General features: G+C 44.0%; 2 protein-coding genes across 5 annotated transcripts in view; both read left to right on the top strand.

Moving 5' to 3' along the window:
* The window catches only part of tmem72 (transmembrane protein 72), a 10,164-nt gene extending 9,631 nt beyond the window's left edge, over nucleotides 1–533 (top strand). For both annotated transcript variants that reach the window (XM_041866735.1, XM_041866736.1), the window contains exon 5: nucleotides 1–533. This exon is cut by the window's left edge and continues 820 nt beyond it. The gene's annotated coding sequence lies outside the window, so the exon portion shown is untranslated.
* A 6,127-nt stretch (nucleotides 534–6,660) lies between these two features.
* rassf4a (Ras association domain family member 4a) lies at nucleotides 6,661–114,937 on the top strand. Of its 3 annotated transcripts, none has more exons than XM_041866198.2 (11): nucleotides 6,661–6,802; nucleotides 67,086–67,149; nucleotides 67,358–67,433; nucleotides 107,161–107,276; nucleotides 107,346–107,428; nucleotides 110,787–110,950; nucleotides 111,374–111,475; nucleotides 111,586–111,637; nucleotides 111,738–111,859; nucleotides 112,904–113,001; nucleotides 114,466–114,937. In XM_041866198.2, the coding sequence occupies exons 2-11, from the start codon at nucleotides 67,106–67,108 to the stop codon at nucleotides 114,533–114,535; spliced, it is 927 nt and encodes a 308-aa protein (XP_041722132.2). In that variant the 5' UTR covers nucleotides 6,661–6,802; nucleotides 67,086–67,105; the 3' UTR covers nucleotides 114,536–114,937. The 3 variants fall into 3 exon arrangements, with proteins under 3 accessions (XP_041722132.2, XP_041722133.2, XP_041722134.2); XM_041866199.2 differs by lacking the exon at nucleotides 6,661–6,802 and adding an exon at nucleotides 50,228–50,667; XM_041866200.2 differs by lacking the exons at nucleotides 6,661–6,802; nucleotides 67,086–67,149 and adding an exon at nucleotides 106,494–106,581.
* Nucleotides 114,938–144,179: the final 29,242 nt, after the last annotated feature.

Here is a 144,179-nt window from a genome sequence, read left to right on the forward strand (position 1 = left end):
TTGTAGTTAAAGGTGAATTGTGGTGGTGGTGACTAGCTTTTGGATACTGATGCTCATCAGTCAATGACTCAATGCCAAATAATGCATATAATCAATGTTCGATATACTATAGGAGAGTTAACCCATTGAAAACAGACTAACTTGTTTGCTTGCCCACTTTTTTTTCTTAGATTGAACACATTTCTGTTAGCTAATGGTAATATAAAGACCAGGAACAATGGTTTTGTATAATACAGGTGTGGGCCCCACATTCCACAAGCTGTAGGAGGGTCACACACTGCACAGACGTTTGGGAAAGGCTGCTGTTACTAACTGCTGATCATACAGTCATACATTTGACTTAATCTGTTGTATATGATGAAGATGATGATGATCATAATGATGATGATGGTGATGATGATAATTTGAAGTAAGGGTCTGATTTTAAGAGAGGCAGTGTCTTCAACATTGCCACTAAGGTGAATGTACAGTTGAAGTCGGAATTTTACATACACTTAGGTTGGAGTCATTAAACTCGTTTTTCAACCACTCCACACATTTCTTGCTAACAAACTAGAGTTTTGGCAAGTCGGTTAGGACATCTACTTTGTGCATGACACAAGTAATTTTTCCAACAATTGTTTACAGACAGATTATTTCACTTACAATTCACTGTATCACAATTCCAGTGGGTCAGAAGTTTTCATACACTAAGTTGACTGTGCCTTTAAACAGCTTGGAAAATTCCAGAAAATGATGTCATGGCTTTAGAAGCTTCTGATAGGCTAATTGTGTGGTAAATGATGGACGGAGTCAGGCTCAGGAGTAAAATAACCAGATGCAGATATATTCCTTCCAGACATACAATGCTCCTACAACGGCAATCGAAACAGGTACAGGGGAAACAATCCTCCCTGACGAAACAGAGTCTCAGAAAATACAATAAATGTAATGACACAGGGGAAAATCAACCCTGGCAAAATAAATGCGAGAGTATCTCAACCGAGCTACTCTCCTCCCACATAGAACAATCACTCACAAAGACAAGGGGGCAGAGGGAACACTTATACACAGACTAATTAGGGGATGAGCACCAGGTGTGTGTGATTGACAAGATAAGACAAGTGGAGTGATGAGAATGGGAGCGGCAGTAGCTAGTAAGCCGGTGACGACGAACGCCGAAACCTGCCCGAACAAGCAGGGGAGGCAGCCTGTTGTGACAAATTGACATAATTTGAGTCAATTGGAGGTATACCTGTGGATGTATTTCAAGGCCTACCTTCAAACTCAGTGCCTCTTTGCTTGACATCATTGGAAAATCAAAAGAAATCAGCCAAGACCTCAGAAAAAGAATTGTAGACCTCCACAAGTCTGGTTCATCCTTCAGAGCAATTTCCAAATGCCTGAAGGTACCACGTTCATCTGTACAAACAATAGTACGCAAGTATAAAGACCATGGGACCATGCAGCCGTCATACCGCTCAGGAAGGAGACGCGTTCTGTCTCCTAGAGATGAACGTACTTTGGTGCGAAAAGTGAAAATCAATCCCAGAACAACAGCAAAGGACCTTGTGAAGATGCTGGAGGAAACAGGTACAAAAGTATCTATATCCACAGTAAAACAAGTCTTATATCAACATAACCTGAAAGGCCGCTCAGCAAGGAAGAAGCCACTGCTCCAAAACCGCCATAAAAAAGCCAGATTACGGTTTGCAATTACACATGGGGACAAAGATCTTACTTTTTGGAGAATGACCTCTGGTCTGATGAAACAAAAATAGAACTGTTTGGCCATAATGACCATCGTTATGTTTGGAGGAAAAAGGGGAACGCTTGCAAGCCAAAGTACACCATCCCAACCGTGAAGCACGGGGGTGGCAGCATCATGCTGTGGGAGTGCTTTGCTGCAGGAGGGACTGGTGCACTTCACAAAATAGATGGTATCATGAGGAAGGAAAATGATGTGGATATATTGAAGCAACATCTCAAGACATCAGTCAGGAAGTTAAAGCTTGGTCGCAAATGGGTCTTCCAAATGCACAATGACCCCAAGCATACTTGTGGCAAAATGGCTTAAGGACAACAAAGTCAAGGTATTGGAGTGGCCATCACAAAGCCCTGACCTCAATCCTACAGAACATTTGTGGGAAGAACTGAAAAAGTGTGTGCGAGCAAGGAGGCCTACAAACCTGACTCAGTTACACCAGCCCTGTCAGGAGGAATGGGCCAAAATTCACCGAATTTATTGTGGGAAGCTTGTGGAAGGCTACCTGAAACGTTTGACCCAAGTTAAACAATTTAAAGGCAATGCTACCAAATACTAATTGAGTGTATGTAAACTTCTGACCCACTGGGAATGTGATGAAAGAAATAAAAGCTAAAATAAATCATTCTCTCTACTATTATTCTGACATTTCACATTGTTAAAATAAAGTGGTGATCCTAACTGACCTAAGACAGGGAATTTTTATTAGGATTAAATGTCAGGAATTGTGAAAAATTGAGTTTAAATGTATTTGGCTAAGGTGTATGTAAACTTCCAACTTCAACTGTATATACTGTATGGAATCTCTTTTAGCTGCATACAGAAAATGTACATAATGTTTTGCACTTGTATAATTATTTCTACAGTAATAAAACCCTTTGTGCCGAATACAACATGTGTAGACCTTATCGTGAAATGTTTACTTACAAGCCCTTAACCAACAATGGAGTTCAAGAAAGAGTTAAGAAAATATTTACTAAACCAAAGTCAAAAATAAAATAAAAATAAAAAGTAACACAATAAAATAACAATAACGAGGCTATATACAGGGGGTACCGGTACCGAGTCAATTTGCGGGGGTACAGGTTAGTCGAGGTAATTTGTACATGTAGGTAGGGGTAAAGTGACTATGCATAGATAATAAACAGCGAGTATCAGGGAGGGGGGAGGTGTCAATGTAAATAGTGGTGGCCATTTGATTAATTGTTCAGCAGTCTTATGGCTTGGGGGTAGAAGCTGTTAAGGAGCCTTTTGGTTCTAGACTTGGTGCTTCGGTACCGCTTGCCGTGTCTTTGACAATTACCGCCCCGTACAACAGTAATCCTTCTACCCCCCTATTAAAAATAAAAGAAAATAAAAAATGGTTGTCCCACTGGCTATCCTAAGTTGAATGCACCGATTTGTAAGTCGCTCTGGATAAGTGTCTGCTAAATGACTTAAATGTAAATGTAAACTCTCTTGGTAGATAGTGTGGTCTACAGCTTATCATGGGGTACTCTACCTCAAGCGAGCAATACCTCGAGACTCCTTTAACGTTAGACATCGCGTATCAGCTGTTATTGACAAATAGACACACACCCTCCCCCCCTCGTCTTACCAGACGTAGCTTCTCTGTCCTGCCGATGCACAGAAAACCCAGCCAGCTCTATATTATCTGTGTCATCGTTCAGCCACGACTGGGTGAAACTTAAGATATTACTGTTTTTAATGTCCCGCTGGTAGGATAGTCTTAATTGTAGATCATCCATTTTATTTTCCAATGATTGCACGTTGGCCAATAGTACGGATAGTAGTGGAGGTTTACCGACTTGCCTACGAATTCTCAATAGGCAGCCCGACCTCCGCCCCCTTTTTCTCTGTGTTTTTTTCACGCAAATGGGCCTGGTCTCGAGAAAGCAGTATATCCTTCACGTTGTACTACTTAAAGAAAAAATCTTAGTCCAGTTCGAGGTGAGTAATCGCTGTTCTGATGTCCAGAAGCTCTTTTCGGGTCATAAGAGACGGTAGCAGCAACATTATGTACAAAATAAGTTACAAAATAAGTTACAAACAACGTGAAAAAACGAAATAGCACAGTTGGTTAGGAGCCCGTAAAACAGCAGCCATCCCCTCTGCCGCCAACAGAATACCTAGGTGGGGTGACCATGGTGATGGAGCACAGGAAGAGGTTACTCCTGGATTGTCCTAGCAACCCACTGGTTACAGACGTCAGTTCGGCTAGTTTTGATTTACTTGAATTCAATGTGAAATCTACAAATAAATTCACCATGTTGTTGGATTTAGGTTAAAAGTTCAGTGAAAAAATATGAAATGCCCTTTTTGCAAATCCAATCCGTTCTCCAGATTTGTTTGGGTTGAAATGACGTGGAAACAATGTTGATTCAACCCGTTTTTTCCCATTGGGAACCTGACAAACGATTGGCTCTTCTATCTCCAGAGAGAGTTCTCAGTAGAAACAACATCAGACACAGCACAGGTAGGTGTAGCTACAGGGTGTACACGTTTTGCTCCAGCCCTGCTCTATCACACCTTTTTCAGATGCATGCAACAGTTAACTTCCTCTATCACAAGCTGGTACTCAGCCTCAATCTTGTGTCTTCTGTCTTGCAAACACGGGTGACTGCCCTCTTGAAACACCTTAGCCACCTGTGCCACCGAACAGCTAGCAATTCAGATGGGGGTATTACACACACACCAGTAGCTCTCCTGGAGGGTCAACAACATTTTTCATATATAGGAGACAACATACCTGGGCTCAAATATTAATAGTTTTTTTTTTTTATAATATAGCTGTGCTTGATTGAGATTGCCTGGTGCAATGGAACCAATGGAGCAGTCCCAAAAGGTATAATCCTTCCCATCCGGCACTACAGGCAGGTAAAAGCAAATGATCAAAGTATTTGAAAGATTTCAAATAGTATTTGAACCCAGGTCTGGTAGACACAATACCTCTTATATAAGCCTCTGGGTGGAAACACAGGTGTCAACAAAGGTGTCTTCTCAATAGCTATCAAACAGATAAAGTCGGTACAGACATCCTGTTAATACACCCTGTAGAACTCACCTCAAAAGGCATCATAGCGTTAGCAATCCATGCTTTCAGACATGTCTCTTCTGTTCTAGCTATTAATCAATACACATACACACACAAACACACACCCTTTATCAGACAGAACCAAGACTGTGGAGAGAATCAATAGAAGCAGATACTCATTCATCAGACAACACCTAGAGCTTTAGGTAGACTCTCACACACAGTAGACTCACAGTAGACTCTCTCTCTCTATCACACACACACACACACACACACACACACACACACACACACACACACACACACACACACACAAACACTTTATCAGACAGAACCCCGACTGGTGGTATCCCCTCATGGTTGTCTATCCTCCTATCATCCTCCCTTTCTCTTTCATACACTAGTAAGCAGGCTGCTCCACTCATCAGAGCTCTGATCTCAGTATACACTACAACTTCTCTACAGGGTCTCTCTGACTATTGTCCAGGGGCTTTTGGGATGAGGTACAGGGGCTCTTTGTCCTGAGGAAGCTGAATGGTTCGTAACCCTGCTCTGTATTGTCCCCTTGAAAGGGGGTAGTGACTGAACTGTCCCAAATACAGCTCTGTGTCCTGGGGAGTTGGGGTGAGAGGAGAAGAGAGTTAGGATCCACATTAGTTGTTGCACATGCAGCAGTGCAGAACAGTTATAGACAAGAACAACATAAGATAATATTACATTACATAAAACATATGATAAGAGAGTCATATGTTGTCAAGACACCAAAAGACAACAAAAATAATTATTATACACTAATCATATATACATACTGTATTCATGTTCTTATATACAGTAGAGTTAAATTAGTTCAAATGTTTAGAAAGTAGAAAGACACTGTGATACAATACATTTTGTTACTGTTTTTTAAAACTAAACTTGCTTTTTGCCTGAGTAACCTCAGGAGATATTTAGAAAGAGAATGAGAACAGTTAGTCAGGAAAGAGGTGTTAACACGCAGCCTCAATATTTCCAGTCTGCTTCCTCAAACTTCCTCATCCTTCAAAAACATTCAAAACATGTTCCTTATTTGGAATGTGTTCTGTCATAATCACATCCTCTAAAACAAACAGTTTCCCCTGGTGGAAGTGTCTTGGTTGCTGGAATAACTGACCTACCCTCTGGTACACACACACACACATATAGACACAAATGCACATACGCGCGCACACGCACACACACACACACACACACACACCACACACACACAAAACAACACACACACACACAAACACATCCTCGGATTGTCTTATACCAGCTCCTGCCCTGTGATAGTTTCCTAGATGCCATATCCAGGCTCAAATACAGGATGTGAGGGCTGCATCTCAAGTCTACAGTGGCTTCCCCTCTCCTCTCTTCCCCTCTCCTCTCTTCCCCTCTCCTCTCTTGGCCTCTCCTCTCTTCCGCTCTCCTCTCTTCCCCTCTCCTCTCTTCCCCTCTCCTCTCTTCCCCTCTCCTCTCTTCCCCTCTCCTCTCTTGGCCTCTCCTCTTGTCATCTCAGCAGTCAACTATGGCTTAATTTCCTCCTTTCTTCTCCTTCATCAGTCCTGATCTGAAAATGCAGGACAGGTCAAAAGTGATAAAGTGGCCCTCTGGAAGCCTGCTTTCACCTGTCTAGTTGTCTCTAAGGAAAGTATCTTACCACTAGGCTATAATCAACCAATTCATGGATAATACTCTATTTGTTCAGGCTCGATTCTATACCGCTTTGTGTTTTTTTTAAACGAGAGAGGTATGCAGCGCTGTCTCCACAGGCAACGTAAACCCGCCCACAGATGAATCTTATTGGTTTTGTCTTATCAATCAGCCCCGTTACTGGTTAATATTTCTGTCATTCTCTGAAAACGGTTTCAATCGACACCAGAATAGCGCAGGGTCAAGGAGGTATGAAGGGAGATACGAGATAAGGGAGATACAGCGAATACCAACTGAGACTGCCTGGTTTTGGAATTTAAAAAAGCGCAACCCTCCTTTTGCACTCTGTGATGGTAAGAGATCTGCAGTTATCGTTAAAGCATATTGTTATAATGGATAACTTCAATACATGCTATGGACAGCCGCTATGTTCAATTTATGTTCATTTGTACCTTGCTATGTCAGTAGTTGTTTTTTTGTGTTTCGTATAGCCAGCCCACTGTTGACATTTTTCTTGTTGTTTTTTTGCTGGATCTGTCAAACGTTATACCCGGTCGACAACTGAGTGAATTAAAGAGCTTCGGAAAAAGCTCACGGATTCATGATGCAATAAGAGAGATAGTTAATCAACTATGTCATGCATATATAACTGGATAGTATAAAAAATATCATAGTTGCCATTGGCTATTATGGAGAACTCTTTGAGGCACTAAACAGTTTTTAAAAAGCATATTAAAGCAGCTGAGCTCGACACTCCAGACTGAGATTCAGGATGGCTGATATTTTGCCTACCAGTGAGTGGCATGTCATCACAAGTCAACAGTGACTAAAGGATGCATAAAAATACTATATTTACTTTTGGATTTGATTTAGAAGCATAAACGCATTTTCAGCAGATTTACGGTGCCTCTTCACCTACTTGTGTTTTTGGAGGAAATCCTTTTACACAAACAATAGACAGTTACCGGCTAGTCCCAGCTGGGAAGAGGAGCGGCAATTAGATGGACAGGGTCTCGCTCTGCCTGATCCAATCAATTAACTGGTGCTCTGCGGTCTGAGGAGCCTTTGTCCATGGGGATACTGTCCTCAAAGACCTACTGAGCCTGCATGTCTCCACACAGCAGACATCTATAGCCTAGAACAGACTAAACTAAACTAGAATAGGAAACAGCTATAGAATAAAATAGAATATAAAATAATAAGAGACATCAATAGAAGAGAATAGGAAACATCAATAGAAAATAATAGGAGGGTGCATCAATGGAATTGAATATGAGTTCTATTGTTCAAGCACTGGTGGACTTTTGCCTTTGAGATGTGCCTTCCCGTTCGGAGGGGGCATTGTAGCGATCCTTGGTATATGAGCCGCGTCACAATTCTCATCGAGTGGGTAACCCTATTGGCGTGGCGCATAGGGGGTTTGGCTTTCACGCCAGTGACCCGGGTTCATTTCCCTGCCGTCCGCTACAATCATATTGAGTTAAAAAAGTTGCGAGCAGCATATGCCCTGTCTGTCTCTGAAGGGTCATGTGCTGGAGTTTAATAATTCATGGAAATGGTGACAGACTTAGATGCTTTAACGTTATGGAATATTTATACATCCATTAAAGTTTATGAATATGCATGACAGAATGACCATGCTGGATGATCCAGTCATCTCTGTCAGTGAATCTGGAGAAGAACTGGGCCCCTATCACACACACACACAAAGTGCTGATTCGGGGGTGGAGAGGTCACAGAGTTAAAGGTCCCAGAGCAGGGTTAATGGATTAACCCCATGTAGAGTGTCCTGTAAAATCTCTCTCTGCCGTCAATACCTGTGACCAACCGATGCTGTGGAGCTAACTACATCTCAGTGAGAGAGTAAGAGATCCTCTTACCAACCAGCACCTACAGGGCTGTGACAATACATTGATACACAAAAAAAAAAAAAAAAATGTATGCACGCATGACTGTAAGTCGCTTTGGATAAAAGTGTCTGCTAAATGGCATATTATTATTATTATTATCAAGGATTATTATTGATACAAAGTAATTTGATTATGTAAATTGTAAATTAAAACATTTTAAATATAACATTGTAGGGCAGTGTACAGTATTACCTCTTCTCTATTTCAGTTAGATAATAGGTTAGTGTTGTTAGTCCTGCTGTGGTCGAGTCTAATGACACCAGCTGATTGCACATGACCTTTCAGACGGTTAGACTGATTATTAGTGCCGGTGCAGTCTGCGATTTAACCACTAGGTGCAAGTATCCTCCCACTAACCCCAACGAGAACCACTCAACGACATGGGAACGTCAGATAAACACCAGTGTTGTACGTTTACTTGAATCTCACAATGAAAAATGTGGACTAACTGTTTATGTACTCTACACCAGGGATGGGCAGACGTTTTTTTATTCATATTTTTTGGATTCTCAGCTTAATGTAAAGAGTTAGAATAGTAAAATACTAAGGTGCAATTTCATATATATATTTTTTTTTTCTCGTTATGTCAGTCAGTCCAATTGGTGACAGATTTTCATGTGAATATTCAAAAATCTGCATAAAGAACATTGCCACCAAACTGACTTGTTGCGGATAAAAATCAGTGCGTGATGATATAGTGAACACTATGAAATGTACTTTTTCCCTTAAGTTTTCATGTATCTAATCAAAATCGAAAGCTCAATGTGTTTCCATCGCATTTTCAACTCTACAGATAGTTTTGTCACAAAAACCGTTGTGTTAAATAGCAAATGTAGGGGGACAAAATGGTGCTGTAGAAAAAACTGTGTTTCAGCGAGCTCCCGTGGCCTTAGTTCATTTCTCTCTTTATATTCATTTTTTAGCTTGAAAAAGTGGTAGAATTTGCCAAATAAGTTACCCTACAATGAGTCTTGACGGCTATTTCTCTAAAGTTTCCAACAACATGCCCAGCAGAACTACTAAGAACTCAACCAAAACCACCACCCCTGTAGATGTGCAGGATGAGCTAACTAACATTAGTCGAAGCTAACACCATCGCGGATCCAGACACAATGGACCTGGTGATTCAAAAGATGACTGATAACATTACTAAAGTGATCGATGTCAAGATAGGAACGGTCTTGGAATAGCAGGAAATTCAGCCGAACTACAGAAGGTTGTCATGCGTGTTGATTAGGCGGAGGAAACTTCAACTACATCAATGGACAGTAAGATAAACACACTTGAGAAACAGGTGCGCGAAATGGCGGAGCATAATGATGACTTGGAAATTGAGGACACAGATGCAATATCTGTGTGGTGGGACTCCTTGAAAATACTGAAGGGAAACGTTCAGTTAAATTCTTAGAGGAATGGATTCCTGGCTACCTACAAATGAATACTAAGGCTGGACGTGTGAAGCTGGATAGAGCCCATTGCTCTCAAACATCGATACCCGGGCCCAACCAGCGCCCACGGCCAGTGGTTATATAGTTCCACAACTTCACCGACAAACAGCGTGTCATGGATGTGGCCAGACGCATTGGATCTGACGGTATTCAACGCCAAGTTCCAAGGGTCTCATTCTTCAATGATTACTCCATGGCGGTTGTACGAAGACGCAAGCCGTTTGATGAGGTGAAGGCTCGACTCAAGAGAATGAAGATGGACTACACACTGCTGTACCCGGCCACATTGAAGATTATGGTCAACGGAATGCCTAAGAAGCTTTACACGCCTGAAGAGGCTGCTGCGTTTATTGACTCTCTCGGATAAATAACTTTACGCTGCGCCTTTGCACCATTGGATAACTTTTTTACGCAAATCTGGTCATGAAGCAGTGATGTGAGTTCTCAAGTGCTCTTGTTCAGTAACATTTTTAATTTGTATTATTTTTCTTGCTGCAGTAACTGCTGCCATAGCTCAGACTGAGATCTGTGTAAATCTATATTGGTGCCCAGGCTTGGTCTTAGGTGGAAGAGCCTCAATCTTCTTTTATTGATTTTCATTTTCATATGTATAAATGACAAGGCTATAGAGTGGTTATGCAGTCTACATTGGAGAGTTGAAATCCCCTGCATGTTAGCTAGCAGGAAAAAACCCTTTTGGAACTTTACATGTTTATTTTTCGGGTGTAGTATAGTTTGGATTCAGGGTTCATATAGTTTGTTTAGGCTCGGTGAGAATGGGGAGAGTTCAACACATGGGGAAAGGTACCACCCTATCTTTACAGTAGGATTCAGTCTGCATATTGGTTGGTCAAAGTGCAATGGCAGGTAACAGACCTCGTTTATGTATATGGAACATTATGGGGAGCCATAATCCCATTAAATTGAAAAAATTACTATCTTAAAAAAAAAACGAAAATATTGATATTGCTTTGTTGCAAGAAACTCATTTAGATGATAAGGAGCATCTGAAATTGCAACAAGGGGGGTTTGGTAAAGTGTTTTTCTCACCATTTACAGTGCCTTGCAAAAGTATTCATCCCCCTTGGCGTTTTTCCTATTTTGTTGCATTACAACCTGTAATTTAAATAGATTTTTATTTGGATTTCATGTAATGGACATACACAAAGTAGTCCAAATTGGTGAAGTGAAATTATTCAAAAAATTATAAAAAATAAATAACGGAAAAGTGGTGCGTGCATTTGTATTCACCCCCTTTGCTATGAAGCCCCTAAGTAAGATCTGGTGCAACCAATTACCTTCAGAAGTCACATAATTAGTTAAATAAAGTCCACCTGTGTGCAATCTAAGTGTCACATGATCTGTCACATGATCTCAGTATATATACACCTGTTCTGAAAGGCCCCAGAGTCTGCAACACCACTAAGCAAGGGGCACCACCAAGCAAGCGGCACCATGAAGACCAAGGAGCTCTCCAAACAGGTCAGGGACAAAGTTGTGGAGAAGTACAGATCAGGGTTGCGTTATAAAAAGATATCCGAAACTTTGAACATCCCACGGAGCACCATTAAATCCATTATAAAAAAATTGAAAGAATATGGCACCACAACAAACCTTTTAAGAGAGGGCCGCCCACCAAAACTCATGGACCAGGCAAGGAGGGCATTAATTAGAGAGGCAACAAAGAGACCAAAGATAACCCTGAAGGAGCTGCAATGCTCCACAGCGGAGATTGGAGTATCTGTCCATAGGACCACTTTAAGCTGTACACTCCACAGAGCTGGGCTTTACGGAAGAGTGGCCAGAAAAAAAGCCATTGCTTAAAGAAAAACATAAGCAAACAGGTTTGGTGTTCGCCAAAAGGCATGTGGGAGACTCCCCAAACATATGGAAGAAGGCACTCTGGTCAGATGAGACTAAAATTGAGCTTTTTGGCCATCAAGGAATATGCTATGGCTGGCGCAAACCCAACACCTCTCATCACCCCGAGAACACCATCCAACACCAGTGAAGCATGGTGGTGGCAACATCATGCTGTGGGGAGGTTTTTCATCGGCAGGGACTGGGAAACTGCTCAGAATTGAAGGAATGATGGATGGCGCTAAATACAGGGAAATTCTTGGGGGAAACCTGTTTCAGTCTTCCAGAGATTTGAGACTGGGACGGAGGTTCACTTTCCAGCAGGACAATGACCCTAAGCATACTGCTAAAGCAACACCTGAGTGGTTTAAGGGGAAACATTTAAATGTCTTGGAATGGCCTAGTCAAAGCCAAATTGAGAATCTGTGGTATGACTTAAAATTGCTGTACACCAGCGGATCCCATCCAACTTGACGGAGCTGGAGCAGTTTTGCCTTGAAGAATGGGCAAATATCCCAGTGGCTAGATGTGCCAAGCTTATAGAAACATACCCAAGAGACCTGCAGCTTTAATTGCTGCAAAAGGTGGCTCTACAAAGTATTGACTTTGGGGGGGTGAATAGTTATGCACGCTCAAGTTCTGTTTTTCTGTCTTATTTCTTGTTTGTTTCACAATAAAAAATATTTTGCATCTTCAAAGTGGTAGGCATGCTGTGTAAATCAAATGATAGAAACCCCCCAAAAATCCATGTTATTTCCAGGTTGTAAGGCAACAAAATAGGAAAAATGCCAAGGGGGGGGTGAATACTTTCGCAAGCCACTGTATATCCAGAAGTAGAGGTGTGGCAATTATTGTGAAAAAGAACCTACCACTTAAGGTGTTGAATTGTGTGAAAGATACATTTGCTTGTTTTGTTATAATTAAATGTACTTTACAAGGGCATTGAATTTCCATAATGAATATTTACTTCCCCCCTGCCCACCCCACTGATTTCCTCACTAAGGTATTTCTAGACTTCTCAGAATTAAACTCAGACACTGCAGTGGTTGGAGGAGATTTTAATTGTATGCTGATGTCTGGAGAACCTTTCATCCCTCCAACTGAGAGTTTATCTTTTTCCTCTGCACCTCATGGATGTCAGACTAGAATAGATTCTTTTTTATGGCCAGGACGTCTTTGCAGTCTGTTTTATATGCTAATATAGGAAGCATAGTCATATCTGATCATGCTGAGATGATCCTGGACATACAACTCAAAGGGGCACCCAATCCATCAAGACATTGGAGATTGAATAAAACCATTCTTAAAGACCATACATTTACAGTGCCTTCGGAAAGTATTCAGACCCCTTGACTTTTTCCCCCATTTATTTTTACGTTACAGCCTTATTATAAAATTGATACAATTGTTTTTTCCCCTCATCAATCTACACACAATAGCCCATAATGACAAAGCAAAAACTGGTTTTTAGACATTTTTGCTATTTTATGAAATAAAACTGAAATATCACATTTACATAAGTATTCAGACCCTTTACTCAGTACTTTGTTGAAGCACCTTTGGCAGCGATTACAGCATCGAGTCTTCTTGGGTATGACGCTACATGCTTGGCACACCTGTATTTGGGGAGTTTCTCCCATTCTTCTCTGCAGATCCTCAAGCTCTGTCAGGTTGGATGGGGAGCGTTGCTGCACAGCTATTTTCAGGTCTTTCCAGAGATGTTCGATCGGGTTCAAGTCCGGGCTCTGGCTGGGCCACTCAAAGACATTCAGAGACTTGAGAATCTTGTTTCTCATGGTCTGAGAGTCTTTAGGTGCCTTTTGGCAAACTCCAAGCGAGCTGTCATGTGCCTTTTACTGAGGAGTGGTTTCCATCTGGCCACTCTACCATAAAGGCCTGATTGGTGGAGTGCTGCAGAGATGGTTGTCCTTCTGGAAGGTTCTTCGATCTCAACATAGGAACTCTAGAGCTCTGTCAGAATGACCATCAGGTTCTTGGTCACCTCCGTGACCAAGGCCCTTCTCCGCCGATTGCTCAGTTTGGCCGGGCAGCCAGCTCTAGGAAGTGACTTGGTGGTTCCAAACTAATTCCATTTAAGAATGATGGAGGCCACTGTGTTCTTGGGGACCTTCAATGCAGCAGAAATGTTTTGGTACCCTTCCCCAGATCTGTGCCTCGACACAATCCTGTCTCTGCGCTCTACGGACAAATCCTTCGACCTCATGGCTTGGTTTTTGCTCTGACATGCACTGTAAACAGTGGGACCTTATATAGACAGGTATATGTCTTTCCAAATCATGTCCAATCAATTGAATTTACCACAGGTGGACTCCAATCAAGTTGTAGAAACATCTCAAGGATGATCAATGGAAAGAGGATGCACCTGAGCTCAATTTGAGTCTCATAGCAAAGGGTCTGAATACTCATGTAAATAAGGTATTTCAGTTTTTTATTTTTTTATAAATTTGCAAACATTAAAAAAAAAGTTTTTTTAAATGTATTTCAAGGCCTACCTTCAAACTCAGTGCCTCTTTGCTTGATATCATGGGAAAATCAAAAGAAATCAGCCAAGACCTCAGAAAAAAGATTGTAGACCTCCACAAGTCTGGTTCATCCTTGGGAGCAATTTCCAAACGCCTAAAGGTACCACGTTCATCTGTACAAACAATAGTACACAAGTATAAATACCATGGGAACACGCAGCCGTCATACCGCTCAGGAAGAAGACGCGTTCTGTCTCCTAGAGATGAATGTACTTTGGTGCGAAAAGTGCAAATCAATCCCAGAACAACAGCAAAGGACCTTGTGAAGATGCTGGAGGAAACAGGTACAAAAGTATCTATATCCACAGTAAAACGAGTACTATATCGACATAACCTGAAAGGCCGCTCAGCAAGGAAGACGCCACTGCTCCAAAACGGCCATAAAAAAGCCAGATTACGGTTTGCAACTGCACATGGGGACAAAGATCGTGCTTTTTGGAGAAATGTCCTCTGGTCTGATGAAACAAAAATAGAACTGTTTGGCCATAATGACCATCGTTATGTTTGGAGGAAAAAAGGGGTTGCTTGCAAGCCGAAGAACACCATCCCAACCGTGAACCACGGGGGTGGCAGCATCATGATGTGGGGGTGCTTTGCTACAGGAGGGACTGGTGCACTTCACAAAATAGATGGCATCATGAGGAAGGAAAATTATGTGGACATATTGAAGCAACATCTCAAGACATCAGTCAGGAAGTTAAAGCTTGGTCGCAAATGGGTCTTCCAAATGGACAATGACCCCAAGCATACTTCCAAAGTTATGGCCAAATGGCTTAAGGACAACAAAGTCAAGGTATTGGAGTGGCCATCACAAAGCCCTGACCTCAATCCTATAGAACATTTGTGGGCAGAACTGAAAAAAACGTTTGCGAGCAAGGAGGCCTATAAACCTGACTCAGTTACACCAGCTCTGTCAGGAGGAATGGGCCAAAATTCACCCAACTTATTGTGGGAAGCTTGTGGAAGGCTTCCCGAAACGTTTGACCCAAGTTAAACAATTTAAAGGCAATGCTACCAAATACTAATTGAGTGTATGTAAACTTCTGACCCACTGGGAATGTGATGAAAGAAATAAAAGCTGAAAGAAATAATTCTCTCTACTATTATTCTGACATTTCACATTTGGCTAAGGTGTATGTAAACTTCCGACTTCAACTGTATGTCCGAAGAACAGAGGTCTCTCCTTTATGCCCCTATTACCAAGGAAGAGATAATGTTGGCCCCAGGCCACGATGGGTTTTGTAGTGAGTTCTATAAAGGAGTTCCATGGCCTGATCCTTGAGCCATTGCTTGATATGTTTAACCACTTATTTTTAAATGACCACCTCCCTCAAACGTGGAGGGAAGCTAACATATCACTTATTCTCAAAAAGGGAAAATGTCCAGAGTCTTGTTCCTGACCTATTTCCCTTCTGTACGTGGATAGAAAATTGCTTACTAAAATCCTATGTCAGGACCCGGTGCGAGAAACAGTCACTAATAATTGTCAGAACCCAGAAGATGAGGCAGACACAGCAGTACTAGAGATGGTGGTTTAATAAAGAACAAAATCCTCAGGCAAAGAAACTAAATCCACAATGTCCAAAAATAAAGCCAAGAGGCACAAAGAGGAAAACCTCCAAAAACAAAGAAACTCCACAAAGTGGTAAAAAAATCCCACCAGAGAAATATCCATATAACACAAGGCTTGGGCTGGGGCTGGGTGCTAACTTACAAACACTGAGCAAGGAACTGAGGAACACACAGGGTTTAAATACTAACAAGGGAATGACCTACAGGTGCAAACAATAATTAGATCAAGAAAAAACAAAAGGTACAAAAAAGGTGCAATGGGGACATCTAGTGACCAAAACCCGAACAGTCATGGCCAAAACCTGACAGAATCCCCCTCCTAGGAACGGCTCCTGACGTTCCTACCAGCCTTCTCAGGGTGGAGGGCCCTGAACTGACGAATGAGGTCAGGGTCCAGTATGTCCTTGGCAGGAACCCAGGAGCGCTCCTCGGGACCGTAGCCTTCCCAGTCCACCAGATACTGCCAGGACCGCTGCACCCGGGCGGGAATCCAGTATCCGGTGGACGGTATAAGCCGACTGGCCACCGATGACACGGGGCGGAGGGGGGAGGTCTGCCTGCCGGAATAAGGGGAGAAAAAACAACAGGTTTTAATAAAGAAATGTGAAATGTTGGATTGATCTTAAGGGATCTGGGTAAGTGCAGGCGAAAAGTAACGGGATTGACTCTCCTGGCAATCTTAAAGGGACCGATGAACCTCTGGGACAGCTTGCGAGACTCCACCCGTAGCGGTAGGTTCTTAGTTGAGAGCCATACTCTCTGGCCGGGGTACAGGGTAGGACCGGGACGGCGACCTCTGTTGGCTTGTCGTTGGTACTGCTGAGAGGAACGCAGAAGATTAAGACGTGCCTTCTTCCACGTAAGCCGACAGCGTCTGATGAACCTCGAGGCTGAAGGCACTCTGACTTCTGCCTCCTGGTCCGGGAACAATAGAGGTGCATAGCCAAACTGACACTCATGCGGGGACATACCAGTGGAGGAGGAGCACAAGGTGTTGTGCGCGTACTCGGCCCAAACAATGAAGGATGACCAAGTGGACGGGTTGTTGGAAACCATGCATCTGAGGGTGGTTTCCAGCTCCTGATTCATCCTCTCAGTTTGGCCATTGGACTCGGATGGTACCCGGAAGATAAACTGGCCGTGGCCCCTATGAGTTGGCAGAAGGCCTTCCAAAACCTTGAGGCGAACTGGGGACCTCTGTCGGAAACCATATCTTGCGGGATCCCAAAGACTCGGAACACATGGTTAATCACCAACTCAGCTGTTTCCTTGGCAGAAGGTAATTTGGTCAAAGGAACAAACCTGGCCGCCTTAGAAAACCTGTCGATGATGACTAGGATCGTAGTATTACCATGGGACGGAGGAAGGCCAGTAATAAAGTCCAATGAGATATGGGACCAGGGTCGGTGGGGAATAGATAGAGGGTGAAGGAGTCCTTGAGGGCGAAGGTGAGAAGATTTGCCCTGACAGCACACGGAACAGGCCTTGATGAAAGTGGCAATGTCTTCCTTCATGGTGGGCCACCAGAACTTACGCTGGATGAACTCCAAGGTGCGGCCTATGCCCGGGTGACAGGTGAGGCGAGAGGAGTGCCCCCCACCGAAGGACTTGGGACCTTGCTGCCTTGGGAACAAACAACCGATTAGCAGGACCTCCACCAGGGCCCGGTTCGATGGCTTGAGCTTGTTTCACGGTATCCTCCACTTGCCACGAGATCGGAGCCACGATCTTAGCGGCCGGAAGGACAGTCATGTCAGTATCTTCTCGAATGGCAGGAGAGTAGATTCGTGACAAGGCGTCCGGTTTGAGATTCTTCGACCCGGGTCTATAGGTGAGGATAAACTGAAATCGGCTGAAGAAAAGAGACCATCGAGCCTGTCTGGCGTTCAACCGCTTCGCCTGCTGGATATACTCCAGATTCTTGTGGTCCGTAAGCACTTGAAACGGTTGAGAAGCCCCCTCGAGCCAGTGTCTCCATTCCTTCAATGCCATCTTAACCGCTAGGAGTTCACGGTCCCCCACATCGTAATTCCTCTCGGCCGGGGTAAGCCGGTGAGAGAAGAAGGCGCAAGGATGAAGCTTCTTGTCTTCACCCCTCTGAGACAGGACAGCTCCAACCCCAACCTCTGATCGTCTACCTCCACCACAAAAGGTTCCTCCGCCGTTGGTAGTGTCAGGATGGGAGCAGAGAGGATGCGCTGCTTGAGTCCTTGGAAGGCCGTCTCAGCTTCTCTTCCCCACAGAAACCTTGTGTTGCCACCCTTGGTTACCGCCGAGAGAGGGGCTGCCACCGAGCTGAAGTTCTTGATGAACTTGCGGTAAAAGTTGGTGAAGCCCAGGAAACGTTGAACTTCTTTAACGGACTTGGGGGTGGGCCAATCCGCTACCGCCTCTACCTTCTTGGGGTCCATCTGGACTCGTCCGGGTTCCACTATAAATCCCAGGAATTGTACTCGAGAGGAATGGAATTCACACTTCTCCGGCTTAACGTACAAATGGCTGTCTAGGAGGCGTTTGAGCACTTGTCTGACATGCTTAGTGTGTTCTTGAAGGGAGCTCGAAAAGATGAGGATGTCATCCAAGTACACAAACACGAAGATGTTAAGCATATCCCTAAGCACATCGTTTATGAGCGCTTGGAACACAGCCGGAGCGTTGGTCAGGCCGAAGGGCATCACCGAGTATTCGTAGTGACCAGTAGGCGTGTTGAAAGCGGTCTTCCACTCGTCCCCGGGTTTGATCCGCACCAGATGGTATGCGTTCCGCAGGTCAAGCTTAGTGAAGACAACTGCTTCCTGGAGCAGCTCAAAGGCTGTGGCCATAAGAGGTAGCGGGTAGTGTTACGGACGGTTATGGCATTGAGTCCCCGGTAGTCGATGCAAGGTCGTAATCCGCCGTCTTTCTTGGCCACAAAGAAAAACCCTGCTCCCGCCGGCGAGGTAGATGGACGCATGAGGCCTGCTGTCAGAGCGTCCTTGATGTAGGTATCCATAGCAGCTCGTTCGGGAGGAGAAAGGGAAAAGATCCGACCCCTGGGAGGGCAGGTCCCTGGCAACAGGTCGATGGTGCAATCGTAAGGTCTATGGGGTGGTAGTTTGGTGGCCCTCTGTTTGCTAAATACCAGTTTGAGGTCATGGTAACACTCGGGAACTCGGGACAAGTCGATGGATTCTAGAGACTCGGAAGGAGAACTCTGGGAACTCGGGAAGATACAAGTGGCTTGGCACGTGGGACCCCACTGCTTGATAGTGCCCACAGACCAGTCGATGTGAGGGTTATGGCTGTGAAGCCAGGGATAGCCAAGGACGAGAGGAAACTTCGGAACAGGCGATCAGATGAAAGTTCATCACTTCCTTGTGTTGGGAAACTGAAAGTCGTAAGGGGGGTAGTGGCACGAGTGACAAGTCCAGATCCCAAAGGACTTCTATCCAACGTAGTAACCCTTATGGGGTCACTTAGAGGTTCAGAAGGAACGCCATTCTCCTTCGCCCAGATCCCATCCATGAAGTTACCTGCGGCTCCAGAGTCTACCAAGGCTTGAAGAGAAACCTCGTGGTCGTCCCAGGAAAGGGTAACAGGAATGAGCAGGCGGGAGTTGGATAGATGGGAGGAGGTTATGTTTCCCGTTACAGTCCTCCCAGGCCTGCACGGGAGAGTGCGTTTCCCTGGAGCCCGGGACACGTGGAGCGGAAATGGCCCGGTTTGCCGCAATATAGACAGCATCGCTCCCTCATTCGGCGATCTCTCTCAGCCTGGGAGATGCGTCCAACCTGCATGGGTTCTGGTGGAGCCAGCGAGGATAAAGGTGGAGACTCGGAGTTGGAACCGATAGGAACTAGGGTGAGCGGTCTATGGTTTTGTTCTCTCTCTCTCAGACGCTGGTCTATGCGTGAAGCCAACTTGATAAGGGACTCGAGGTTGTCCGGTGGTTCCCGAGTGGCCAGTTCATCTTGGATGGTGTCAGAAAGGCCCTTCAAAAAAACACACTGTGAGCGCCTCGTCGTTCCAGCCACTTGCTGCTGCCACAGTGCGGAACTGGATGGCATAGTCCGTCACGCTGCGCCGACCTTGGCGGAGAATCAGGAGCTGTTTGGCTGAGTCAGGGCCGTTGGTAGGACCTTGAAACACTCGCTTGAATTCTTCAGCAAAGGTAGAGTAGCTGGCACAGCAGGGACTTTGGGCATCCCACACAGCAGTAGCCCAGGCTAGAGCCTTTTCCGACAGCAGGGTGATGATATATGCTATCTTGGACCGGTCGGTGGGAAACGCACGATGGTTGCAGCTCAAAGGAGAGAGAACATTGGGTGAAAAAACCCCTTACAAACACTAGGGTCCCCTGAGAACCGTTGAGGAGGCGGCAGACGAGGTTCCGCCAGGGGATTAACTGCCAGGAGCCCTTGAATCGGATGAACTGGAGCAGAAGCGGTTGCCGGGGAAAGTCGATCCGAAATCTGCTTTATGGAAGTCAGCATCTCTGACAGAAGTTGAGAATGTCTAGCCATTAAGGCCTCTTGCTGAACCAGAGCAGCTTCGTGGCGTTGGACAGTCCCCTCCTGGTGGGACAGCATGGAAAAAAATCCTGGGTACTGGCTGCCTCTGGGTTCATAATAATGGCTCAGTGTTTCTGTCAGGACCCGGTGCGAGAAAACAGTCACTAATAATTGTCAGAACCCAGAAGATGAGGCAGACACAGCAGTACTAGAGATGGTGGTTTAATAAAGAACAAAATCCTCAGGCAAAGAAACTAAATCCACAATGTCCAAAAATAAAGCCAAGAGGCACAAAGAGGAAAACCTCCAAAAACAAAGAAACTCCACAAAGTGGTAAAAAATCCCACCAGAGAAATATCCATATAACACAAGGCTTGGGCTGGGGCTGGGTGCTAACTTACAAACACTGAGCAAGGAACTGAGGAACACACAGGGTTTAAATACTAACAAGGGAATGACCTACAGGTGCAAACAATAATTAGATCAAGAAAAAACAAAAGGTACAAAAAAGGTGCAATGGGGACATCTAGTGACCAAAACCCGAACAGTCATGGCCAAAACCTGACATCCTAGCCACACGACTAGAGGACTTATTGCCACTGATTGTGAAAGGGTACCAAACTGGCTTAATTAAGGACTGTAACTCATGTAATAATGTCAGTTGGCTTCTTAATGTTATTCAAGCCTACCAACGAAGTGCTGTGGATGGTCTTGTGCTCTCCCTAGATGCTGAAAAAGCATTTGACCATGTGGGGTGGTCCTGCCTATTCTTTGCTCTGACTAAATTTGATCTAGGTGACAACTTTATAAAATGGGTTAAGATTTTATATGATGACCCTCAGGCTGCTGTCCTTACTAATGGGCTAAGGTCAAATAGCTTCTCCGCACACAGGGGTACCAGACAGGGCTGTTCTTTGTCCCCTCTCCTATTTGCGCTCGCTATGGAACCACTGGCCGAGGCCATCAGAGTAACGCCTGCTATACAGGGTCTGCTCATTGGTGACGTTCATCATAAAATAAGCTTGTATGCTGATGATGTTTTGATATTCATCTCTAGCCCCGAGACTTCAATTACATCTCTTGTTAATATTATTGAATTATTCAGTGAATTCTCAGGCTATAAGATTAATTTAACTAAATCAGAGGCTATGCCACTTGGGAGTCTTCACTCTGTACCTACTACCTCTTCCCGCTTTCCTTTAAAATGGTCTCCCTCATGTTTTACGTATCTAGGTATATTCGTAACTCCTAAATTCCAGCAAATCTACAAAGCCAATTTTGTTCCCTTATTTGATACAATAAGACAGGATCTGGAGCACTGGAACTCTCTTCCGAATTTCATGTTTGGGTAGAATATCCCTCTTGAAAATGAACATTTTACCTACCTACTTTACCCAATGCAAATGATCCCAGTCTTACTTTCCAATGAGGTAATAAAATATTAAAATGGCTGGTTAAGTTCCTTGATATGGAGTAAACGCAAGCCAAGACTTAAGATGGCAATATTGCAGCTGCGAGGTTCTATGGGGGGCTTGGATCTGCCCAATATTAGGTTTTATCAGTGGTGTGCCCACTTATGTTATATTTCTGACTAGATCACAAATGATGACTCCTCTATTTGGTTAGACTTCCTTTTCAAAATATCCCTTGCAGGATTGTTTATTTTTCAGAAGCTTCAAGTCTGTAAAAGATTACTGCAATAATCCCATTACACTTAACACACTCAAAGCATGGAGGTCAGTTCAACTTATTTTGGGAAAGTCCAAACTAACCTCTGCTCTTACCCCGATTCTCAGCATTGCTGGACGCTGGCTTTAACATTTGGCTTAATAAGGGCATAGGCAGACTAAATTATTTATTAGTTGATAAGATTTTTCTACAGTGGCTTGCGATAGTATTCACCCCCCTTGGCTTTTTTCCTATTTTGTTGCCTTACAACCTGGAATTAAAATTGATTTTTTGGGGGGTTTCTATCATTTGATTTACACAACATGCCTACCACTTTGAAGATGGAAAATATTTTTTTATTGGGAAACAAACAAGAAATAAGACAAAAACACAGAAAACTTGAGTGTGCATAACTATTCAGCAATTACAGCTGCAAGTCTTTGGTGGTATGTTTCTATAAGCTTGGCACATCTAGCCACTGGGATTTTTGCCCATTCTTCAAGGCAAAACTGCTCCAGCTCCTTCAAGTTGGATGTGTTCTGCTGGTGTACAGCAATCTTAAGTCATACCACAGATTCTCAATTAGATTGAGGTCTGGGCTTTGACCAGGCCATTCCAAGACATTTAAATGTTTCCTCTTAAACCACTCGAGTGTTGCTTTAACAGTATGCTTAGGGTCATTGTCCTGCTGGAAGGTGAACCTCCGTCCCAGTCTCAAATCTCTGGAAGACTGAAACAGGTTTCCCTTAAGAATTTCCCTGTATTTAGCGCCATCCATCATTCCTTCAATTCTGACCAGTTTTCCAGTCCCTGGCAATGAAAAACATCCCCACAGCATGATGCTGCCACCACCATGCTTCACTGTGGGGATGGTGTTCTCGGGTGATGAGAGGTGTTGGGTTTGCGCCAGACATAGCATTTTCCTTGATGGCCAAAAAGCTCAATTTTAGTCTCATCTGACCAGAGTGCCTTCTTCCATATGTTTGGGGAGTCTCCCACATGCCTTTTGGCGAACACCAAACATGTTTGCTTATTATTTTCTTTAAGCAATAGCTTTTTTCTGGCCACTCTTCCGTAAAGCCCAGCTCTGTGGAGTGTACGGCTTAAAGTGGTCCTATGGACAGATACTCCAATCTCCGCTGTGGAGCATTGCAGCTCCTTCAGGGTTATCTTTGGTCTCTTTCAAGATACCCTCCTTGCCTGGTCCGTGAGTTTTGGTGGGCAGCCCTATCTTGGCAGGTTTGTTGTAGTGCCATATTCTTTCCATTTTTTTATAATGGATTTAATGGTGCTCGTCGGGATCTTGAAAGTTTCTGATATTTTTTTATAACCCAACCCTGGTCTGTACTTCTCCACAACTTTGTCCCTGACTTGTTTGAGAGCTCATTTTGTCTTCATGGTGCCCCTTGCTTAGTGGTGTTGCAGACTCTGGGGCCTTTCAGAACAGGTGTATATATACCAGAGGTGTGGACTCGAGTCATGTGACTTGGACTCGAGTCAGACTCGAGTCATGAATTTGATGACTTCAGACTCGACTCGACAAAATGTACAAAGACTTGCAACTCGACTTGGACTTTAACATCAATGACTCGTGACTTGACTTGGACTTGCGCCTTATGACTCGAGAAGACTTGCTACGAGGACTTGTAATGACTTGCAAAGGCTTGCTAAGAGGACTTGAAATGACTCGAAACTAAAATGTAGGACTTTGGACTCGACTTGAGACTTGATGGCTTTGACTTTTGACTCGACTTGGGACTTGCCTCATCTTTGACTCAACTTGACTCGGGACTCGAGGGCAAAGACTTGAGACTTACTTGTGACTTGCATAACAATGACTTTGTCCCACCTCTGATATATACTGAGATCATGTGACACTTAGATTGCACACAGGTGGACTTTATTTAACTAATTATGTGACTTCTGAAGGTAATTGGTTGCACCAGATATTATATAGGGGCTTTGTAGCAAAGGGGGTGAATACATATGCACGCACCACTTTTCCATTTTTTATTTTGTAGAATTTTTTGAAACAAGTTATTGTTTTCATTTCACTTCACCAATTTGGACTATTTTGTGTATGTCCATTACATGAAATCCAAATAAAAATAATACACAGATTGCATATATTCCCAAATCGCAGACATGCTTTTAGCCACTCCTCCTCTTCGTCTCCTCAGTGTCTTAAATGTAAAACTGATACAGGCACCATAACACATTGTTTATGGTCATGTTCCAAATTACAAAGATACTGGTCTAATGTGCTTCAAGAAATTGAAATAATCCTTAGGGTCGACCTAGTAGGCATGTTACTTCTGTGGTTAAGAAGAGGCTTTGCAACATCCTTACCTTCACAGAGAGGGAAAACATCCTCTTACAGTGGATTAATGACAAGGCCCCTTCTATTCAGGATTGGCATAAGATACTATTTGAATAGGTGCCATTGGAATATCTGACATGTACATTACATTCTAAAACAGATCAGCTCTACAAAGTGTGGCAACCTTATTTAAATTACCTACAGTTTAAGTCAGAAGTTTACATACACCTTAGCCAAATACATTTAAACTCAGTTTTTCACAATTCCTGACATTTAATCCTAGTAAAAATGCCCTGTCTTAGGTCAGTTAGGATCACCACTTTATTTTAAGAATGTGAAATGTCAGAATAATAGTAGAGAGAATGATTTATTTCAGCTTTTATTTCTTTCATCACATTCCCAGTGGGTCAGTGTCACGATCGCTTAAGGAGGGAGACCAAGGCGCAGCGTTGAAGGTGAACATATCTTTTATTTACTGATCACACGATCAAAACAATAAACGATAACGTGACGTCTACAGTTTAACACAAACCGAAATGAACAAGAAACCACAAACACAACGTGAAAGACAGATAGTTAAATATGGCTCCCAATCAGAGACAACGAGCCAACAGCTGACACTCGTTACCTCTGATTGGGAGTCACTCAAACAAAGAAATACAATAACCTAGAACCCACAACAAAACATAGAAACTAACACCCTGGCTCAACATACGAGAGTCCCCCGAGCCAGGGCGTGACAGTACCCCCTAAAGCGCGGACTCCGACCGCGCCAACGAAACACAACAGGGGAGGGACCGGGTGGGCACTCCGCCTAGGCGGCGGATCCGGCTCCAGTGGAACAGGCACGTGCCGTGCCGGACCGACGACGCACACCACTGGCTTGGTGTGGGGAACAGGCACGGGCCGTGCTGCACTGACGACGCACACCACTGGCTTGGTGTGGGGGAGCAGGAGCGGGCCGGACAGGGCTGACGAACCGCCCCACAGACTTGGTGCTGGGAGCAGGAATGGGCCGGACCGGGCTGGCGACGCGCACCACAGACCTGGTGCGGAGAGCAGGAACGGGCAGAGCCGGGCTGACGAGACGCACCACAGACTTGACGCGGGGAGCAGGAATGGGCCGGACCGGGCTGGCGACGCGCACCCCCGACCTGGTGCGGGGAGCAGGAACGGGCAGAGCCGGGCTGACGAGACGCACCACAGACTTGACGCGGGGAGCAGGAATGGGCCGGACCGGGCTGGCGACGCGCACCCCCGACCTGGTGCGGGGAGCAGGAACGGGCAGAGCCGGGCTGACGAGACGCACCACAGACTTGATGCGGGGAGCAGGAATGGGCCGGACTGGGCTGGCGACGCGCACCGCAGGTTCGGTGCGGGGAGCAGGAATAGACCGGACCGTACTGGGGACACACACCACTGGCTCTACACCGGGATCTGGAACGGGCCGGACCGGACTGGCAACACACGCCAGTACCTCTCGCCGTGCCTCCACACCTTCCATCCCCTCTTCTACCAGTGGCCCCCGTAACCCGGCGGCCTTCTCCGGCAACCCACTGGACCGCTCTATCGCGGCCTCCTGCTGGTCCGCCGTCGTGAGCCCCCCCCTAAAAATTTTCGGGGCGTCTCTCCTACCCGTGGACCACGTCTCCATATCCCTCGCCAGCTTCTCGCCCTTCTGCCATAATGTCAAGCCCTTGTCTTCCTCCCTCGGCTTGACCCAGTCCAGGAGGCGAAGGAGATCTGTGAGGGATCTCCCTGGCGATGGCTCCTGAACACGCTGCTTGGTCCCATCTTGGTGGTTTCTTCTGTCACGATCGCTTAAGGAGGGAGACCAAGGCGCAGCGTTGAAGGTGAACATATCTTTTATTTACTGATCACACGATCAAAACAATAAACGATAACGTGACGTCTACAGTTTAACACAAACCGAAATGAACAAGAAACCACAAACACAACGTGAAAGACAGATAGTTAAATATGGCTCCCAATCAGAGACAACGAGCCAACAGCTGACACTCGTTACCTCTGATTGGGAGTCACTCAAACAAAGAAATACAATAACCTAGAACCCACAACAAAACATAGAAACTAACACCCTGGCTCAACATACGAGAGTCCCCCGAGCCAGGGCGTGACAGTCAGAAGTTTACATACACTCAATTAGTATTTGGTAGCATTGCCTTTAAATTGTTTAACTTGGGTGAAACGTTTTGGTAGCCTTCCACAAGCTTCCCACAATAAGTTGGGGGAAATTTGGCCCATTCCTCCTGACAGGGCTGGTGTATCTAAGTCAGGTTTGCAGGCCTCCTTGCTCGCACACGCTTTTTCAGTTCTGCCCACACATTTTCTATAGGATTTAGGTCAGGGCTTTGTGTTGGCCACTCCAATACCTTGATTTTGTTGTCCTTAAGCCATTTTGCCACAACTTTGGAAGTATGCTTGGGGACATTGTCCATTTGGAAGACCCAATTGCGACCAAGCTTTAACTTCCTGACTGATGTCTTGAGATGTTGCTTCAATATATCCACATAATTTTCCTTCCTCATGATGCCATCTATTTTGTGAAGTGCACCAGTCCCTCCTGCAGCAAAGCACCCCCACAGCATGATGCTGCCACCCCCGTGCTTCACGGCTGGGATGGTGTTCTTCGGCTTGCAAGCTCCCCCTTTTTCCTCCAAACATAACGATGGTCATTATGGCCAAACAGTTCTATTTTTGTTTCATCAGACCAGAGGACATTTCTCAAAAAAGTAAGCTCTTTGTCCCCATGTGCAGTTGCAAACCGTAGTCTGGCTGCATGGCGGTTTTGGAGCAGTGGCTTCTTCCTTGCTGAGCAGCCTTTCAGGTTATGTCGATATAGGACTCGTTTTACTGTGGATATAGATACTTTTGTACCTGTTTCCTCCAGCATCTTCACAAGGTCCTTTGCTGTTGTTCTGGGATTGATTTGCACTTTTCGCACCAAAGTACATTCATCTCTAGGAGACAGAACGCGTCTCCTTCCTGAGCGGTATTCCTGCGTGTTGCCATGGTGTTTATACTTGCGTACTATTGTTTGTACAGATGAACGAGGTACCTTTAGGCATTTGGAAATTGCTCCCAAGGATGAACCAGACTTGTGGAGGTGTACCTTTTTTTTCTGAGGTCTTGGATGATTTCCTTTGATTTTCCCATGATGTCAAGCAAAGAGGCACTGAGTTTGAAGGTAGGCCTTGAAATACATCCACAGGTACACCTCCAATTGAGTCAAATGATGTCAATTAGCCTATCAGAAGCTTCTAAAGCCATTACATATTTTTCTGGAATTTTCTAAGCTGTTTAAAGGCACCGTCAACTTAGCGTATGTACACCTTTGACCCACTGGAATTGTGATACAGTGAATTATAAGTGAAATAATCTGTCTGTAAACAATGGTTGGAAAAATGACTTGTGTCATGCACAAAGTAGATGTCCTAATCGACTTGCCAAAACATTAGTTTGTTAACAATACATTTTTGGAGTGGTTAACTCCAACCTAAGTGTATGTAAACTTCCGACTTCAACTGTATAACCTGATTTATCAGCTATAATGCTGCAAGGATTTTCTTAGAATGGTGGTTGTTTCCTTGTCTCAGGATTAAACTGTACATTCCATGTGTTGCACCTAATTCCTTTTTTTAAACTTAGCTTTTTTGTTTAATTTATGTCTGTAAATTCGTTTTTTTTTCTTTTTTCTTTGTTTTTCTTATTTTATTGGAAATGAGCATCAAGATCATCACCGTGCACTTTCACCACCCTGTGAAGTTCATCATAACTTCTTTCATCTGTAGGCTATCAACTGCATGGTTTCCCGAGTCGTAGTGGGAGGACCACACACCATATCATAGCATGACTTTGATATGTTGGTTATTATATCAGTATTTGCGCATAAAGGCATTTCCACCGCCATTTCTCGCATAATTCAATTCAAATCAAATGTTATTTGTCACATGCGCTGAATACAACATGTGTAGACCTTACCGTGAAATGCTTACTTACAAGCCCTTAGCCAACAATGCAGTTTTAAGAAAATAGAGTTAAGAAAATATTTACCAAATAAACCAAAGTTAAACATTTAAAAAATGAGGCTATATACAGGGGTACCGGTACTGAGTCAATGTGCGGGGATACAGGTTAGTTAAGGTAATTTGTACCTGTAGGTAGGGGTAAAGTGACTATGCATAAATAATAAACAGCGAGTAGCAGCAGTGTAATACAAATAGTCCGGGTGGCCATTTGATTAATTGTTCAGCAGTCTGATGGCTTGGGGGTAGAAGCTGTTAAGGAGCCTTTTGAACCTAGACTTGGCGCTCCAGTACCGCTTGCCGTGCGGTAGCAGAGAGAACAGTCTATGACTTGGGTGACTGGAGTCTTTGACAATTTTTTGGGCCTTCCTCTGACACCACCTAGTACATAGATCCTGGATGGCAGGAAGCTTGGCTCCAGTGATGTACTGGGCCATACGCATTACCCTCTGTAGCGCCTTACTGTCGGATGCCGAGCAGTTACCATACCAGGCGGTGATGCAACCGGTTAGGATGCTCTCAATGGTGCAGCTGTAGAACTTTTTGAAGATCTGGGGACCCATGCCAAATCTTTTCAGTCTCATGAGGGGGGAAATGAATTGTCGTGCCCTCTTCACAACTGTCTTGGTGTGTTTGGACCATGATAGTTTGTTGGTGATGTAGACACCAAGGAACTTGAAACTATCGACCCGCTCCACTACAGCCCCGTCGATGTGAATGGGGACGTGTTCGGCCCTCCTTTTCCTGTAGTCCACGATCATCTCCTTTGTCTTGCTCACGTTGAGGGAGAGGTTGTGGTCCTAGCACCACACTGCCAGGTCTCTGACTTCCTCCCTATAGGCTGTCTCATCGTTGTCGATGATCAGGCCTACCACCGTTGTGTCGTCAGCAAACGTAATGTTGGTGTTGGAGTCGTGCTTGGCCACGCAGTCGTGGGTGAACAGGGAATATAGGAGGGGACTAAGCACGCACCCCTGAGGGGCCCCCGTGTTGAGGATCAACATGGCAGATGTGTTGTTGCCTACCCTTACCACCTGGGGGGCGGCCCATCAGGAAGTCCAGGATCCAGTTGCAGAGGGAGGTGTTTAGTCCCAGGGTCCTTAGCTTAGTAATGAGCTTTGTGGGCACTATGGGGTTGAACGCTGAGCTGTAGTCAATGAACAGCATTCTCACATAGGTGTTCCTTTTGTCCAGGTGGGAAAGGGGAGTGTGGAGTGCGATTGAGATTGTGTCATCTGTGGATCTGTTGGGGTGGTATGCGAATTGGAGTGGGTCTAGGGTTTCCGGGATGATGGTGTTGATGTGAGCCATGACCATCCTTTCAAAGCACTTCATGGCTACCGATGTGAGTGCTACGGGGCCGTAGTCATTTAGGCAGGTTACCTTCGCTTTCTTGGTTATAGGGACTATGGTTGTCTGCTTGAAACATGTAGGTATTACAGACTCGGTCAGGGAGATGTTGAAAATGTCAGTGAAGACACTTGCCAGTTGGTCCGTGCATGCTCTGAGTACACATCCTGGTAATCCATCTGGCCCTGCAGCCTTGTGAATGTTGACCTATTTAAAGATCTTGCTCACATCGGCTACAGAGAGCGTGATCGCACAGTCGTCCGGAACAGCTGGTGCTCTTATGCATGATTCAGTGTTGCTTGCCTCGAAGCGTGCATAAAGGGCATTTAGCTCATCTGGTTGGCTCGCTTCACTGGGACGCTGGGTTTCCCTTTGTAGTCCGTAATTGTTTGCAAGCTCTGCCACATCCAACGGGTGTCAGAGCCAGTGTAGTAGGATTCAATCTTAATCCTGTATTGACGCTTTGGCTGTTTGATGTTTCGTCTGAGGGCATAGCGGGATTTCTTATAAGTGTCCAGATTAGTGTCCCGCTCCTTGAAAGCGGCAGCTCTAGCCTTTAGCTCGGTGTGGATGTTGCCTGTAATCCATGGCTCCTGGTTGGGATATGCTCTTATTGATGAAGCCGGTGACTGAGGTGGTATAATCCTCAATGCCATTGGATGAATCCCGGAACATATTCCAGTCTGTGCTAGGAAAACAGTCCTGTAGCGTAGCATCCGCGTCATCTGACCACTTCCGAATTGGGCGAGTCACTGGTACCCCCTGCTTTAGTTTTTGCTTTTAAGCAGAAATCAGGAGGATAGAATTATGGTCAGATTTGCCAAATGGAGGGCGAGGGAGAGCTTTGTACGCGTCTCTGTGTGTGGAGTAAAGGTGGTCTAGAGTTTTTTTTCCTCTGGTTGCACATGTGACATGCTGGTAGAAATTAGGTAAAACGGCTTTAAGTTTGCCTGCATTAAAGTCCCCGGCCACTAGGAGCGCCACTTCTGGATGAGCATTTTCTTGTTTGCTTATGGCCTTATACAGCTCATTGAGTGTGGTCTTAGTGCCAGCATCGGTTTGTGGTATTAAATAGATGGCTACGAAAAATATAGATGAAAACTCTCCGGGTAGATAGTGTGGTCTACAGCTTATCATGAGGTAGTCTACCTCAGGCGAGGAATACCGCGAGACTACCTTAATATTAGACATTGCGCACCAGCTGTTATTGACAAATAGACACACACCCCCACCCCTCGCCTTACCGGACGTAGCTGTTCTGTCCTGCCAATGCACAGAAAACCCAGCCAACTGTATATTATCCGTGTCGTCGTTCAGCCACGACTAGGTGAAACATAATGTCCCGTTGGTAGGATAGTCTCGAACGGATCTCATCCAGATAATACTCCTCCTGTATTTCCTTCTTTTCTTAATGCGAATGTCTGGGATTTGGGCCTTGTCTGGGAACAACATTATATCCTTCGCGTCAGGCTCATTAAATAAAATGTTTTTGTCCAGTTCGAGGTTTATAATCGCTTTTCTGATATCCAGAAGTTATTTTCGGTCATAAAAGACAGTAGTATCAACATTATGTACAAAATAAGTCATAAACAATGCGAAAAAACACACAAAATAGCACAATTGGTTAGGAGCCCGTAAAACGGCAGCCATCCCCTCTGGCACCATTCTAATATATGTTACTGACACAAAAAGATCCCACCATGTCGAACGAACAAATGATCTGTCAGCATTTATAAAATTGTACCGAAACATACTGTTTACATTACAGCTGTCGTGATTTTTTTGGGATATGGTATGACTTTACTTGCATAAAAACTGTGGATGAAAACATGTTTACTGACAGTCACTCAATTAACCCATTGCAACACATGGAAACACCATTTTGCTTAGGGCCCCCAAAATGCTAGGGCCGGCTCTGACTGCATGTGTGGGTATGTGGGTACGCCACTGTGGGCCCTCATGATGAGTTCCGTTTTTTTGTGGCCCCCACTCCCATCAAAGTTGCCCATCCCTGCTCTCCACACTGCGTGTGTGTGTGTGTGTGTGTGTGTGTGTGTGTGTGTGTGTGTGTGTGTGTGTGTGTGTGTGTGTGTGTGTGTGTGTGTGTTTGTGTGTGTGCTTCAGGCATTCGTTCATGTTTTTTATTTTTTATTTTTTTATTTCACCTTTATTTAACCAGGTAAACCAGTTCTCATTTACAACTGCGACCTGGCCAAGATAAAGCAAAGCAGTGTTCACCTGTCAGTGACCAGGCTGAGAAGAAAATGATGTTGTCTATGTCAGCAATGGTGTCTATGTTCAACACTATAACCCATTAACTCCATTAACTACAGCTCTGTCTATTACCCAGGTTGTCACTCTCAGACAGACAGACAGACAGACACAGACACAGACAGACAGACAGACAGACAGACAGACAGACAGACAGACAGACAGACAGACAGACAGACAGACAGACAGACAGACAGACAGACAGACAGATAGATAGATAGATAGATAGATTTGACCTTAAGAATTGGTCAGCCTTTTGTCCCTCTGTGCTCTCCGCCCTCTGTCCTCCCTAACTCTCTCTCTCCCTCTTTCTCTCTCTCTCCCCCTCTCTCTCCGCTCTCCACTTATCTGTCTTCCCTCTCTTCTCCGTTTTCTTCCCTCTTTACTCCTCCCTCTTTGTCCCCTCTTCTCTGCCCTCTGTCAGAAAACACAACGTTCTACAGGAAACGTTTAACATAAATCAGTTTAGTGTACTCCAGCACACACAGAGTTGCAGGCTTTACTAGTGTCATAGGTTAGTGGTACTCTGAGTTGTGTCTTCTCCAGTTGAACTACAGTTCAGGGTAGATTACGCAATACCTCACACAGTGGGCCGGGACAGGATGTGGATTAGTAATTATCGAGAGACCCTCTGCTTTTAGTTTTCCTTTAGCATCTAATGATGCTTTATTCCATATTGCAGCCTTGTCTGAAGTGTGTGTTTGTGTGTGTGTGTGTGTGTGTGTGTGACCCCAGATCGCCTCTTAAAGTAGGTTCAAGGAGGTGGTTTACTGGAAACCATGTGACTGGGAGATGACTGGATATGGGCATGCTGGAAACAAGCAGTGAGAGGGACATACACACACGCACGCACACACATAGTGTTCGTAGTGTGTCTGTGTGTTTGTGTGTGTGTGTCCCTCAGCCCTTGTTTCCTGCATGCCCATATACAGTCAGCTCCCAGTCACATGGTTTCTAGTAAACCACAGGGCTCCTATGAACTGCAGTAGATCTATAACACACACACACTCTCCAAATCAGGTAAAAATGTATCTGATGATTTATTCATATAATACCAGTGGAGGCTCCTCAGGGGAAGAAGGGGAGGACCATCCTCCTTGGTGAATTTCAGAAAAATACTGAACCATTAAAGTTATCCTTTTTAGATAAAACTATACTAAATATATTCACGTTAACAAATAATTGATTAAAACACACTGTGCAATGCAAATTAATTTCTTCAAAAATGAAGGAGATGCGCGAGAGAGAGAGGCTGCGTTTCAAAGACGTAAAAGACACACCTTCCTCCACTTACCCTCGCCTTATGCCTTGGGGGAATCCCCGCGGCCATCTTTACCGTCGGTAAAGTAATTATGTTTTTGTTTGGTTAGCTAGCGCATACTACTTTCCCTGTCATCACACTTATACATTGTAATTTTTTTCACTTTCATTTTCACTTACTTAGCTAGCAAATGCAGCTAGCTAGTGTAGCCTACTCAAACACCCGGCTCAAACAGAGAGAGATGCTATGTTAGCTAGCTGGCTATGGCTATCCATCACTGAAACTCTTCCAAGTCAAGGTAAGCTTTTGGTTTTATTAATTTATTGCCACCGGGACCCGCCGGTGTAACTACTAAACTCATTGATGACTGTACACTGTACTGCATGATTGTAGGGGGTTTACTAACGCGTTAGTTCTAGTAGCTACAGTTGAAGTCGGAAGTTTACATACACCTTAGGCAAATTCATTTAAACTCAGTTTTTCACAATTCCTGACATTTAATCCAAGTAAAAATTCCCTGTCTTAGGTCAGTTAGGATCACCACTTTATTTTAAGAATGTGAAATGTCAGAATAATCATAGAGAGAATGATTTATTCCAGCTTTTATTTATTTCATCACATTCCCAGTGGGTCAGAAGTTTACATACACTCAATTAGTATTTGGTAGCATTGCCTTTAAATTGTTTAACTTGGGTCAAACGTTTCCGGTAGCCTTCCACAAGCTTCTTAAAATAAGTTGGGTGAATTTTGGCCCATTCCTCCTGACAGAGCTGGTGGAACTGAGTCAGGTTTGTAGGACTCCTTGCTCGCACATGCTTTTTCAGTTCTGCCCACAAATTTTCTATAGGATTGAGGTCAGGGCTTTGTGATGGCCACTCCAATACCTTGATTTTGTTGTCCTTTAGCCATTTTGCCACAACTTTGGAAGTATGCTTGGGGTCATTGTCCATTTGGAAGACCCATTTGCGACCAATCTTTAACTTCCTGACTGATGTCTTGAGATGTTGCTTCAATATATCCACATAATTTTCCTTCCTCATGATGCCATCTATTTTGTGAAGTGCACCAGTCCTTTCTGCAGCAAAGCACCACCACAGCATGATGTTGCCACCCCCGTGCCTCACGGTTGGGATGGTGTTCTTCGGCTTGCAAGCTTTCCCCTTTTTCCTCCAAACATAACATTTGACATTTACATTTTAGTCATTTAGCAGACGCTCTTATCCAGAGCAACTTACAGTTAGTGAGTGCATAGATTTTTCATACTGGCCCCCCGTGGGAAACGAACCCACAACCCTGGCGTTGCAAACGCCATGCTCTACCAACTGATTTACACGGGACTATAACGATGGTCATTTTGGCCAAACAGTTCTATTTTTGTTTCATCAGACCAGAGGTCATTTCTCCAAAAAGTACGATCTTTGTCCCCATGTGCAGTTGCAAACCGTAGTCTGGCTTTTATATGGCGGTTTTGGAGCAGTGGCTTCTTCCTTGCTGAGCGGCCTTTCGATATAGGACTCATTTTACTGTGGATATAGATACTTTTGTACCTGTTTCCTCCAGCATCTTCACAAGGTCCTTTGCTGTTGTTCTGGGGTTGATTTGCACTTTTCGCACCGAAGTACATTCATCTCTAGGAGACAGAACGCATCTCCTTCCTGAGCGGTATGAACCAGACTTGTGGAGGTCTACAATTGTTTTTCTGAGGTCTTGGCTGATTTCTTTTGATTTTCCTATATAGTCAAGCAAAGAGGCACTGAGTTTGAAGGTAGGCCTGGAAATACATCCACAGGTACACCTCCAATTGACTCAAATGATGTCAATTAGCCTATCAGAAGCTTCTAAAGCCATGACATAATTTTCTGGAATTTTCCAAGCTGTTTAAAGGCACAGTTAACTTAGTGTATGTAAACGTCTGACCCACTGGAATTGTGATACAGTGAATTATAAGTGAAATAATCTGTCTGTAAACAATTGTTGGAAATATTACTTGTGCCATGCACAAAGTAGATGTCCTAACCGTCTTGCCAAAACTATAGTTTGTTAAAAATAAATGTGTGGAGTGGTTGAAAAACGAGTTTTAATGACTCCAACCTAAGTGTATGTAAACTTCCGACTTCAACTGTACTTATCTATAACTGGGCTAATAACTCACTAACTAGCAAAGAATATCAACAAATGTGCACAGGTGTGGCTCTGCACTCTGATCTGAACTGATCTGAAAAGCGCATTTACTCGCAGGTGATTGAAAGACGCTCATGGGCTACCCTGCCAATAGAATTCTACTCCGTTGCACTCTGGCTCTGCCTACAACAAAATCATAGACTCAATCTTTCAAAGTTAGATTTGGTTTGGTTTGTTGCACTGAAAAGGGGCTGATATAATGTTGATTCGATCACAGAAAAAACGTTGATCTTTAAAGTGCAAACTAATGGGACGAACTCAGTGAAGTTCAATCACTTGCGTCTCTGCGCAGCAGGGCATTTCTTCTGTGCGGCAGTCCTGGAGTAATGGCAAGGCCGCACACGCGTGCAGCTTAGAGGGAACATTGGTGACAACAATGTAGGCTGTGTGTAGCGATTATGAGATGAAGGTTTGGCTTGGAAAGATTTTTTCGCCTGGTCACAGACAGCTGATGTGTTGTGCACTGAAGTCCACAAGAGAAGGGGAAAGGTGAGAGGAGGAGAGCGCGTAGATTCAAGAAGAAATTCTACAACGGTCAAAGGGATCATGTGGCTGCTATGAAAGTGAACTGTGTTTGTGTGTGATTCTGTTGAAAAACGTTTCTTAAACGGAAGCAAACGGAATGAAACAGGGATAAACATACCTGAATTTGTCCATGTTTGCAACTGTTGGACTAATGATTACACCCTAGATCAGCTAGATGCAGTTAAGAGTGTGCAAGGCAGTATTGCTCGTGTCAATGTCTGACACTGTCACGCCCTGACCTTAGAGATCACCTGTATTCTCTATTTGGTTAGGTCAGGGTGTGATTTGGAAATAATCTAGTTTATCTATTTCTATGTTGGCCGGGTGTGGTTCCCAATCAGAGGCAGCTGTCGATCGTTGTCTCTGATTGGGGATCATACTTAGGCAGCCATTTTGCCTACCTATGTTGTGGGATCTTGTTTCTGATTCTGTTTAGGCTTGTTTCTGTTAGCGTTTAGAACTTCACATTCAGTTGCTTTTGTTATTTTGTCAAGTGTTTATTTAAATAATTAAACATGTACGCATACCACGCTGCAACTTGGTCCGATCCTTTATACAACCAACGTGACAGAAGATCCCACCACCAATGGACCAAGCAGTGTGGCCAGGAGGAGCAGACACCCTGGACACAGGTGGGGAAGACATTTTGGACATGGGAGGAGATATTAGCCTGTAAAGGACCCTGGGCGAAGGAAGAAGCCCAGGCAGGAGAGGATCAACGACGGTGCCGACCGCGAAGGAAGCACAAGAGGCAGCCCCAAGAAAACATATTTTTGGGGGCACACGGAGCAGAAGGAGGCCCTGAAAGGGCTGACTGTGAAGGAAGAGGAGGCCGCTATTATAGAGGCCCTCCAAGACATGCAGCTCAGCACTCTGAGAGAGGAGATAACTACCTTAAGGGGGCTGTTAGCTAAGAGAGAGCAGGAGAGCTCCCTTCAGAGGGAGGCGCTGCAGGAGGCCCACACAGAGAAGGAGAGAGGAGCTGGCTAGGCAACAGGAGGAGCTGAGAGAGGAGTTAACCTTACAGCAAAAGAGAACGCAGTCCTTAGAGCAGAGGCTGGCGGAGCCAGGTTTCAGAGTAGAGCCAACTCCCTGCACTCGCCGGGCTAAAATGAGTGTTCAGCCAGGACGGGTTGTGCCTGCTCCTCACACCAAACCAGTGGTGCGTGTCTCCAGTCCGGAACGGCCCGTTCCTGCTCCTCGCACCAAACCAGTGGTGCGTGTCCCTAGCCTGGTAAGGCCCGTGCCTACTCCTCACACTAAACCAGTGGTGCGTGTCGCCAGCCCGGTGCGCCCCGTACCTGTCCTCGCACCAAACCAGTGGTGCGTGTCTCCAGTCCTGTACGGCCCGTGCCTGCTCCTCGCACCAAACCAGTGGTGTGTGTCTCCAGTCCTGTACGGCCCGTGCCTGCACCTTGCACCAAACCAGTGGTGCGTGTCTCCAGCCCGGCGCGCCCCGTACCTGCTCCTCGCACCAAACCAGTGGTGCGTGTCTCCAGCCCGGTGCGCCCCGTACATGCTCTTCGCACCAAACCAGTGGTGCGTGTCCCCAGCCTGGTACGGCCCGTGCCTGCTCCTCGCACTAAACCAGTGGTGCCTGTCGCCAGCCCGGTGCGCCCCGTACCTGCTCCTCGCACCAAACCAGTGGTGCGTGTCTCCAGACTTTACGGCCCGTACCTGCTCCTCGCACCAAACGAGTGGTGCGTTTCGCCAGTTTACTGCCTACGTCATGTCCGGAGCCGGAGCCGCCACCGAGGCTGGAAGCCCACCCGGACCCTCCCCTAATGAGTCAAGTTTTTGCGGCCGGAGTCCGCACCTTTGGGGGAAGGGGGGGGTACTGTCACACCCTGACCTTAGAGATCACCTGTATTCTCTGTTTGGTTAGGTCAGGGTGTGATTTGGATATAATCTAGTTTATCTATTTCTATGTTGGCCGGGTGTGGTTCCCAATCAGAGGCAGCTGTCGATCGTTGTCTCTGATTGCGGATCATACTTAGGCAGCCATTTTGCCTACCTATGTTGTGGGATCTTGTTTCTGATTCTGTTTCTACTTGTTGCTGTTAGTGTTTAGAACTTCACGTTCAGTTGCTTTTGTTATTTTGTCAAGTGTTTATTTAAATAATTAAACATTTATGCATACCACGCTGCACCTTGGTCCGATCCTTTATACAATGAACGTGACAGACACCTTGATTACTCAAATGTCTCTCGATGTGCACCTAGCGTACATTGTACATTTTAGGTTGGAGCACTCTCATGATGGGTATAGGGAAATTTTGAGTATCATATAGTAGCCTAAACTTGTCAATGTTACAGTGCCTTACAAAATAATTCATCCCCCTTGGCGTTTTTCCTATTTTGTTGCATTACAACATGTAATTTAAAATTGATTTTTATTTGGATTTCATGTAATGGACATACACAAAATAGTCCAAATTGGTGAAGTGAAATGGAAAAAAAACTTGTTTCAAAAAAATTCTAAAATATAAATAACGGAAAAGTGGTGCGTGCATATGTATTCACCCCCTATGCTATGAATTTCCTAAATAAGATCTGGTGCAACCAATTACCTTCAGAAGTCACATAATTAGTTAAATAAAGTTCACCTGTGTGCAATCTAAGTGTCACATGATCTGTCACATATCTCAGTATATATACACCTGTTCTGAAAGGCCCCAGAGTCTGCAACACCACTAAGCAAGGGGCACCACCAAGCAAGCGGCACCATGAAGACCAAGGAGCTCTCCAAACAGGTCAGGGACAAAGTTGTGGAGAACTACAGATCAGGGTTGGGTTATATATATAAAACATCCCACGGAACACCATTAAATCCATTATTAAAACATTGAAATAATATGGCACCACAACAAACCTGCCAAGAGAGGGCCGCCCACCAAAACTCACGGACAAGGTAAGGATGGCATTAATCAGAGAGGCAACAAAGAGACCAACGATAACCCTGAAGGAGCTGCAAAGCTCCATAGCAGAGATTGGAGTATCTGTCCATAGGACCACTTTAAGCTGTACACTCCTCAGAGCTGGGCTTTACGGAAGAGTGGCCAGAAAAAAGCCATTGCTTAAAGAAAAACATAAGCAAACAGGTTTGGTGTTCGCCAAAAGGCATGTGGGAGACTCCCCAAACATATGGAAGAAGGCACTCTGGTCAGATGAGACTAAAATTGAGCTTTCTGGACATCAAGGAAAACGCTATGTCTGGCGCAAACCCAACACCTCTCATCACCCAAGAACACCATCCCCACAGTGAAGCATGGTGGTGGCAGCATCATGCTGTGGGGATGTTTTTCATCGGCAGGGACTGGGAAACTGATCAGAATTGAAGGAATGATGGATGGCGCTAAATACAGGGAAATTCTTGAGGGAAACCTGTTTCAGTCTTCCAGAGATTTGAGACTGGGACGGAGGTTCACCTTCCAGCAGGACAATGAACCTAAGCAGACTGCTAAAGCAACACAAAAGTGGTTTAAGGGGAAACATTTAAATATGTTGGAATGGCCAAGTCAAAGCCCAGACCTCAATCCAATTGAGAATCTGTGATTTGACTTAAAGATTGTTGTACACCAGTGGAACCCATTCAACTTGAAGGAGCTGGAGCAGTTTTGCCCTGAAGAATGGGCAAAGATCCCAGTAGCTAGATGTTCCAAGCTTATAGAGACATACCCCCAAGAGACTTGCAGCTGTAATTGCTGTAAAAGGTGGCGCTACAAAGTATTGACTATGTGGGGGTGAATAGTTATACACGCTCAAGTTCAGTTTTTTTGTCTTATTTCTTGTTTGTTTCACAATAAAAAATATTTTGCATCTTCAAAGTGGTAGGCATGTTGTGTAAATCAAATGATACAAACCCCCCAAAAATACAATTTAATTCCAGGTTGTAAGGCAACAAAATAGGAAAAATGCCAAGGGGAGTGAATACTTTCTCAAGCCATTGAGATGGGTGAATGGAATATGAATGACAGTCATGTAATATGCTGTAATAGAAATAACGCCATGTTCATAAAACATTTTATTGTCCTCCCTCATCTTCAATGGCACCGACCATTTGTTGATAACAAAATCTCAAAATACTCTGTATACATTCATTGATATCATAAGAATATTCTTGGAAAATTGCAACATACAGTGCATTCGGAAAGTATTCAGACCTCTTGACTTTTTCCAAATGTTGTTACGTTACAGCCTTATTCTAAAATCGATGAAAACAATTTTTTTCTCATCAATCTACACACAATAACCCATAATGACAAAGCAAAAACAGGTTTGTAGAAAATGTTGCACATTTATTCAAACTTAAACTGAAATATCACATTTACATAAGTATTCTGACCCTTTACTAAGTACTTTGTTGAAGCACCTTTGGCAGCGATTACAGCCTCGAGTCTTCTTGGGTATGACGCTACAAGCTTGGCACACTTGTATTTGGGGAGTTTCTCCCATTTCTTCTTTGCAGATCCTCTCAAGCTCTGTCAGGTTGGATGGGGAGCATCACAACACAGCTATTTTCAGGTCTCTCCAGAGATGTTCGATCGGGCTCAAGTCTGGGCTCTGGCTGGGCCACTCAAGGACATTCAGAGACTTGTCCCGAAGCCACTCCTGTATTGTCTTGGCTGTGTGCTTAGGGTCGTTGTCCTGTTGGAAGGTGAACCTTCGCACCAGTCTGAGGTCCTGAGAGAATCTCCCATCTCCACAGAGGAACTCTGGAGCTCTGTCAGAGTGACCAATTGAGTTCTTGGTCACCTCCAAGACCAAGGCCCTTCTTCCCCTATTGCTCAGTTTGACTGGGCGGCCAGCTCTAGGAAGAGTCTTGGTGGTTCCAAACTTCTTCCATTTAAGAATGATGGAGGCCACTGTGTTCTTGGGGACCTTCCATGCTGCAGAAATGTTTTGGCATCCTTCCCCAGAGCTATGCCTTGAGAAAATCCTGTCTCGGAGCTCTACGGACAATTCATTCGACCTCATGGCTTGGTTTTTGCTCTGACATGCACTGTCAACTGTGGGACCTTATACAGTGAGGGAAAAAAGTATTTGATCCCCTGCTGATTTTGTACGTTTGCCCACTGACAAAGAAATGATCAGTCTATAATTTTAATGGTAGGTTTATTTGAACAGTGAGAGACAGAATAACAACAAAATAATCCAGAAAAACGCATGTCAAAAATGTTATAAATTGATTTGCATTTTTCATTTTACATTTACATTTTCGTCATTTAGCAGACACTCTTATCCAGAGCAACTTACAAATTGGTGCATTCACCTTATGAAAGCCAGTGGGACAAGCACTTTACAATATTTTTTATTTTTTATTTTTTTGGTTGGGGGGTAAGACCCCCTCTCAATCAGAAAGATTTCTGCCTCCCAGGTGTCTTTTATACAGGTAACGAGCTGAGATTAGGAGCACACTCTTAAAGGGAGTGCTCCTAATCTCAGTTTGTTACCTGTATAAAAGACACCTGTCCACAGAAGCAATCAATCAATCAGATTCCAAACTCTCCACCATGGCCAAGACCAAAGAGCTCTCCAAGGATGTCAGGGACAAGATTGTAGACCTACACAAGGCTGGAATGGGCTACAAGACCATCGCCAAGCAGCTTGGTGAGAAGGTGACAACAGTTGGTGTGATTATTCGCAAATGGAAGAAACACAAAATAACTGTCAATCTCCCTCGGCCTGGGGCTCCATGCAAAATCTCACCTCATGGAGTTGCAATGATCATGAGAACGGTGAGGAATCAGCCCAGACCTACACGGGAGGATCTTGTCAATGATCTCAAGGCAGCTGGGACCATAGTCACCAAGAAAACAATTGGTAACACACTATGCCGTGGAGGACTGAAATCCTGCAGCGCCCGCAAGGTCCCCCTCCTCAAGAAAGCACATATACATGCCCGTCTGAAGTTTGCCAATGAACATCTGAATGATTCAGAGGAGAACTGGGTGAAAGTGTTGTGGTCAGATGAGACCAAAATTGAGCTCTTTGGCATCAACTCAACTCGCCGTGTTTGGAGGAGGAGGAATGCTGCCTATGAACCCAAGAACACCATCCCCACCGTCAAACATGGAGGTGGAAACATTATGCTTTGGGGGTGTTTTTCTGCTAAGGGGACAGGACAACTTCACTGCATCAAAGGGACGATGGACGGGGCCATGTACCGTCAAATCTTGGGTGAGAACCTCCTTCCCTCAGCCAGGGCATTGAAAATGGGTCGTGGATGGGCATTCCAGCATGACAATGACCCAAAACACACGGCCAAGGCAACAAAGGAGTGGCTCAAGAAGATGCACATTAAGGTCCTGGAGTGGCCTAGCCAGTCTCCAGACCTTAATCCCATAGCAAATCTGTGGAGGGAGCTGAAGGTTCGAGTTGCCAAACGTCAGCCTCGAAACCTTAACGACTTGGAGAAGATCTGCAAAGAGGAGTGGAACAAAATCCCTCCTGAGATGTGTGCAAACCTGGTGGCCAACTCAGGGGCGGTGTGTTCATTAGGGCGATATGGGCGACGCACTGCCAAACGGGAAAAGGAAGGGATTTTTTTTCTAATCAATTATATCACGGCAACAGTAGTTATCAGTGTTCTAATCTAGACGTCTGATCTGCCACTAAATGTCCAATCAGGCTAAAGTCGTGCTTCAAATGGCCCCGCCCCTTTTGGGGCGATTTCAGTCAGGTTGAAAATCGCCCCCAGAAGTCTCTCATAGACTCTCATGTAAAATCTTTTTTTTCAAATTTCAGAGCTTTCAATACAATCTCTATGGGTTCCGGGAGGGCTTGCACTTACGCGCTTTCGTCATACGTAACATAACCATGAACGTAACTAAGAAAAGAGCGGGTAGCAGCGTCAATCAATTCACGTACTACTGTCAAGATGGCTAGCGTTCAGTGCAACTCGATTGTCTCTTTGAAAGAAGTTCCTTTTTGTCGGCGAACAAATCCAGATAAATTGGCAACGAAACAATTAGGACCTCCCAGACCAAATTTAATAATTCAACAGGTTTCTACTAAAGGGGGAAAGTCCTACACCCGAGGATTTTCCAAAAATTGGTACGAACGAAGAACCTGGCTAGCAGGCTGCGATGTAGCTAATGCAGTCTTCTGCTACCCCTGCTTACTCTTTCACCCTGAAGGCGGCACGGCAGACAGCACCGCTTGGACAACGACTGGTGTAACGGACATGCACCATCTTTCAGAAAAGATTAAGAAACATGAGCTGTCAAAGACCCACATGGATAGCTGTTTGAGATTGTCTGCTTTGGGGAGAGTGAACATTGCCACTCAACTGGATGAGGGATACAGGCTAGCTGTCCGCCGCCACAACGATGAGGTTAGCAAGAACCGCCACATCCTCAGCCGGCTAATCCAGTGTGTGAAGTTTTGCGGAGTGTTTGAGTTAGCTTTGCGAGGCAAAGATGAAACTGAGGGCTCCACCAACCCTGGTATTTTTCTTGGACTTGTCAACTTTGTGGCACAATTAGATGAGGTGTTTTATGGAAATGCATATTGTTTATGCAGTGTTGAGGAATGTGAAAGAACACCCTTGATTATTTTTACTGTGATAACTTATTTTGCTTTTGTAAGCCAACACTTTTGAGATCAGTCAATAAATGCTTCTGGTATTGACTTATATGCTGCCCCTGTCTTCATGTTGTTGCTGGACATATCTTTTTTAAAATGTGTGTAGGTCACCTAAATCATCAGAAAAATTGCCCCCCCTGAGAATTTTTTCAGGAGCCGCCACTGGGCCAACTACAAGAAACGTCTGACCTCTGTGATTGCCAACAAGGGTTTTGCCACCAAGTACTAAGTCATGTTTTGCAGAGGGGTCAAATACTTATTTCCCTCATTAAAATGCAAATCAATTTATAACATTTTTGACATGCGTTTTTCTGGATTGTTTTGTTGTTATTCTGTCTCTCACAGTTCAAATAAACCTACCATTAAAATGATAGACTGATCATCTATTTGTCAGTGGGCAAACGTACAAAATCAGCAGGGGATCAAATACTTTTTTCCCTCACTGTATAGACAGGTGTGTGCCTTTCCAAATCATGTCCAATCAATTGAATTTACCACAGGTGGACTCCAATCAAGTTGTAGAAACATCTCAAGGATTATCAATGGAAACAGGATGCACCTGAGCAAAATGTTGAGTCTCATAGCAAAGCGTCTGAATACTTATGTAAATAAGGTATTTCAGTTTTGTTTTTGTATAAATTTGCAAACATTTCAAAAAACCTATTTTCGCTTAGTCATAATGGGTTCTTGTGTGTAGATTGATGAGAGACAAAAATATTTCATCGATTTTAGAATAAGGCTGTAACTTAACAAAATGTGGAAAACGGGAAGGGGTTTGAATACTTTCCGAATGCACTGATAAGACAAAAAACGGGTTTGAGTAAAAGATCTGACTGGTGTCTCCAAGTGGCCACACACCTCTCCAAAGTGTGCCAGTTCCTAAGTAATTTCAATGTACTTTTATGACTCAGATAAAAAAAAAAAATTCAGCTCCCCTACTGTTGAGGAACTACAGCAAGTACAGTTGTAGTTGTTTTGTTTGGAACACAGCCCTGCATCCCTGCCATCACACAATTACTGTTGTTGTTTACACAATCCAAATTGCAATCTGAGTCAGGTGGGTATCATTTCAAAGCTTGTTCTATGGGCAACATGACTAGCTAAATTATAAAATACGATCTTACACTGTTAGGCTTTCACAAGGCAATTCAGAGAAGCAGATCGTAATTTTGGTGTACGTAGAATGGAGTCATGAGTGCATTCAGATGCGTAGCCCGAGGCAAATTTTCTTCACAATACAACAAACATAGGCTCATTCTGTTCAGGACACACCAGGGTATAATGCCGTGTCATCTTGTAACTGTACATCAAACATAGTGATGATAAATGTTAACACTTACACATTAGTTTTATGATATGGAAATGTGAAGTGCACATTTGGACTCACGGGTGTTTGGCCTGCTTGTATGACATCAAAGCAGTATTTATTATAAAATAGTCCTCGTAATTTACAGCATTTCCCTTTTTTTTGCAAAAGTTGCACAATTAGCGGGAGGGATGGTGGCAACTGTTGTCGCGCGCGGTGCTCAAGTTCAGAACGGTTCTCAGTGAAAATAAATAGCCACTGCGTTCCAATATACAGTGGGGAAAAAAAGTATTTAGTCAGCCACCAATTGTGCAAGTTCTCCCACTTAAAAAGATGAGAGAGGCCTGTAATTTTCATCATAGGTACACGTCAACTATGACAGACAAAATGAGAAAAAAAAATCCAGAAAATCACATTGTAGGATTTTTAATGAATTTATTTGCAAATTATGGTGGAAAATAAGTATTTGGTCAATAACAAAAGTTTCTCAATACTTTGTTATATACCCTTTGTTGGCAATGACACAGGTCAAACGTTTTCTGTAACTCTTCACAAGGTTTTCACACACTGTTGCTGGTATTTTGGCCCATTCTTTCATGCAGATCTCCTCTAGAGCAGTGATGTTTTGGGGCTGTCGCTGGGCAACATGGACTTTCAACTCCCTCCAAAGATTTTCTATGGGGTTGAGATCTGGAGACTGGCTAGGCCACTCCAGGACCTTGAAATGCTTCTTACGAAGCCACTCCTTCGTTGCCCAGGCGGTGTATTTGGGATCATTGTCATGCTGAAAGACCCAGCCACGTTTAATCATCAATGCCCTTGCTGATGGAAGGAGGTTTTCACTCAAAATCTCACAAAACATGGCCCCATTCATTCTTTCCTTTTACACGGATCAGTCGTCCTGGTCCCTTTGCAGAAAAACAGCCCCAAAGCATGATGTTTCCACCCCCATGCTTCACAGTAGGTATGGTGTTCTTTGGATGGAACTCAGCATTCTTTGTCCTCCAAACACGACGAGTTGAGTTTTTACCAAAAAGTTATATTTTGGTTTCATCTGACCATATGACATTCTCCCAATCCTCTTCTGGATCATCCAAATGCACTCTAGCAAACTTCAGACGGGCCTGGACATGTACTGGCTTAAGCAGGGGGGACACGTCTGCCACTGCAGGATTTGAGTCCCTGGCGGCGTAGTGTGTTACTGATGGTAGGCTTTGTTACTTTGGTCCCAGCTCTCTGCCGGTCATTCACTAGGTCCCCCCGTGTGGTTCTGGGATTTTTGCTCACCGTTCTTGTGATAATTTTGACCCCACGGGGTGAGATCTTGCGTGGAGCCCCAGATCGAGGGAGGTTATCAGTGGTCTTCTATGTCTTCCATTTCCTAATAATTGCTCCCACAGTTGATTTCTTCAAACCAAGCTGCTTACCTATTGCAGATTCAGTCTTCCCAGCCTGGTGCAGGTCTACAATTCTGTTTCTGGTGTCCTTTGACAGCTCTTTGGTCTTGGCCATAGTGGAGTTTGGAGTGTGACTGTTTGAGGTTGTGGACAGGTGTCTTTTATACTGATAACAAGTTCAAACAGGTGCCATTAATACAGGTAACGAGTGGAGGACAGAGGAGCCTCTTAAATAAGAAGTTACAGGTCTGTGAGAGCCAAAAATCTTGCTTGTTTGTAGGTGACCAAATACTTATTTTCCACCATAATTTGCAAATAAATTCATTAAAAATCATACAATGTGATTTTCTGGATTTTTTTTCTTCTCAATTTGTCTGTCATAGTTGACGTGTACCTATGATGAAAATTACAGGCCTCTCTCATCTTTTTAAGTGGGAGAACTTGCACAATTGGTGGCTGACTAAATACTTTTTTTCCCCACTGTAGGCACTTATCAGTGTCCAAATCAGTCAATTTGTATACTGGTACGAGTGTAAAGGGCTACCTTAATGACGTATGAGATACCAGACCTGGTCTCAGGGATAGCTAATTCAATCTCCACTGAGTTGAGTAAACCTGCTTTTAGTTTTTTTGCACCTTACTTGTGTAATGGTCTCCAAAGCTCTCTAAAGTTGGATTAATTGGTGCCTCTCGGGCAATTCAAAAGGCTGATTGAGGACTTTTTCACTGAAAAATGTGTTTGTTTTCTATAATTGTGTTTTGCTTTTCGTGTATTGATGTGAATATTTTACATTTTAGTCATTTAACAGACGCTCTTATCCAGAGCGACTTACAGTTAGTGAGTGCATACATTTTTCATACTGGCCCCCCGTGGGAAACGAACCCACAACCCTGGCGTTGCAAATGCCATGCTCTACCAACTGAGCTACACAGGGCCCTATATTGATGTGTATAGTGATGTGTGTAGTGTACAAGTCCGAACTACAGGAATAGGTTACTATACCTGTTATAATGACTGTAGAAAATGAGAACATATTGAACAACAGTCAGTCACAGCATCAGTTTCAATATTTATTACAAAACAACACCTTGAAAAAGTATAAAGTAATTATAAAAAGCAAAATAGATACCAACAGTGTTTACAATAAACAGTTAGAAACAACGTCTGTAACTGAACATAATGATACATTAATGATATTCATCCAACACAACACATTTGTATGTGGTGTCTGTAGAGCCTCTGGTGTCTGTAGAAACTCTGGTGTCCGTAGTTTCTCTGGTGTCTGAATGAACAAGAATCGGGCTGGTATGTACTTCCAAACAAAGTCAAAATAAAAAGTTACATGCAACCGAAAAAAATGTGTTGTCTGGAAATAATCTAAGTATTGTTTTTGACCAAGTGCGCATGCACTAAATCCACCTCTTCTGCACCTCCAATAAAATCACTCATTACTGCCACGCACAGGTCGGCTGATCCAGCAGCAGGAAAGGTCATTGATTGACAACATTGTATGAACGTCATATCAATCTGTTGTTTCACCCGTTCTACACGGAATGCAAAAATATTTCATGTAAGTAGACAATATAGGGTACGTTTGATGTATATTTCTAGATAGCTTTATTCAGTGTATTTTCATTTGATTACTAATATTGCAGGAGGTGCAGAAGAGGTGGATTTGGCGCATTCGCACTTGGTCAAAAACAACAATACTTAGATTCCAGTGGAGGTTGCTGAGGGGAGGACAGCTTAAAATATTGTCTGGAATGGAGTAAATGGAATGGTACCAAACTCGTGTTTGATACCATTCCAATCACTCCATTCCAGCCATTCCACTCCATTCCAGCCATTATTATGAGCCGTCCTCTCCTCAGCAGCCTCCACTGTTAGATTCAGGCATTTTTTCGGTTGCATGTAACTTTTTATTTAGACCTTTTTTGTAAGTACATACCGGCAGTAGCTAGGGATGTGACAAATTGACAATTTCTCTTAACGTTTAGACAATAAGAAAAAATCCCCAAATTCCACGTGAATTCACAATGCAGCTGTGCTACTGACAGCAAGGGTTTGGGTCTCACATTGCGTCCCTTTCATTGTACCATTACTGTACCTCAATTCCGCCTCGCAAAGTTTGCATTTCCTTCTCATTTAACTTCTCAAAGTATTGCCATGACTTCGCTGCTGTCGCTTGCCTTTTTTCGGACATTTTTCCAACTTTAAACAACGATGACGTAGTGGTGGAGAGTCGACTCCAAGATAATTGATTCCTTGGCTCCTTGCACGTTGACTCCCGTTGTCGACTCCCATTTCTGAGTGTCAAGATTTGATTCCGAAAAATCGTAGATTTACATTTAAGATTCAGTACTTTTGGAACGTAGGAGACTGAGTAGTTGCCGTACTTCTGAGAACACAAACACTAGCATCTTTCATAGCGAGCTAACGAAGGAAGGAGAGAGAGGGAGGGGCACAGTAGAGGCAGGTCGGCCACCAGGCAGACAGTCAGAACTGTGCATAGGGCTGTTACGGTGACCGTATTACTGCCACACCGGCGTTCACGAGTCATGATGGCAGTCAAATTCCACGTGACCGTTTAATTATGGTAATTAGGCTTCTCCAAGCTCTGATGCTGCTGATGGTCATTAGTAGCATACAAAACATGCTATCTGCCTGGTACTCAGCACTATATTGTCCCTCTAATCACTCTGACATCAATGCAAATGTAATTGAAAATCTATTCAAACACAACATGAGCTCATGTTGCGCAACATTTCTATAGGCTATGCAATTGCATGAGAAAACAGAGTGATGGCCTCGATTAAAAGAGGAGGATCCCATCAGCTTTCTATCAGCTGGGCCTGCTATATTTATTTCTCAACTTTCCTAATATTAAGCACATTGCTTCTCTTTACATCAGGATGCCATGAAAATGAACCATGGGAATAGCGTCCTCCGTTTGCTATTTAAGTGCATAGATGACATGTATTTTTTTCCCCTGCTTCTGTTTCGAGACAGGTGCATGATAATGGTCCATTCTGAATCAAAACAAATTTCACACATTATATGTATTATATGTAAAGACAAGATTCAATTTAGAATAGTCTGATGGGTGACAATATTAGCCTATCACTTGTGGATTATATATTAATAGTGGTTGTATTAATTTGGGATCTATCGCATCCCACAACTGTCACAGACTATGTTTGGAATATTTATTTCTCGCACAGAATAGGTCAACTTTTGTACTATGGAGGATAGTAGATTGACATAGGCTAGTGCTTTTTCTGTTCGTTAGGCCTACTCATCTTGTTGTCTTCCAATATATTCAATATGTGCCTCGGAATTGGATAAGGACTCGCGCAGTTGTGTCCCCGATGTGTCTGTCTACACCTGTGAGAAAGACCCGATCACATGACAGAAAGCTATGCGAGTGAGAGGTGCTTCGGTGCGCCCAGCCGGGAGAAGGGAATTATAATTATTATATTCAGCCCAAGGCCACAAAAGGCATAGATTTTTTTAGGGGGCATTACGGCCACACAAAGGGGATGCCGCCGGGAAATTCGAGGCATTATCAAGAGCTTATCAAAAGTGTGAATGAGAGACTGATGAAAGTGTATACAGCCTGCGCAAAAAAAACAAAGCAGAACTAATGCCTTTCATGCGACTTTTTTCAAATCATCATTAGAGTCGCATCATACAGCCTTAGAATGTATAAAAAATCTAAACATATAGCCCAACATTTGTATCACGACTAAAGTTACATAAATAACTCTAAATTTAGCATATAGGAGTACCTGCTTCTTTGTTAACCGCTCAACACATAATAGCCGCATGTGCGCACTCCCTCAAATCGTTTGGAGAAAATATAATTTATATTTTATTCAGCTATGTTCAATTGTATTATTCATACTATAAAATAATATAAAATAATGCCACTGAATTCTAAGCAAATCTTGTCTGCTAAATGAACTAGTGTAGCCCACGTAGATTTTCCAAAGGTCTGCATCAGTGGTTTGTAGGCTGTGCGTGGAAGCCAGGAGTTGCTAAATGTGTTTATGTTAATCAACGGTCAATTACCGTGAGACCGGCAGTTATTTGTTTCATGACCGTGCACTAGGCCTATCGGCAATCAGAAACTGTATCTCGCAATGGAATGCTGTATCTCGCAATTTCTTGGCATGCAATGTCTTGCAACTTCAGGAAAGCAGGGCCTATCAGCAATGAATAGCCTAGGATATTCTACAGGCAACAGACGGAAGACTCAACACACACTCGCATCATTAGCAAAGAAAAAGAGCAGGGATGTAATCATTAGTCCAAACAGTTGAACGAGAGTCTCTATTGGACAAATTCAGATAGGTCCCTCCCTGTTTTATTCTGTTTGCTTCCGTTTAAGAAACATTTTGCAACAGAATTGGCATAATGTATAAGCTCCCAGGCGAGCCAGCATGAGGCAGAGAGAGGAAGGAGCGGGCAGAAAACACTGTGGTGTGTATATGTCTTGGTAATCTGTCTTGCATGCCTCGCAAATTCACCAAAGTAGCTTAAAGTTACTCTATGGTTTTATTTAACTTACACAACTTTCCCCAGGCCTTTATAGCCTATCGTCTAGTTAGGCTATAACACGGAAAATAATGTTTTGTGATAACTGCACTGCGATTTACATTTTGTGGGATTTTTCTTAATGTTAAGGAGCCCAATTTCATTCCTAGCCATAACGGCAGTAATGTATTTGGCCATTATTAAGCTTGAAAAGCTGGTGAATGGCAAGTTGAATGGCTGCTTCCTAGGCTTAAAGGACAATCGCCCATATTCAACATCACCTGTAAACCCAGATTCTGGTTCAGTGGCTGTAGTGCCTCTGGTGTCTGTAGTTTCTCTGGTGTCTGTAGTTTGTCATCTGGTGTCTGCAGTGCCTCTGGTGTATTGGTCTGGTCTAGGGTTACAGTGTAGACTAGCTAGAACACTACACTGCTGGTCAGGAGAACGGACAGGTACTGGCTCTGTGGTCACCCTAAGGCAGGGATTGTTGTTGCCCTTCTTCTTTTGCTCTCTTTAGATTGTCCCCTGAGTTCTCTGTTTCTGTCCTTGGTTCCCCTTGCCTCCTCTGCCTCAGACACCTCTTCTTATCCAATCCGTTCGCTCGGGTTCTGAGAGTGAGAGCGAGAGAGAGAGAGAGAGGGAATATACATGGATATGTTTAGTACAGCTGTTGTTGTCGCAGAGGGAGGGAGAGATAGAAAAAGAGAGAGGGGAAATGGAGAGAGATAGGATAGATAGAGGGAGAGTGGCGAGAGAGAAATAGAGTGAGAGAGAGAGAGACTAGCTGAACAGAGGGCTCTTTGTATCACAAACTGTTGACAGGATTTAATGATCTGAATCACAGTTAAACTGAAACTCAATTTTATCAAAGCCACATGAAAGTATTAACTCTGCAGCATACTGTATACATGCATATTTTCACCTAGAGTCAACTAAAATCACTAACGTTTTCAACAACCCTGGCTACATTGTGTTGCCAAATTGGTTAGACATTCTAGATTGTCTTTCGGAAGTATGCCATATAACTATCCACTTATGTTTATAAAGTAAAGTAAATTAAAGTAAAGTAAGTAAAGTACAGAAAAGTACTGAAAAGTACAGTAACGTATGCTGAAGTGAACCCAGCTAGCACAGAACATTCTGAGAACGTTCTTAGAGCTTGGTGAGTCTGAGCGTGTCGTTGCCTATGGTTATTTTGCATACAACCTTCCCAAAACTTTCTGGGAATGGTGCAGGATACTTGCTTGGCTTTGTAACATTCCCAGCACGTTATTTTCTTGGTATTTCATTACTTTAACAGAACGTTTCCTAAAAGTTCAAACATGGTTATAATTACAAATACATTTTGGGTAATGTTCTAGGAACGTTCTCCAACTGGTTTGACATAGGGAATGTTCTCAAATAGTTCAGAGAACGCTAAGAAACAACATTCTTCTGTGGGAATTTCAGTAGTTCAGCATGACAATTTCTGCAGGTTTCCTCATTGTTCTATTTAAAGTCATGTTCTCAGAACATTAAGAAAATGTTCCATAAAAACCACAAGAAAACATTAGTAACATTCAAAGAACGTTCTAAGAATATTATTTAAAAACATATACATTCCATTCTCAGCGTCAACAAAACTCTATCCTCTTGTAGTGCGCCGGAGAAGATGGATGTCGTTTTACAGCCCTCTAACCATTTGAACTATTATGTGTGTCCTTTTGCGTTATTTGTAATTTATTCTGTACATAATGTTTCTGGCACCGTTTCTTATGATCAAAAAGAGCTTCTGGATATCAGGACAGCGATTACTCTCCTCGTATTGGACAAAGATTTTTTCTTCAACGAGTCGGACGCAAACAATATTCTACAGACACCCGACAAGGCCCAAATGCCCATCATTCGCATGAGAAAGAGACAGAGATATAGTGGACGTAGGTCGGGGTGCCTTGGAAGGATCTGATGGCGAGCGAGTAAACTGCCTCTTCCATCAATTCGATTAGCCAATGTTCAATCATTTGAAAATGAATTGGACGACCTAAGATTAAGGTTATCCTACCAACGGGACATAACATTTTTTAATATCTTATGTTTCACCGAGTCCTGGCTGAACGACGACATATATACGCTACATCGGCAGGATATAATGGCTGACTCCGGTAAGACAAGGGGTGGCGGTCTGTGTATATTTGTAAACAACAGCTGGTGCATAAAATCTAATACTAAGGAAGTCTTGAGGTTTTGCTCGCCTGAGGTAGAGTATCTCATGATAAGATGTAGACCACACTATTTACCAAGAGAGTTTTCATCTATATTCTTCGTAGTTGTCTATTTACCTCCACAAACCGATGCTGGCACTAAGATTGCACTCAATGAGCGTTACAAGGCCATAAGTAAGCAGGAAAACGTCCAGAGGCGGCGCTCCTAGTGGCCGGGGACTTAATGCAGGGAAACTTAAATCCGTTCTACCTCATTTCTACCAGCATGTTAAATGTGCAACCAGAGGGAAAAAAAACTCTAGACCACCTTTACTCCACACAAAGAGACGCGTACAAAGCTCTCCCTCGCCCTCCATTTGGCATATCCGACCATAACTCTACTCCTGATTCCTGCTTACAAGCAAAAACTAAAGCAGGAAGCACCAGTGTCTCAGTTAATAAGGAAGTGGTCAGATGATGCAGATGCTAAGCTACAGGACAGATTTGCTAGCACAGACTGGAATATGTTCCGGGATTCTTCCGATAGCATTGAGGAGTACACCACATCAGTCACTGGCTTCATCAATAAGTGCATCGATGACGTCATCCCCACAGTGACCGTACGTACATACCCCCTCCAGAAGCCATGGATTACAGGCAACATCCGCACTGAGCTAAAGGGTAGAGCTGCCGCTTTCAAGGAGCGGGACACTAACCCGGATGCTTATAAGAAATCCTGCTATGCCCTCCGACGAACCATCAAACAGGCAAAGAGTCAATACAGGACTAAGATTGAATCGGACTACACCGGCTCTGTTGCTCGTCGGATGTGGCAGGGCTTGAAAACTATTACAGACTACAAAGGGAAGCACAGCCGCGAGCTGCCCAGTGACACAAGCCTACTAGACGAGCTAAATCACTTCTATGGTCGCTTCGAGGCAAGCAACACTGAAGCATGCATGAGAGCATCAGCTGTTCCAGATGACTATGTGATCACGCTCTCCATAGCCGATGTGAGTAAGACTTTTAAGCAGGTCAACATTCACAAGGCCGCAGGGCCAGACAGATTACCAGGACGTGTACTCTGAGCATGCGCTGACCAACTGGCAAGTGTCTTCACTGATATTTTCAACATGGCCCTGACTGAGTCTGTAATACAAAACATGTTTCAAGCAGACCACCATAGTCCCTGTGCCCAAGAACACTAAGTTAACCTACCTAAATGACTACCGACACGTAGCACTCACGTCTGTAGCCATGACGTGCTTTGAAAGGCTGGTCATGGCTCACATCAACACCATTATCCCAGAAAGCTTAGACCCACTCCAATTTGCATACCGCCTCAACAGATCCACAGATAATGCAATCTCTATTGCACTCCACACTGCCCTTTCCCACCTGGACAAGAGGAACACCTATGTGAGAATGCTATTCAATGATAACAGCTCAGCGTTCAACACCATAGTGCCCTCAAAGCTCATCACTAAGCTAAGGACCCTGGGACTAAACACCTCCCTCTGCAACTGGATCCTGGACTTCCTGACGGGCCACCCCCAGGGGTAAGGGTAGGTAACAACACTTCTGCCACACTGATCCTCAAAACGGGGGCCCCTCAGGGGTGCGTGCTCAGTCCCCTCCTGTACTCCCTGTTCACCCATGACTGCATGGCCAGGCACAACTCCAACACCATCATTAAGTTTGCCGACGACACAACAGTGGTAGGCCTGATCACTGACAACAATGAGACAGCCTATAGGGAGGAGGTCAGAGACCTGGCTGTGTGGTGCCAGGATAACAACCTCTCTCTCGACGTGATCAAGACAAAGGAGATGATTGTGGACTACAGGAAAAAAAAGAGGACTGAGCACACCACCATTCTCATCGACGGGGCTGTAGTGGAACAGGTTGAGAGCTTCATGTTCCTTGGGGTCCATATCAGCAACAAACAGACAGTCGTGAAGAGGGCACGACAAAGCCTATTCCCCCTCAGGAGACTGAAAAGATTTGGCATGGGTCCTCAGTTCCTCAAAAAGTTCTACAGGTGCACCATCGAGAGCATCCTGACTGGTTGCATCACCGCCTGGTATGGTAACTGCTCGGCCTCCGACCGCAAGGCACTACAGAGGGTAATGCGTACGGCCCAGTACATCACTGGGGCCAAGCTTCCTGCCATTCAGGACCTCTATACCAGGCGTTGTGTCAGAGAAAGGCCCTAAAAATGGTCAAAGACTCCAGCCACCCTAGTCAAAGACTGTTCTCTCTGCTACCGCACGGCAAGCGGTACCGGAGCGCCATGTCTAGGTCCAAACGGCTTCTTAACAGCTTCTACCCCCAAGCCATAAGACTCCTGAACAGCTAATCATGGCTACCCTGACTATTTGCATTTTTTACTAATCTATTTTTTACTTAACACTTTTCTTAAAAACTGCATTGTTGGTTAAGGGCTGTAAGTAAGCATTTCACTGTAAGGTCTACACCTGTTGTATTCGGCACGTGGCAAATTCAATTTGATTTGATTTTATTTATCTTGTTAAGGGAGTTCAGGCATGTTGGCCCCGCCCACTAATTGGCCACACCTGATCTTAATGAGTGCTTGTTTCCTTTGAAATTTGTTCTGTTTGAATAGACTGAAATGAACAGCTTTGTATGAGTAAAAACAATGTCATGCTAACTCCATCCTGGTGGCTCAGTGGACTAATTCATGGATTGAGAACAGAAGATCATAGGTTTTAATCTCACTGACGCCATGCCACAATAAAAAAAATAATGTGTTTGCATGATTAATGCCTAAGCGAATGAATTTCCATGTGTCCTATCTGTGCTTGGAGTTCAAAACAGTTAATAAAAGTATTATTGAAACACTCAGTAAAAGTTAAGGAAGTTATTCAAAACCTTCAAATAACCTATAATTTCCGTTCTCAGAACGTTAATAAAACCTCCCAGGAAAACGGTCAGGGAACCATAGTAAAACGTTCTCAGAACCTCCCTGCAACCTAAAAATGTACATTCCCAGAACAGGCAACATTTCCAGTTCCGTTCTCAGAACGTTTCAGTTTTACCGGTCAGGAAACGTATAGTTTTGTTCCCAGAACCAATGGGAAACCAAAAGCTTATGTTGCCACAACTTCCAAGGAACCAAATGTGCTAGCTGGGAAGTAAAGTGTAGTAAATAAAGTATTTTATGTTAAAATGTCTCTTACATCTTCCAGCAGTGCAGCAGCTGTTTTCCCTGTGGTCCCTTTGGATTCACGCACACAGGCTCACTGGTCCTCTTCACTACCACTCTACAACACACAGAGAGGCACACAGTTAACACACACACAAACACAGGGACACATAGACTTAATCATTACACACATTGTCATTACACAACACGAGGAGGAAACACATGCTTTATCACACACATACACTCATACCCACTAGGCACAGACATCAATTCAACATCTATTCCACGTTGGTTCAAGGGAATTTCATTGAAATGACGTGGAAACAACGTTGATTCCACCAGTGTGTGCCGAGTGGGTAGTTACTTTAAATAGCTTTGAGGTTCAAAACCTTTTACTATACTATAGCTTGTCTGTGTGCGTGCACATGTCTGTATGTCCGGGTGTGGGCCTTTGTGTGTGCATGTGTGGTCTGATACTTACATGATCTGGTCAGTGCTGCAGGTGACGCCTTTGAATGTGACTTTGAGGTCAGACAGTGGTCCCCTGACAGTTGTCTTTGTGTCATAACACTCACACCTCCCTGGAACAAACTGCCCCTCACCTTTACCCACTGTAGAGACGGACACAGAAACAGCAAATGGTGATTCAAGTGAAATTCATTGTGTCATCATATCACACACAGTTTAACCCTCATTACACCACATAGGAAAATAACATTCTATCAGTCTCTCCTGAGTCACACTTCCCGCCCAACTACAGATAGACAAACAGATTAGAGTTTGAGTGCACAGATCTCTAGGCACTATTCAGCCCACAGAGTACAGACCGACAGACAGACAGACTGACTCACAATCACAATGTCGCTTATTCAAACTTTAACCCAACCTGTGTGCACCTGTCCATTTTTGAATGGTTATTACCTGTAAGCAGTAGGCAGTAGAGTGGCAGAGTAGCCAGCAGGCAGACAGAGATGACAGAGTTCATATTGCAACTGAGAACTGAAGTGAGCAGTAGAGCTGCCTGAGCCTCCCTTATGTACCCACACCCACACTCCGCCCCCTAACGCCCCTATCTGGGGTTTTCAAGCATTCACTGCTTATTGGAATTTCCCTTTCTCCCTTTCAACTAAAGTATATATAAGTATGTATAAGCTGGAAGTAGAAGCCTCAGTGTTGTTGTCCAATAGTTTACTCCAATTAGGGGAGGGGTGGTAAATATACAGTACCAGTCAAAAGTTTGGACACACCTACTCATTCAAGGGTTTTTCTTTATTTTTTACTATTTTCTACATTGTATTTTCTACATATGGAATCATGTAGTAACCAAAAAAGTGTTAAACAAATCGAAATATATTTTATATTTGAGATTCTTCAAATAGCCGCCCTTTGCCTTGATAACAGCTTTGCACACTCTTGGCATTCTCTCAACCAGCTTCACCTGGAATGCATTTCCAACAGTCTTGAAGAAGTTCCCACATATGCTGAGCACTTGTTGGCTGCTTTTCCTTCACTCTGCGGTCCGACTCATCCCAAACCATCTCAGTTTGGTTGAGGTCGGGGGATTTTTTTTTTATTTTTGTATTTCACCTTTATTTAACCAGGTAAGCCAGTTGAGAACAGGTTCTCATTTACAACTGCGACCTGGCCAAGATAAAGCAAAGCAGTGCGATAAAAACAACACAGAGTTACATATGGGGTAAAAAAACATAAAGTCAAAAATACAACAGAAAATATATATACAGTGTGTGCAAATGTAGCAAGTTATGGAGGTAAGGCAATAAATAGGCTATAGTGCAAAATAATTACAATAGTATTAACACTGGAATGCTAGATGTGCAAGAGATTATGTGCAAATAGAGATACTGGGGTGCAAAAGAGCAAAATAAATAACAATATAGGGATGAGGTAGTTGGGTGGGCTAATTTCAGATGGGCTGTGTACAGGTGCAGTGATCGGTAAGGTGCTCTGACAACTGATGCTTAAAGTTAGTGAGGTAGATAAGAGTCTCCAGCTTCAGAGATTTTTGCAATTCGTTCCAGTCATTGCAGCAGAGAACTGGAAGGAATGGCGGCCAAAGGAGGTGTTGGCTTTGGGAATGACCAGTGAGATATACCTGCTGGAGCGCAGACTACGGGTGGGTGCTGCTATGGTGACCAATGAGCTAAGATAAGGAGGGGATTTGCCTAGCAGTGATTGTGGAGGCCAGGTCATCTGATGCAGCACTCCATCACTCTCCTTCTTGGTCAAATAGCCCTTAAACAGCCTGGAGGTGTGTTGGGTCATTGTCCTGTTGAAAAACAAATGATAGTCCCACTAAGCCCAAACCAGATGGGATGGTGTATCGTTGCAGAATGCTGTGGTAGCCATGCTGGTTAAGTGTGCCTTGAATTCTAAATAAATCACAGACAGTGTCACCAGTAAAGCACCCCCACACCATAACACCTCCTCCTCCATGCTTTACGGTGGGAAATAGACATGCGGAGATCATCCGTTCACCCACACCGCGTCTCACAAAGACACAGCGGTTGGAACCAAAAATCTCCAATTTGGACTTCAGACCAAAGGACACATTTCCACTGGTCTAATGTCCATTGCTCGTGTTTCTTGGCTCAAGCAAGTCTCTTCTTATTATTGGTGTCCTTTAGTAGTGGTTTCTTTGCAGAAATTCGACCATGAAGGTCTGATTCATACAGTCTCCTCTAAACAGTTGATGTTGAGATGTGTCTGTTAATTGAACTCTGTGAAGCATTTATTTGGGCTGCAATTTCTGAGGCTGGTAACTCTAATGAACTTATCCTCTGCAGCAGAGGTAACTCTGGGTCTTCCATTCCTGTGGTGGTCCTCATGAGAGCCAGTTTCATCATAGCGCTTGATGGTTCTTGCGACTGCACTTGAAGAAACTTTCAAAGTTCTTGAAATGTTCCGTATTGACTGACCTTCATGTCTTAAAGTAATGATGGACTGTCATTTCTCTTTGCTTATTTGAGCTGTTCTTGCCATAATATGGACTTGGTCTTTTACCAAATAGGGCCAAATCTTCTGTATACCCCACCTACCTTGTCACAAAACAACTGATTGGCTCAAACGCATTAAGAAGGAAAGAAATTCCACAAATTAACTTTGAAGAAGCCACACCTGTTAATTGAAATGCATTCCAGGTGACTACCTCATGAACCTGGTTGAGAGAATGCCAAGAGTGTGCAATGCTGTCATCAAGGCAAAGGGTGGCTATTTGAAGAATCTCAAATATGAAATATATTTTGATTTGTTTAACACTTTTTTGGTTACTACATTTTAGTCATTTAGCAGACGCTCTTATCCAGAGTGACTTACAGTTAGTGAGTGCATACTGCTCCCCCGTGGGAATCAAACCCACAACCCCGGCGTTGCAAACGCCATGCTCTACCAACTGAGCTACACGGGGCCCTACTACATGAGTCAATATGTGTTATTTGATCGTTTTGATGTCTTAACTATTATTCTACAATGTAGAAAATAGTAAAAATAAAGAAAAACCCTTGAATGAGTAGGTGTTCTAAAACTTTTGACCAGTAGTGTATATATGGAGCATAATGTATTCTGTATGTATTGCTTTATAACTGTGGACACTTGAGGTCAGTGTTGTAGTAATTTAGACCGGTCTCGGTCTCGAGTCCGGTCTCGAGAGTCCGGTCTCGAGACCAGATATTGAGTGTCTAGGTCATGTCTCAGTGTCACATACATTTGTACTTGGTCTTGACTCATTCTCGGACAGTGAGGACTTGTAATTTCTTCCCGAGACCAGAGGAGTAAAAAAACTCATAATTAGTAGCTTCCATTCAGTCAGCACATAAAACCGCTTCGCCAGGCCAAATATATACACTCCTTTCTTGAAACATCAATACAGTATCTTAACAGCCTTTATATCTACTATGGACATGTTTGCGCAGTGGCGTACCTATAGGCATTCAGTGTGTGACAGGTTTGTGATTCTGAAAGACAGCAACCGTAATACCAGCGCACTCATGTAGGAGAGTGCACTTTTTGTAAAACTAAGGGCCAATGGTGTAGTGGAGGCTATACGCAGGATAAGCCGTATACCCACTTTCTTTCAGTGGGCATTGCATATACTCACTTCTTAATCCCTACTGATGCGTATCAAAGTAGAGTAGTGGCGTTATACCAGTGGAGGATCCTCAGAGGAGGAAGGGGAGGACCATCCTCCTCAGTGAATTTCATAAACATTTAAATTGTAAAACATTTAAAAGTTATCCTTTTTAGATAAAACTATACTAAATATAATCACGTCACCAAATAATTGATGAAAACACACTATTTTGCAAAGAAGGTCTACAGTAGCCTCAACAGCACTCTGTAGGGTAGCACCATGGTGTAGCCGCTGGAAAACTAGCTTCCGTCCTCCCCTGGGTACATTGATTTCAAAACAAAATCTAGGAGGCTCATGGTCCTCACCCCCTTCCATAGACTTACACAGTAATTATGACAACTTCCGGAGGATGTCCTCCAGCCTATCAGAGCTCTTGCATCATGAAATTACATGTTGTCCACTCTATCAAAGGATCAGATAATAAATCTAGTACATAAGCTACAGCTAGCTAGCACTGCAGTGTATAAAATGTGGTGAGTAGTTGACTCAAAGAGAGAGAAAGACAATAGTTGAACAGTTTTGAACAAATTAATTTCTTCCAAAATGAAGGAGAAGCAAGAGAGAAATAGAGATAGAGAGAATGTCATTTTTTTCCACTTTCAGTTTCACTTACTTAGCAACAAATGCAGCTAGCTAGTTTAGCCTACTGAAACACCCTGCTTAAACAGAGGGATGCTATGTTAGCTAGCTGGCTATGACTTTCCAACACAACACTGGAACTCTTCCAAGTCAAGGTAAGCTTTTGGTATTACTAATTTATTGCCACCGGAGCCCGCCGGTGTAACTGCTTACTGACTGTACACTGTAACATTACTGCATGATTGTAGCGGGTTTATTAATGTGTTAGTTCTATTAGCTATGCTGACTATGACGTTACTTTAGCTAATATGGTGACAACGATGTAGGCTGTGTGTAGCGGTTTGGCTTGGAAAGGTTTTTTCGCCTGGTCACATACAGCTGATGTGTTGTGCATTGAAGTCCACAAGTGAAGGGAAGAGGTGAGAGGAGGAGAGATGCGAGAAGGAATACAACATGGCTGCTCTGAAAGTGAACTGTGTTTACGTGTGATCAGGGGTGTATTCATTCAGATGATTCTGTTGTAAAACATCTATTCAACAGAATCAAACAGAACAAAACGGGGATAAACATACCTGAATTTGTCCAATAGAAACTCTCGTTTGCAACTGTTGGACTAAGGGTCATGTAGTAGCCTAAACCTATCGCTGTTACATTGAACTGGGTGAATGGAATATGAATGACAGTCATCCAATATGCTGTAATAGAAATAAGGCCATGCCCATGAAAAACAATCATCCTCCCTCATCTTAAACGGCATTGACCACCACTGAGGTATACGATTGATCAATTATGTAGTACAATAGAGAAATCATGTACAAAGTAGCCTACACAATCGCAAAGCAAGTGAAATATATTCACATGCGCGCCATACACAGTTTCAGCAGAATATCATCTGCAGGCAGCAAGACTGTGCAGCTCTCAAGTGGTTTTGGCATAGAGCAGCTCACAGAAGAATGACATCGGTAGCCGGTAGGGTAGGAAAGACGTTTCAATGTATGATATCTACAAGTAACTAAGGCAACAATGGGTATGCAAACCAGGTATTGAAAAAGTTTAATCCGAACTGTTGGTTAGTAGGCTATTTGTGATGCGCAATTGTCATCATTCACTGTTTGCATCAGGGGCGTAGACATGGATGGGCCCAACCACTGGGGATCTAGGCCCTGACAGGCCCACCCAATCAGATTGATGTGGTTTAAGCATCGTTGTGGACTTAGACCATACTTTTATTTCCTATAAAAATAAGGTGTGATATTAGAGAGTGAAAATCTGAAAAATCTATAGGAAAACTCTTGAGATTTGAGTATACCCACTTCTCCAGGCACCACTACACCACTGCATAGGGCTGTGGAAAGACAGCAGTCACACAGCATGATGTTAAAGGATAAGCAGTCCACAAACTCTGACATAATAAGCCAGTAGGTCCCAATCATAAGAATACAAAAACACAAACATTAAGCATTTCCAAATCAAAATGTACAACTATTACTTCCCATTGCAAAAAACATTTCATGTTTAGCACACAAAGTAAATGGTGACCTAAAGTTTAAAATGGAACTGACAGCGTTTTAACTACTTTGCAGATATGAAACTAACAGACAATCATAATGATATTTGACTCAACATTCCATGACGTACACTAAGGCATTGTTGGCAGAATAGATGGATACAGTTCAATGCATGATTAATGTAATTCACCAATACATTTCTTGGTAGTCCCAAAAATATTGCTATCAGGTTGTAAATCACAGCTGGCCTGGTACATTGTTTGCTGCCTCCATTCGGGATGCACTGTTTCAGTTTCAATGACTCAATATTCTGGACAAAAAACGGATGAATGTAACTAAGGCTAGGAATGTCAATACAATCAATACATTAGTCATAACGTGGCTAATAGTCTAGCGTATCTATTTATGTAGCAAGCTAAAAACACGGAGCCTAACGTTAGCTAGATAGCTAGCTAGCTATCTGCTAGGAGGATGTCATGTCATGCCATTGGAGGAGTGGGTGAGTGACAGAATTTTTCCCCTCATATCGTTTTTGTGTAATTTGGTTAACTAGCAAGAACGACTGTTATCCAGTTAGCATATCTCTTGCGTTCGCAAATTCACTCTGGCTATCTACTCCGATTTCAGAGCACTCTCGTCTGAGTGTGCCAGAGTGCAGAACGACTGATGAATTTACAAACGCGCAACACCCGCTGAATATGACTGATGTCAGTAAACATAGACAAAAAAGTAATAGTTAGTCAAGAGTGCTCTAGATAACATGTAAACAGCCTAACCAGCTCTGCTACAGCAAGTAAAATGCTCAGAGTGAGGTGTTCTCTCATTTGTGTCTGGAAGTAGCTAGCTAGCTAGCCAACTTTAGCCAGTTAGCTTGGGTGCTTGGTTGGGACAAGCATGCATTGGAAGGCAAGCTGCAGAAGGATGAGGAGGCTACAATTCCTCATAATTTATGAGTCCAATTTTAAATAAATAAATAATATGCCATTTAGCAGACGCTTTTATCCAAAGCGACTTACAGTCATGTGTGCATACATTTTAATGCCAACTATCTGAAAAAGTTTGAGAGGGTTTATCTAATGTTCCTTCGTTAGATTTTAGCTCATCTTGCTCTGGCTAGCATTAGTTGTTGACGTGCATAACTGAGGGAGAGAGAGCCTACATTTTCATGGTTGTTTGATCAATAGGACTGTAAAGTTCCCAAATGTAAGAGGACTCCCGTGGTGTTTACATATTTGCAGAAATCAATTCAGGTGTATTTTGTGGCTTTTGGCGAATGCGTTCTAATGCTCTAAAGTTGCGCTGTTTCAACTGCCTGTAAACACACAGTCCAGTTCAAAGTGAATGATGGCAGGCCCGTGTGGCAAATGGCTTGTTTGTATAAAGGCCTACTGTAGTTCTGATTGGCTATAGCGTACCGGTCTGTGTAGAAAAAAACATGTTTTTATTCGGTTTTATTTACTGCAGTGTCTATTAATTGTCCAATCGCACGGCCACTTTCCCACTCTATATAGCTATAGAATTTGCTCAAATGCCTTAGTATACATAATTCCCAAACATTCCAAGAATTTATGAAAACGTGAAAATGACCATATCTAAGTGGTCGCTTGTCAGAAAATATTTTTAAGTGTCATATTCTTCCTGGGGGTGTATACGAACAGATTTTAATAAGATTTCATGTTGCTAAAATGCTGTCAGTTTCACTTTAAATGCAACAAGGTTTCACACTCATAAGGTATTTTCAAAGAGATGGCTAACAGCAAGCTCGCTGCAATAAAAAACACAGTTCCACTCACCAGATGATGATCATTTGAAACTTAACTTATTGTTGAAAGTTATTCTTGAAAAGGGACAAGCTAACAAATTAGCAACAACATCCTCTTTGATGACACCTGCTGCAGCTGCTGCAAACTAGCCAACAACAAAAGCTACCTAGCTAGCTAGACCGTGAGAAAACTACTGCTCGCTATTGCGTGAGGACGTTGGCCTTCAAGAAGGCAGAAGTTTCCATACATTTTTGTAAAAACGGTCCCACACATTAAGTCAAAATGTGATTGGTTGATTCCACTGCCACTCCAAAATGTTGCCCTAATACAGTTGAATGGCAGATGCCTTTATCTAGCTTCTGATGGCCTAGCCAATGGCTGACTTACCTAACTAGATTTATCACCCAAGTGACCAGTGTTAACCCTTTCCTTTCCAAAAGAAACTGAAGAGATTAAATCAGAACATCATTGAAAATAATAATATTATTATCATTATTATTATTATATTATTATCATTATTATTGTATAAATCCTTAGCCCTTCTCTGAAGGCGTAGAAGGCCCATTGTTTCCCACTGTGTTTGGGTTAGTAATAATTTGTAGAGTGGCTCTATTTTCCCTCAGCATTTATTTTTTCACTATTTTGAATGTCTAAAGTATCCATATGTTATTCTGAAATATGAACACAGAAAAACAGAACATTTTGAACTCTTATTATGTGGGGATTTGACAAAATTGCAATCATGGTCTTGACTCAGTCTCGCCCCCCCTCCGGTCTTGGTCTTGACTCGGACTTGATTTGCTCCGGTCTTGGTATTGAATCGGTCTCACTTTAGGTGGTCTCGAACACAACACTGCTTGAGGTACTAATTTCATAACCTTTATGGTGTTATACTCAATTGTGCTTATATACCTGCATTCTTCTATTTGTTCTGTAAAACGATGCTAATGGCTTCAGAGAAGTATTAGCTTATGTGGTATCCTTTGAAGCTGCCCTGGCCTTATTATGACCATTGCATTGGCCTGTGTTTTCATTTGGCGTGTTAAGCATAGCTCTGCCCTGCCCTGCCCTCTTGTGGAGCACTTCAGTTACTGTTTCTTGAGTAGATCATTCATAATTGTCATCTTGTCAATGCAACTTATTATTTTTATAGCAGTGTTATTGTGTTACTTCATTGTAATATTGTTTTATTGCTATAGCCTGGTATTGTATTCTAATTACTAATAATTCCTTTTTATTCCATACTTTCAGAAACCACACACACAAACATTATTGAACATAATTTGCATAATAACTGGAACTGAACATCTTTCTTGCCGAAGATTGAGGCCAGCTTTTGTATGCTAGCAGCATACTGTATGGAGAGAGAGTGGGGAGGATGAGTGAGTGGAGAGGATGATGAGGGAGTGGGGAGGTGGGTGAGATAGTCAATATAATTGCATAATGGTACTGTATGTGATTTGTATGTGAACTGTATGTCCAATTACAAAAATCCTTGTTCAGTAATCATCTCACTTGTGAGCTGGCGGTGAACTATGTGGCCATTGACGACAGCAGCGTCGATCAGATGGAAAAATATCATCTTATGCCTGCTTCATGACCACCATTGCGAGGGTTGGGCTCAGAAGCCTTCACTACACCTTCCTCCCCACACAATTCATCCTCACTCTCATCCAATTCTACTGTTTGCACTTGACGCCACTCACCCTCGCGCCACCGTCTCCCAAGGAACTCAAATCCTCTTTCTCCTCTCTATCCATCTCCGCACCATACAATGTTCTCTGTCTTTTAGCACTTTCCTTTTTACATCCCCTGTGTGCCCCTTTTTGCTCTTCACTTGGTGGCTTAGCCTCTTCCACGTCCGCGACATGTGGACACCCGGCTTGCCATCCTAACAATTCCCTCGAGCTCCAGAGGTTCCTTTCTTCGGCGTCCTCACTCTACGACTGTGTTTCAAAACCAGCTTCCGCGCCCACTAATTGGACACACCTGATCTTTATGAGTGCTTGTTTCCTTTGAAATGGGGTCCGTTTGAATAGACTAAAATGAGCAGCTTTGTATGAGTAAATATGGCATGCTAACTCCATCCTGGTGGTGCAGTGGACTTATTCCAAAAAACAGAAGATCATAGGTTTGAATCTCACTGATGCTGTCTAACAATAAAAAAGGAAATGTGTTTGCATGACTAATGCCTAAACAAATGAATTTCCATGTGTCCTATCTGTGCTTGGAGATTAGAACAGCTAAACTAGCAGTGTTGTTAAAAGTCTAATTGAAACATTCAGTGAAAGTTTTAAGGAAGTTATTGAAAAACATCCAAATAACCTTAAAATTTTTCAAAACATTCACAACATTTAGAGAATGTTCTCAGAATGTTAATGCATTACCTTAAAATAACCTATAATTGCCATTCTCAGAACGTTAATAAAACCTCCCAGGAAAACATTCAGGGAACCATAGTAAAACGTTCTCAGAAACTCCCTGCAACCTAAAAATGTACATTCTCAGAACGTTTAAAAAAACAATGAGTAACCAAAAACATACATTCCACAACTGTCAAGGACCCAAATGTGCTAGCTGGGCTCTCTCTCTCACGCTCTCACTCTCTCTCTCTCTCACGCTCTCACTCTCTCTTTCTCTCTTTCTCACACACACACACACACACAACACACACACACACCATACATGCTTTAGTCCAGACAAGTATTTACATGCAGCTACATTACACAGTAACTCATCAGGCTCTGTCCCAGCCAGGCCACATGAGTTCTCATTTAACCCACTTGCATTATGCCTTATTCCCTATTTTTTCCCCATTGAGAGCTAGATACTTCCCTGGGAAAATAGAAAGATAAGTTCCAAAGTTCCATACCATGACCATCTTGAAATGTAGCACGAAGAAGTGGAAGGAGTGTTGCCTCCTGGCTCTGGTTAGGTCCCAAATTATAATTATTTTGTTGTTTTGTTAACAGAAATCTCTCTCTCATGCTCTCTCTCTCTCTCTCTCTCTCTCTCTGCTAGCTGTATGAGTGTATCTCAGAATGGCTGACTATGTGAAGCTGGATGAGGAGAAGTCTATCCCAAAGTGAGTCCTGCTGTGTGTCTGTTCTGCATATGACCTCAGATTACATAGGACTACATATATGTAGTCCTATGTAATATTTATTTAAATGAACTGTAAAGTATACAGAGTTTCTTACTTATCCAATGTTCATTTATCAGGAGTGGAATGCATTAATACCTACATTAACCATTAACCCTGTCTGTCTCTCTGGTGTTGTGTTGATATTCAGGTCAGACATCTTGTCTCTGCTGAGGAGCTACAACTGTTACCATGAGGGGAAGAGCTTCCAACTCAGACACAGAGAGGTAGGAGTCCTATTATTTTAAGAATGTGAAATGTCACAATAATAGTAGAATAATGATTTATTTCAGCTTTTATTTCTTTCATCACATTCCCAGTGGGTCAGAAGTTTGCATACACTCAATTAGTATTTGGTAGCATTGCCTTTAAATTGTTTAACTTGGGTCAAACGTTTCGGGTAGCCTTCCACAAGCTTCCCACAATAAGTTGGGTGAATTTTGGCCCATTCCTCCTGACAGAGCTGGTGTAACTGTGTCAGGTTTGTAGGCCTCCTTGCTCGCACACGCTTTTTCAGCTCTGCCCACAAATGTTCTATAGGATTGAGGTCAGGGCTTTGTGATGGCCACTACAATACCTTTACTTTGTTGTCCTTAAGCCATTTTGCCACAACTTTGGAAGTATGCTTGGGGTCATTGTCCATTTGGAAGACCCATTTGTGACCAAGCTTTAACTTCCTGACTGATGTCTTGAGATGTTGCTTCAATATATCCACATAATTTTCCTTCCTCATAATGCCATCTATTTTGTGAAGTGCACCAGTCCCTCCTGCAGCAAAGCACCACCACAGCATGATGCTGCCACCCCCGTGCTTCACGGTTGGGATGGTGTTCTCCTGAGTGGCGCAGTGGTCTAAGGCACTGCATCGCAGTGCTAACTGTGCTACTAGAGATCCTGGTTCGAATCCAGGCTCTGTCGCAGCCGGCCGCGACCGGGAGACTCATGGGGGGCGCACAATTGGCCCAGCGTCGTCCAGGGTAGGGGAGGGAATGGCCGGCAGGGATGTAGCTCAGTTGATAGAGCATGGCGTTTGCAACGCCAGGGTTGTGGGTTCGATTCCCACGGGGGGCCAGTATAAAAAAAATATATATATATATATTAATATATGTATTCACTAACTGTAAGTCGCTCTGGATAAGAGCGTCTGCTAAATGACTAAAATGTAAATGTAAAAATGTGTTCTTAGGCTGCAAGCAACCCCCTTTTTCCTCCAAACATAACGATGGTCATTATAGCCAAACAGTTCTATTTTTGTTTCATCAGACCAGAGGACATTTCTCCAAAAAGTACGATCTTGGTCCCCATGTGCAGTTGCAAACCGTAGTCTGGCTTTTTTATGGCGGTTTTGGAGTAGTGGCTTCTTCCTTGCTGAGCGGCCTTTCGATATAGGACTCGTTTCACTGTGGATATAGATACTTTTGTACCTGTTTCCTCCAGCACTATTGTTTGTACAGATGAACGTGGTACCTTCAGGCGTTTGGAAATTGCTCCCAAGGATGAACCAGACTTGTGGAGGTCTACATTTTTTTTTCTGAAGTCTTGGCTGATTTCTTTTGATTTCCCATGATGTCAAGCAAAGAGGCATTGAGTTTGAAGGTAGGCCTTGAAATACATCCACACCTCCAATTGACTCAAATGATGTCAATTATCCTATCAGAAGCTTCTAAAGCCATGACATCATTTTCTGGAATTTTCCAAGCTGTTTAAAGGCACAGTCAACTTAGTGTATGTAAACTTCTGACCCACTGGAATTGTGATACAGTGGATTATAAGTGAAATAATCTGTCTGTAAACAATTGTTGGAAAAATTACTTGTGTCATGCACAAAGTAGATGTCCTAACCGACTATAGTTTGTTAACAATACATTTGTGGAGTGGTTGAAAAACACGTTTTAATGACTCCAAACTAAGTGTATGTAAACTTCCGACTTCAACTGTACTTTGTCTGAAGTTACTAATTAAATGACTCTGTCCATCAGTCACCTGCAGTAGTGGGAACTCTTTCACTTTTATCTGGAGTAGTTTATTCACCTTGCTGTAGGTAATCAGCATGTCTCATCAACACTCCCATGCTGATAAGGACTGACTGATGAAAGGCATTGATAGCACTAGGGTGTGTGTGTGTGTGTGTGTGTGCGCGAATGTGTGTGTGTTTGTGTGTCAGTATGGGGTTTCAGGTATAACAACGTCTTAACAGGGTCATATTACTATATGAAGACATCCAACTGAACTGGAACCAGTTTACCTACTGCTTCTCCACACACACACACACACACACACACACACAAACACAAACACACACTGACAGTTCTACTGATTTACAATGCAAAAGTTAGAAACCTATTCAACACAACTTTGCAGTACACATGAACAACGGCTATTTTTTAAACAAATGACGTCTTTATGAGGTGCTTCGCAAAGCAGTTCTACTGTAAATGTTTGTGCTTGTGTGGTGTAGTCAACTGATGCAGTGAAGCTATGGGCTACAGTGATGTTTATTTATCATGTTATGTGCTGAGGGTAATGTGTTAGGTTTATGTTGTCATAGTTTGGAGTTTCCCAAGTTTGTGTGTGCGGTGAGCCACGGAAAAGGGTCAGAGGGTCCTGCTTGGATTTTATGTATTAGGATCCCTATCAGCTAGTCTTACTGGGGTCCGACACATTACGAAAACGACATAACAGACAAAATACTTTACAATTTACATACATTTAAAAACTTTAACATGTAGTGTGTTTGTTTACATGTATCAGTTACACATACATGTCAGTACATACACACAAGAAGTAGGTCACATGGGGGAGAGGCGTTGTGCTGTTAGGTGTTGCTTTATTCGTTTTTTTTAAACCAGGTTTGCTGTTCACTTGCACTGTATAAGATGGAAGGGAGTTCCATGCACTCATGGCGCTGTAAAATACTGTAGGTTTTCTTGAATTTGTTCTGGACCTGGGGACTGTGAAAAGACCCCTGGTGGCATGTCTGGTGGGGTAAGTGTGTGTGTCAGTGCTGTGTGTAAGTTGATTACGCAAACAATTCGGAATTTCCAACACATTCATGTTTCTTATAAAAACAAGAAGTGACGCAGTCAGTCTTTCCTCAACTCTTAGCCAAGAGAGACTGGCATGCATAGCGTTAATATTAGCCCTCTGATTACAATGAAGAGCAAGACATGCGGCTGTGTTCTGGGCCAGCTGCAGCTAAACCTGGTATTTATTTGCAGCACTTGACCATATGACTGGACAGTAATCAAGATAAGATAAAACTAGAGCCTGCAGGACTTGCTTTGTGGAGCGTGGTGTCAAAAAAGCAGAGCATCTCTTTATTACGGACATACCTCTCCCCATCTTACAACCATTGAATCTATATGTTTTGACAATGACAGTTTACAATCTAAGGTAACACCAAGTAATTTAGTCTCCTCAACTTTTTCAACAGCCACACCATTCATTACCAGATTCAGCTGAGGTCTAGAACTTAGGGAATGATTGTACCAAATACAATGCTCTTAGTTTTAGAGATGTTCAGGACCAGTTTATTACTGGCCACCCATTCCAAAACAGACTGCAACTCTTTGTTAAGGGTTTCAGTGACTTCATTAGCTGTGGTTGCTGATGCGTATATGGTTGAATCATCAGCATACATGGACACACATGCTTTGTTTAATGCCAGTGGCAGGTCATTGGGAAGAATAGAAAAGAGGGCCTAGAGAGCTGCTCTGCAGTACACCACACTTTACATGTTTGACATTAGAGAAGCTACCATTAAAGAAAACCCTCTAAGTTATATTAAATAGATAGCTCTGAATCCATGAAATGGCAGAGATGGAAAAGCCATAACACAAGTTTTCTCAACAACAGGTTACGGTCAAAAATATCAAAGGCCGCACTGAAATCTAACCGTACAACTCCCACAATCTTCTTATTATCAACCAATCATCAGTCATTTGTGTCAGTGCAGTACATGTTGAGTGCACTTTTCTATAAGCATGCTGAAAGTCCGTTGTTAATTTGTTTACAGAGAAAAAGCATTGTATTTGGTCAAACACCATTTTTTCTAACAGTTTGCTAAGAGCAGGCAGCAAGCTGATATGTCTGCTGTTAGAACCAGTAAAGGCCGCTTTACTGCTCTTGGGTAGCGGAATGACTTTGGCTTCCCTCCAGGCCTGAGGCAAAAACTTTCCTCTAGGCTCAGATTAAAGATATGACATATAGGAGTGGCTATAGAGTCAGCTACCATCCTCAGTAGCTTTCCATCTAAGTTATCAATGCCAGGAGGTATGTCATTATTGATCGATAACAATAATTTCAAACTTACAATGCTTTTCTTTCATTATCTGTTTTTTTATGCATGAGTATGATGGCTTACTGTTCGTTGTTGGCATTTCCTGCCTAAGTTTGCCCACTTTGCCAATGAAGTAATCATTAAAATAGTGGGCAACATCAAATGGTTTTGTGATGAATAAGCCATCTGATTCGATGAAAGATGGAGTTGAATTAGTCTTTCTGCCAGTAATTTCATTTAAAGTACTCCAAAGTTTTTTCCCACCATTCTTTATATCATTGATCTTGGCTTCATAATACTGTTTCTTCTTCTTGTTGTTGAGTTTAGTCACATCATTTCTCAATTTGCAGTAAGTCAGCCTATCAGATGTACAGCCAGACTTATTAGCCACTCCTTTTGCCCATCTCTTTCAACTATACCGTTTTTCAATTCCTCATCAATCCGTGGAGCCTTAACAGTTCTAACAGTCTGTTTTTTTAACAGGTGCATGTTTATCAATAATTGGAAGAAGCAATTTCATAAATTCATAATTGACGTAAGAGTCACAGCAAAATATTTTGTATGATCTCTTATACACTATTTTAGGCCCAGCGCCGGAGAAGATGGCTGCCATTTTACAGCCCTCTAACCAATTGTACTATTATGTGTGTTTTTCCGCGTTATTTGTAATTTATTTTGTACATAATGTTTCTGCCATCGTCTCTTATAACCAAAAAGAGCTTCTGGATATCAGGACAGCGATTACTCACCTCGTATTGGACGAAGATTTTTTCTTCAACGAGGCGGCCGCGAAGGATATCATACAGACACCCGACAAGGCCCAAATCCCCGTCATTCGCGGGAGGAAGAGACGGAGATATCGTGGACGTAGATCGGGGTGCCTTGTAAGGATCCGACGGCGAGCGAGTAAACTGCCTCTTCCATCAATCCTATTAGCCAACGTTCAATCATTTGAAAATAAATTGGATGACTTAAGATTACGGTTATCCTACCAACGGGACATTAAAAACTGTAATATCTTATGTTTCACCGAGTCGTGGCTGAACGACGACATGGATTTCATACAGCTAGCGGGCTATACGCTACATCGGCAGGATAGAGCGGCTGACTCCGGTAAGACAAGGGGTGGCGGTCTGTGTATATTTGTAAACAACAGCTGGTGCACAAAATCAAATACTAAGGAAGACTCGAGGTTTTGCTCGCCTGAGGTAGAGTATCTTATGATAAGCTGTAGACCACACTATTTACCAAGAGAGTTTTCATCTATATTTTTCATAGCTGTCTATTTACCACCACAAACCAATGCTGGCATTAAGATTGCACTGAATGAGTTGTACAAGGCCATAAATCAACAGGAAAACGCTCATCCAGATGCAGCGCTCCTAGTGGCCGGGGACTTTAATGCAGGGAAACTTAAATCCGTTCTACCTAATTTCTACCAGCATGTTAAATGTGCAACCAGAGGAAAAAAAACTCTAGACCACCTTTACTCCACACACAGAGACGCATACAAAGCTCTCCCTCGCCCTCCATTTGGCAAATCTGATCATAACTCTATCCTCCTGATTCCTGCTTATAAGCAAAAACTAAAGCAGGAAGCACCAGTGACTCGGTTAATAAAAAAGTGGTCAGATGACGCAGATGCTAAGCTACAGGACTGTTTTGCTAGCACAGACTGGAACATGTTCCGGGATTCTTCAGACAGCATTGAGGAGTACACCACATCAGTCACTGGCTTCATCAATAAGTGCATCGATGATGTCGTCCCCACAGTGACCGTACGTACATACCCCAACCAGAAGCCATGGATTACAGGAAACATCCGCACTGAGCTAAAGGGTAGAGCTGCCGCTTTCAAGGAACGGGACTCTAACCCGGACGCTTATAAGAAATCCCGCTATGACCTCCGACGAACCATCAAACAGGCAAAGAGTCAATACAGGACTAAGATTGAATCGTACTACACTGGCTCTGACGCTCGTCGGATGTGGCAGGGCTTGAAAACTATTACAGACTACAAAGGGAAGCACAGCCGCGAGCTGCCCAGTGACACAAGCCTACCAGACGAGCTAAACCACTTCTATGCTCGCTTCGAGGCAAGCAACACTGAAGCATGCATGAGAGCACCAGCTGTTCCGGATGACTATGTGATCACGCTCTCCGTAGCCGATGTGAGTAAGACTTTTAAGCAGGTCAACATTCACAAGGCCGCAGGTCCAGACGGATTACCAGGACGTGTACTCTGAGCATGTGCTGACCAACTGGCAAGTGTCTTCACTGACATTTTCAACATGTCCCTGACTGAGTCTGTAATACCAACATGTTTCAAGCAGACCACCATAGTCCCCGTGCCCAAGGACTCTAAGATAACCTGCCTAAATGACTACCGACCCGTAGCACTGACGTCTGTAGCCATGAAGTGCTTTGAAAGGCTGGTCATGGCTCACATCAACAGCATTATCCCAGAAACCCTAGACCCACTCCAATTTGCATACCGCCCCAACAGATCCACAGATGATGCAATCTCTATTGCACTCCACACTGCCCTTTCCCACCTGGACAAGAGGAACACCTACGTGAGAATGCTATTCATTGACTACAGCTCAGCATTCAACACCATAGTGCCCTCCAAGCTCATCACTAAGCTAAGGATCCTGGGACTAAACACCTCCCTCTGCAACTGGATCCTGGACTTCCTGACGGGCCGCCCCAGGTGGTAAGGGTAGGTAACAACACATCTGCCACACTGATCCTCAACACGGGGGCCCCTCAGGGGTGCGTGCTCAGTCCCCTCCTGTACTCTCTGTTCACCCATGACTGCATGGCCAGGCACGACTCCAACACCATCATTAAGTTTGCCGACGACACAACAGTGGTAGGCCTGATCACCGACAACGATGAGACAGCCTATAGGGAGGAGGTCAGAGACCTGGCCGTGTGGTGCCAGGACAACAACCTCTCCCTCAACGTGACCAAGACAAAGGAGATGATTGTGGACTACAGGAAAAAAAAAGAGGACTGAGCACGCCCCATTCTCATCGACGGGGCTGTAGTGGAACAGGTTGAGAGCTTCAAGTTCCTTGGTGTCCACATCACCAACGAACTATCATGGTCCAAACACACCAAGACAGTCGTGAAGAGGGCACGACAAAGCCTATTCCCCCTCAGGAGACTGAAAAGATTTGGCATGGGTCCTCAGAACCTCAAAAAATTCTACAGCTGCACCATCGAGAGCATCCTGACTGGTTGCATCACCGCCTGGTATGGCAACTGCTTGGCCTCCGACCGTAAGGCACTACAGAGGGTAGTGCGTACGGCCCAGTACATCACTGGGCCAAGCTTCCTGCCATCCAGGACCTCTATACCAGGCGGTATCAGAGGTAGGCCCTCAAAATTGTCAAAGACTCCAGCCACCCTAGTCATAGTCATAGACTGTTCTCTCTGCTACCGCACGGCAAGCGGTACCGGAGTGCCAAGTCTAGGTCCAAAAGACTTCTCAACAGCTTCTACCCCCAAGCCATAAGACTCCTGAACAGCTAATCATGGCTACCCGGACTATTTGCACTGCCCCCCCACCCCATCCTTTTTACGCTGCTGCTACTCTGTTAATTATTTATGCATAGTCACTTTAACTCTACCCACATGTACATATTACCTCAACTACCTCAACTAGCCGGTGCCCCCGCACATTGACTCTGCAACGGTACCCCCCTGTATATATAGCCTCCCTACTGTCACTTTATTTTACTTCTGCTCTTTTTTTTCTCAACACTTTTTTTGTTGTTGTTTTATTTTTACTTTTTTTGTTTAAAATAAATGCACTGTTGGTTAAGGGCTGTAAGTAAGCATTTCACTGTAATGTCTGCACCTGTTGTATTCGGCGCATGTGACCAATAAAATTTGATTTGATTTGAGCTTTTGGAACTTTGGTTTTCCTGGATATAGCCAATATATTGTGATCACTTCATCCAATGGGTACGGATACAGCTTTAGAACAAAGTTCTACAGTATTAGTAAAAATGTGATCAATACATGTGGATGATCTTGTTTCTGTAGTGTTTGTAAACACCCTGGTAGGTTGATTAATAACCTGAACCAGATTACAGGCACTGGTTACAGTAAGAAGCTTCCTCTTGAGCGGACGGCTTGATGAAAACTAGTCAATATTCAGGTCCCCAAGAATGTGGACCTCTGTTTACATCACATACACTATCAAGCATTTCACACATATTATTTAGATACTGACTGTTAGCACTTGCTGGCCTAAAGAAAAGGCTTTAGATGTGCCAGGTGAACCTGCTATGACTGAGGAATGCAGATCTCTGCATGGTCATTCTATTACACCACCACTCACACCACTCTGGGGAATTCCACACACATATACACACACACACAGAGTGGTTGGCAGGGGTCCAGCTCGTATTAAAATCGCAGTGTTTATTAGAACAGAACGGAACAGAACAGTCAATGACATCTAACCTCTCTGGGACAGAGGGAGAAAGACGTCCTGTAAATAGTCTGTCCTGAAACTACTGTGACAGAATAAAGGATTGGTGTGATCAACTCTCTATTATTGATTGTGATGAGGTGGTGTTGAAGGAGTCAGGCGCAGGAGGGTAAATCACAGAATAACAGGCTTTAATCTGCAAAATACAGGTTTACGCAGAAATGCGTCAAACACACTCCAGGGCACAAAAAAGGCACACGGGAAAATACTCCCGTCGATACAAAATACACGAGCTCCACCGAGCTTCACTAACCTCCACAATAAACAATCACCCACAAGGACAAGTGGGCAGAGGGAACACTTATACACAGACTAATTAGGGGATTAGAACCAGGTGTGTGTGACAAGACAAGACAATTATGATGATGATTGGGTGGTTAGTACTCCGGTGACGACGAACGCCGACGCCTGCCCGAACAAGGAGGGAAGGCAGCCTCGGCCGAAGTCTTGACATTGATACAGAAGTCTCAGGGTGCAATGTTGGAAGGGCATATGATAGAAGAGAAAAAACTGCAGTCATTGAAAGTAATCTTCAGACATTTAAATTGTTTAGTAGTAGGTGCTGTATATTTCTAGTTTTCCTGTATGAAAAGGGTAATAGAAAGCGGGAACAATTGAGAGGGGAGAAATGGAGAGAGAAAGAGGTGGATATGTGCAAGAAGGTTATGAGTCTGTCACTGATTATAATATTGTGGTTTCAACAGTGGGGAACAACGAGGACCTTCTAGGCCTAAGGATTAACAAAAAATATATTTAGTTTATTATATAAAATGTTGTTATAATTTCCTTTTAATCTTTTCAATAATTTGTATGATCTTCTGATTTCATCTCTTCAGTTTGTGTTGGAAAGAGAAGGGTTAATACTGAATATAAAAAAAATACAGTGAGGGAAAAAAGTATTTGATCCCCTGCTGATTTTGTATGTTTGCCCACTGACAAAGAAATAATCAGTCTATAATTTTAATGGTAGGTTTATTTGAACAGTGAGAGACAGAATAACAACAAAAAAATCCAGAAAAACGCATGTCAAAAATGTTATACATTGATTTGCATTTTAATGAGGGAAATAAGTATTTGACCCCCTCTCAATCAAAAAGATTTCTGGCTCCCAGGTGTCTTTTATACAGGTAACAATGTCACGATCATTACCGGATGAAGACACGGACCAAGGCGCAGCGTGATAAGCGTACATTTTATTTGTACTGAACACACGACAAAAACAACAAACGATATGTGAAGTCCTAGGTTAATACAAAACAAACCTTACGGAACAAGATCCCACCACCTAACTGGTGCCAAAAGGCTGCCTAAGTATGGTCCCCAATCAGAGACAACGAGCTACAGCTGTCTCTGATTGGGAACCACCCTGGCCAACACAGATATAAATGATCTAGAACAAAACATAGAAAACTATAACATAGAACCTACACACCCTGGCTCAACATTAAAGAGTCCCCAGAGCCAGGGCGTGACAAACAAGCTGAGATTAGGAGCACACTCTTAAAGGGAGTGCTCCTAATCTCAGTTTGTTACCTGTATAAAAGACACCTGTCCACAGAAGCAATCAATCAATCAGATTCCAAGCTCTCCACCATGGCCAAGACCAAAGAGCTCTCCAAGGATGTCAGGGACAAGATTGTAGACCTACACAAGGCTGGAATGGGCTACAAGACCATCGCCAAGCAGCTTGGTGAGAAGGTGACAACAGTTGGTGCGATTATTCGCAAATGGAAGAAACACAAAAGAACTGTCAATCACCCTCGGCCTGGGGCTCCATGCAAGATCTCACCTCGTGGAGTTGCAATGATCTTGAGAACGGTGAGGAATCAGCCCAGAACTACACGGAAGGATCTTGTCAATGGTCTCAAGGCAGCTGGGACCATAGTCACCAAGAAAACAATTGGAAACACACTACGTCGCAAGGTCCCCCTGCTCAAGAAAGCACATATACATGCCCGTCTGAAGTTTGCCAATGAACATCTGAATGATTCAGAGGAGAACTGGGTGAAAGTGTTGTGGTCAGATGAGACCAAAATGGTGCTCTTTGGCATCAACTCAACTCGCCGTGTTTGGAGGAGGAGGAATGCTGCCTATGACCCCAAGAACACCATCCCCACTGTCAAACATGGAGGTGGAAACATTATGCTTTGGGGGTGTTTTTCTGCTAAGGGGACAGGACAACTTCACCGCATCAAAGGGACGATGGACGGGGCTATGTACCGTCAAATCTTGGGTGAGAACCTCCTTCCCTCAGCCAGGGCATTGAAAATGGGTCGTGGATGGGTATTCCAGCATGACAATGACCCAAAACACACGGCCATGGCAACAAAGGAGTGGCTCAAGAAGAAGCACATTAAGGTCCTGGAGTGGCCTAGCCAGTTTCCAGACCTTAATCCCATAGAAAATCTGTGGAGGGAGCTGAAGGTTCGAGTTGCCAAACGTCAGCCTCGAAACCTTAATGACTTGGAGAAGATCTGCAAAGAGGAGTGGGACAAAATCCCTCCTGAGATGTGTGCAAACCTGGTGGCCAACTACAAGAAACGTCTGACCTCTGTGATTGCCAACAAGGGTTTTGCCACCAAGTACTAAGTCATATTTTGCAGAGGAGTCAAATACGTATTTCCCTCATTAAAATGCAAATCAATTTATAACATTTTTCAATGAACCTACCATTAAAATTATAGACTGATAATTTCTTTGTCAGTGGGCAAACGTACAAAATCAGCAGGGGATCAAATACTTTTTTCCCTCACTGTATCTTTGGTGGTCTCTGGGTAGAAAAATCTAGCTAGCTCAGCCAGCCATTGGCTAGGCTTTCAGAATCTGGACAGAAGGCATCTGCCATTGAGGGAGTTCGATTAATCTCATCCGGGCGCCCGTGCAAGCGTGTTTTGCACCGGACTGCCTCCCAGCGTGAGCTAGGTGCCCCGTTCAAAGCCCACGGTGAAGTTGGCTCAAAACAAAGTGATGTAGGCAAACCTTTGGCCAATTTGTCGCAAATTTGCGGCAAGCTCATATTTTCACATGCAAATTAGTTTTATGGCAAACTGTTGCAGTAAATTTGTGGCAACCTCATATTTTCACATGCTAATTAATTTGGGGGCAAACTGTTGTGGTAAATTTGCGGCAACTTGTGAACTTCTGGCAAACAATTCAGGGAAACTTGTGGCGAACATTCTACTGTTTGCCGCAAATCTGCTGCAAACTCAGTATGAATATGCAAATTAGGTTTTGGTTACTGTGTGTTACATTTTTTTCTATAAACCTTACTTCTCAGAGAAAAAATTAAACATACTAAATGTAGTAAATATACTAAAAAATGTCTTAGTATATAAAAATAAATCCAATACAACTTGAAATCATCAGCATGGTAATGAAGAAGATTTTTCCCAAATAAATTGTTTATTTAATCTTTTTATGTAACTACAACATTTACATGAGAGAAATGTGAACACTATGGGGATGTTGACCTTAGGATGTTTAAAGGGGCAACAGCATAATTATTTACATGAGCCAATTGATACATGAGAAATAGATTTCAGCCAATGGAAGTTTAAAAGATAATTAACAAAATGTAAATAATTAAAACAAAAATGAAATCAAACCCAGTCCAGAACTATTGCCTTATTGAGTTTACTTTGTAAGTCCTTCGTCCACCATGTGGAAGTCCTTCGTCCAAAGCTTGTTTAATGCATCCACTGAAACAATCAGAAAATATAAAACAAACAAGATTAGGATACTGAAAACATGTTATTTTGGTATTTAAAAAAAGGTAGAAATTTAGTTATGCAATTATTATTGTTACACTCTAAAATAGGCTGGGTTAAAAATAACCCAATTTGGGTCATTACTGGACAAACACAGCATTGGGTTAATTCAACCCAGTGGGGTTGGGTTGTGCTTCTAACCTTGCATTGAGCGCTTGACCCAGCTGCTGGGTAAATTAGACTATATTGCTGGGTTAAAACAACCCCGTGTGATGGGTTGCGACATAAACCCAGCACATTAGGTTGGGGGATTGACCCAGCAGCTGTGTAATTATCAGTGTAATCCTAATTTCAATTTTGCTTGTATATTTTTGCCTTCACTACCATCCCACCCTATCCCTTTCTTACACACAATCAAGATTCAATGTTAAATGTCAAATAATTAATTTGTATTGCCTGCATTTCAGAACATACATCACAGCACGTCAGAGAATTGTCCACAATGCATAAGAATATATCATATTTTTAAATAGTTATTTCATAAGATAAGATTTCATGCGATAGTTTGATTATTAAAATTGATTTATATTATTTCATGAACCAAATATTCCAAAAATCACACTAAAGCCTCAACTGAACTTGATGTTCACACTCAAAGCAAAGCATGCATGCGTGTAAAGGCCAAATCACACCAAGAGAAGCCGTCTACGGCGTCAAAATGTGCGCGCGAGAGTGTCAATTCACATACACTGCATAGCACAGGAGATTGGTGGCACCTTAATTAATAATATAATATAAAAATATGCCATTTAGCAGACGCTTTTATCCAAAGTGACTTACAGTCATGTGTGCATATTTTTTTTTGTGTGTGTGTATGGGTGTTCCCGGGGATCGAACCCACTACCCTGGCGTTACAAGCGCCGTGCTCTACCAGCTGAGCTAATTGTGGAGTATGCGCTCGTGGTAATGACTGGAGCGGAAGAGGTGGAATGGTATCAAATACATCAACACATGGTTTCCAAGTGATTGATGCTATTCCATTTGCTCCGTTCCAGTCATTATTATGAGCCATCCTCCTCGCAATAGCCTCCTGTGCTGCATAGCGTATGCCAATTTAATTGTCACGACAATCCATAATAAACAGTTGTATATGTTATGTTTGCTATGGAACCCTTGTGAATTACAGTGGGGGAAAAAAGTATTTAGTCAGCCACCAATTGTGTAAGTTCTCCCACTTAAAAAGATGAGAGTGGCCTGTAATTTTCATCATAGGTACACGTCAACTATGACAGACAAAATGAGAATTTTTTTTCCAGAAAATCACATTGTAGGATTTTTTATGAATTTATTTGCAAATTATGGTGGAAAATAAGTATTTGGTCAATAACAAAAGTTTCTCAATACTTTGTTATATACCCTTTGTTGGCAATGACACAGGTCAAACGTTTTCTGTAAGTCTTCACAAGGTTTTCACACACTGTTGCTGGTATTTTGGCCCATTCCTCCATGCAGATCTCCTCTAGAGCAGTGATGTTTTGGGGCTGTCGCTGGGCAACACAGACTTTCAACTCCCTCCAAAGATTTTCTATGGGGTTAAGATCTGGAGACTGGCTAGGCCACTCCAGGACCTTGAAATGCTTCTTACGAAGCCACTCCTTCGTTGCCCGGGCGGTGTGTTTGGGATCATTGTCATGCTGAAAGACCCAGCCACGTTTCATCTTCAATGCCCTTGCTGATGGAAGGAGGTTTTCACTCAAAATCTCACGATACATGGCCCCATTCATTCTTTCCTTTACACGGATCAGTCGTCCTGGTCCCTTTGCAGAAAAACAGCCCCAAAGCATGATGTTTCCACCCCCATGCTTCACAGTAGGTATGGTGTTCTTTGGATGCAACTCAGCATTCTTTGTCCTCCAAACACGACGAGTTGAGTTTTTACCAAAAAGTTATATTTTGGTTTCATCTGACCATATGACATTCTCCCAATCCTCTTCTGGATCATCCAAATGCACTCTAGCAAACTTCAGACGGGCCTGGACATGTACTGGCTTAAGCAGGGGGACACGTCTGGCACTGCAGGATTTGAGTCCCTGGCGGCGTAGTGTGTTACTGATGGTAGGCTTTGTTACTTTGGTCCCAGCTCTCTGCAGGTCATTCACTAGGTCCCCCCGTGTGGTTCTGGGATTTTTGCTCACCGTTCTAGTGATCATTTTGACCACACAGGGTGAGATCTTGCGTGGAGCCCCACATCGAGGGAGATTATCAGTGGTCTTGTATGTCTTCCATTTCCTAATAATTGCTCCCACAGTTGATTTCTTCAAACCAAGCTGCTTACCTATTGCCTATTCAGTCTTCCCAGCCTGGTGGAGGTCTGCAATTTTGTTTCTGGTGTCCTTTGACAGCTCTTTGGTCTTGGCCATAGTGGAGTTTGGAGTGTGACTGTTTGAGATTGTGGGCAGGTGTCTTTTATACTGATAACAAGTTCAAACAGGTGCCATTAATACTGGTAACGAGTGGAGGACAGAGGAGCCTCTTAAAGAAGAAGTTACAGGTCTGTGAGAGCCAGAAATCTTGCTTGTTTGTAGGTGACCAAATACTTATTTTCCACCATAATTTGCAAATAAATTCATTAAAAATCCTACAATGTGATTTTCTGGAGAAAAAAAATCTCATTTTGTCTGTCATAGTTGACGTGTACCTATGATGAAAATTACAGGCCTCTCTCATCTTTTTAAGTGGGAGAACTTGCACAATTGGTGGCTGACTAAATACTTTTTTCCCCCACTGTATTGTTGTTTCCTTTTGACTCAATTTATGTGTCCTACAGAAGCGACCGTACCTGCCTGCTCTAAATGGTTATGTTAGCTCACAAACATGAGGGCAGTTGTAGCTAATACACTCTAGCAGTTTATAAAGAATTGAGCTAGTCTTGTTCTTTCTAATAACAGTATTCTCTCTTGAAATTGGAGTTCCTCGAGTTTCCCAGCCCAGATTTCACAAAAAATGTAATTATATACTGAACACAAATATAAACGGAACATGTAAAGTTTTGGTCCCATAAAAGATGAGCTGAAATAAAAGATCCCAGAAATGTTCCATACGCACAAAAAGCTTATTTCTCTAAAATTTTGTGCAAAACTTTGTTTACATCCCTGTTATTGAGCATTTATCCTTTGCCAAGATAATCCATCCACATTACAGGTGTGGCATATCAAGAAGCTGATTAAACAGCATGATCATTACACAGGTGCACCTTGTGCTGGGGGCAATAAAAGGCCACTCTAAAATGTGCAGTTGTATAACACAACATAATGCCTCAGATATCTCAAGTTTTGAGGGAGCGTACAATTGACATGCTGACTGCAAGAATGTCCGCCAGAGCTATTGCCAGATAATTTAATGTTAATTTCTCTACCATAAACTGCCTCCAACGTCATTTTAGAGAATTTGGCAGTACGTCCAACCGGCTTCACAACCGCAGACCACGTGTAAACACACCAGCCCAGGACCTCCACATCTGGCTTCTTCACCTGCGGGATCGTCTGAAACCAGCCACCTGGACAGCTGATGAAACTGTGGGTTTGCACAACCGAATAATTTAAAACTGTCAAAACCGTCTCAGGGAAGCTCATCTGCATGCTCTCCATCCTCACCAAGGTCTTGACCTGACTGCAATTCGGCATCTGTCACACCCTGGCTCTGGGACTCTATTTGTTGAGCCAGGGTGTGTTCATTCTATGTGGTTATTTCTATGTTGGGGGTTCTAGTTTGTTGTTTTCTATGTTTGCCTGAGTGACTCCCAATCAGAGGCAACGAGTGTCAGCTGTTGGCTGGTTGTCTCTGATTGGGAGCCATATTTAAACAGTCTGTTTTTCACTTTGTGTTTGTGGGTTTTTGTTCCGTGTTCGGTCATTGATACCGTTGGACGTCACGAGTCGTTTCTTGTTTTGTATTGTGTTTAAACTTTAACTAATTAAAGTATGTTTGTTCATCACGCTGCGCCTTGGTCTCTCCCTGACGATCGTGACAGCATCGTAACCGACTAGTGGGCAAATGCTCACCTTCGATGGTCACTGGCACACTGGAGAAGTGTGCTCTTCTCGGTGGAATCCCGGTTTCAACTGTACTAGGCAGATGTCAGACAGCATGTATGGCGTCGTGTGGGCGAGTGGTTTGCTGATGTCAACGTTGTTAACAGAGTGCCCCATGGTGGTGGTGGATTTATGGTATGGGCAGGCATAAGCTACGGACAATGAACACAATTGCATTTTATCGATGGCAATTTGAATGCACAGAGATACCGTGACGAGATCCTGAGGCCCATTGTCTTTCCATTCATTCGCTGCCATTACCTCATGTTTCAGCATGATAATGCACGGATCGCAAGGATCTATACACAATTCCTGGAAGCTGAAAATGTCTCAGTTCTTCCATGGCCTACATACTCACCAGACATGTCCCCCATTGAGCACATTTGGGATGCTCTGAGTCGACTTGTACGACAGCGTGTTCCAGTTCCCGCCAATATCCAGCAACTTCGTACAGCCATTGAAGAGGAGTGGGACAACATTCCACAGGCCACAATCAACAGCCTGATCTACTCTGTGTGAAGGAGATGTGTCGCGCTGCATGAGGCAAATGGTGGTCACACCAGATACTGACTGGTTTTCTGATCCACGCCCCCTTTCTCTTTTTGTAAGGTATCTGTGACCAACAAATGCATATCTGTATTCCCAGTCGTGAAATCCATAATTAATTTATTTAAATTGACTGATTTCCTTATATGAACTGTAAGTCAGTAAAATCTTTGAAATTGTTGCATGTTGAGTTTATATTTTAGTTAAGTGTATATTAATCATACAAATATATAAAGATTTATGTGCAACAGTTGTTGAACCAAAGGCAAATAAGCACATACCGTACAGTAGGCAAAAATGCATTAAAACAAACTAAAAGTCAATTTAACAGAGCTATAAATAGTGCCTTAAGAGCATATTAGCATTGCAATATGAAGGGGAAAGGGGATACCTAGTCAGTTGCACAACTGAATGCATTCAACCGAAATGTGTCTTTCGCATTTAACCCAACCCCTCTGAATCAGAGAGACACTTGATCTATTAATTCACAGGAACGTCCTCCCGTCACTTTTCACACTACATACAAGATTAGATACTTATCCACTATTGTTCAGTGGAAAAAAGACATGCTCGCAACAGTCTTACTGCGGGGGATTCTGTTCCTGGCAGCTGATACACTGTGGTCTCTAGGAATTACCATGCTGGAGCACACAGTCTGGGAGAGTTGATATCAAACACATAATAGGACTTGAAGCATACATCCAGTGCCCCAAGCAATGTACCTTGCTCCAATGCCTGTCCACTAATGACTGTAAACATCTGTGAGCAGTCCCCAAGAGCCAACGCAAATGGGTAGGGTCTGGTCACCTTCGCCTGGCGCAGGTACTCAACCATGTTGGTCCCAACCTGTTAGATAGACATCATTAGATTTTAGAATGTGAGGACTTGTGTAAAGGGTGGAGGCACACTGACAATGCCATCACACACAATTTATTTTGTATACTATATAGCCATTTACACATCAATATAAACATCCAATCCCTATTTGATGCCTACATCTTCCATTGATTTGGGACTGAGGCTCATAGGTTCATTTACACAACAATGTCTTGTAGTGTGCAGTTATGCATAACAGATTTTGGAATGCTGTTCCTTTTATTCAAGGTTTACAAATGCTATCATCTAATTTCACCATCAATCTCCCTATGCCTATCCCCTATTTCATCTTACAGGCTGCAAGTCAATGAAGGACTTTCTGGTCTCTTCGAAGCTGGATCAGAATGTTTTCCTTCCAATCTTGTAGACTGATGTTGGGAGGAACACTGGCAGAAGTCTTAAAGTGATGTCACCTTGTGTATCTGGAGAGAAGAATGTTTAGTGAATAACTTTAATGTTTCAGGCTAAAAATGAATGAGCATCTGAGGCACCACCAGCATGGTCATTTCAAACTTTACCTACACTTCAAAGAGAAGATGTTGGGAGAGCTTCTCTCGGCTGGTGAAGCAAAGGTTTTTGTCCTTGAAGTCTGCGATCCAGTTCTCAGTGAGTTTCCCCGAGCAGTCTGGGTTTAAAATGGAAAAGTCCTGAGCAATCTGTAGTATAGCAGACAAACAATTACTTTTCCATTGCAGTTAATCATTTGTCTGGCAAACACCTTAACTCTCAAGGTCCTCCGGACCTCAGTCTGGAACGGATATTTGAAGTGGTTGGCACAATGCGCTTATAATGAAGGGGGCTGTGCTTTTACTGGTTGCCTCTCCTCAGTGTCTTTCTCACTCAAACACCGACAGCCACACTCAGCCCCCGAGCGCCGCCCGTTTCTATTACTTTTGGTTGGATTTTCAAATCCAAACAAAGAGAGGTCTCAACCCCAGAGGAAAAAAAAAACATTTCTGAGAAATGAGCGAATATTGCATGAATAAACTGCCTCCTTTCCAGACCAGTGTGGTCACAGCTCTCCCTGCGCTGTGAGTCAAGTGGTTCACGTCAGCCAGGCTAGTTAATCACTGCAAATGGAATCAAATTGAAGTCTAATGTTTTTGTAAAAAATGTAACCCACTATGCCTAGAGGATCCAGCAGACGCGGATACTCTCTGACTATCTCGACTGTCTTGGCCCCCATTCTGTCTAGTTCTTTCTTCTTCAGCCACTCGGTCATCTGGGATGCCCTCTCACATTTTACTCTGTTGAGCACAAAGTATTCAATTAATTACACATTCCTTTTAGCAATCAGTTTTCAAAAAACACAAAACATCTTTCAACATGTACCTGGCAAGACACGGCTACTGCTCAAGCTTGGTGTGTCCACGGTCCTATGTATTCACGTGTGTGTCCCGAGGACCTCCCCTCGTATATAAAAAAGGTGGCGTTTACAGAATACTCCCTGCATGTAAGTATTTTATGTTCTTCGTTAACTTCAGGCTATAGTCGAGTCCAAAAGCAAGCGCGTTTCCTGGTCTATCTCTTCCACTGCGAAAGGGGGAACCGAGTCAGTTGCACAACTGAATGCATTCAACTGAAATGTGTCTTCCACATTTAACCCAACTCCTCTGAATCGAGAGGTGCGGGGGGCTGCCTTAATCACCATCTTGGTCGAAGTAAAATCTAGCTATGGTAGCTAGCCAGCTAACTTAGCTAATGTTAGCTAACAAGTTAAACAGTGTCCGACAGAGTCCAGAAGAAGTGTCAGACTTAGCTAAGGTAGCTAGCTAGCTAACTTTAGCTAATACCGTTACAGACACTGACATAGTTCGCTAGCTAGCCAAACGTCGACAAAAACCTTACATTTAGGTATATTCCGTGATAATACTCCAGTAAGCTAGTATTGCGATGCTAACATTAGCTAGCTAGCATTATCACAGCCAGAGATATTAGCAAAGGAAATGGCTAGCTAGCTAACGGTCGTTAGCTAACACTAAAGTTAACTACCTAGTTATGATAGGATAACCTATTTAACCTGAATGACCATCAAATTAATAAATCGTAACATTTGTTACTTACCGTTTTCACGGTTTTCAGTCTGCCAAAACACCCTTAGTCTGTTGAAATAACGTTAGCCGTTTTCCATTCAGTCACACTAGAAGACTTGCAAGTTGCCAGTTGCAACAACGCCACGTCTCAATGCTTGCTCACGTTCTGCTGGACTTCACGCACTTATGGCGGGAGAATTAACCCACTGGCTGGGTCAAATATCCATAATCCAACCTAAATAACCCAGCACCAACAACCCAACCTTGCTGTTTTTACAGAAAACAACCCAGCATTTTTTAGAGTGTAACTTACATCTCAAAGCCATGCATGCAAGAAGCCTTGACCTGGAGCACACATATTTCTCTGTTGTCAGTTTGAAAGCCTCAATCTGTATTTTTGCCTTATAACTGATCGCTTCTAGAAAGTGAGAAGGAACAACACATTATCAAAATGAGCTATATTTCCAAGGTGTTGATGCATCCTCCTCCCAATACAGCCCCTTCCAACACCACCGGTAGGGTGAAGTTTTGCTTTGATGTCAAATCAACTCATATTGTTGCTACCTTAGCTGTTGTACTAGCTAATATGCTACTGAACCGTGAGACTAGCATATTGACATGTATTAAAAGAGAGCAATGTATTCACCTAAAAATATAACTGTTTAGGCAAATCATTAGTTAGCTAGCTAACTATCACATTAATTGTGCATAAATATGATAGCTAACATTAGTTAGCTAGCACCAGCCAGTAAGTTGCGCTGACAAATTGAAACTGGTATCAACAAAATGTGTTTAAATCTATCCCATAAAACATGACATTGCTAACTAGGCATCATTTAGCTAATAACATGTTAAAGTTCATTAGGAAGTTTAATTAATAAGTTAGACACTTACCGGACAACTTTAGTAGGGACAGTGCATTTGGAAAGTATTCAGACCCCTTGACTTTTTCCACATTCTGTTACGCTACAGCCTTATTCTAAAATGGATTTTTTTTAAAAATCCCTCATCAATCTACACACAATAACCCATAATGACGAAGCAAAAACAGGTTTTTAGAAATTTTTGCAAATGTATTAAAAATAAAAAACAGAAATACCTTATTTACATAAGTATTCAGACCCTTTGCTATGAGACTCGAAATTGAGCTCAGGTGCGTCCTGTTTCCATTGATCATCCTTGAGATGTTTCTACAAATTGATTGGACATGATTTGGAAAGGCACACACCTGTCTATATAAGGTCCCACAGTTGACAGTGCATGTCAGAGCAAAAACCAAGCCATGAGGTTGAAGGAATTGTCCGTAGAGCTCTGAGACAGGATTGTGTCAAGGCACAGATCTGGGAAAGGGTGGCAAAACATTTCTGCAGCATTGCAGGTCCCCAAGAACACAGTGGCCTTCATCATTCTTAAATGGAAGAAGTTTGGAACCACCAAGACTCTTCCTAGAGCTGGCTGCCCAGCCAAACTGAGCAATCGGGGGAGAAGGGCCTTGGTCAGGGAGGTGACCAAGAACCCGATGGTCACTCTGACAGAGCTCCAGGGTTCCTCTGTGGAGATGGGAGAACCTTCCAGAAGGACAACCATCTCTGCAGCACTCCACCAATCAGGCCTTTATGGTAGAGTGGCCAGACGGAAGCCACTCCTCAGTAAAAGGCACATGACAGCCCGTTTGGAGTTTGCCAAAAGCCACCTAAAGGACTCTCAGACCATGAGAAACAAGATTCTCTGGTCTGATGAAACCAAGATTTAACTCTTTGGCCTGAATACCAAGCGTCTGGATGAAACCTGGCACCATCCCTACGGTGAAGCATGGTGGTGGCAACATCATGCTGTGGGGGTGTTTTTCAGCGGCAGGGACTGGGAAACTAGTCAGGATCGAGGGAAAGATGAACAGAACAAAGTACAGAGAGATCCTTGATGAAAACCTGCTCCAGAGCGCCCAGGACCTCAGACTGGGGCGAAGGTTCACCTTCCAACAGGATAACAACCCTAAGCACACAGCCAAGACAACGCAGGAGTGGCTTCGGGACAAGTCTCTGAATGTCCTTGAGTGGTCCAGCCAGAGCCCGGACTTGAACCCGATCGAACATCTCTGGAGAGACCTGAAAATAGCTTTGCGGCGAAACTCCCCATCCAGCCTGACAGAGCTTGAGAGGATCTGCAGAGAAGAATGGGAGAATCTCCCCAAATACAGGTGTGCCAAGCTTGTAGCGTCATACCCAAGAAGACCCGAGGCTGTAATCGCTGCCAAAGGTGCTTCAACAAAGTACTGAGTAAAGGGTCTGAATACTTATGTAAATGTCATATTTCTGTTTTATATTTTGTATAAATGTGCAAAAAAATCTAAAAACCTGTTTTTGCTTTGTCTTTATGGGGTATTGTGTGTAGATTGATAGGAGGGAAAAACTATTTAATAAATTTTAGCATAAGGCTGTAACGTAATAAAATGTGGAAAAAGTCAAGGGGTCTGAATACTTTCCAAAGGCACTGTAGTTAGCTAGCTAGATAGCTTGGTTTCCTTTTTCCAACAGACTTTTCTAATCCCCGTGATTGGTCATCAATGGTTACTGGTCTTGGAACTCGTGTTCACCAGAAACGGCTTTTGGTAAACTGTTGTTGCCACAGGTTTCCCACAGACTCAAATAGAATCTTGAGAGAACTGTCTGCCAGAAAAAACCCTCTGTCAAACTGTTTAAATATTTTTGTTGCCAAAGGTTTGCCACTAGTGGAGCATGTGGAGTAATGAGTAGGATTCTGTGTTTTCACATGCAAAAGTGATTGCTTTTGAGATTTATCTGCCTTCCCAATGAAAACGAGCTAGAAAATTCTAACTTTTATTTTATGGAAAAGAGATGTTGTATGTGTCTGGACGATGCACCATGCTGCGTTGTTGGCAAAATGACAGAGTGACACAGATTACTGTTCAATTTGAGAAGGGTGCTCCTCCCTCCCCGCTTTCGCCCGATGACGTAATGGGCCTTTGCCCCGTGCCCTGCGGCTCAGGGCACGGGGAATAGAATCGAATCTGCCTATTCAAGTGTATTTTGGAGTGACAGTGGAATGAACCAATCACATTTTGACTTGCAATGGGTGGGACCATTTGGAGAAAAATAAGTAATGTCACTACTGACTGAGAGCAATAGCCTAGTTTCCCCATACTTTTGTTGTATTGAGTGTGACAATGGCGGTGGCTGTAGCAGGTGTTATCGAGGAGGATGAAATGGCTAACTTGTTAGCATCGCCCTTTTCAAGATTAACTTTCAACTAGAAATGAAATGTTATGCAGAGGGGGAGGCTAACACCGTGGATGACTGGGTGTGAGCAAACCAAGCAGATGCACTGCTGAGATTATTGTCTACTCTTCAGCACCGACAAGACGTAAACCTCGGCCAGTACTGATTTCAAAGACCAAGCCAGTTTTACGAAGTCAGCTCTGTGCCACCAAGACTCAACTTCACACCTGCGAGCTACGGTGAGTTCAAAAACATTTGGGGACACAAGAGTAGACCTTCAGCTTAACGAGCAGCAGCACAGAGAAACTCTTTCTCACAATGATAAAATACTTTGTTCTCAAGTCTCGAGGAAATCTAGGTCCCAACTATGATCTGCCGTGGCTCAAAACTGAACTCACAGAGTGATGTACTCCATGTCTGACTTCGAGGGTAGGAGCCCTGCCGATCTTCTCCATTTTCACCGGAAGTTAGAAGCGGCTGAATGAGAGTATGTACCAACTGTATCTCCTTATCTGTCTGATCTTGACCATTCCCGTGTCCACTGCCTCAGTTGAAAGGATATTCTCCGCCCTGAAACGGATCAAGACTTACTCCACCACCAGACAGGCCCGACTGTCAGCCTTGGCTTTGATCTCAATTGAGAAAGTACTACTCTCAGATATAAAATCGAAGGACAAACAACAGTTGAAGTCGGAAGTTTACATACACTTAGGTTGGAGTCATTAAAACTCGTTTTTCAACCACTCCACACATTTCTGATGAAACAAAAATAGAATTGTTTGGCCATAATGACCATCGTTATGTTTGGAGGAAAAAGGGGGTGCTTGCAAGCCGAAGAACACCATCCCAACCGTGAAGCACGGGGGTGGCAGCATCATGCTGTGGGGGTGCTTTGCTGCAGAAGGGACTGGTGCACTTCACAAAATAGATGGCATCATGAGGAAGGAAAGTTATGTGGATATATTGAAGCAACATCTCAAGACATCAGTCAGGAAGTTAAAGCTTGGTCGCAAATGGGTCTTCCAAATGGACAATGACCCCAAGCATACTTCCAAAGTTGTGGCAAAATGGCTTAAGGACAACAAAGTCAAGGTATTGGAGTGGCCATCACAAAGCCCTGACCTCAATCCTATAGAAAATTCGTGGGCAGAATTGAAAAAGCGTGTGCGAGCAAGGAGGCCTACAAACCTGACCCAAAATTCACCCAACTTATTGTGGGAAGCTTGTGGAAGGCTACCTGAAACATTTGACCCAAGTTAAACAATTTAAAGGCAATGCTACCAAATACTAATTGAGTGTATGTAAACCTCTGACCCACTGGGAATGTGATGAAATAAATAAAAGCTGAAATAAATAATTATCTCTACTATTATTCTGACATTTCACATTCTTAAAATAAAGTGGTGATCCTAACTGACCTAAGACGGTGAATTTTTACTAGGATTAAATGTCAAGAATTGTGAAAAACTGAGTTTAAATGTATTTGGCTAAGATGTATGTAAACTTCTGACTTCAACTGTATATGACCCTGCCATTGCCCATTTCATAAAGAAGGACCGGAGGATGGACTTCGTTTTCAAATGATCATCATCTGTTGAGTGGCACAGTTTTTTTTATTGAAATTCGCTTGCTGTTGCTATTAATCTCTTTGATATAATGTGCGTGAAACATTGTTGCATTTGAACTTTAGATCACCGGTTATTTTGTGTGCTGAACGTGATAAAATATGTTTGTAATGGGAAGTAATAGCTGGCTTGTTCATTTCGTGTTGGAATTGCTAAATGGTTGTGTTTTTGTATTGTTATGATTGGGGTCTACTGACTTATTATTTTCGAGTGAATGGACTGCTTATTCTTTAACATTATTTGATGCTGTGTGTGACTGCTGTTTCTATCAGCATGCTGTGGGCCTGTTTTCTTTGCTCTGACTCAAAGTAACTGTCCGTGGTCCTGAATCAATAGTTAGGCCTATGTGTGGTTGAATTTATTATACTGTTGTCTTTTGGAATTGCTGAGGAATATTTTTGCCCGCTCACACAGGAGTAATATAATTTTGTGAAAAAATATAATAATAATAATAATTTCAATTTTTCAGGGGGTGCTGCAGCACCCTCAACACCCCTACTTCCCGCGGCTATGGCCCCACTACCACATACAAGTATATCGCATAGACTGACACATAATTTGCGCCTACCAACACACACAGCTCAGCTCAACAGAATGAGTACCACTAGGCTATCAAAGATTCTTACAGGCTTCATAGGTTAAACGTAAATAATTACAACTATAGGCTACATTACTTTTGAATATGTGACACTACATAATGAGCGTAACCAAGCCGCTACTTCTCCAGGTGCGCAATATTTTCTGTGTGGGAGAGTTTCACACACACACGCTATAGCAAGAGAGCAGGGAGGGGGCGAAAAAGTAGACTGTGTCATTTTCATAGGCTACAGTAAAAGTGATGTCAATACTAATCTCACAACTAATGTGTAATGCAAATTAATGATAACTGAGTGAACGTTTGCCTACTTATTTTAGTAAGCTACACACAGTATTGGTCCTACTACTGCAACATACAACATAAAAAATAAAAATAAAAGGTATATCTGAAATGCAGCCATATTCACAACAACTGTCATTTTTCACACAAGAACGCACACGATGTTGAAGAGAAGCCCCACAAAGACTGATACCCCAAGATGTGCTCATTAAAACATGTGCTCATTAAAACAGCACACACTGCAACCATCGATTTCAGGACCATGGACAGAAGGCTACCGCCAGTCATGAAAGGATAACATTAGATGCGCTGCCAATTTCAACACCACTGGAGGGGACAGCCAGGGCTCACCTTAGAGCACAACCAATTAAGCTACATTGGTCATTGTCCCTATACCCATCAAATAACGCAAAGCTGTGTATATATCAATAGCAATTAGACCCGCAAAAGCAAGTAATGACATTAAGAATCACAGATAAATCGAAAAGATGCATTGAAGTAAAAAGCAAAGGCCTAAACTATACATTACATTAAAACATTTGCCAAACAACCAGTAGGCTTACACAAGGGAAAACCAATGAATAAATCATTCTGGCATGGCGGCCAGGGCGATAAAGGTTGTAGCTTACCATTTAGAAGAGTTGCAGCCTCCTCGATGCTGTGTTGAAACTAATGAGAAGTTTCTGATTCCATTCTCCTTCCTGCCTAAATGTACTTGTCAGGTCACTCTCAAATGCCAGCTGGACAAGCTGGGCTTTTCATTGATGTAACATGCTCTGTGTTCAGAGTCTGTGTTTATTGAATATGTTCTTCAGGGTGGAGAACACATTTTTGCACATTGCTGTAGATGCACCCAAAATTTTGTTTCAGTGCCAACAGCACAGTTGGCATTGCTGACAAAGGCCCGCCATATCTTTGAGGAACACTGAATGGGGTCCATTTGTTGTTGCTGGCTGTGGTTGAGATTTCACTTTGCACGAATGTGCGAGCCACAATTAACTCTGCTTCCACTAGTTCAGTTTTGGTTAGATTCAACAGGTCGTCAGGTGCTAGTTACTGGGGTAACGGAGGTGCTTCTTGTTGGTCAGCAGATGGTGTGGGAGATGGGTGGGTATAACATTTGATGCTAGGCTCCTCAACCTCAGTGGTCAGGCCTGCAGGCTGGTTTGTGAGCTTGGCATCACTATCGACATGGTGGTCCTCAGTTTTTTTGCTCTTGGCAGTGCCCAGCCATTTTCAGATAGGTCTATCCATGCTGATCAAAGCTTAGCCAACAAGCTATAATTATTCAGCGCGCCGCTACCAAAACATAACGAAGCTAGTAGCTACTAGCTAGCCTATTATTATCTATAGGCCTAGCTGTCTGCAAAAGTGAACAACTTTTTCCCCTCTCTGTAAGAAAAAAAACCCCGCCCTGGGATCCAATGAGCTTCCTAAACAAGGTAATGAAGGCGGTACCTTATGACATTGAATGGCTAGGTGCCCAGTCAGAATGCATTTGGGGATTTTAACTACTAAATATTACATCCCCCCTCCTCAGATCATGAGGGCACACCCGGCATATAGCCTCTTGTCACGGTTTCGGCCGAGGCTGCCTCTCTCCCTTGTTCGGGCAGGCTTCGGCGTTCGTTGTCTCTGGAATACTAGCTGCCACCGTTGTATGTTTCATGTTCGTTTGCTTTTGTCTGTTTGTTGTCACACCTGTTCTCGTTTAGCGTAATTAGTGTCCTATAAGTTTCTCGTTGTGTTTGTCTAGTGTTGTGTGTTATTGATTTTGGTCTGTCGTGTGTAGGGCTTATTTTCGCCCTTTCGCTCGGTTGAGCTTTCCTCCACTGCGTTGGAGCGTTACGCACCTGTTAGTGCGCTTGTTGCTATTTCGCCTTTGTGCGTATTTTTGCCTTCGGGCAAGTGTTGTCATTTTTCCTGTTTGGAGAATTACTAAAGTTGTTTGGACTATCCTTCGGTGTTCTGCGTTTGATTCCACCACTACACCCACCTACAGCACGCGTGACAGAATAACACACCAATAATGGAATCAGCAGGAGCCGCAGCAGCCCAGACGACGCTGGAGGACCAGGTCCGGGAACAACGGGACCAGATCCTGCAGATGGGGACCGCACTGCAGGAGGTGATCACCACCATCCGAGGCTGGGGAACGCCTCCACCGCCACCCTCCCTGCCAGCACCATTGGCCAGTCCGCCCATTCCCGCACCGGAACCTCGAGGAGTCCGACTCTCGCTCCCGAGGGCCTACGATGGAACCGCGGCCGGGTGTCAGGGATTCCTTCTCCAGGTGGAGAACAGATGTAGTCTACGAGAGGACGTCCGTCGGGAGCTGGCTTGTAGGGACACCAGCCTCTCGTTCGACCAGTTGGTCGACATGTCCATCAGGCTGGATAACCTACTAGCTACCCGCGGACGTCCCGAGGGGGGTCCGTCCATTTCACCCTCCAGCGCCTCCGAGCCGTGTCCCATGGAGCTGGGGCGCTGGCGCTAGAGAGAGGAGGGGTCGGCTTACTGGGGGTCCATCCCCTGCACCAACTGTGGTCGGGGAGGACACACCGCGGCTAGGTGCTGGGGAAGGCCTCCTAGGGGAGAGGACGACAGGTCCCGCACTGGGGATTCCTTCCAGGTGAGTAGGCGCCCCCACTCACCCAGAGCTCTCTGTTGCACATTTCTGTATGCCTGTGAGTTTTCCACAGGTAGCACCTCATTCCCAGCATAAGGCGCTGGTAGATTCAGGCGCGGCTGGGAATTTTATTGATAAGAAGTTTTGTTTAGCTTTAGGGATTCCCCTTCTTCCTGTTGATGTCCCTTTCCCGTTCATGCCCTAGATAGCCGTCCGTTGGGTGCGGGCTTGATCAGGGAGGTCACTGCGCCACTTAGGATGTGTGCGCAGGGGGTCATCAGGAGATGATTCAGCTATTTCTGATTGACTCTCCTGCGTATCCGGTGGTGCTGGGCATGCCCTGGTTGAGTACCCATAACCCATCTATTTCGTGGCAGGAGAGGGCTCTGATGGAGTGGTCTGCCCAGTGTGTGGGTAGATGTTTAGGCGTTTCCGTAGGGGGCTACCTCGGTGGAGAGTCCAAACCAGGTGCCCGCATTGCACGTTCCCCCTGAGTATGGGGATTTGGCTATTGCGTTTAGTAAGTCGAGGGCGACGCAGTTGCCGCCCCATAGGCAGGGAGATTGTGCGATAGACCTCCAGGCAGGAGCTGCGCTCCCACGGAGCCATGTGTATCCTCTGTCTCAGGAGGAGAAGAAAGCTATGGAGACTTACATAGACGAATCTCTGAGACAAGGATACATACGGCCTTCCACTTCCCCTGCGTCCTCGAGTTTCTTTTTTGTGAAGAAGAAGGATGGAGGTAGACCGGGTGTCAGCCGTGCGTAATTGGCAAACACCAACCACTGTGAAGGAGGTGCAGCAGTTTTTGGGGTTTGCGAATTACTACCGGAGGTTTATCCGGGGTTTTGGACAGGTGGCAGCTCCCATCACGTCTCTCTTGAAGGGGGGCCCGGTGCGTCTGCAGTGGTTTGCCGAGGCGGACAGGGCATTTGGGAGGCTGAAGGACCTGTTTACCTCGGCTCCAGTGCTGGCGCATCCGGATCCCTCTTTACCATTCCAGGTAGAGGTGGACGCGTCTGAGGCCGGTATTGGAGCCGTGCTTTCACAACGGTCAGGCGCGCCACCCAAACTCCGCCCCTGTGCCTTCTATTCCAAGAAGCTCAGTCCGGCGGGAGCGAAACTATGACGTAGGGGACAGGGAGCTGTTAGCCGTGGTACAGGCCCTAAAGGTGTGGAGGCACTGGCTTGAGGGGGCTCAACACCCTTTCCTCATTTTGACGGACCACCGTAACCTGGAGTACATCCGGGCAGCGAGGAGGCTAAACCCTCGGCAGGCTAGATGGAATATGTTCTTGACCCGGTTTACATTTAAGATCACGTACATCCCTGGGTCACAGAACGGTAAGGCAGATGCGCTGTCTCGGCGGTATGACACGGAGGAGAGGTCCGTGGAGCCCACTCCCATACTGCCGGAGTCGTGTCTGGTGGCACCGATAGTGTGGGAGGTCGATGCTGAGCTCGAGCGGGCGTTACGCACCGACCCTAGTCCACCACAATGCCCGGAGGGTCGGAAGTATGTTCCGCTCGAGGTTCGGGATCGATTGATCTATTGGGCTCACACGTCACCCTCCTCTGGACACCCGGGTATCGGCCGGACAGTGCACTGTCTTAGTGCCAAGTACTGGTGGCCCACGTTGGCAAGGGATGTGAGGGTTTATATTTCCTCCTGCTCGGTGTGCGCCCAGTGTAAGGCGCCTAGACATCTGCCTAGGGGTAAGTTACTACCCCTGCCCGTTCCACAGCGACCATGGTCCCACCTCTCGGTGGATTTCCTTACTGACCTTCCTCCTTCACAGGGGAATACCACTATACTGGTCGTTGTGGACCGGTTTTCTAAGGCCTGTCGTTTGCTCCCCATGCCGGGCCTTCCTACCGCCCTGCAAACTGCCGAAGCCCTATTCACCCATGTGTTCCGGCACTACGGGGTACCCGAGGATATTGTGTCTGATCGAGGTCCCCAATTTACCTCCAGAGTCTGGAAAGCTTTTATGGAGCGGTTGGGGGTCTCGGGTGAGCCTCACCTCGGGTTACCACCCGGAGAGTAATGGGCAGGTGGAACGTGTGAACCAGGATGTGGGTAGGTTTCTTAGAACATACTGCCAGGACCGGCCGGAGGAGTGGGCAAGGTACGTTCCCTGGGCCGAAATGGCCCAGAATTCCCCTACGCCATTCCTCCACTAACCTAACCCCTTTCCAATGTGTGTTAGGGTACCAGCCGGTTCTGGCACCTTGGCAGCAGAGCCAGATCGAGGCTCCTGCGGTGGATGAGTGGGCGCGGCGCTTGGAGGAGACATGGAACGCTGCACACGTCCACCTGCAGCGGGCCCTCCGACGTCATAAGGCGAGCGCCGATCTCCACCGCAGTGAGGGACCGGTGTACGCACCTGGTGATCGAGTCTGGCTCTCTACCAGAAACCTGCCCCTCCGCCTGCCCTGTCGGAAACTGGGTCGGGCGGTTTGTAGGGCCATTTAAAGTCCTGGGAAGGTTGAACGAGGTGTGTTATAAATTACAACTACCTGTTGAATATAAAAGTATTAACCCCTCGTTCCATGTGTCCCTTCTCAGGCCGGTGGTAGCTGGCCCACTCCAAGAAAGTGAGATCAGGGAGACTCCTCCGCCCCCATTGGACATCGAGGGGCACCGGCGTACTCGTGAGGTCCATCTTGGATTCGAGACGTCGGATGGGGGTCTCCAGTATCTAGTGGAGTGGGAGGGGTACGGTCCGGAGGAGCGGTGCTGGGTGCCGAGGAGAGACATTCTGGACCCGTCTCTCCTGACGGAATTCCATCGTGGGCACCCGACGCACCTGCTCCGCGTCCTCGGGTCGCCCCCGAGGCCGGAGTCGGCGCACGTCTGGAGCCGCGCGTCAAGGGGGGGGTACTGTCACGGTTTCGGCCGAGGCTGCCTCTCTCCCTTGTTCGGGCAGGCTTCGGCGTTCGTTGTCTCCGGAATACTAGCTGCCACCGTTGTATGTTTCATGTTCGTTTGCTTTTGTCTGTTTGTTGTCACACCTGTTCTCGTTTAGCGTAATTAGTGTCCTATAAGTTTCTCGTTGTGTTTGTCTAGTGTTGTGTGTTATTGATTTTGGTCTGTCGTGTGTAGGGCTTATTTTCGCCCTTTCGCTCGGTTGAGCTTTCCTCCACTGCGTTGGAGCGTTACGCACCTGTTAGTGCGCTTGTTGCTATTTCGCCTTTGTGCGTATTTTTGCCTTCGGGCAAGTGTTGTCATTTTTCCTGTTTGGAGAATTACTAAAGTTGTTTGGACTATCCTTCGGTGTTCTGCGTTTGATTCCACCACTACACCCACCTACAGCACGCGTGACACCTCTGTCCCATTCTGCGCCTACTGGCAGGACCGGCAGCGCTACATTGGCAAAACCGGGCAGGGTAATTCATATACTATTTCTTATGTTTATGGAGAAACAAAACTGGGGGGGGGGGCACAAATTCTATCTGGGGGGGGTCCATGCCCAGCTTTGCCACGCCGTGTGAGCTGCAGCCCGAAGCACGGCTCAAGCCTGTTTGATGTTGTCATCAAAAAGCATTGCTTCTCCTGCATTAGAGTCTACACTAGAATGGTCCGACTACACAATATAATGTTGTGCGCATTAAGTGATGCTCTGTTTCAGTTATTTTCTTGATTTTTGAATTTTGATATGATGTATTGGATATATCATAAAGTACTAATACCCCTTGACCTATTCCAAATGTTGTTGTGTTACAGCCTGAATTCAAAATGGATTAAATATTTTTTTAAATCTCAGCAGTCTACACACAATACCCCTTAACAACAAAGTGAAAACATGTTTTTAGACATTTTTGCAAATGAAATACAGAAATATCTAATTTACATAAGTAATCACACCCCTGAGTCAATACTTTGTATAAGCACCTTTGGCGGTGATTACAGCTTTGAGTTATCTTATGTACGGTATGTCTGTATCAGCTTTGCACGTCTGGATTTGAGATTTTCTCCCATTCTTCCTTGCAAATTTTTTTCAAGCTCTGTTAAGTTAGATGGGGAGTGGCTGTGAACAGAAAGTATTTCCACAGATTTTCAATGAGACTCAAGTCTGGGCTTTGGCTGGGGCACTCAAGGACTTTCACAATCTTGGTCTGAAGCCAGAACTTTGAATTCAGGCTGTAACACAACAAAATGTGGAATAAGTCAAGGGGTATGAATACTTTCTCAAGGCACTGTACATCCAATAGTCACGGTTCACCACTGTTTCAAACACTGAAATTATTTTTGTAAGGACCTGTACTTGGATTTCGTGCCAGGTAAACCGGTTTTGAGTGTGTGTGTGTGTGTGTGTGTGTGTGTGTGTGTGTGTGTGTGTGTGTGTGTGTGTGTGTGTGTGTGTGTGTGTGTGTGTGTGTGTGTGTGTGTGTGTGTGTGTGTGTGTGTGTTTGCGTGCTAACGTGCATGCGTGGGTGGGTCCGTGAGTGCATGAGTCATGTGCATGTGTGTTATTGAGCATGCATTATTACTTTAAGCTCATATGACCTGAACAGTTGTCAGGTGATGTAGTTATAATGCCCTACATACATTGTTGATGGTAGTAAAAGTACCAGTAGACTCATTTATATTGACAGTAGTAATTCACTTCCTGTCTGTCTGTCTACATGTGGCTCTGACCCACTTAGTGTGTGAGCAGTGTTGCGAATTAGGCCTAGTTACACAAAAATACATACATAGCTTCTCTATTATTCTAACTCCATGTTCTGGTTGCTTTGTGCTGGTTGAGCTCATTTTAAAGCTATGAAGGTAATTAAATATAGTTCACTCATTTGATCATCATGTTGCTTTTACAGTCATTATGGCATTCCATGCCAAGTTTTGCCTGCTGGCTATGGGGTAGGGATAGAGGTAAGGTATAGGGCTATAGGACTAGGGCTAGGGATTAAGGGTTGTTTCTGGTCGGAGCCACTGACACACTGAAGGTTCAAGGCATGGAAGAGATCCATCAGGCTGAAGCTTATGGCTGTAGCTACCCCTGGTGGTTGCCACTTAAGCAATAAGGCCAGAGGGGGTGTGGTATATGGCCAATATACCACGGCTAAGGGCTGTTCTTATGCACGACGCAACGCAATATACCACAAACCCCCAAGGTGCCTTATTGCTATTATAAACTGGTTACCAACGTAATTAGAGCAGTAAAAATATATGTTTTGTCATACCAGTGGTATACGGTCTGATATACCACAGCTTTCGGCCAATCAGCATTCAGGGCTCGAACCACCCAGTTTATAATGGGAATGTATTTATTTATTTTTACTGATCTAATTACGTTGGTAACCAGTTTCTAATAGCAATAAGGCATCTCGGGGGTTTGTGATATATGGCCAATATACCACGACTATATACCCATATACCATACCTCCTCTGGCCTTACTGCTTAAATATACTACTTTACTGCAGTTTAGAAAGATCACCACCAGATTGGGAGAGTGAGCTACTCAGATTCACTGGCTGCACTGTCTGTCAGGATGACTTATCTGTAGTGCTGAGCAATTAACCGAGATTTATGTAATTTTTCGTTTTTTAAACAACTAATTGACCGACTTCTGTTCAATTATTTGAATTCCATTTTGTAATTTTTTATTCTGTGAGCTTAATGCGCACATCGCACAGTTTCTCTAGAGATAAATCAGATCCAGCCTGAGCTGTGCGATGTTGTAGCGTGTTTTAGTTTCCAACAGGCCAATATTGTACATAGTTTAGCGCATAAAACGTGGTAATTAACTACAATAACCATAATCCATTGCGCATCTACTTGTCCGGTCTGTGTTTGTTTTGTGACGGCTATGGAACAGAGAAGAATGTGCTATCGTGAGGTGATATAGAAAGCAGCTGCGAGGTATCTCTACGTGAAAATACAATCTAAGTGATTGATAATTGGTATTCAGCATTCATAAAAGTATGCCTTATTTACTTTGAAGAACTACAAAATAGTGATCAAATGTATATACATCTATAGAGATGAGATGATGACTTGGAATGAAATAATAGTCATCAAATAAAACAAATGTAATATACACAACAACTGACATATTTTATTGAAGTAAAGTAATGTGAATAAATGATGGTTAATAAGTGATAAGCAGTATAATGGGCAGCTACGGATACGGCCGAGGCTGCCCCTCCGAGCAGGCTTCGGCGGTCGTCGTCACCGGAGTACTAGCTGCCACCGATCAATGTTTCTGTGTCTCACTAGTTCTGTCTTTATTGTTCACACCTGTTACTCATTAGGCTTATTAGTTTCCCTATATTACCTCTGTTTTCCCTCCTGAGTGTGTGCGTGATTGTTGTTTGTTACGTCGTCTGTTGAGCTGTTGTTTTGCTCTTCCCTGCGTGGAGGGTTTGCTATGGTTTACTTGGATTCTAGGAAAGCCATTTATCTCTCAGTTCTGTGTCCTGCGCCTGATGCCGTTTCCCCACTGCACCCAGACGCTGACAGCTACTACAATCATGGGACTTCATTGTTTTATTCTGTGTTGTTACAGCATTCAACCCACAAAATGCACAGTGCATTTAATGTTGTTGTTTTTTAAATCGAAGTTGAAAACGGTCATTCTTTTTTTATAATCGAACCGAAACCGAAACGACCTCAAAAAGCACTAACCGCTCAGCACCATTTATCAGCGGCACAGAGGACAGAATCTCAGAAGTAAAATGTGTTTCAGACAGTGCTTGAAGTGGACTGAAATAAGTGGCAGTACAAATTTTGGGTGCCGGGACTGTTTATAATTAGGTGCCAATATTTTTCATCTGCCGATAATCAAACAGTAGATCATTTAAGGTGCCGGTACTCAGTACGGGTGTGTTCTGGCCCAAGTCAAGCACTTGTATCATATTTAGATTCATCTGTGGTCCTCTGTAGCTCAGCTGGTAGAGCACGGCGCTTGTAACGCCAGGGTAGTGGGTTCGATCCCCGGGACCACCCATACACAAAAATGTATGCACGCATGACTGTAAGTCGCTTTGGATAAAAGCGTCTGCTAAATGGCATATTATTATATTATATTATCTTGCTCTCAGTTTGGAATCTTTAGTATTCCTAAAATATATTATATACAGATTTTGATGCATTTAATATGCAAACGTGAAATGTCTATTGTCTAATTAAACCTGTAAAAACGAAATTAAATCTTACAACAACAACAAAAATGTGCAAACATAAAGTGAGAAATGACAAATACAAACAATATCATTGAATCAAATCAAAGTTTATTGGTTGCGTACACAGTTTAGCAAATGTTATAGATGACTCTCACGAACACCATGGTGTTGATGATGGTGTTCTCCGTTTTGCTCTACGACCCCCACAAGTGTCACAGGACTTTTTTCCTGAGCTTCTTATATCTCACAGATATAGGACAGACACTTCAAAACATACTTCTTTTAGATTTAGATTTTTTTTCATGTATGAATCTGTTATTCAACGAGTTTCTATGGGCTAATAGCAGTAAGGCCAATAGTTTAATCAAATGTATATATATATTTTTTTGTACCAACAGGGGTCCTAAAATTCTAAATAAAATAGCTAAATGATCCTTGGTATGACCATCTTACGAAATAATGAGGATTTACAGTACATTTGGAAAGTATTCAGACCCCTTGACTTTTTCCACATTTTGTTACAGGTATCGGCCTAATTCTGCTGTGCATGCATTTTTTGGCGTTTTACGTTGTACACGGATGATGATTTTGCAGAATTCTGCATGCAGAGTTTCAATTTGGTGTTTGTCCCATTTTGTGAATTCTTGGTTGGTGAACCCCAGACCTCACAACCATAAAGGGCAATGGGTTCTATAACTGATTCAAGTATTTTTTACCAGATCCTTTTATGTTCCTTTTGATGGCGTAGAAGGCCCTTCTTGCCTTGTCTCTCAGATCGTTCACAGCTTTGTGGAAGTTACCTGTGGTGCTGATGTTTAGGCCGAGGTAGGTATAGTTTTGTGTGTGCTCTAGGGCAACGGTGTCTAGATGAAATTTGTATTTGTGGTCCTGGCAACTGGACATTTTTTGGAACACCATTATTTTTGTCTTACTAAGATTTACTGTCAGGGCCCAGGTCTGACAGAATCTGTGCAGAAGATCTAGGTGATGCTGTAGGCCCTCCTTGGTTGGGGACAGAAGCACCAGATCATCGGCAAACAGTAGACATTTGACTTCAGATTCTAGTAGGGTGAGGCCGGATGCTGCTGACTGTTCTAGTGCCCTCGCCAATTTGTTGATATATACAGTATATCAGCCTAATCGAGGTTTAGATTACATCTCACATTCCAGTGTTCGAACTTGTAAACAAGGGAATTCTCTTAATGCGACTCGGTGCAGCCAGTAGCAATGTCCGCTTTAGGTATAATGCCAGGAGCCGCTTGTAGATTTGACAGCTCTAACACAGTTCCACCTCCAACACCACCAAAGCAACCGCCATGCGGATGTCGGCTAAAGCGGACCTGATTGAATAGAGCCCTTAGTCTCTGTTTGTGTGTGTGTTTGTCCATAAAGACATTCCATGGGGTCTCTCTGAGACTGACAGACCTGTAGCTGGTCCGCAGAGCAAGTGTGTGACCGGCCACACGAGTGTGTGTGAGTGAGAGTATGAGCAGAGCAATATTGTACATAGTTTAGCGCATAAAACGTGGGAGGCAGGGCCTTTTACAGTGGGGAAAAAAAGTATTTAGTCAGCCACCAATTATGCAAGTTCTCCCACTTAAAAAGATGAGAGAGGCCTGTAATTTTCATCATAGGTACACGTCAACTATGACAGACAAAATGAGAAAAAAAATCCAGAAAATCACATTGTAGGATTTTTAATGAATTTATTTGCAAATTATGGTGGAAAATAAGTATTTGGTCAATAACAAACAAGCAAGATTTCTGGCTCTCACAGACCTGTAACTTCTTCTTTAAGAGGCTCCTCTGTCCTCCACTCGTTACCTGTATTAATGGCACCTGTTTGAACTTGTTATCAGTATAAAAGACACCTGTCCACAACCTCAAACAGTCACACTCCAAACTCCACTATGGCCAAGACCAAAGAGCTGTCAAAGGACACCAGAAACAAAATTGTAGACCTGCACCAGGCTGGGAAGACTGAATCTGCAATAGGTAAGCAGCTTGGTTTGAAGAAATCAACTGTGGGAGCAATTATTAGGAAATGGAAGACATACAAGACTGATAATAAACTGATAATCTCCCTCGATCTGGGGCTCCACGCAAGATCTCACCCCGTGGGGTCAAAATGATCACAAGAACGGTGAGCAAAAATCTCAGAACCACACTGGGGGACCTAGTGAATGACCTGCAGAGAGTTGGGACCAAAGTAACAAAGCTTACCATCAGTAACACACTACGCCGCCAGGGACTCAAATCCTGCAGTGCCAGACGTGTCCCCCTGCTTAAGCCAGTACATGTCCAGGCCCGTCTGAAGTTTGCTAGAGTGCATTTGGATGATCCAGAAGAGGATTGGGAGAATGTCATATGGTCAGATGAAACGAAAATATAACTTTTTGGTCAAAACTCAACTCGTCGTGTTTGGAGGACAAAGAATGCTGAGTTGCATCCAAAGAACACCATACCTACTGTGAAGCATGGGGGTGGAAACATCATGCTTTGGGGCTGTTTTTTAGCAAAGGGACCAGGACGACTGATCCGTGTAAAGGAAAGAATGAATGGGGCCATGTATCGTGAGATTTTGAGTGAAAACCTCCTTCCATCAGCAAGGGCATTGAAGATGAAACGTGGCTGGGTCTTTCAGCATGACAATGATCCCAAACACACCGCCCGGGCAACGAAGGAGTGGCTTCGTAAGAAGCATTTCAAGGTCCTGGAGTGGCCTAGCCAGTCTCCAGATCTCAACCCCATAGAAAATCTTTGGAGGGAGTTGAAAGTCTGTGTTGCCCAGCGACAGCCCCCAAAACATCACTGCTCTAGAGGAGATCTGCATGGAGGAATGGGCCAAAATACCAGCAACAGTGTGTGAAAACCTTGTGAAGACTTACAGAAAACGTTTGACCTGTGTCATTGCCAACAAAGGGTATATAACAAAGTATTGAGAAACTTTTGTTATTGACCAAATACTTATTTTCCACCATAATTTGCAAATAAATTCATTAAAATCCTACAATGTGATTTTCTGGATTTTATTTTCTAATTTTGTCTGTCATAGTTGACGTGTACCTATGATGAAAATTACAGGCCTCTCTCATCATTTTAAGTGGGAGAACTTGCACAATTGGTGGCTGACTAAATAAAAAATGTCCCCACTGTATACAGACACACTGCAGGGGAGGAGCAAGCCAAGGCTGAGAAGTGTGTGTGTGTGTGTTTGTGTGTGTGTGCGTGTGTGTGTGCGTGTGTGCGCGCGTGTGTGTGTGTGTGTGTGTGTGTGTGTGTGTGTGTGTGTGTGTGTGTGTGAGAAACATAGGCAGGCTGGGCTGACTCCTGACTGTTTACATTTCAGAAACAAAGAAGCCCTGGGAGAATCACACACTCATTCTCACACACATATTATCGCTCTCTCTCGCTCTCTCTCTCTCTCTCTCGCTCTCTCTGTGCTCTTGCTCTTGCTCTTGCTCTCACTCACACACACACACACATACACACACACACACACACACACTCACTCACTCACTCACTCACTCACACACACACTGTGCCTACAGTAACAACCAATTACATTTTTCCAGAGTTCTGTTTCTCAGGCCTCTTTCAATTTTAATGGTTTTATTTTAGGATTAAAATAATATTCTTATTCTTAACCATGACTTGCTATATTCCTTTAATTTTACTGAATTCAGATACTGAATGCTGGGCCTACAGAATCAGCTTGTTTTTGATACAGAAAATCTTATTGTCTTTTATCTTAGATGAACACCATCTGAAGCGGCTTGTTACTCTCTCAATGGTACTGTTCAGAAAATGACGTGTGATTCTGCTACAATGTGGTCCATGATGGCAAGTGGAACTCTAACTTGCTGCTATTATTCTGGGGGAACTGATTTAACGTTGACATGTAACAACTGTAGATGTATAACATCAAGTATTTTAGGCTCTAGATTGTCAATGTTGTTACAACGTTGTTTCTGTGCTGTCATTATCTTTCTGAGCTGCTCTTTTCTCTGCAAACCCAGTCCAGTCTGCTGGCACTATGAAGATGCTCCCCATAGACCTAGACACTGATCCCAGGTCAGTTTTGCTCCAATATGAAGCTTTTCCCTCCACCTGACTGAATGGAATTTAAATTCCATTAGGTTTCTTCCTCAAACAGTCCGGTATATGTGTATGTGTCATTAAAACCCGCCTGAAAGCGAGTATGTGTCATACAGCAGCACACGGCTGGTCTGACTCATGATTACTGCTCTCCCAGACATGACCTCGTATTGTCCAATAGGATGGTTCAGACACTCCCAGTTTCCCCCAGATGAGAGGGTTGAACCTGCAAGTGACTGTGCATGGCCTTGCACGTACACCTGACTCTGAGCCAGCATGGCTGCTGACATGATGATTATTGTGTGTGTGTGTGTGTGTGTGTAGGAGGAGGAAGTGCTGGTCGTCGAGGGGTTGTTGAATATCTACTGGGGTCTGCGGCGACCAATCAGACTGCAGATGCACGACGACAACGAGAGACTCCAATACGGAGGAGTCAACAGGTACACACACACACACACACTAGGCCTATGTGAGTGCCAATCAGTAATGTCAATCATTTGTGTTTGTAGGAATGAGAGATCCCAGGTTCTTCCAAAGCAGACAGAATCTAACAACAACATACTCGACAGAACTACTGACCCTGCCTTGACCAGTAAGTACACACACACGGACAGACAGACAGACGGACATTTAAATGTTTAGTCATTTAGCAGATTCTCTTATTCAGAGCGACTTACAGTTAGTGCATTCATCTTAAGATACCCTATATATACAAAAGTATGGGGACACCCCTTCAAATTAGTGGATTCGGCTATTTCAGCCACACCCGTTGCTGACAGTTGTATAAAATCGAGCACACAGCCATGCAATCTCCAAAGACAAACATTGGCAGTAGAATGGCCTTACTGAAGAGCTCAGTGACTTTCAACGTGGCACTGTCATAGGATGCCACCTTTCCTACAAGTCAGTTCATCACATTTCTGCTGTCGTGGAAATTCTAACCAATAAGGAGAGACTTTGTTAATTCTTCATACAATCAATACTTTATTATACGAATTGCAATAAGGAAGCTGGTCGACCCCACAGACCGAGGCTTAAAATCATACAGCGAATACAGGGTCTTATATAGCAGACCTAAAAATGCTTAGCCATGGCTGGTTCCACCCCTCCCCAGAAGTTCGGGCATCATAAACTACCTTGTTTTCTTCCTGTGGCTATGTGTATCGGGTCATAGTGCACAAACAAGTGATAACGTTACTCCTTTCCGCTGACAGAATTGTCAAAGGTGCTCAAGCCAGCCTCTGTTCACCTCATATCTCCACACAGCTGTGCCCTTGAAAGATTTGAGAATAACAGGATAGACTGAAGAACTGTGGTCACTCTGAGAGGCTCTTTGTCTTATGCTGTGTGACCAAGTTTCTCCGAAGCCCAGATGGTTGGAAACAATAATAGGTCGGTTCTGTTCCTCAAGTTATCTCTATCTCGAGTCGCAAGTTATTTCTGAGTCACCCCATGTCCTTAACGATACGCCCGGACCAGCTGCAGGGAGTAGAGAGGGGGGAACCATCCTTTCTCAGAAGCACAGTATTGCAAGTCATGAAAATCTCTTTACCAATGTTAAGCATATAGTTGTTAACTATCGATATATAGTAAACAAGGCAGGTAAATACGTTAATTTCTCCTCTACACTGCCCTGCTAGAGCTGCCCCGGTCAACTGTAAGTGCTGTTATTGTGAAGGAGAAACAATGGCTCAGCCGCGAAGTGATAGGCCACACAAGCTCACAGAACGGGACCACCGAGTGCTGAAGCGCGTAGTGCGTAGAAATCGTCTGTCCTTGGTTGCAACACTCACTACCGAGTTCCAAACTGCCTCTGGAAGCAACGTCAGCACAAGAACTGTTCGTCGGGAGCTTCATGAAAGGGGTTTCCATGGCTGAGCAGGCGCACACAAGCATAAGATCACCATGCGCAATGCCAAGCATCGGCTGGAGTGCTGTAAAGCTTGCCGCCATTGGACTCTGGAGCAGTGGAAACACGTTCTCTGGAGTGATGAATCACGCATCACCATCTGGCAGTCCGACGAACGAATCTGAGTTTGGCGGATGCCAGGAGAACTCTACCTGCCCCAATGCATAGTGCCAACTGTAAAGTTTGATGGAGGATCAATAATGGTCTGGGGCTGATTTTCATGGTTCGGGCTAGGCCCCTTAGTTCCAGTGAAGGGAAATCTTAACGCTACAGCATACAATTACAGTCTAGACGCTTCTGTGCTTCCAACTTTGTGGCAACAGTTTGGGGAAGGCCCTTTCCTGTTTCAGCATGGCAATGCCCCCATGCACAAAGTGAGGTCCATACAGAAATGGTTTGTCAAGATCGGTGTGGAAGAACTTGACTGGCCTGCACAGAGCCCTGACCTCAACCCCATCGAACACCTTTGGGATTAATTGGAACACCGACTGCGAGCCAGGCCTAATCGCCCAACATCAGTGCCTGACCTCACTAATGTTCTTGTGGCTGAATGGAAGCAAGTCCCTGCAGCAATGTTCCAACATCTAGTGGAATGCCTTCCCAGAAGAGTGGAGGCTGTTATAGCAGCAAAGGGGGGACCAACTCCATATTAATGCCCATGATTTTGGAATGAGATGTTCATACCTTTGGTCATGTAGTGTAGCTAAGTGGGACAACCACATATCACAGTCATAGTAAGTACATTTGTCCTCAATAAGTAGCTATCAGCAGTCAGAGCAACAACAACAACAAAAAAGCCTTTTTTTATAGGTGAGTAGGGGTTGTGAGGGAGTTGCAGTTGGATTATTTAAGATACTCTTTGAAGAGGTAGGGTTTCAGTTGTTTTCGGAAGATGGACAGGGACTCTGCTGTCCTAGCTTCAGGGGGAAGCTGGTTCCACCATTGGGGTGCCAGGACAGAGAAGAGCTTGGACTAGGCTGAATGGGAGCTGACCCCCACAGGGGTGGGAGGGCCAAGAGACCAGAGGTGGCAGAACGGAGTGCTCGGGTTGGGGTGTAGGTTTTGAGCATAGCCTGAAGGTAGGGACGGGCAGTTCCCCTTGCTGCTCCATAGGTAAGTACCATGGTCTTGTAGTTGATGTGAGCTTCGACTGGAAGCCAGTGGAGTGTGCAGAGGAGCAGGGTGACATGGGAGAACTTGGGAAGGTTGAACACCAGGCTGGCTGCAGCGTTCTGGATAAGCTGCAGGGGTTTGATGTCACAAGCGGGGAGCCCAGCCAACAGCAAGTTGCAGTAGTCCAGACGGGAGAGGACAAGTGCCTGGATTAGGACCTGCGCCGCTTACAATGTGAGGTAGGGTCGTACTCTAAAGATGTTGTAGAGCATGAACCTGCAGGAGCGAGTCACTGCTTTGATGTTTGCAGAGAATGACAGGGTGTTGTCCAGTTGCACGCCAAGGTTCTTTGCACTCCGGGAGGGGGACACTGGGGAGTTGTCAACTGTGATAGAGAGGTCTTTAAGTGGGAAGGCCTTCCCCGGGAGAAAGAGCAACTCCATCTTGTCGAGGTTAAGCTTGAGGTGGTGGGCCGACATCCAGACAGACAAAACACACACACACGTGTAATCCTGCTCTATCAATCCTGTCACCTGCCGTATAACTCTATAATTAAAGCTACAGGATACCCACCTGCTACAGCACATGTGCAGACAAACACAGAGACACCTGAGCAGGGATTACGGCTTTAGATATGCTGCCATGTGCACTTCCAGCTGGGAGGGGATACCCACTTGAAAAAAATTACTTTGATTAGGAAACTGTTCTAAATACATAAATAAATACATAAATACGTACAAAAATCTTATTTTTGCCACAATAAATATTTGTATACATAGCTGTAAATACAATATAAGTATTACGGCCTGTACACACACTGTATGAACATTACTTTTGAGTTGGAGTATGAGGGGGAGGAGGACGATGAAGGTAAGGAGGAGGAGCAGAGGGAAGAGGAAGTTCTAACTCTCTGTGGTCTCTCCCTCAGGTAGTCTAGAGGAGGACGATGAGGAGGTCCCCCAGCTGCTGCGGACCAGGAGTGATGCCTCCTTCATGGGGGTCACCAGAAGATCAAAGACACACACACACTCTGACCTGCAGCACTTACGCACACACAGATTCTCCATCAATGGACACTTCTATAACCACAAGGTAACACATGCATACGTACACACACACACACACACACACACACACACAGAGCTGTGCTTACTGGTGACTCCAAAGTTTTATATGCTCTTATTTTGAAAAGATCTGAAAACCTCTTCAAAAAGTATCTCGACTAACACTCGCCCTTGTCTTTTCTTACTAGTACCGACTTTGCTCATATCTGTTTTATAGATTTATTTTTAACTTACTATGACTGTGATATGTGGAGGTCTCACCTAGTTTCCTTTAGATGAATGCACTAACTGTAAGTCTCTCTGGATAACAGAGTCTGCTAAATTACTAAAATGTAAATGTGAATTATAGTGTTCCTCAAAGATCAGTTTTGGGCCCACTACCCTTTTCACTGTATATATCTGCTCTGTGTGTATGTGTGTGTGCGCGCGCTCGTGCATGTGTTCTCTCCAGACGTCAGTGTTTACTCCAGCGTTCGGGTCGGTCACTAACGTCCGAGTCAACAGCTCCATGACAACACTACAGGTCCTCAACCTGCTGCTACAGAAGTTCAGAGTGAGTCTCACACATACGCACACACACACATTTTTACACACACTCACACAATACACACACACTAGTTTCTCAGATGTGATTGTCATGTTTCTGACTGTCTGTGTCTCCAGGTGGAGAATAAAGCAGATGAGTTTGTTCTCTATATGGTCCATGAATCTGGTGGTAAGTGACCACATCTCATGCTTTTATGCGTGGGTATATATGGAAGAGTATATTCATATGTGTGTGTGTGCGTACGGGTGTGTGTGTGTGTGTGTTGCAGAGAGAACCCCGCTGAAGGACAGTGAGTATCCTCTGGTGTACCGTGTGCTTCATGGACCCTGTGAGAAGATCTCCAAGATCTTTATTATGGAGACGGATCTAGGGGAGGAGGTCACATATGACGTGAGTCTGCGCTCGCTCTCTCTCTCTCTCTCTCTCTCTCTCTTTCCCCCTCTCTCTCTCTCTCTTTCCCCCCCCCCTCTCTCTCTCTCTCTCTCTCTCTCTCTCTCTCACACTGTATGTGTATTCTAAGAGGTGGACTTCCATGTTGTGGTGGCCCTCCAAATACAGACCCATAGCAATATCCCAGTGTCATAATCAGTGGTATTTGATCTAATAATAGAATGCTGATGACAGACTTTCCTGTTAGGACTGTATTAACAATTGGGGCAGTAGCTGTTTAATTGTTGACTTTGTTATTGTAGCTGCTACAGTATTGTTGACAGTGAATATATCCTTCTGTTCAGCTGTTAGGCTTAAAGGTAAATACTGTAATTGTTGTTATTCCAATACAGCTGGGTCATCGTAGTTATGTGGCTGCATTCTATTTCTCTTCAGCTTAATGGGACTCTGGTGCACTGTGTGGACTTGCAAATCAACATTTCGTTTTTTACCCTTTCCTGCATTCAAATGACCTAGTGGCCTCCTGGGTGGAAAGTTATTCATATTTTTCATAATTTCATAATTAATCAACATTATTTCCAAAACCCGCAGAAACTCCAGTGTTTCTATGTCAAGCGGTTTGGTTATATTTCAGTCTTCTGTGATGTATATAAAGTGTAATATTGGGATGCAAACTCAAAATGTAATACATTTCAACTCTATATCTGACATGGTACAGGTGTCGTCTTTTTTAAGCCCATAACCATGTGTGTGAGGTGTATACTTTCAAAGTAGATTTGTTTAAGACTACCAAGAAACACTCTGTGTGACCCTGATTTAGCCCACTGCAGTAAAATATTAAAGTGCAACGTTTCAGTCACATACTCTTGGCAGAACAATTGTACTTTGATAAATGTTTATTTGCAAGTACATAGTGTGCAAGAGTCCAACCATTCTACTTCCGTTTTGGCTTCTTCTACTCGCGTGTAATACAATGATAGGCCTACTTCATGTTATGAGACGATATTTCAGGTGTTATATGACAATACTTCTGTTTCTCCCCAGGTGGCCCAGTACATTAACTTTGAGATGCCAGTCCTGGATAGCTTTGTAGAGAAACTGAAAGAGGAAGAGGAGAGAGAGATTTCTAAACTGACCAGAAAGTAAGTTTACTTTAGGGGTTTACTTAAGGGGTTTGGGTGCTTTTTACGTGTTTTACGTGTTTGTTGTGTTCTTGAGCAACATTTCCTCACGCAAAACAATTATGAACTGTGCAAAAAGTACTGTACAACACAATTTATGTTATAACTTTTATTCAAAGGAAGTAAACATTGCAGAACGTGACGCAATGGCTAGCTGCAGTATTCAGAACTTGCCTTGGATAATGTGGCGTGCCATTTAAGTGCTGTCCCGCCTTTTAAAAATGATACAGTTAGTTTGGCATATATTGTTTCTATGGTCTGTTTATGGTTTGTCTTTTAGTGTGTTATTAGTGTGTTATTTCTGTAAACATTGTGCTGAACCGAATGACTTTCACCCACCAGGTCAGATCACCAAGAAAATGTTATGTCCTACTGAACAACATTACTCTGTGTTGACATGATGCCTTAAGGAGGCTATAAACTACATCACACACACACACACACACACACACACACACACACACACACACACACTGACACACTGACACAGCACTGACACATACACCATCCCTGTGGTTCAGTTGGTAAGGCATGGCACTTGCAATGCCAGCATTGCGGGTTCGATTCCCACGGGGGACCAGCACGAAAAATGTATGCACTCAGTACTGTAAGTGGCTTTGGATAAGAGCGTCTGCTAATTGACTAAAATGCTATGTAATCCCGGCTGTAGCTTCAATCAATACAATTTATTTAAAAAGCCCTTTTTACATCAGCAGATGTCACAAAGTGCTTATACAGAAATCCAGCCTAAAAACCCAAAGAGCAAGCAATGCAGATGTAGAAGCACGGTGGCTAGGAAAAACTCCCTAGAAAGGCTGGAACCTAGGAAGAAACCTAGAGAGGAACCTGGCTCTGAGAGGTGGCCAGTATTCTTCACATTCTACTATATTTACTACTGTACATAATTGCATTTTTGTTACACTGTTTATACACACCGCGTATTTACATACTGGATTCTTATTTATATACTGGATTATATACCGGATTCTTATTAATATACTGTATTCTTCACATAGCTCATTCTAATATACCTACCACTGTACATAATTGCATTATATACTGGATTCTTGACATAGCTCACTGTAATATTTCTACTGCTGTACATATCATTCTTAGTATGTCTTTTTGGTGTATATTCACATAGACTGCATTCGGATTACTGGTACAGTGTTATTTGGGTTGTTAACTGGATTCTAGTTTTTGATTATTATTTGTGTACTTGTTTGACATTTTTACTTCACTGTAACACAGGAGCTAGTAACACAAGCATTTCGCTGCACCCACTATAACATCTGCTAAACTGTGTACGCGACCAATAAACGTTGATTTGTAGATGCCTTTAGGAGAATATAAACAGGAAGTCTGTTTTCGTCAAAGTGTAAATAAGGCCATTCACCACCATACTGTGTGTGTGTGTGTCCATAGGTACAGCACACTGAAGACCATGATTCTACAGCAGCTGGAGGGCATCACGGACACTACTGACCGAGTCTGAGTGTGTGTGTGCGTGCGTGTTCTCAGGGCCATTACACTGTTAGAGGAGCCCAAGCGGATTGTTTGAGCACTAAGACCTTTCTACATGTACTACTACAGTTGAACCATAGCATGTGTAGCTTTTTCTAGTAATGAAAACTACAGACATGTTAAAGGCTTTCTACAGTAGTGAAGCAGCAATAAGTGTGCAATACTGCCATATCTTGCATCAATGTTTGTCACTTCACAAACTAACTGTATTAATAGAATTTGTAACTTTTCTGCTACTGTATTGTCTATGATTGAATACTTTTCATTGATCGTGTTGTTTACTATCTTCGGTAAAATACTGATTTCTGTGTGTCTTAGAAACATTTCTGTTTTCTGACATTGTTGCTTTTATAAATAAATGCACATCTTAGTATGTGTTTGTCCTAATGCAATTTCTAATTTAGCCACAGTAACTGGTTATAAGAGAGCTACAGGGTGTGCAGGCTTTAATTCCAGCTCTGCACGTCTAACACACATCTCCAGCACCAGAGTTGGAAACCCTGACCTAAACTTGTGTTCCCATAACTGTGCTACAGGTTTCTGCAGAACTGATCAGCCCATACTGTATTTTACCACACAGATAAAACACACACCTCATTGTTCTCCCACAGAAAGCGGTAGACTTGATTATTTCCTGTTTCCAGGGTGACTGAAGCAGCGTTAGGATTGTTCTGAGAGTGAGTGATCCTCTCCACCAGCCTGTTCCCATGAGTTGGTCACACCAGTCCTTTATTCTGTTACAGTAGTTGAATCAGAACAGACCGTTTACAGGATGTATGTCTCTCTGTCCCCATCAGAGAGGCTAGAGGTCACTGACTGTTTTGTTCCATTCTGTTCGAATAAACACTGTAACTTTAATAGGACTTGGACTCCTGCCAACCACTGTGTGTGTACGTGTGTCCGCGTTAGTGAGAGAGTATTGGCCAGCCCATCAGGGTTATACAGCAGGAGGTATCCTGAGGGGTGGGGATAATAGGTATTACCACACACACACAAACACAAACACAAAGCATTTCACTGTATATATAAAAAAAATAAAGAAGATTGCAATTATATACAGTTTAAAAAATATGACAGTTTGGATTCCCTTTTCAATGGTTCATCACACAATGACGAAAAACACAAGTCACGAAAAAAGAAATGAACTAAAAAAGCATTGTCATGTATAGCAACAGCAGCTCAAGGAAGCTGCAGGGTTTACTGTAGTGTAGCTGACCAGCACCCTTGTTCAACCATCCTGATCTTGCGAGATCACATTATGTTTCAGATTTCACACTGCCCCCCTGTTATAGTGGATCTGGTGAAAAAGCACTTCACAGAAAATTATGCTATTTTTTTGCATTTAGTATTAAACAGTAGTGTGGTCTGGTGCCAAATGAACGTTGTATTTGAAGAATAGAATATAGTGAATAGAAGTATCCGCACACAGTCACCATATTCAGTGTTTGGGGAAAGTAGAGTAGTCGGAAATCAACTAGACACATTTAATTATTGATGACTGCTCGATAGGCCTGATATATCGGAATTATCGTCACACTTCTCCTGACCCCATTGACAGTCTGAGAGAGAGAAAAAAAAAATACTCGGCCCAAAATCTGTCCTTCACCCCTGTCCTAGCTACCGTCAAAGATATTTATAACTAACCTTAACTGCTCCTTATTCTATCTGTGCTACTGTCGTTGCCGCCGCCTCTTCTTCTTCTGTAGGATTTATCGGCGGTTGGCATCCAACGTTATGGTGCATTACTGCCACCTACTGTACTGGAGTGCCTCTGACTCCTAGCTTGAAAATGGACCAATAGAAGTATAAAGGAATTGTGCCTGTGGTCATAGAGATATATAGATCTCATCATGGATATAACCAGTTTTAGCATGGACATTGCCATTGAGGGCTTCCACCATTTTAAAGTTGTCAACTTGGTGGGGATTCCTATGAGTTGGGAACAATCAGCCAATGAAGAAGAAGATAAAGTGCTACTTTAAAATGGAGATAGCCTCAATGGCGGTGCCCATGCTGTCACAGAATCTACAATGGCACAGCTACAAAGATGTCCTCTAGCTATCTCTATGCCCTAGTCAAAAAATTATATAGGATTCCAATAAATAAATTCCTATTAGATTTCGGAACCTAGCCTGTAGGATTTTATCCTACAGGATAGAACCATCCTATACGATCTAGAATAGGACTGGTTCCAAAATCTGATAGGATTTTCTTTTGGATTCTCATAGGATGTTTTAATTGGAATCCCATAGGATTTTTTGACTATGGTAATTTTAAAAAATATGGCGACTGGAGTTGTTGTTTTGACAGTGATAAAGAAATGTGTGAGTAAGATATGACTAAAATGTCACACCCTCAGTTAAACTAATAATGTATGACTAATTAGTAGACTAGAGCTTAGAGAGTTAATCAAATGTGTTTTTGCAACAGAGTATTTGTGTCTTGTAATTAGGCAAGCAGAAGTGCAAAATGATTGAAACCAATAACAGGAGACTGGTTCCCAAAACACACAGCAAGGAGTAGACTATGATAAGAACATGTGTGTGTGTGTGTATGTGTGTGTGTGTGTGAATGTGTGTGTGTGTGTGTGTGTGTGTGTGTGTGTGTGTGTGTGTGTGTGTGTGTGTGTGTGTGACCTGATGGTCAGGAGAGCAGAGGAAAATCACATGAGCTAAACCCAGGTGTGAGCTTACAAGATGTGTACGATGGAAAAATACAGCCCGCCTAAAGCGGGGTGGGATTTTTCCTCTGACGCGTGTGTATAAAAAGATTGTACGACCATTTTGTTGCAGAGCGCTCTCATGAATAAACATGCTGACCATTGCAGAATTGGGTCTTTGTTTAATTTATTCAAACTAAGAGATTTACAACCTTTTGGGAATTATTCAATGATTTAAGAAGTAGTTGACTTCAACCATTGAGATAACAAAATTCTCGTGACAGCTTGGTCCTTCGAGCCGGATATCAATACCCATCCTCTGTCGTTCCGGGGGACACTGAAAACCGTGCACGGGCAGATGATACATCCGTATAGACATAGACCTGCCTTCTGAGATTGGGGGATCAATACAGGCCTGTGACAACCTGGAAACGACAGAAACGGTGACGATATCCAACCAAAATTGAGCTGCAAGAATAAGGTCAGTAATCTTTATTCATTACATTTTGGGGGAAGTGATCTGAACTTGCAATAATACTACTGTAATTCTTGTAGAGGGCAGAGAATGATTACCAAAATCTAGTAAGACTTACCATCGCGTTTTTAGACGTTTATCTAGAGAAAACCCAATGTGCCAGTTTTCTAGATATATATAAAATGCGAGTGGTATAGCCAGTAAACTTAAGTAAAGAGAGGTGGGTCCGAAATTGACTCCAGGTAGAGAGGCCATTACCGAACATAAACTAAACTTGTGTTGAGACAATCTGAAAGAGGGTTGTCAAAAGTACACCAGAAGGAATTAAAATAGCATGTGTGAGAAATAGAATATTAGTAAAGTCAAAAGTCACAAACAACTGTAGATTTTGCCGTAACTTTATCAGTTTCATGAAACTGGAGCCTTATAAACTCCGGGTTACCGATAGTGTTAACCAATAATCATGTAAGGTTGTATACGTGTGAGACCTAATGTTTGCTGAAAAGTCACATCTATGAATAATTCCAGAAAAAGGGACTAAAATAGGTCGCGTGAGAAAGAATGGTTGTCCCATCCGTTTCATGAAACTGGGGTCTTAAAACACTCTGGGTTACGGGTTGAATAATTTAAATGGTTAATTACAAAAGTTGATCATTCCATTTGCTCAAAAGTCACACCTAATAATAAGTCCAAAGGAGAATAATTATTGAGTGAATTATTACAAGATGTATGGAGTCCAGGGATAGAAGGACCTCCATTATGTGACCAGGTGGAGGGAGAGGTATGGTTTTGAGGGACGTCTGGACACAGACAAACTTGAATCCATGGTAAAACAGACGCACAAGGTGTGTAAAGGCAGAGTAGAGAGAGAGCGAGTGAAAGGGCTAGATATGGCCAGGGTGTGGCTCTCGGAGTCTCGAAAGAGAGAGGAGGGTGACAGACAGAAAAAGGAAGAAAGTACAATTGAGGTTCTTAAAACACTTTTGGAACAACAGCAGCAAACCCAATTGGAATTGCAGAGATTAGAGAGAGACGGAAAGAGAAGGCTAGGAAAGTAACTAGAGTACTAGGGTACAATAGGGGGGTCAAGGGACCGAAGGGAGGAAGACCCAGGTCCCTGAGGAGACTTGAACCCCACAACAAAAGTCCAGTTAGGAGAGAAGAACAGGAGGATTCAGAGCTAAGCTCAGGAGGGAGTCAGTATGAGTCAGGAGATGAGAGAGTAGGAGGGGGCCAGTACCCAATGATAGGCTTACCTAATCTATTGGCAGGGAATGAAGGGGCCCCAGCAACCTTAGATGTATACAGGCCATGGACACAGAGGGACGTGGCCTGAGCGGTAGAAGGAATGACCCACCCCAAGAAAGGATTGGGCTGCCGTTAGAGGGCAGTGGGTTTCAGGGGATGCCCAGAGGGCACTTTTGCCATGGGCTGATCACGGAGAGTATGTTGGGAAAATAACTGAATTGTGTAATAGCCTCAGGGAACATTACCATCGTCATGCAGACTTCTCTAAAGTACATGAGTGTAAACAAGAGGATAGTGAGACTGTTAGCCAATACATAGAGAGGCTTAAGGATGTGTTCAACGCAAACAGTGGCATACCCGAGCCAGACCAGAGACAGGGGAATGATACACCCTACCATCAGCAATTAAAAATAGCATTCATCAGTGGAATGAGACCAGAGATAAGCAGGACCATTAAAAATATTTTGATAGGGTGGGGAACGGCAACGCTAGCTGAGGTTAAAAGATATGCAATCCATCATGAGCAGAATAAGTGCTTTAACTGTAGTCAGGAAGGGCATTAAGCCAAAGAGTGTGAGGCACCGTGCAAATACTGTAAGAGAACAGGCCACAACCATCGAGATTGCAGATAGTGGTAGGATAGGATTGGGCAACTGTGAAGGGGGACTGGACCCCAGGAAGGGGGGACAGAGTTATTTTACAGTGGGCCGTAGATGGAGAGTATCGAGATAAACTTAATCAACTATGTAACAATCTCAGAGATTACTACCATAGACTTGCTGATTTTTCTAAAATCCATGAGTGCAAACAGGTAGCAGATGGTCCGTATCATCAACAATTAAAAATAGCCTTTTTAAGTGGAATGAGGCCTGAAATTTCTCAAACAATAAAAAAGATCCTGATTGGCTGGGGTACAGCAACACTGATTGAGGTTAAAAGGTATGCAGTTTACCAAGAGCAGAACGGGAGAGCAAAAGAGGAGTAAGAGAGACCTGAAGGGAGTGCCAACTCTCTGGGAGATAGTGAGGCCGGAACAAAGGGGCAGTGTCCTGGAAATCACAGTCTGTTTTTTTGTCAGTTCTGCTGGGAGTAGATTCTAGTGAGGATGAGACTGAGGAGCCCATTGATCCAAGTTGTGAGGTGTTTGAATTGGCTACTATTGACCTAGCACTTCAACACGAACAGAAACCTTATTTGACATTGACAGTAATGGGTAAGAACATTTAATTCCTATGTGATACAGAGGCCTGCAGGACAGCAATCTGTTCAGCAGACAAGCCAGAGGGAGTGAGGATTGATGGGGTGAAAATCATAGTGCGATCCGCCTCTGGTCATCAATTTATTGTAAGGTTATCAGCTCCAATAACTCTAAAACATGACCAATCAGGAGGAGAGGCAACCATACCCGTCCTGATATCTAAGCTGTGTCCGGTAAATTTACTAGGACGTGATGTAATGACTAAATTGAATGTGGCCATCACTCCCAATGAGATGGGAATGAAAGCACACATAGTCAGAGACAATATGGTGGTCTGTGGGGAAGGGGAACCATGTTATTGGTATAGTCAAGACTTGTTATGGGGGGGAATAACTGATATTCCCCGAACCTTAATGGAACTTGCTGATGATGTGGTACCAGGCCCCACTAAAATGTCCCCCGATGACCTGCACTGTACTCTCTGGTATAACCAACACCCAGGTCCAGATTCAATCTATGAGGAAGCACTATTTAAAACCACAGAAAGAACTGTAGCACTAAAATGGTTTCACTATGACAACACCCACGCAGCAGTGGAAGTGGAACTAGGGCCCCAAAGTCAGAGACTGTTAAGAGAGAAATGGAACCAACATGTGTCCCTAGCAAAGGAGCCAGCAGAGGACTGGAAAGACAAGGGCCAGTGGGTATCCAAGGGTAAGAGGATCACTGATTGGGTCAGCATTGAGAATGGAGATCAGCACAGCACATCCACGGATAGGTATCGTGGTACATTTAGATGAGGATAGAGATTGTAGTGGATTTCCTGTGTGAAAAAAGTAATAGAAATTAGGTGATGAGAAATGTTGAATTGCATTGTTTAAGCAAGAATGGTATTAAATTCATGCTTTCTAGTTATGTGTATGCAAGTTGTATTCGTTTTTGGTGGTGTGTGGATAGAATTTACTAATGCCAGGATTTAGTAAATGAAGCAGAGGGAAATGTGAAGCGGATGTCTGAATAGTTTCTTTATACAACAGTGAGTTATGCAGACAGTTCACGTTGAACAATGGGAGATCGTTTTTACTATTAGGCTGATGGCGTAGTAAACATTTTTCGTAGGTTCTGGATTTATTAAACAATAGGTTTATATTTTAATAAATTTATGCAACAGGTTTAAATCAGTAGATTAACGGAAAGTGGTTATGGGTTTGTTATTTATAGGTTTAGTGAATTTAATGAAACGTGGAGTTATCCGATGTGTTCTGAGGGAGAGTTCTTTTCTTTATTTCCCAGGATTGAGGGAAATCCCCTACAGTATATGTTAAGGGACAGTAGGAGACAACGTATCAAACGTTTTTTTATAGATGCCTGGGAACAAAATATCACTGCTTACCTACACGAAGTAAGGGATTATATTGGCAAATGAGTGAAATATGACATTAAGAAGGGTGACAGGAACAATATACGGGGAAACAGATATTTCCTATGTTCTTGATTATATTTTGCATTTTGGTCATTTAGCAGATGCTCTTGTCCGGAGCGACTTACAGTTAGTCAGTAAAGACGACAGGATAAAGAATTGAACATGTGGAAAAAAGAAATGGGCAATCCTACGAGATAATGTCTGGCATAAAGATAAATTATTAATTTAATTAAAGTCACCATTTTGATATGTGAAAACATTGACACATGGGTAAAGTCATGTGTCAATAGGGGGGATGGTAGAGCAGGTTAGGGAAAACGTTGGTAGAGCAGGAACAGGTTAGGAAACACTTAGGAAACACTTTGTGGCCTAGGGTATAACGAATTACTAAAAAAAATGATGTGTCATCTGTGCACAGAATAATCACCAAGGTAGAGAGAGCACCCCAGGGGGAATATCCCCTGGCAAAATATCCAGTCCAGTAATTGGAAATGGATTTTATAGAGTTATCACGGAGTGAAGGGAAGAAATCGGGTACAATGTCTACCGATAGTATTAATGACGATTAGGGTAACACCAGATAAATTGGGTTATCCCCCTTTTAAAAAGTGTTTGGGAGACCATACAGAATGCCCGAGTTAGGTAGACTAGAACAGGCAGACATAGAGGCAGAAGACACATTGGCAGAACATATGAGGAGACTGTTCGTTAACCAAACCAGTATGTCAAAGATTTTGTGTCCCACAGGAGAACTAAAGGAGAAGGTAACCCAGTCTATCCAACCAGATGACTGGGTGTGGATCCAATCCTTAAAGAAGAAAGACTGGAAGCAGCCCTGCTGGGAGGGACCATACCAAGTCCTATTGGTAACTGCCTTTGCTGTAAGAATAGCTGAGAGAGCCACATGGGTCCACATTACCCACTGCAAAAAGGTATGCCCACATACCAGCACCGTTGAACACACACAGAGTTAAAGAGAAGAAATGACCCACTAGGGTTCGGGGGTAAACTCTGTTAACGAAGAAACCCTACCCCGACCTTTCATCACTGTGGGGTGTTCCTAGAGGTGTGGGTATGGGAAAGTGCCAGGCAGGTGGGTTAGGGACAGGTTTGGGATGGCGGTTTTGGGGGATTTTGGGGGACTCTGAGCTGCATCATCGTGTTAACCATATTAAGGTCAACCTAAACAGGGAAATTATGAACAAAATAATACCAAGGCACTGATTCGATCTCGTAGAAATACTGAAACCAAGAAAGACTATTGGGGGAATTATTATTTTATAGTTAAAGTCAGTTTAGGACAAGATGGGGGATTCAAAGTACCATTCGCCTTCTCCCATGAAGAGTTAGGAGGTTTTGGGGGCATTGGTAAGAGGGGGGCGTGTACAAGAAAGGAAGGTCCTAGAAGGTATGGTAAATACATTTGCACTGGGGATAGCATATGTCCTTGGGCAAAGGTGTTTAAACATACCTGGGGAACATACTATGAGAATGGGATGGACGCAGCACACCGATGGGGAATTAAACAAACCCATGATAAATGTAAAACGGAACTGGTGATAACGGTAAAGTCAATTATGCAAGATGACATAGCAAGGAACTATTGGGTCTGTGTTGATGATGTCGGGGCAAATACATGTGTGAGGCTCATTTTTCAGGAGAGAAATGAATCTTCCACCCCCGAGAAGAACAGCAGGTAGATCCAATGTTATCACCAGAGGTATAAAAAAAAATTGTCTAACACCCTTTGGAAGGCCCTCAGAAGGAATCCTAAATAGCACTAAACCACCAAGGGTAGAAGATTTCCTCATGCAGGAAATGAACCAAGGAGAAGTAGAAGGAATTTCAAAAGAGAACTTCTGGGTAAAGTGGATGAACTACACAGCTAGGCCGTTGGGTCAAACTATGCCTGTTCAATAGGTAGGCCAATCCTTTTAACTGCACCTATGCCTCAGACCATGTTCTCTTGTGTGATAGATTTGGGATCAAACCAAACCTCACCTAATTGTTCTGATATTAAAATATCTGCTCTTAAAAAATAGAATGTTAAGCCACCCCAATTCACCATGACCCCCGGAGATTATCAATGTTATAGACACCAAAGTAATGTGAATCGCAGATCAAATTGGAGAAGGGTTTACAACAACGTTTTTCTGGTGGGTTACAATTAATAAAAATGTTGACTGGATTAATTATATCTATTACAATCAACAAAGGTTTGTGAATTAGACAAGGGATGCAGTAAAGGGAATCTCAGACCAACTATCCGTCACCTCACTCATGACCTGGCAGAATAGGTTGGATCTCGATATGCTTTTAGCAGAGAAGGGTGGGAGTTTGCAAGAAGGTGGGAGGTCATTGTTGTATGTTTATCCCCCACAATACAGCCCCAGATGGTACAGTAACTAGAGCACTGGCAGGTCTCACTGCATTGAGTGAAGAATGGGCTGAGAACTGGGGGGTGAATACATCATTGACTGGATGGGTTGATGAAATGTTTGGTAAATGGAAAACTATTGTTGCAACTATTCTGGGTGCAGCTATAGCTTGTATGGGTATGCTTGTTCTTTGTGGATGTTGTCTTATTCCCTGTGTCAGAGGGTTGGTGAGCAAGACGTTGGAGAAAGCAGTGACCTATGGGCCCATTTCCTACTCAGACCGATGGAACGAAGACCTACAGTGGGGAGAACAAGTATTTGAAACATTTTACATTTACATTTTAGTCATTTAGCAGACACTCTTATCCAGAGCGACTTACAGGAGCAATTAGGGTTAAGTGCCTTGCTCAAGGGCACATTTACGTCATTTAGCAGATGCTCTTATCCAGAGCGACTAACAAATTGGTGCATTCACCCTATAGCCAGTGGGAAAACCACTTTACACTTTTTTTTTTTTTTTTTTTTTGGGGGGTAGAAGGATTACTTTATCCTATCCCAGGTATTCCTTAAAGAGGTGGGGTTTCAAATGTCTCCGGAAGGTGGTGAGTGACTCCGCTGTCCTGGCGTCGTGAGGGAGCTTGTTCCACCATTGGGGTGCCAGAGCAGCGAACAGTTTTGACTGGGCTGAGCGGGAACTATGCTTCCGCAGAGGAAGGGAGCCAGCAGGCCAGAGGTGGATGAACACAATGCCCTCGTTTGGGTGTAGGGACTGATCAGAGCCCGAAGGTACGGAGGTGCCGTTCCCCTCACTGCTCCATAGGCAAGCACCATGGTCTTGTAACGGATGCGAGCTTCAACTGGAAGCCAGTGGAGTGTGCGGAGGAGGGGGGTGACGTGAGAGAACTTGGGAAGGTTGAACACCAGATGGGCTGCGGCATTCTGGATGAGTTGTAGGGGTTTAATGGCACAGGCAGGGAGGCCAGCCAACAGCGAGTTGCAGTAATCCAGACGGGGAGATGACAAGTGCCTGGATTAGGACCTGTGCCGCTTCCTGTGTAAGGCAGGGTCGTACTCTCGAATGTTGTAGAGCATGAACCTGCAGGATCGGGTCACCGCCTTGATGTTAGCGGAGAACGACAGGATGTTGTCCAGGGTCACGCCAAGGCTCTTCGCACTCTGGGAGGAGGACACAACGGAGTTGTCAACCGTGATGGTGAGATCATGGAACGGGCAGTCCTTCCCGGGAGGAAGAGCAGCTCCGTCTTGCCAGGGTTCAGCTTGAGGTGGTGATCCGTCATCCATACTGATATGTCTGCCAGACATGCAGAGATGCGATTCGCCACCTGGTTATCAGAAGGGGGAAAGGAGAAGATTAGTTGTGTATCGTCAGCGTAGCAATGATAGGAGAGGCCATGTGAGGATATGACAGAGCCAAGTGACTTGGTGTATAGGGAGAATAGGAGAGGGCCTAGAACTGAGCCCTGGGGGACACCAGTGGTGAGAGCACGTGGTGCGGAGACAGCTTCTCGCCACGCCACTTGGTAGGAGCGACCGGTCAGGTAGGACGCAATCCAGGAGTGAGCCGCGCCGGAGATGCCCAGCTCGGAGAGGGTGGAGAGGAGGATCTGATGGTTCACAGTATCAAAGGCAGCAGACAGGTCTAGAAGGACAAGAGCAGAGGAGAGAGAGTTAGCTTTAGCAGTGCGGAGAGCCTCCGTGACACAGAGAAGAGCAGTCTCAGTTGAATGACCAGTCCTGAAACCTGACTGGTTTGGATCAAGAAGGTCATTCTGAGAGAGATAGCAAGAGAGTTGGCTAAAGACGGCACGCTCAATAGTTTTGGAAAGAAAAGAAAGAAGGGATACTGGTCTGTAGTTGTTGACATCAGTGGGATCGAGTGTTGGTTTTTTGAGAAGGGGTGCAACTCTCGCTCTCTTGAAGACGGAAGGGACATGGCCAGCGGTCAAGGATGAGTTGATCAGCGAGGTGAGGTAGGGGAGAAGGTCACCGGAGATGGTCTGGAGAAGAGAGGAGGGGATGGGGTCAAGAGGGCAGGTTGTTGGGCGGCCTGCAGTCACAAGTTGCAGGATTTTATCTGGAGAGAGAGGGGAGAAAGAAGTCAAAGCATAGGGTAGGGCAGTGTGAGTAGGACCAGCAGTGTCATTAGACTTAACAAACGAGGATCGGATGTCGTCAACCTTCTTTTCAAAGTGGTTGACGAAGTCATCCACAGAGAGAGAGGAGGGGGGGGATTCAGCAGGGAGGAAAATGTGGCAAAAGAGCTTCCTAGGGTTAGAGGCAGATGCTTGGAATTTAGAGTGGTAGAAAGTGGCCTTAGCAGCAGAAACAGATGAAGAAAATGTAGAGAGGAGGGAGTGAAAAGATGCCAGGTCGGCAGGGAGTTTAGTTTTCTTCCATTTCCGCTCCGCTGCCCGGAGCTCTGTTCTGTGAGCTCGCAATGAGTCATCAAGCCACGGAGCTGGAGGGGAGGATCGAGCCGGCCGGGAGGATAGGGGACACAGAGAGTCAAAGGATGCAGAAAGGGAGGAGAGGAGGGTTGAGGAGGCAGAATCAGGAGATTGGAGGGAGAAGGATTGAGCAGAGGGAAGAGATGATAGGATGGAAGAGGAGAGAGTAGTGGGAGAGAGAGAGCGAAGGTTATGCGGCGCATTACCATCTGTGTAGGGGCAGAGTGAGTAGTGTTGGAGGAGAGCGAGAGAGAAAAGGAAACAAAGTAGTGGTCGGAGACATGGAGGGGAGTTGCAGTGAGATTAGTAGAAGAGCAGCATCTAGTAAAGATGAGGTCAAGCGTATTGCCTGCCTTGTGAGTAGGGGGGACGGTGAGAGGGTGAGGTCAAAAGAGGAGAGGAGTGGAAAGAAGGAGGCAGAGAGAAATGAGTCAAATGTGGACGTAGGGGAGGTTGAAATCCCCCAAAACTGTGAGGGGTGAGCCATCTTCAGGAAAGGAACTTATCAAGGCGTCAAGCTCATTGATGAACTCTCCAAGGGAACCTGGAGGGCGATAGATGACAAGGATATTAAGCTTAAATGGGCTAGTGACTGTGACAGCATGGAATTCAAATGAGGAGATAGACAGATGGGTTAGGGGAAAAATTGAGAATGTCCACTTGGGAGAGATGAGGATTCCTGTGCCACCACCCCTCTGACCAGATGCTCTCGGGGTATGCGAGAACACATGGTCAGACGAGGAGAGAGCAGTAGGAGTAGCAGTGTTTTCAGTGGTAATCCATGTTTCCGTCAGCGCCAGGAAGTCGAGGGACTGGAGGTTAGCATAGGCTGGGATGAAGTCAGCTTTGTTGGCAGCAGAACGGCAGTTCCAGAGGCTGCCTGAGACCTGGAACTCCAGGTGTGGGGTGCGTGCAGGGACCACCAGGTTAGAGAGGCAGCAGCCACGCGGTGTGAGGCGTTTGTGTAGCCTGTGCAGAGAGGAGAGAACAGGGATAGGCAGAGGCATAGTTGACAGGCTGTAGCAAATGGCTACAATAATGCAGAGGAGATCGGAATGAAATGAACTAAACATCTGGGAGAGGAGAGAGCAGGGCCTCCCTCACCAAAACTTCCACCTCAGAAACTATAATTGTTTCACTGAACCACCCGAACAAAAACTCTCCCAACTTCCACCTTTAGAAATCAGAATTGTTGTGAACCACAGCGGTTCAATGTTTCAAGGAATAGACTCAACCCACTTTATTCAGCTAGCTAACTATGACACCATAGCTAACTAGCATGCTAGCATCCAATAACACACAGTTTAGCACCAACACTTGGTCACAACAAACCACCAATAGTGTGTTAACACACTAAACAGATAATTTGTGTCCGTGTCTAGTTCCTTTCATACAATAATTAAACGTTGGCTAGCTAGCACAAATAAATTGTATTTAGCTGCCACAGTACAGCACACAATGGCTACTGTGTTGACTCTGTTCGAAAAAACGGCTAGCTAGCTAGCTTCGTGCTACACCCGGCACCGACGAAAAACAATGCTAACCTACAATAACTACCCACAACAGCCCACGATGCCTAACTATGACACCATAGCTAACTAGCATGCTAGCATCCAATAACACACAGTTTAGCACCAGTACTTGGTTACAACAAACTACCAATAGTGTGTTAACACACTAAACAGATAATTCGTGTCCGTGTCTAGTTCCTTTCATAACGCAGCAATAATTAACCGTTGGCTAGCTAGCACAAGTATATTGTATTTAGCTACTACAGTACAGTTAGCTGGTCGTGTAGGCTAGCTAGCAATGGCTACTGTGTTGACTTTGTTTGAAAAACGGCTAACTAGCTAGCTTCGTGCTACACCCGGCACCGCCGAAAACAAAGCTAACCTACAATAACTACCCACAACAGCCCACGATGCCTAACTATGACGCCATAGCTAACTAGCATGCTAGCATCCAATAACACACAGTTTAGCACCAATACTTGGTTACAACAAACTACCAATAGTGTGTTAACACACTAAACAGATCATTCGTGTCCGTGTCTAGTTCCTTTCATAACGCAGCAAAAATTTAACGTTGGCTAGCTAGCACAAATATATTGTATTTAGCTACTGCAGTACAGTTAGCTGGTCGTGTTGGCTAGCTAGCAGTGGCTACTGTGTTGACTTTGTTTGAAAAAACGGCTAGCTAGCTAGCTTCGTGCTGCGGGCCTATCTACAATACCTAACTACAATCAAAATACATAATTAAGCCTTGCTCGACAAAGCCCACGCTATGTATAACGCCAAACTTACCCGACGCCAGCTAACATTTGTCTTCTGCAATCAGTAGGTGTAATTAAGTACAGTAGCTACTAACTACCTAACGTTGATGGCTCAGATAATGAGGTTAGAAAAACGGCTGAATGGTAGGTAACTAGCTGGCTTAATTACAGGTACTCTTAAGTGTGAAATAACATTGGAAACAACTCTCCACCGTTGCTAAACGTTACCAGTAGCTACCCGCTAGCTAGCTAGCCCCGTGCTTCGCCGGGCTCCGCCGTAAACAATACTTACCTACAATAATTACCTACGGAAACCTACAATAACTACCTAAATAACTACCTAAATAAACTACCAAATACGATTTTGCAGGTTTTCGTACTTACAAAGCATGTAGAGGTCTGTAATTTTTATCATATGTACACTTCAACTGTGAGAGACGGAATCTAAAACAAAAATCCAGAAAATCACATTGTATGATTTTTAAGTAATTAATTTGCATTTTATTGCATGACAAGTATTTGATCACCTACCAACCAGTAAGAATTCCGGCTCTCACAGACCTGTTAGTTTTTCTTTAAGAAGCCCTCCTGTTCTCCACTCATTACCTGTATTAACTGCACCTGTTTGAACTCGTTACCTGTATAAAAGACACCTGTCCACACACTCAATCAAACAGACTCCAACCTCTCCACAATGGCCAAGACCAGAGAGCTGTGTAAGGACATCAGGGATAAAATTGTAGACCTGCACAAGGCGGGGATGGGCTACAGGACAATAGGCAAGCAGCTTGGTGAGAAGGCAACAACTGTTGCCGCAATTATTAGAAAATGGAAGAAGTTCAAGACGACGGTCAATCACCCTCGGTCTGGGGCTCCATGCAAGATCTCACCTTGTGGGGCATCAATGATCATGAGGAAGGTGAGGGATCAGCCCAGAACTACACGGCAGGACCTGGTCAATGACCTGAAGAGAGCTGGGACCACAGTCTCAAAGAAAACCATTAGTAACACACTACGCCGTCATGGATTAAAATCCTGCAGCGCACGCAAGGTCCCCCTGCTCAAGCCAGCGCATGTCCAGGCCCATCTGAAGTTTGCCAATGACCATCTGGATGATCCAGAGGAGGAATGGGAGAAGGTCATGTGGTCTGATGAGACAAAAATAGAGCTTTTTGGTCTAAACTCCACTCGCCGTGTTTGGAGGAAGAAGAAGGATGAGTACAACCCCAATAACACCATCCCAACCGTGAAGCATGGAGGTGGAAACATCATTCTTTGGGGATGCTTTTCTGCAAAGGGGACAGGACGACTGCACCGTATTGAGGGGAGGATGGATGGGGCCATGTATGGCGAGATCTTAGCCAACAACCTCCTTCCCTCAGTAAGAGCATTGAAAATGGGTCGTGGCTGGGTCTTCCAGCATGACAATGACCCGAAACACACAGCCAGGGCAACTAAGGAGTGGCTCCGTGAGAAGCATCTCAAAGTCCTGGAGTGGCCTTGCCAGTCTCCAGACCTGAACCCTATAGAAAATCTTTGGAGGGAGCTGAAAGTCCGCATTGCCCAGCGACAGCCCCGAAACCTGAAGGATCTGGAGAAGGTCTGTATGGAGGAGTGGGCCAAAATCCCTGCTGCAGTGTGTGCAAACCTGGTCAAGACCTACAGGAAACATATGATCTCTGTAATTGCAAACAAAGGTTTCTGTACCAAATATTAAGTTCTGCTTTTCTGATGTATCAAATACTTATGTCATGCAATAAAATGCAAATTAATTACTTAAAAATCATACAATGTGATTTTCTGGATTTTTGTTTTAGATTCCGTCTCTCACAGTTGAAGTGTACCTATGATAAAAATTACAGATCTCTACATGCTTTGTAAGTAGGAAAACCTGCAAAATCAGCAGTGTATCAAATACTTATTCTCCCCACTGTATATCCTCCCGCTCTAGTGGACGATGCAGAAGATTTCAATCCTGATGAACCTGTATTAAATGAGACCATTTTTTATGTTTAGTATACTATATTTTCAATGAAAGTTATAGTGAAAATCCTAACAAGGAGAGTGAGTTATGGTTGGAAGTAAAATTTGGTAGCAATGCAAGACAAATTGTATTTTTATAGTGTGTTTTGTACTAGTGACTCATTTAATATGCAAAACAAGTTGTATGCCTTGTTGTGTGTTTCATTTTATAAGAATGTATTTTAAATGTGTGTGTGAAATTTAGTCAAAGGATGGATTGATAAAGAAATGTGTGAGTAAGATATGACTAAAATGTCACACCCTCAGTTAAACTAATAATGTATGACTAATTAGTAGACTAGAGCTTAGAGAGTTAATCAAATGTGTTTATATCACAGCAACAGAGTATTTGTGTCTTGTAATTAGGCAAGCAGAAGTGCAAAACGATTGAAACCAATAACAGGAGACTGGTTCCCAAAACACACAGGGAAAGGGGAGTGAAAAAAGGCTTGCAGGATATTGTGAGGACGGCGATAACTAAAGAATGCAGCCTGCCCGAGCAAGGAGTAGACTATGATAAGAACATGTGTGTGTGTGTGTATGTGTGTGTGTGTGTGTGACCTGATGGTCAGGAGAGCAGAGGAAAATCACTTGAGCTAAACCCAGGTGTGAGCTTACAAGATGTGTACGGTGGAAAAATACAGCCCGCCTAAAGCCGGGTGGGATTTTTCCTCTGACGTGTGTGTATAAAAAGATTGTACGACCATTTTGTTGCAGAGCGCTCTCATGAATAAACATGCTGACCATTGCAGAATTGGGTATTTGTTTAATTTATTCAAACTAAGAGATTTACAACCTTTTGGGAATTATTCAAAGATTTAAGAAGTAGTTGACTTCAACCATTGAGATAACAAAATTCTTGTGACAGACAGATACGTTTACAGAAAGTGGTTAAGGGCACAGACAGTCAGCTGATTATCTTTAAGTTTTTATTTTCCTCACCTTATTCCAACATAAAGAGGGTAAAGGGAACATTCTATTTTTTGTATGCATAGCTGACTATTATATATTAAATGAAAGAAATACACTGCTCAAAAAAATAAAGGGAACACTAAAATAACACATCCTAGATCTGAATGAATGAAATAATCTTATTAAATACTTTTTTCTTTACATAGTTGAATGTGCTGACAACAAAATCACACAAAAATTATCAATGGAAATCAAATTTATCAACCCATGGGGGTCTGGATTTGGAGTCACCCTCAAAATGAAAGTGGAAAACCACACAACAGGCTGATCCAACTTTGATGTCATGTCCTTAAAACAAGTCAAAATGAGGCTCAGTAGTGTGTGTGGCCTCCATGTGCCTGTATGACCTCCCTACAACGCCTGGGCATGCTCCTGATGAGGTGGCGGATGGTCTCCTGAGGGATCTCCTCCCAGACCTTGACTAAAGCATCCGCCAACTCCTGGACAGTCTGTGGTGCAATGTGGCGTTGGTGGATGGAGCGAGACATGATGTCCCAGATGTGCTCAATTGGATTCAGGTCTGGGGAACGGGCGGGCCAGTCCATAGCATCAATGCCTTCCTCTTGCAGGAACTGCTGACACACTCCAGCCACATGAGGTCTAGCATTGTCTTGCATTAGGAGGAACCCAGGGCCAACCGCACCAGCATATGGTCTCACAAGGGGTCTGAGGATCTCATCTCGGTACCTAATGGCAGTCAGGCTACCTCTGGCGAGCACATGGAGGGCTGTGCGGCCCCCCAAAGAAATGCCACCCCCACACCATGACTGACCCACCGCCAAACCGGTCATGCTGGAGGATGTTGCAGGCAGCAGAACGTTCTCCACGGCGTCTCCAGACTCTGTCACGTCTGTCACATGTGCTCAGTGTGAACCTGCTTTCATCTGTGAAGAGCACAGGGCGCCAGTGGCGAATTTGCCAATCTTGGTGTTCTCTGGCAAATGCCAAATGTCCTGCACGGTGTTGGGCTGTAAGCACAACCCCCACCTGTGGACGTCGGGCCCTCATACCACCCTCATGGAGTCTGTTTCTGACCACTTGAGCAGACACATGCACATTTGTGGCCTGCTGGAGGTCATTTTGCAGGGCTCTGACAGTGCTCCTCCTGCTCCTCCTTGCACAAAGGCAGAGGTAGCAGTCCTGCTGCTGGGTTGTTGCCCTCCTACGGCCTCCTCCACGTCTCCTGATGTACTGGCCTGTCTCCTGGTAGCGCCTCCATGCTCTGGACACTACGCTGACAGACACAGCAAACGTTCTTGCCACAGCTCGCATTGATGTGCCATCCTGGATGAGCTGCACTACCTGAGCCACTTGTGTGGGTTGTAGACTCTGTCCCATGCTACCACTAGAGTGAAAGCACCGCCAGCATTCAAAAGTGACCAAAACATCAGCCAGGAAGCATAGGAACTGAGAAGTGGTCTGTGGTCACCACTTGCAAAACCAGTCCTTTATTGGGGGTGTCTTGCTAATTGCCTATAATTTCCACCTGTTGTCTATTCCATTTGCACAACAGCATGTGAAATGTATTGTCAATCAGTGTTGCTTCCTAAGTGGACAGTTTGATTTCACAGAAGTGTGATTGACTTGGAGTTACATTGTGTTGTTTAAGTGTTCCCTTTATTTTTTTGAGCAGTGTACTAATATCTTTGTGTAACTGTACCTACAAATGTATGTTCCTTCTACTTTTTATTTGCATATAAGCAATGTAAAGGGGAAAACCTTGAATTCAGCCTTGAATCACTCCCATATTGTGGTAGTGATTAACACCTAAATGAATATAGAACTATTGTTTCCGATCAACAAAAATGTTGTAATTAATGTTTGTACTAAAACAAATGAGAACAAACTATAACTGAATGGGTACATTTCAGAAAAATAGGATTGTGATTGGGGTGAGAAAATCCTACAAGAGTAGGATCCAATAGGATTACTTTTGATTTCCAAAAGGAAAAAAATGGTCCAATAAGATTCTGATAGCGGTGACACAATCTTATAGGATTGGGAGAATCCTATAGGATCCATTAGTATTACTAAAAGACACCTTGTCCTAGAGAGAATTACACGTTTATCAAAACGTCACGCCCTTATTTTAAGTCTTTATAAAATCCCCTATGGGAAAAATTAATGGTGGAAAAACGATTGGAACCATTTCCCTGTTTGACCACTAGGTTGTACAGTGCCTTGCAAAAGTATTCATCCCCCTTGGCATTTTTCCTATTTTGTTGCATTACAACCTGTAATTTAAATGGATTTTTATTTGGATTTCATGTAATGGACATACACAAAATAGTCCAAATTGGTGAAGTGAAATTAAAAAAATAACTTGTTTCAAAAAATTCTAAAAAATGAATAACGGAAAAGTGGTGCGTGGATATGTCTTCACCCCCTTCGCTATGAAGCCCCTAAATAAGATCTGGTTTAACCAATTACCTTCAGAAGTCATATAATTAGTTAAATAAAGTCCACCTGTGTGCAATCTAAGTGTCACATGATCTGTCACATGATCTCAGTATATATACACCTGTTCTGAAAGGCCCCAGAGTCTGCAACACCACTAAGCAAGGGGCCCCACCAAGCAAGCAGCACCATGAAGACCAAGGAGCTCTCCAAACAGGTCAGGGACAAAGTTGTGGAGAAGTACAGATCAGGGTTGGGTTATCAAAAAATATCAGAAACTTTGAACATCCCACGGAGCACCATTAAATCCATTATTTAAAAAATGGAAAGAATATGGCACCACAACAAACCTGCCAAGAAAGGGCCGCCCACCAAAACTCACTGACCAGGCAAGGAGGGCATTAATCAGAGAGGCAACAAAGAGACCAAAGATAACCCTGAAGGAGCTGCAAAGCTCCACAGCAGAGATTGGAGTATCTGTCCATAGGACCACTTTAAGCCGTACACTCCACAGAGCTGGGCTTTACGGAAGAGTGGCCAGAAAAAAAGCCATTGCTTAAAGAAAAAAATAAGCAAACACGTTTGGTGTTCGCCAAAAGGCATGTGGGAGACTCCCCAAACATATGGAAGAAGGTACTCTGGTCAGATGAGACTAAAATTGAGCTTTTTGGCCATCAAGGAAAACGGTATGTCTGGCGCAAACCCAACACTCATCACCTCGAGAACACCATCCCCACAGTGAAGTATGGTGGTGGCAGCATCATGCTGTGGGGATGTTTTTCATTGGCAGGGACTGGGAAACTGGTCAGAATTGAAGGAATGATGGATGGCGCTAAATACAGGGAAATTCTTGAGGGAAACCTGTTTCAGTCTTTCAGAGATTTGAGACTGGGACGGAGGTTCACCTTCAGCAGGACAATGACCCTAAGCATACTGCTAAAGCAACACTCGAGTGGTTTAAGGGGAAACATTTAGATGTCATGGAATGGCCTAGTCAAAGCCCAGACCTCAATCCAATTGAGAATCTGTGGTATGACTTAAAGATTGCTGTACACCAGCGGAACCCATCCAACTTGAAGGAGCTGGAGCAGTTTTGCCTTGAAGAATGGGCAAAAATTCCAGTGGCTAGATGTGCCAAGCTTATAGAGACATACCACAAGAGACTTGCAGCTGTAATTGCTGCAAAAGGTGGCTCTACAAAGTATTGACTTTGGGGGGGTGATGCACGCTCAAGTTTTCAGTTTTTTTGTCTTATTTCTTGTTTGTTTCACACAAAAAAAATATTTTGCATCTTCAAAGTGGTAGGCATGTTGTGTAAATCAAATGAAACAAACATTTTAGAATTTTCCAGATTGTAAGGCAACAAAATAGGAAAAATGCCAAGGGGTGTGAATACTTTCGCAAGCCACTGTATGTGTATTATGACTCATACTGTGGTACTCTATATAAATCAGAGGAAGAGGCAAAGCAAGTGATTTCACTCTCGCCAAAATCTGTCCAAAATAAACCCAATGCGTTTCTATGGTCTTATTTTGAACCTAAATTTGTCAACTGCCTTCCCGCCTTCGGGACAACGACTCCCATTGTTAGAGTGGAGACATGAGCATCTCGTCATTACATACAGATATCTGATATAATAGATCATCTTTGAGAGGGTCCAGTGTTGGTCAGCTGACGTGGAAGTCGTTTTGTTCCCTCTGATGTCAGCCTCTCCGTAGGTTGTGACTAGATGGGATACAGATGTTGTGAGATGTGACTTTTCGTAGCAGGTTAGGAGAACTTACACAGCAGGTTAGGATAATTAACATAGCAGGTTAGAATAATTAGGTTAAGGTTAGGAAAATGGTTAGGGTTAGCTAAAATGCAAAAAACATATACTTTTGATGTTAATTTGACAAAAGGTGGGTTTTAATGAGTGTATGGTTAGTTGGTAGGGTAATTTAAAATATAGATATATATATATATTTTTTTTTTTCCCGTTGCCCCTTTTCCAAGTAGAAGAAGAAGAAGAAGGCGAGAAGATGGCGGAAGTGGATGCAGAGTTCGGATCAAGCAGCGCGTCGAGCCAAGTTGGTGAAGACGAATGTTCTGAATGGACAACAGTAGTATCGAAAACTGGAACAAAAAGGAAATTGTCTAAAATTGGAGTGGAGGATACGTGTATGAATGATAATGAATCGCTTCTTGTTGGGATGCGTTTGTTGAGTAAGGATGCATATGTGGGAAACCCGTTTGAGGTGTCGAAAAATGGTGAAGTATGCGCTTGGAAAAGTGGAGTCTGTCAGAGTGACCAGGAGTGGTCTGATGATTTCTGATGAGCAGAGGAAGATTGCAGTGGGCCTCAAAATAATTCGGACAACAGAAGTTTTGTGTTTTGAACTTCGGAGTAGAGCACCTGTCAAAGGAGTTATCTCAGGGGTGACGACGGATGTTGAATACCTGAAGAGAATTCCTGGTGTGGTTGGTGCCCGGCGGCTGACCCGCAGGGTGAATGTAGAAAAATAAGAAAGTCTGTCGGTCCTGTTGTTTTTTGATAAAGAGCAAATACCTACGAATGTGAAGCTTGGTTTTGTAAGATACGCTCTAAGAGCTTTCGCTCCCAAACCGCTGCAGTGTAAGAATTGTAAAGGATTTTGCCATGTTTCAAGTGTATGCAGATGGACAGAGTATACTGAAGAACGATGTGTAGAAGGATGACGGTGTAGCAATTGTGGTGGGGACCATGATCTTGAGTTCCTGGAGTGCCCTGTAAGGGTGAAGGAGATTGAGGTGGCAAAAGTTAGAGCGGTGAATCGAATCTCCTATGCGGAGGCGATTAAAATAATTGAGAAAACAAGTGATGCTAGTGAAGATATGGTAGTGGACGCACCACAGCCTATAGTAAACGTTTGCTTCCAGACAAAAGATACCCTGTGTGTTAAAAATGTGGATTTTGTTGTGTTCATTGCCACAGTTATAAACTGTACAGCACAAGTCTCAAAGAAGTCTAAGAAACTGGACATTATTGTGGCTGCGGCAGAAAAGTATGTGGGACTTTTACATCTGAAGACTTGCTAGAGGTACTGTCGCAAGAAGACCTGCCCTCCCAGGTTCCCCTTGAGCCTGTGTAGGGATCAAATCTGTTTTTGTTTTTAACAGAAAAGTTGTTTGATTTAGTTTATTTTATTTTATTTCTTTATTTTTTGGTAGTTTATTTGGTAGTTTGTTCAGTTTTTTGGGAATCCTGTTCCGTCCCGCACAGGATGCACATTAAATTGTGTGGTTGCCAATATACCATAGAATATACCATGAAGAAGAACGCATACTGGGCATGACATAATCGAGGCGGCAGTGGGGCAGTATTCAAAGTCAGCATAGCTGCGCATGTGGGCTTTGGACAGTTGGTAAGCTGTATCTTTATTTGTTTGTTTTTTGGCGGATTTTGCACAACTGTACTGTGACTGGGGTCAGCATGGCAGATAATTCAGATGGTAGCATTAGGGCAGTTGATATTGATAATGATAATAAAAACCAGTGATGATCAGCTATTTACACCTATTGTAAATCGGAGGAACACGAGTAAGAGAAATCGCAATGAGGGTGATGGAGGGATGAATACTGCTGGGGAAACAATGAGTAGTGTTGAGAGTAGACCTGTAAAGCGCAGGACCACTCTAGACAAAGAGGTTAGAGTAGAAAGTTATAAAGTTATGGTAGTGTTCCCAGAACCAGCAAGTAAGTACTTCCACCCCTTGCATTTGAAAAAAGCAGTTAGGGAAGAGATTGGGGTGATTTAAGGTTGCCAAACCGCTGGGTTGCAAATCCTGATCATTGCAAATAGTCAAATTCAGCAGGAGAAAGTTTTGAAATTGAACTCACTAAATGGGGGTCTGGTAAAATGTCACATTCCCGGTGCTATCTCTAAAATGAGAGGAGTAATTGCTGGGATTCCATTGGAAGGAAGTTAAGGCTTCCCTGACAGGAGGAAAAGTTATTGAAGCAAAAAGGATGAAAAGCAAAAAGAGTGGCAGTGGAGTGGACACTACAACTCTTACACTATTATTCTGTACTGTTCCACCACAACTGTTACACTATTATTCTGTATTGTTACAATTTGAGGGGAACCTGCCGAATAGGGTGCATCTACGATCACTCAGTTATCTGGTTAGAGAGTATGTGCCGCCTCCACTTCGGTGCTTTAAGTGCCAACGGATGGGGCATGTTGCTAATGTGTTAAAAGGTCAAATGAGATGTGGATAGTGTGGTGGGGATCACGGGTATGGGAAATGTGGTCCTGAAGCTAAAGTTAAATGTTGTAACTGTGACGGAGAACATAGTGCAGCATATGGAGGATGTTAAGTACAACATAAAGCCATGGAAGCGCAGAGGTACAAAATTACAAACAATGTATCCTATGCTGAGGCTGTTCGGAAAGTGAATAACAAACCTAGTGTTCAAAATACTCCAGATAAAACATATCGGCAGATAGTGGCCGCTCTGAGAACGCCAGTGGAACCTCAGCCAATTGTTAATGTGATATGCGAGCATAAATGCTTGATTACAGTGAAAACCATGGTAGTAAATCATGTAGACTTCTTGGCCTTCATGTGTAGGGCAATCAATATGACTGCTCCACATTTCTGAAGTTACGGTAGAAATGATACATCGGATGCTGAACCAGAATTCAAATGATGATCAGGATAATAAATAGTATTATGGTGTGTCACACCCTGGCTCTGGGACTCTATTTGTTGAGCCAGGGTGTGTTCATTCTGTGTTTATTTTCTATGTTGGGGGTTCTAGTTTGTTGTTTTCTATGTTTGCCTGAGTGACTCCCAATCAGAGGCAACGAGTGTCAGCTGTTGGCTGGTTGTCTCTGATTGGGAGCCATATTTAAACTGTCTGTTTTTCCCTTTGTGTTTGTGGGTTTTTGTTCCGTGTTGGTCATTGTTACCAAGGACGTTACGAGTCGTTTGTTGTTTTGTTTCGTGCTTTAATTTAATAAAGTAAACATGTTCGTTCATCACGCTGCGCATTGGTCTACTTCTCTCCCTGACGATCGTGACAGAAAAACCCACCATACAAGGACCAAGCAGCGTGTCCAGGAGCAGGCAGACTGGACATGGGAGGATCGGCGGCCATGGAGTGAGACTGACGAGAGGCAACCCCCAACATTTTTTAGGGGGGGGCACAGGGCATGGACGACGGGGCTGACGGAGGCAGAAAAGGGGCGTATTCAAAAGGCCACCAGGTTACGGGGGCCACTGGTCAAAGTAGGGAAAGGAGGTTTAGAGGCACGGCGAGAGGTACTGGGGTGTGTTACCAGTCCGGTCCGGCCCGTTCCAGTTCCCGGGGTAGAGCCAGTGGTGTGTGTCCCCAGTACGGTCCGGCCTGTTACGGCCCCTCGCACCAAATGGACGGTGCGCGTCACCAGCCCGGTCCGGCCTGTTCCTGCCTCTCGCACCAAGCCTACGGTGTGCGTCGCCAGCCCGGTCTGGCCTGTTCCTGCCCCTCGCACCAAGCCTACGGTGTGCGTCGCCAGCCCAGCTCGGCCTGTCCCTGCTCCACGCACCAAGCCTACGGTGTGCGTCGCCAGCCCAGCCCGGCCTGTCCCTGCTCCACGCACCAAGCCTACGGGGTGCGTCGCCAGCCCAGCCCGGCCTGTCCCTGCTCCACGCACCAAGCCTACGGGGTGCGTCGCCAGCCCAGCCCGGCCTGTCCCTGCTCCACGCACCAAGCCTACGGTGTGCGTCGCCAGCCCGGCCCGGCCTGTTCCTGCCACTCGCACCAAGTCTACGGTGCGCGTTGCCAGCCCGGCCCGGCCTGTTCCTACCACTCGCACCAAGTATACGGTGCGCGTCGCCAGCCCGGCCCGGCCTGTTCCTGCCACTCGCACCAAGTATACGGTGCGCGTCGCCAGCCCGGCCCGGCCTGTTCCTGCCACTCGCACCAAGCCAGGGGTGCGAGTCGTCAGCCTGGTCCAGCCTGTTCCTGCCACTCGCACCAAGCCAGGGGTGCGAGTCGTCAGCCTGGTCCAGCCCGTTCCTGCTACTCGCACCAAGCCAGGGGTGCGAGTCGTCAGCCTGGTAAGGCCCGTCGCTGCTCCACGCACCAAGCCAGGGGTGCGAGTCGTCAGTCCGGTGAGGCCCGTTCCGGCTCCACGCACCAAGCCAGGGGTGCGCATCGTCAGCCCGGTCCGGCCCGTTGCTGCTCCATGCACCAAGCCAGGGGTGCGAGTCGTCAGTCCGGTGAGGCCCGTTCCGGCTCCACGCACCAAGCCAGGGGTGCGTATCGTCAGCCCGGTCCGGCCCGTTGCTGCTCCACGCACCAAGCCAGGGGTGCGCATCGTCAGCCAGGTCCGGTCCTTTCCTGCCTCACGCACCAAGCCAGGGAGGCGCGTCGTCTGTCCGGCACAACCCGTGCCTGGGTCACCGGTGCCTAACCAGGTACCGGTCAACGGCTCCACTAAGGAGTTGAAGCTAACCGCTCCTGCTACGTCCAGTCCAGCTCCAGCCAGCGGGGCCAGACCGGACCAGGGGCGCTATGGGGGGTTTGTTGGAGGGTGGTGGGCAAGCCCGGAGCCAGAACCGCCGCCGAGGAGGAATGCCCACCCAGCCCTCCCCTGTTTTGCTCGTATTGAGGCGCGGTCGCAGTCCGCGCCTTTAGGGGTACTGTCACACCCCTGGCTCTGGGACTCTATTTGTTGAGCCAGGGTGTGTTCATTCTATGTGTTTATTTTCTATGTTGGGGGTTCTAGTTTGTTGTTTTCTATGTTTGCCTGAGTGACTCCCAATCAGAGGCAACGAGTGTCAGCTGTTGGCTGGTTGTCTCTGATTGGGAGCCATATTTAAACTGTCTGTTTTTCCCTTTGTGTTTGTGGGTTTTTGTTCCGTGTTGGTCATTGTTACCAAGGACGTTACGAGTCGTTTGTTGTTTTGTTTCGTGCTTTAATTTAATAAAGTAAACATGTTCGTTCATCACGCTGCGCATTGGTCTACTTCTCTCCCTGACGATCGTGACATGGTGTTCATTTTTGTTCAATGGAATGCTAGGAGTTTGATAGCCAATGGACAAGAATTGAAAAAGTTTATACAGTACTATGAAAAAGTATTTGCCCCCTTTCTAATTTTCTTTACTTTTGCATATTTGTGATACTGAATGTTATCAGATCTTCAACCAAAACCTAATATTAGATCAAGGGAACATAAGTGAACAAATAACACAACAATTACATATTTATTTCATTTATTTCATAAACAAAGTTATGCAACACTCAATTCCCCTGTGTGAAAAAGTAATTGCCCCCTTACACTCAATAACTGGTTGTGCCACCTTTAGCTGCAATGACTTCAACCAAATGCTTCCTGTAGTTGTTGATCAGTCTCTCACGTCGCTGTGGAGGAATTTTGGCCCACTCTTCCATGCAGAACTGTTTTAACTCAGTGACGTGTGGGTTTTCAAGCATGAAATGCTCGTTTCAAGTCCTGCCACAACATCTCAATTGGGATTAGGTCTGGACTTTGACTAGGCCATTCCAAAACTTCAAATGTGTTGCTTTTTAGCAATTTTCATGTAGACTTGATTGTGTGTTTTGGATCATTGTCTTGCTGCATGACCCAGCTGCGCTTCAGCTTCAGCTCACAGATGGATGGTCTGACATTCTCCTGTAGAATTCTCTGATACAGAGCAGAATTCATGGTTCCTTCTATTAAGGCAAGTCGTCCAGGTCCTGAGGCAGCAAAGCATCCCCAAACCATCACACCACCACCACCATGCTTGACCTTTGGTATGATGTTCTTACTGTGGAATGCAGTGTTTGGTTTTCGCCAGGCATAATGGGACCCATCTCGTTCAAAAAGTTGACTCAAGTTTGCCAAAAAGCACCTGGATGATCATCAAGACTCTTGGAAGAACGTTCTATGGACAGATGATTCAAAAGTATAACTTTTTGGACGACATGGTTCCAGTAATGCCTGGCAAAAACCAAACTCTGCATTCCACAGTAAGAACATCATACCAAAAGTCAAGCATGGTGGTGGTGGTGTGATGGTTTGGGGATGCACAAAAACATCCTGTGGCATACTGCATTAGCATCAAACAGCCCCCGCGATATGCAACTTTTCAGGGAAGTTAGGAACCAATATACACAAGCAGTTAGGAAAGCAAAGGCTAGCTTTTTCAATCAGAAATTTGCATCCTGTAGCACTAACGCCAAAAAGTTTTGGGACACTGTAAAGTCCATGGAGAATAAGAGCACCTCCTCCCAGCTACCCACTGCACTGAGGCTAGGAAACACTGTCACCACCAATAAATCTACGATAATCGAGAATTTCAATAAGCATTTTGCTATGGCTGGCCATGCTTTCCACCTGGCTACCCCTACCCCGGCCACCAGCTCTGCACCCTCCACTGCAACTTGCTTCTCCTTCAACCAAATTCATATAGCTGATGTCCTGAAAGAGCTGCTAAATCTGGACTCCTACAAATCAGCTGGGCTAGACAATCCGGACCCTTTCTTTCTAAAATTAGTCGCCGAAATTGTCGCAACTCCTATTACTAGCCTATTCAACCTCTCTTTCGTAACGTCTGAGATCCCCAGAGATTGGAAAGCTGCCGCGGTCATCCCCCTCTTCAAAGGGAGAGACTCTCTAGATCCAAACAGTTACAGACCTATATCCATCCTGCCCTGCCTTTCGAACGTTTTTGAAAGCCAAGTTAACAAACAGATCACCGACCCTTTCGAATCCCACCGTACCTTCTCCGCTATGCAATCTGGTTTCCGAGCTGGTCATGGGTGCACCTCAGCCACGCTCAAGGTACTAAACGATATAATAATCACGATCGATAAAAGACGGTGCTGTGCAGCCGTCTTCATCGACCTGGCCAAGGCTTTTGACTCTGTCAATCACCGCATTCTTATTGGCAGACTAAATAGCCTTGGTTTCTCAAATGACTGCCTCGCCTGGTTCACCAACTACTTCTCAGATAGAGTTCAATGTGTCAAATCGGAGGGCCTGTTGTCTGGACCTCTGGCAGTCTCTATGGGGGTGCCACAGGGTTCAATTCTCGGGCCGACTCTATTCTCTGTGTATATCAATGATGTCGCTCTTGCTGCTGGTGACTCTCAGATCCGGCCCTTCATTGGACACTGTGTTAACAAACCTCCAAACGAGCTTCAATGCCATACAACCCTCCAACTGCTCTTAAACGCTAGTAAAACTAAATGCATGCTCTTCAATCGAACGCTGCTTGCACCCGCCCGCCCGACTAGAATCACTACTCTCGGCGGGTCTGACTTAGAATATGTGGACAACTACAAATACCTAGGTGTCTGGTTAGACCGTAAACTCTCCTTCCAGAATCACATTAAGCATCTCCAATCCAAAGTTAAATCTAGAATCTGCTTGCTATTTCACAACAAAGCCTCCTTCACTCATGCTGCTAAACATGCCCTCGTAAAACTGACTATCCTACCGATCCTTGACTTCGGCGATGTCATTTACAAAATAGCTTCCAACACTCTACTCAGCATATTTGATGTAGTCTATCTGTCACGGATTCTGCCGAGGCTGCTCCTCCTCCTTGTTCGGGCAGGCTTCGGCGTTCGTCGTCCCCGGAGTACTAGCTGCCACCGTTGAATGTTTCTATGTTTGATTGCTTTTGTCTGTCTATTGCACCTGTGTTCTATAAGTTGCCTGTTTTGTATTGGTTAGGTTGTGTGTTGTTTTTCGCGTGTCAGTTAGTGCTGCGTGTTTGCTCTGTTTGTTGTTTTGGAGTTTACGCACAGTTTGCGTAATCGCTCGCCTCTGTGAGTTTTTGAGGCCGTTTATTGTATTTTGCCTAGTGGTTAACTAGTAAACTTTGTTGGACTAAGCTTCGGTGTCCTGCGCCTGACTTCCACACCACACTTACATCAGCCCATTTGACAGAACAACACACCATTATGGAGTCAGCAGGAGCAGCGGCGGCACCCAAGTCGCTGGAGGATCGGATCAGCGACCAAGACACCATGATCCGGCAACTTGGGGCCGCCATGAACGAGGTGTCCAACACTCTACGCCAGTTGGATACGGGAGGGGTGCCCACGCCTTCGCACACCTTACCATCACCATCGGCCAGTCCTC

The sequence above is a fragment of the Coregonus clupeaformis genome, chromosome 27 (genome assembly GCF_020615455.1).
Source record: "Coregonus clupeaformis isolate EN_2021a chromosome 27, ASM2061545v1, whole genome shotgun sequence".
NCBI classification, from domain to species: domain Eukaryota; kingdom Metazoa; phylum Chordata; class Actinopteri; order Salmoniformes; family Salmonidae; genus Coregonus; species Coregonus clupeaformis.

Excerpts from the sequence above, each read along its gene's own strand:
- rassf4a (XM_041866198.2), top strand. The coding sequence starts at position 67,106 with ATGGCTGACTATGTGAAGCTGGATGAGGAGAAGTCTATCCCAAA. Across the intron at positions 107,429-110,786 it reads TACTGACCCTGCCTTGACCA|GTAGTCTAGAGGAGGACGAT; the intron begins GTAAGTACACAC and ends TCTCTCCCTCAG. Across the intron at positions 110,951-111,373 it reads GACACTTCTATAACCACAAG|ACGTCAGTGTTTACTCCAGC; the intron begins GTAACACATGCA and ends TGTTCTCTCCAG.